The following is a 121660-nucleotide window of genomic DNA, read 5'->3' on the forward strand; positions in this document are numbered from 1 at the left end:
GGCGGGGAAATGCTGCGCCGCCCTGGGGAGACTCAGAGCAGCAGCGGTGGCGGCAGCAGGACCCCTCCTCCCTCCCTGCATCCCGTGCCCCGCTTCCCTCCCTCCCTGGCTCCTCACACACTCCGGGATCCCCTCTCACACCACAGCCCGGGCTGGACGATGCTCTGGCTCTCCAGCGGCAGAGCTCCAGCCAGAGCCGGCTCCTGGCTTTTTGCCGCCCCAAGCAAAACAAAAACAAAAACAAAACAGGGGTCGGAGTGCCGCCCCTTGGAAAGTGCTGCCCCAAGCACATGCTTGGAGCGCTGGTGCCTAGAGCCGGTCCTGATATGGGCAGAATGGCTAGGCTCCAGAGGAAATATTAACCAAGTTTTTCTGTGTCTGTTGCACATAAGATGTTTGTTTCCTTTCTCTTTTGCAGTCAATGTTTTTTGTTCCTATCAATGCTATTGTGTTTTTGTAGGGAGGAAAACTAATTTAACCTCAGGAAACAAATGACATAAATGTTCCACTGAAAGCTGGTTCATATATTGTGATCTAAACAGATTCACTTGCTGCTTTATAACTAAACCTTCAGCTCACCAATTTAAAAACATGAGGCTTTGACGTGCTTTTTTAAGCATCTATTTTGGATGCTTTGCGTTACATTTAATTATTTTGATACTCCCTGGCATGTGTTCTTGCTACATTATCTGACAGAAATATGGATAAATGGAGCAGCCTACTAACTTTTATCTTCCTAGAAGATGCATGCTAATGAGTCCACACTAGAGGAAATCAGCAAGTATGCTACTTTCTGGGCTTTTCAGTTGAGTAAACAAGCCTTTCTTTCAATTAATTAAACAAATGTACTTTGTCAACGACTTAATGTGCATAACATCAGAATGATTAATGACAGAATCACTATGGAACTGGATTTATGATGGCCTGGGGAAGGTTGGACTGGGCTCGCCCATTATGGCTTAGCCAGAAGGAATAGGGGATGACCTTTAGGTTGTTCTGGTTGCAAAGGTAACCTTCCAAATGTGAACCAGACTTACAACAATGCAGCAATATTTGCCTGACTCTGCAGAAAGCTTGACACTATTGATAGGTGTAAGTAGTCCCAGTTTCTCAGCTAAGTGTTTACGCTGGAGACTGTCCCAGGTCCAGGATTAACTGGACCTCTCTGGTCTCCCTAAGAGCACCCCCTTAGATCTCAGGCTGTCCTCTCTCTGTGCATGAACCTGCACTCCTCTCTCTCCAGACCAGAGTTCTAGGCTTGTAGTACCCCTTACCACTCGCTGTGCTTATCCTAGCAGGTCTGACCTTAATCTAGTGCCTGTAGTTCCCCTGTCTTCTAAAGGCTAGGACAGTTTTTACCAGTGACCAGCCAACCTTCACAAAGCCCTGTACATCTATTTGGGACAAAAGCAGTAGAGAAGAAAACTTATTAAACAGTCTTCACTCATGCTAAGCTTACCACATGTTTCCCATCTTCCACATGCAGACCCTGGTAGGTTCCCAAATTCCTTCAAAACCTTCCAGCAGGGTGTTGTGCTCTTGATTAAAGCTGAAGATCCTTGGATCAAGTGAGGGCTGTCAGATCAGACTGATACAGGTTTGGGTCCTTTGTTTCAGTAGGCCTCCTCAAACAGGTAAAACCAGTCAAGGACTGTAACCCTAGGGGCTGAAGCTTCAAAGGATGGGTGTCTGCATAACTGGTATTGGGACTTTGCATTAATCATTCCCCAGTGATTCCAGCTTCCACAGGAAACCCACCCAGCAAACCAGGACCACAAAGACATAACACTCATTGATAGAAATGGCTGACTATTCCATGTGCTCATAGCATCTGGCACATCTCAATATAATAGTCTTTAAAGTTTTCCATGCTTCCAAGGTCTCATATCTGTCACATTAACACCACTATGAACACTAACACTATTGACTATTTCATTGCTGATCATAGCATGCAAGAATGAAGAAGCATATTAAGATCTTTACAATCTGCTGAGAGTAGCATGTCATTTTGGTACCACAAGTGGGGGTGGTACTTGTATGGGCAAAGCTAGGGAATGAACCACCACTAATTTTTTCCCCAATGTGAGCCTGGCCCTGATAAGAAGATGGCTACCTAGGGACTGGAAAGCCGAAGAAACTTAGCCTTAGATATGCACTTTAAGCCCAATATTTTGTTTGTGTCAAGAAATTTTTTTGTAAAAATTAACATTGATAGAAATGTTCTCAGTTATTTAATCTCTTTTAAATGAAAAGAGTTTTGAAGCTTAAATTTAAGTCTATTTACCAGCCTCACTGAAGTAACAGGTTAGTTTCACTTTAGGGTTCTCATGCACTGACTAGTCTATTTGCTTTACCCTCAATAAGTAAAATGCAAAGAGTAAACGATCAGTATAAATCATGGGTGCACAGTCTGCAGGCTGCCTGCAACCCATATGGCATTGTCTGCAGCCCCATTGCATTTGGATAGAGTCTCATGCCTTTGGCTAGAGACTCGGGCATTTGGTGGGCAGGAGAAAGAGCAAAGAATTTACCAAGACTGGTTACATCTGTTTGGTAGAACTTCAACTGGGGTACTATCTGGTCACCCCACAATAAAGCAACACAGAGAGAGTGCAGGGCTTGGCAAGTTGCAGTGAAGACAGTTCTCGAGCCTCACCTTTGATCAAATCAATTAAGAGCAGGGCCTCAATTTTCCTAACTTTGAAATGTACAGTTTATCTGATGTCATTCCTATGCCCCCTAAATGGCAACCAAAAGTCTAGGCATGGAGTGAAAAGAGGTAGGGTGTCAGCAGAGAGGAAAGGCTCAAGGGTTTCGGTTTCCTATTCTACTCAGATACAAATCCCAGGATTTTCCAGATAATATAAGTGCTATTGTTTTTAGGAAGGACTATCAGTTTTCTATAGATGAATGTATTCAACTTGTGTGCATGTTCTGTAATGGCAGCCAAAATCTCAGCATTGTAACTGTTTACAGGCACACTGCAGCCTGTGACACTATGCTAAGTACCACCCTTCAGAATAGAAACAATGAGCTAAAGGGATGTCTCAACCTAGCTTCCATTTGTGCACGTTTGTACATATGGTCACTTGTACATACAAGTGACCACATTTTACATGTGCTACATTGGCTTGTGTGTTTAACAGAGGTTCTCACATGTAAATACTATCATTTGATAGTGCATGTAATTTTTATGCTTTTAGGACTTGATGCAAAGGCCACTGAAGTCAGTGGGAGTCTAGCTAGATCGGGGTGGGCAAACTTTTTTGCCCGAGGGCCACATTGGGGTAGCAAAACTGTATGGAGGGACGGGTAGGGAAGGCAGTGCCTCCCCAAACAGCCTGGCCCCCGCCCCCTATCCGCCCCCTCCCATTTCCCACTCCCTGATTGCCTCCCTCAGAATCCCCAACCCATCCAACCCCCCCTGCTCCTTGTCCCCTGACTGCCCCCTCCCGGGACCCCCCCCCAACCGCCCCCTGGGACCCCACCACCATCAAACCCCCCCCCCCGCTCCCTGACCCCTATCCACACCTCTGTCCCCGGACAGGCCCCCCGGGACTCCCACACTTATCCAACCCCCCCACCCAGAACCTCCACCCCATCCAATCCAATCCCCTTGTCCCCTGACTGCCCCCCAGGATTCCCCACCCCTTATCCAACCCCATGGCCCCGGCCCCCTTACCATGCAGCTCAGAGCACCATGTCTGGCAGCTGCGCTGCCCCGGCCAGAGCCAGACATGCTGCTGCGCTGCCCTGCAGGAGCGCGCAGCCCCGCCGCCCAGAGCACTGTCCGCGGGGCTGGGGGCTAGCCTCCCCGGCTGGGAGATCAAGGGCTGGGCAGGACTGGCCCCCGGGCCGTAGTTTGCCCACCTCTGATCTAGATCATGCCTTTAGTTTTTAACACAAATTCTCCCCATCCCTGCTGTTCTTCTCAGTCCAACTCTTCCCCTAGCTAGCCACCAATTTCCCTCCTCCAACCACAGCTGCCACCTGTCCATATCAGTGAGAGGCCCACTCCCCCCTGTTGTTAGTTGAGGCATACAAGAAACATAAGGTACCACTTGTAGTTTTGAAGGCTGTTCCTTTAAGAGCTGAGTTTTCCAGGCAGAATCTGGGCAGGGCACTGGGAAACTTTTTGTTGTTATGCACAGCTTGTTGGAACCAGATGCTGAATAATGTAAATCTCCTGCAAGCTCCTTAAGGCCTGAGTGATCACTAAACACTACTCCAGCTAGCCACATGAGGGCAGGGGTGGCTCCAGGCACCAGCGCACCAAGCGCGTGCCTGGGGCAGCAAGCCGCAGGGGGCAGCCTGCTGGTCGCTGTGGGGGCGGCAGTCAGGGAGCCTTCGGTGCTGTGCCTGCAGGAGGTCCGCTGGTTCCGTGGCTTCGGCAGCAATTCGGCAGCGGGTACGCCGAAGCCGCGGGACCAGCAGACCTCCCGCAGGCATGCCATCGAATCCGCGCTACCAGCCGGACTTCCCGCAGGCGCGCCGCCGAAAGCCGCCTGACTGCCGTGTTTGGGGCGGCAAAATACATAGAGCCGCCCCTGCTTGAGGGAGAACTTTGTCTCATGCATGGTCAACCTTCAAGGCATGCATCCTTCAAGAGATGTGGAATGGAGGTGGGAGAAGAATGGAGAGAAAGAGACAGGAAAGAGGAGAGGAAAACAAAAGGTAGGAACACTATGGAGAAGGATGGTCTGTGGTTAAGGCACTGGGCTGAATTCAGCTCCTGGCTCTGCTATAGTCTTTGTGCGACCTTGGGCAAGTAAATAAATCTATCTGTACCTCAACTCACATCTGTAAAATGGGGATAACCACACTTCCTTTCCCCTCCCATCTTTGGGGGATGGCTCAGCTTCAATATGGTGGGGTAGGCCTATCTCCAATTATTTTTTAAATTAACAGTGCCCCTGTAACTAAATGGCTTAGAAAGCTTTACATTCAGAATCATAATAGAATAGACTTTTATTTATTTTTAAAAAGCTATTTTTTACATATGAGATGAGACATTAAAATTATCATGTATTTTGGCTTTCCCTCAGCTAAGGTATTCTACTAAACTGTTAATCACTAAACTTTATTTTATTGCTTTGTGTATAAACTTGTACACAATAGGCCAGGAGGTAGAAATACTTGGTTGCTTTGTGTCAAGGCAGGATAGCATATATATATATAATATAAAACTCTTGCTGTAATTCCACTGTCAATAGTTACCCATTAGGCCAAATTCATCCATGGTGTAAGTTTCATTCAGTTTCCCAAGAAACTGAACTTTTCTATAATTTACTGCTTAAAAATATTGCTAAAATTTTTTGGAAAAAATTTATACAAGACACAGGTACAGCTTATCGTGAATGAAAGTGAAATGGAGTATCCATTGGGTTTAGCTAGATAGGGAGGTGTAGATTAGTGATCTTAAAGGACAAAGTAAAATTATGCCTCATCTAGGCCCTGACTGTGCAAAGCATTTAAGAATGTGATTAACTTCAGTGGGACTTAAGCAGATGCATAAAGTTAATCATGTCCTTAAATACTTTGCTGAATACGCATGGATTTAGGCATGTGCTCAAATGCTTTGCTGAATTGGGATGCTAAAGAAGAGTTCCCTCAGTTTACTGATTTTTGTGTTTGAAGATCCCTGGTCAAATCCTGACAGTGTTCGTTGTATTTATTGTGTGGCAATGTGTTCCAGATGTCAGACTTTGCCTCTGCTCCCACAGAGTCAATGGGAGACTTACAACTGACTTATTAGGAGCAGATAGGAACCTTCTTTATTTTTGGGAGGGAAGACATTTATATAAATTATCCTTTTAAATTCCTATATTTTGCATTTCCTCACAGATTAAGTTTAGATCTCATTATGGTAGGTGTCTGAGAAATACAATAAACTGAGCCACGGACAGGCAAGCAATCCCATGCCAGATATAGGAAGCACAAGCCTCAGCCACTGGTCAAACATCCCAGACACAGCAATTTATTGCCTTTAGGTGATCAGTTCAACTATTGACATATGAGAGGTCTGTTTACAATGGCTCTCAGGAAAGTGATAAGCTACCCAGTGAAAGGCAGAGAAGAAACAGCAAACAGGAAAGGCTTATCGTTTTGCCAGTAAGAGGCTTGTATTTGCATTAGACTGTAAACTCCACAGGGCAGGAACCATGTGTTCTGATTTATTAGCAGAGCATCATGCACATCAGCAGTATGGGCCTGATTCAAATTCCAGTGAAGTCGGTGAGAGTTCGATAGAATGAGCCTGCTCTTTAGGAGCAGTGTTCTTGTTTTAAAATGTTCTTGTGCTTTCCAAGGTAGGTCATGTTTTATTAATCAATGGCCCTACTGCATTACAGGAGTACTTAGATAAGCTGGGAGCCCTCACTGCTAACTATAGGATTCATCTGAAGTCTGACTGGTCACTGTGTATTCAGGTAGAAGTAGTTTGCAGATGTGAGGATACAGTGGCAAACTCTTCTTGGAGCAGTACATTCCATCTTGAAAAATAACAATTTTTACTGAAATCTTCTTTGGTTTTAGTAAGAAGTCTGTAATCCATTTCATCTTGATAATGTGTAAGATGAGCCCTTAATAAATCCTGAGATTTATTCACATAACTAACTTCATCTGTTACAAAGATCCTCTTTGTTCGTACTAATAAAAGTGAGGGCTTTGTCCGCTGCTACTGATTCCACTTGTTCAATTTAAAAAGGGGGCTGTTATGGTCATCTTCATGATACGTCTGTTAGCAGCCTTGCTTTCCCATTCTAATTGGCTTCTAATTAATTTAATACTAAGATTAAGATCTAAGCTATTCTATAAGGACTTTCTCTGAGACTTATGCCCAGCTATAATACTGACCTTACCTAAAAGGACAGGCTAATCAATCTGGAAAAGCAAGATTTAAGTGGATCAGTTTCGAACATCTGTGCGTGTTTCCTCTGGTTATGTACTGTAATTCTCACTGCTTTCACTTCTTCATCTTGTGCCTTTGGCTACAAATTTAATTCTTCATATCTCTCTCCAAAGAAGGTTCCCTATAACACATGATTCTATTTTTAAAAATAAACCAGAACTCCTCACACAAGAAGCTCAATGCTAACAACACTGGCTGGCAGTTTTCTTCTCTACCCACTTTTCTCAATAAGACCATAGTTTATGAACACTAGCACAGAGTATTCTGTCTGATCAGGACTGCTTATAGGGTGTTTCTTTGTTTGTTGTTGTTTGTTTGTTTTCCCCCTGCCCTGAACAACTTGAAATCCATCCCCTTCCACTGCCTCAGCCATGTACAATAAAACCATCACTGTTGCCACAAACACCACCCAGATCTGCTTTATGGCAGAGACAGCAGCCCAATTCCCTGTATGTTTCTTCCAGTTTTCTCATCTTTTGTAGTGTCTATCTCAGGGACTTCTTTCCTAAACTCTTCTTTTGTGAAGAGAAACTGAGTGACTAAACTTATTAATACACTATTTTAAACTCACCTATGTAGCATTTATCTTACAATACATATAAATGTGGAGCTGGAGGTGACCTTCAGAGGTCACCAAGTCTATCCCCCTGTGCTGGGGCAGGACCAAGGTGTTTGTCCAACCTGTTCTTAAAAGCCTCTAATAATGGGGATTCCACAACTTCTCTTGGAAGCTGTAGTGGGGTGGCTGCCCCACTCCAGTAGGCATAGGTTAAAAGCAGCCCTGGAGAGGGCTGCGGCTGGGAAAAGCAGTGAGGGCAGCTGAGTGAGTAACTGACCTCAGGTGTGGCAAGCTCAATCAGGGACCAGCTGGCTGCAGGCCTTGTTTAAGGCCAAAAGGTACTGGGGCTTCAGAGGGGTAGCCCGGGGATAGGCAAAGGCCGCAGGTCTGACTCCCTTGCCAGTGATGAGTGGCCATTACAGACTGCAGTTTGAAATAGAAATAGAAATTAATGGAGGTATCCCATCTCCTAGAACTGGAAGGGACCTTGAAAGGTCATCGAGTCCAGCCCCCTGCCTTCACTAGCAGGACCAAGTACTGATTTTGCCCCAGATCCCCAAGTGGCCCCCTCAAGGACTGAACTAACAACCCTGGGTTTAGCAGGCCAATGCTCAAACCACTGAGCTATCCCTCCCCCCCAAAGTTTGTAGCAATAATTTCACACTACACTGCCACTTCACAATTCAATAACTTATTAACTGTACAAAAAAGCTCCATATTTTCCAGACTTTGTATTATAACTAAGAATAAATACTGCCCCACAAATTAAGTGTTTACATCTGTGACCTATTCTAATATTATAATCTGTAAAAATCTTAATGGCACAGAGGTTCAAGTTTCTATAACTTTGTAACACGCTGGATGACAAAGCATCCTGATTTTGAAGAAGAATTCTCTATCTGAGGACTGGTACAATAGTCTACCACAATGATTAAATTTGTAAAAAGACAGATGGTTCCTTGACATATCCTTAAATACTTAAATTTAAACTAATGTTGCTTTTAGAATGATTGTTTTACAAAAGTCACTCTTTGAAATACCAGATTTTTACAAACAGATAGTAACAGTACTTACATATTTTTCTAAATGCTAGGTGTGCCAAGTCTCTAGATCAGTGGTGGAAATGGCAAACTGCAGCCACTGGGAGCTGCAGGCGACCGTGCAAATGTAAATAAATGGTCTGGCGGCCTGCCAGCGGATTACTCTGACGGGCCATGTGTGGCCGCACGTTGCCCACCACTGCTCTAGATCTTAACACAATTTTCCTGTTCTGCAACACAAGTTAAGAATATTAAAGACAGGATACTAAGGGGATATATAGAAAACACCCACATCATTAATAAACTTTACTCACCTAAATTCCTCTGCCTTTTTTTGACCTTGCCTCAGCTCAAATCCGTATTCATGCCTCAGTGCTTAATAATACTCAGCACCTTATAAGTTCAGGCCCTCTGGTACTGCCATCTTTTATGGATTTACTTAAGTCCCATGCTAGCCAGACTACTCTCTATAATTATAGGATGTGGGCTTTTTCTGCCCAACCGACTTCCTATCCACCTTGACATTCAATTCAAAATCACTCCTGGTTTTCAAATTTACAGATTTACACAATTCTGTCTATATAACAATTCAGCATTTCTATACCACTTAACCAGTTCATCACCTGCACCCCCATAGAGATAACCTCTTTATTTACTGATGGGAAAATTCAGATAGAGATAGCTGGGGCAGGAGTTTCTGCTCCCCAGTCCCATGCTGAGATCACTGGACAAACCTGGTCCGGTAATGTTAATATCCGCCTATTTCCTTCTCATTCCACAACTCCAACCCTGAGAGAGAGGTTTTTGGAAAGTCTTGGTGGGAGGGAGTAGGTAAGGAAGGGCAGAAAGTATGTTCCATTCACTACTGTTACCTCATCCTATCTAGAGCTCTACATCCTACACAGGGCCGGCTCCAGACACCAGTGCAGCAAGCAGGTGCTTGGGGCGGCCAAGGGGAAGGGGCGGCACGTCCGGCTCTTCGGTGGCAATTCTGTGGCGGGTCCCTCGGTCCCTCTCGGAGGGAAGGACCTGCTGCTGAAGTGCCGCCGAAGAAGAAAGCGGCGCGGTGGAGCTGCTGCCGAAGTGCCGTGGCTTTCCCCCGCCGCTTGGGGCGGCAAAAACCCTGGAGCCGGCCCTGATCCTACAGCCATACATTGTGCTGGTGGCTTCCTGGCTCCATGTGTCCTTCCCACCACTACATCTACATCATGTATTCAAGAAGGTGTGAGTGAAAAAGGAAAACAAGTCTGGTGCTGCTATTTCACACAATGTGCAGGTTTATTTATAGAGCAACAGGAAAAAGTGTATTAATAAACAGAAAAAACCCAACAACATACCTTATTTTGTTTTTTAGGTCGGATGTGGCATCCATATCTTTAAATTCTCTTGCAATTTGCACTGTTCCATAGCCCCCACCTGCAAAGGCCAACTGTATTTGAGGAATCTTTTTGACAAACAGAAATACAATACACTAAGCATAGGTTGCTAAATAACATAAGAGAACCCTTTGTACAAAATTCTCATATTTGTTCTCTCTCATTTTTTGTTCACAGTTGACTTAAACAATAAGCTCATATAGTGTGTTTTTTCAACCAATAGTTGCCATGTGGTTTAGGCAAATAACTTCCTCCCTATTTTAATGGAGGGAGGGGGGAGACTGAGGCAAAGAGAGAGAGAGTAAATAACTTGCCCAGGGTAGCACTGGAGTCCATGGCAGAGCTGACGGGAGGTCCTAGCATAACTACAATGAAAGTGGTCTTATTTACAAGTCCTTATCTGTACTAGTTTGCCTTTGTAGTTATTTTGAAAAAGGAATGTACCTGATGCTGACAATTAAAAAGATGATGGGGGGGCCTTAACAGTTACACTAGAATACAGAACTGGCACACAGATGCTATAATGAGACAGACAGTACAAGTTTGTTCGCAGTACAATATGCCTTAAGTAGTGACAGTGTTATTATTTTTAAGTTGAGATTGGCAGCAAGAATTGGTTCAGATCACCATACACCCTGGGTGGAATCTCTGAGAAAAGTTCTATCACAGGCCTGCACAACTCGTAAAGCGGCGAGGGCCATATTACTCCAAAGAAAATAGCCGAGGGCCGAAACCCCCCGGCCGTACTGAAACGCCCCCCCCCCCCCGCGCCACCCAGCCCCGCCGAACCCCATCTCCCCCCCCCAGCGCCACCCAGCCCCCGTGTAAGCAAGCAGGACTCACCCCGGCGGCGCCTCCTGCTGGTCTTCTCGGGAATTAGCTCATCCAGCCGTTGGAGGGTCCGGGGGCATTAGCTGCCTTCCCCGCGGAGCCTCTGGCCCCCCGGCCCGCTGGAGCGCAGCCGAGCGGGAGAGGTGCGGGGCTCCCCGGCAGCGGCGGGGAAGTTTATCGGTTTGGGGGACCCTGACCGGCTCCTCGCCCCTGTACGCCGGCCGCCCCGCCTGGGACAAGTCTCGCCCCGGCAGCCCCTCTCCGCCGCGTGTCTCTGATGGGTGGCCCACACCCCCGGGCCGCGCCGCCCACCCGGGCCCTGCCCGCTCCGCGCTGCCCCCGGACGCACCGTGCTGCCCCGTGGGCTGCAGGGCTGGAGCAGCCGCCGCGCTGCACTGCAGCGCTCCCGGCCCCGGCCGGCCATGGCCCGTGTGCCCAGGCTGCTGCACAGGGGCATCTCCTCCCCAGGCCCGGCTCGGGATCCAATGGGGCAGTGAGGGGGCGGGGCGGGGCTGGGGGCAGGGATTTGGGGAGAGATCCAATGGGGGAAGGAGGAGGCGGAGTGGGGCGGGGGGGGGGTGAGAGCCCCTCCGGGCTCCGCCTGTGCGCCGGAGCAGAGGGCAAAATTGTTTGTTTGTCCAGTGTCCCGACCGAACATCGTTCAGGACGCGGGACAAACAAGCAAATATCAGGACAGTCCCGATAAAATCGGGACGTCTGGTCATCCTAGCGCCGCGTCCAGGAGCAGCCCTGGACAGCGCTGCAGCGGCGCTGCTCCAGAGAGGCCTGAGCTCCTCCCGCTCAGAGCCGTGTGGTAAGAGGGCGGGGCTGCGAGCTGCAGCCGAGCAGCGGGAGCTCACGTCCCGCTGGAGCCAGGCCGCTGCAGCGCTGTCCAGGGCCGCTCCTGGACGCGGCGCGCTGAGGCTCTGGGAGACGGGGGAGGCGGGGGTTAGCAGCATGGTAAGGCTCTCTGAGCTGGGCATCCCCCCCCAGCCCTGACCCCCAGCTCCGAGCACAGCCCCTGTGAGCTGAGCAGCCCCCGACCCCATCCCCCAGCAGCCCTGACCCCCAGCTCCGAGCACAGCCCCTCTGAGCCGGACACCCCCTGACCCCAGCCCCCCCCCAGCCCTGACCCCTAGCTCCGAGCCCAGCCCCTCTGAGCTAAGCACCCCCCGACCCCATCCCCCAGCAGCCCTGACCCCCAGCTCCGAGCACAGCCCCTCTGAGCCGGACACCCCCTGAACCCAGCCCCCCCCCGGCCCTGACCCCTAGCTCCGAGCCCAGCCCCTCTGAGCTAAGCACCCCCCGACCCCATCCCCCAGCAGCCCTGACCCCCAGCTCCGAGCACAGCCCCTCTGAGCCAGACACCCCCCCCGACCCCATCCCCCCGCAGCCCTGACCCCTAGCTCTGAGCCCAGCCCCTCTGAGCTGGACATCCCCCTGACCCGGACATCCCCCTGACCCCAGCCCCCGTGAGCTGCGGCTAGAGCCCAGGCCGGATGCCTCCCCCCTCGCTCGGACTTACCAGGTCTGCCTCGTGCCCAGCCAGCGCTTCCCGCCTCAGCAGCCCCGGAAGTGACGCTGGACGCCAGGCAGGAGGCGCGGGAGATGGCGACGCATGTGCGGGGGGGGCGACCTCACAGCCCGCGGTGGGGGGCAGTTTCCGAGTTCACCCCCTGCCCGGGGGCCGACCTCACAGCCCCGCGCGCCGCGCTCTGACTGCCCTGACAGTCAGAAGCGCGGCTGCCGGGTTCGCCCCCTGCCCGCGGGGGGGGAGGGGCGACCTCAGCCCCGCGCGCCGCGCTCTGACTGCCCTGACAGTCAGAAGCGCGGCTGCCGGGTTCGCCCCCTGCCCCGCGCTTCTGACTGTCAGGGCAGTCAGAGCGCGGCGCGCGGGGCTGAGGTCGCCCCCCCCCACCGGCAGGGGGCGAACCCGGCAGCCGCGCTTCTGACTGTCAGGGCAGTCAGAGCGCGGCGCGCGGGGCTGTGAGGTCGGGCCCCCCGGGCAGGGGGTGAACCCGGAAACCGCCCCCCACCGCTTGCCCGCGGGCCGCACAGTGGGCCCACGCGGGCCGCGTGTTGTGCAGGCCTGGATTCTATCACATGAGACAGTTGTCTAGTTATGTTCACTTAAAGTCCTACCAAGTTTGACAGCATCCCCTTAATCCCACAATTCTACTTTAATACTTATCTTTCCTATGGCAGCAAAATTATATATACACATTTTATAAGTACACTACACAGCTACGAGCCAGACATAGTTGGCTCTTGCCAGTTCTTAGGACCAAATTTGCAAAACGAAGGTTCTATTTGTGTGCATATACTTTTGCATCCACAATGATTTGCAGTGCTAATGTGCACACAAAATTCACTCTGTGTATACGGAGTATAAGTGGAGACTGAGTCAATTCTGTTTGAGAACACAGCGATGGTACACAAAAGTTGCCCTTAATGGTTGTGAGTACTTTTAATATATGCAAATGAGGGTGGGGTGAGGTGGGGTTGGAGCCTCTTTTGAAAATTTGGCCTTTAATGGTGCAGCAGGTGAAGTAGCAGGCTGCTACATCTACTATGACCCTTTGCTTTGGAGGCACTTGCAATAGGAGCTGGTCCTTCTCATGGTAGTTGTGCTGTTTTTGCTGAACTGATTCACCAAGAACTACAATTATGGGCATGATGAAAACAACCCCATCCATGCCAACATTTAATATAGGAAACAGCTCTATTAACTTCATTGCAGAAGCGCTGTGTGGGTTTTTGGTTTTTTTTGGTGGTTTGAAAACAGCAAGAGGGAATCCATCCATCTACCTTTTTTCACCCTCTCCCTGCTCCTGTGCCTGGGATTAAAACAGAGGTAGGCAACCTATGGCACGCATGCTGATTTTCAGTGGCACTCACACTGCCTGGGTCCTGGCCACCATTTAATTTTAAATGAAGCTTCTTAAACATTTTAAAAACCTTATTTACTTTACATACCACAATAGTGTAGTTATATATTATAGATTTACAGAAAGAGACCTTCTAAAAACATTAAAATGTATTACTGGCACGTGAAACCTTAAATTAGAGTGAATAAATGAAGACTCGGCACACCACTTAACTTCTGTTAGTCTTAAAGGTGCCACAGGACCCTCTGTTGCTTTTTACAGATTCAGACTAACACTGCTACCCCTCTGACACTTCTGAAAGGTTGCCGACCCCTGGATTAAAACAAAACACGGGGGCATTTTAAAGATGTCGGAGGTAGCTGGAGCATAAAGGAGGTGGTGGCAGAAGCAAGAAGTAGCAGGTTGGGCCAGTGGCATTGGAACAGTTTTTATAGTGGGGGTGCTGAAAACCATTGAACCAAACTGTAAAGCCTGTCTATGAGGAAACCACTTCAAGCCAGGGAGGTGCTGCCACACCCCCAGTTCCAGCACCCAGGGGCTGGGGTGAGTAAAAGAGGAGGCAAGAAGTGGGGAGGAGCGTGAGGGCACAAGGAGGTGAGTGGGGGAGAGGGAGAGGAGGGAACGGGCAAAGGAGGGTGCAGGAGGTGAAGGCGGGCGCCGGGGGGTGAGTGCAGGAGGAGGAAGGGGGGTGGGTGAGGGCTGAAGGAGGCAGCAGGGCTGAACGGGGGTGAGGGGAGCAGGAGGAAGGCGGGCGCAGGGAGTGGCTAGAGAAGGGGGAGGAGGCAACAGCAGGAGGGCGGAGGAAACAGCGGGAGGAGGGAGCCGCCGGAGCGGGCGGCCCGGCGCAGCCAATCGGGGCCGGCTCATCCATGTCTCGGTGTGAGTCAGGCACGTCGGTGGGGTGATGTTGCTGCGCCGGGCAGGGGCCGGGAGAGCCGCCCGCGCCACAACCGGGACGCGGCAGGGGCGGGCGCCCCCTGCGGCCTGGGCAGCTGCCTGCACCCGGCGCTGGCCCCGTAGCCAAGGGCGCTGGGCCTGCCCGCTCAGGTAGCGGATCCCCCCGCCTGCGGGGCCCGGGGCGGCGGCGCGCGGGGCGGGGGCGCGGGAGTGGACACCAACGGGAGGAAGGGGGCTGGGCCCGGGGGCGGGGCTGCCGGGTCCCCTCCCGCGCTGAGTGGTTCCCTCTCTCCGCAGACTCGCCGCTGCTGGCGGTTCCCAGCCGCCGGGGGAGCAGGGCTCGGGGCTGCCCGGCTGGGTGCGGCTAGCTCCTGCCGGGGGGGGGGTCCCCGCTTTTCATGCTCCGCCAGCCAGCCAGCATCCTGGCTTGGGTCCCGCCCTGGTCCGACCTGCTCCGGGACAGCGAGGGCGAGCAGGAGAGGCAGCACCGCGCCATGGCCCGCTACAGCCTCGGCAACCTCCTGGACTGGCTCTACGGCGGGGTGGACCCCAGCTTCGCGGGCAACGGGGGGCCCGAGTGCGCCGCCTTCCTCACCCCGCAGCAGCGCTTGCTGGAGAGCCTGGTCTTCCTCACCGTGGGCGTCCTGGAGATCCTGGTGTCCCTGCGGAAAATCAGGCGGCAGCTGCACTCCAGGGAGGAGGGAAACCATCCGGCCCAGCAATCCCAGGCCAAGCAGGAGAGCCTGGGCAAGAACCTGCTGCTGGTGGCCCTCTGTCTCACCTTTGGCCTGGAGGTGGGGTTCAAGTTTGCCACCAGGACGGTCATCTATCTGCTGAACCCCTGCCACGTGGTCACTATGTTGCAGGTAAGAATTGTGTGTCACCTCTGTCTAGGCTGGGAAGTTGGAGTCAGCCCCCTTTTCAGCTCACTCACCTTATGCTTGAAGGAAGAGAAGCCAGCAAGAGATGCCTTGCCAAAACCCACCTGTTAGGAGGTGAACGGGGTGGGGTGTCACGTGGGAGGCTGATATGCTGCTGCAGCCAAATCACATGTTTAAAAATCTCTCACTGTGTCCTTAGAAACATCTTGAATAGATTAGGTATTAATTGAAAGTTTGAAATACTCTGATCAATTTTTCACTCTTGTATTGTCTTTGGCCCTGATGGAGCAAAGATTTAACCTGCCGACTTAACAGTATACACTCAGAGCAGTTGTGTTGGCTTCAATGGGGTTCTTTAAACCCATATTTAACTTTATATATTGCAAGTTATTGTAGGAGCAGAGCCCTTGTTTGCATCTTGTATTTGTTCAAGATGAGAAAATGAAAAGAAACTAGTCAATTTGATTTCCTGGTTCTGATACACCCTTCCAGGGCTGTAGTGTTAGGGTTGCAAACACAGCAGGGGAGTGTGTGTGTGAACTATTTTCACTGGATTTTTTTCAGTATCATGCAGATATTTCCTTTGGTTTTAGGCTTTATATATGTTTATTCATCAATTTTTTTCACCACCCAATACAAGATAAAATGATACAAATGTCAGGCATTCAAGAGCTCTAATGTTTAATAAGCAGTTATATCAGGGGAGGGCAAACTAGAGCCCACAGGCCCGATCCGGCCCATTAGGGCTTTCGATCCGGCCCGCGGGATTGCCAGCCCCATGGCGCAGTGGGGCTAATGCAGGCTCCCTGCCTGCCCTGGCCCTGCGCCGTTCCCAGAAGTGGCCAGCACCACGTCCCTGCGGCCCCTGCGGGCGGGGGCAGAGGGCTCTGTGTGCTGTCCTCACCTGCAGGCACCGCCCCCCACAGCTCCCATTGGCCGGGGAATGGGGAACCGCGGCCAATGGGAGCTTCGAAGGTGGTACCCGCAGGCGAGGGCAGCGTGCGGCAGAGCTGCCTGCCCCACCCCACCCCCAGGAGCCACTGCCGGACATGCTGGCCACTTCCGGGAGCGGCGTGGGGCCAGGGCAGACAGGGATCCTGCCTTAGCCGCGCTGCATGCTGCTGCGACCCCAGAGCTGCTCGAGGTAAGCTGCGCCGGAGCCCGCACCCTGCATCCCTTCTGTACCCCGAACCCCTGCCCTGAGCCCCCTCCCTGCACCCCAACCCTTTGCCCTGAGCCCCTTCCTGCACACCGCACTCCCTTCTGCACCCTAACCCCCTGCCCCAGCCCTACATTCATGGCCCTGCATACAATTGTCCCACCCAGATGTGCAGGTTAACAACGCCAGACTCTGACAGACCAAGCAAATTCCAGGTAACATCAAGAGGACTCAAGCATCTGTTCTTATTACAGTAATTGCTAGGGGAGAGAGTCAGTCTTTTAAGGGGTGGGACTGAACTGTTTCCAGCTTTGTAGACTAATACTAATACCGTGAATTGCGCCCAAAAACTAATTGGTAGCCAGTGAAGATCCCATAACACTGATGTAACATGTGAGCTGTGTGTGTCACCATTTAATAACTTCTGCACTAGCTTCCCATAAGATGGTAATGATTCTTGGTGGAAGAGAGCAACATAGTTGCATAATCCATCAGTCAGCCCTGTTAATGTAATGAAAAGTGGAAATTCTGCAAGGGCTTCATAAATATTTAAGCAATGAAATAATATTGCCACACTTCTCAGTGCATTGAGTATGTTGCAAAGTAAAATCTTTTACTGGAGGAAAGCTTTCTCCTAGAAGCTGTGGAGAGCCTATCTAATATCATTATGTCTTGAAGTATCTATTTCATGCCCTTGGTGGGAATGGCATTTTGCAATAATACAGTATTTCTATATGTATTTAGAAAAGCTTGGCACCTAACAGTTCCTTAATTTAGCCAATGCCTTTTTTAATGAATGGTCTTTTTTTTCCTTAATGAAAACAAAACATCCAACAGTTTTTTTTTACTCAGTCAGGTGCAAGTTCTTTTTAAATCAATTTTTTTTTCCAAACCTTGGTTTCTGACCAATTATCAGGCCTTTTGTAAGTGATGAATAAGATCATGCTGGGTCACCCGCAGTTGGAGTTCCAGTGGGACTCCTGTAATTTCAGCCTTTCACATTTTAAGGGTACGGGGTTCCCATCTCAATATATGAAAACTCATAGAAGGAAAAAAATCAGGTATAGTTAACATATATATGGTGCCAAAAGTACTTGAGGCACTTCACAGAATGTAGGAATGATTTAGGTCTCTGTCCTTTAATTTGTGTGTGCTTTTGAAGTAGACTCTGTATTTAGAGGGTTCCATTATTTAGATCAAAACCTTTCTTGGTCCATGTTTTTGTAATAATCTTTTATGCTCTTAGAGAGAGCTCTAATAGATCCTTATAGAGAACAGTAAGTATTACTGCATCCCTGAGATATTTTTAGTCCAGGCCTCCCAGATGGCTGACAGAATGAAAACAATGAGCTTGGAACAAAAATTGGCTGGTGTATTTTATTTTCAACTGGTCATTTTCCTTTTTGTTTCCCAGCTTGCTTAACCTTTCCTTTCCTTATATTCCTTTCTAGTCTCTCTTGGTCTCCGCTTTCTTGTTCCTTTTCCCAAGTTTCTGGCTCTGTCATTGGTACAATCACTTTTCCAGGTGAGATCAGGAAATGAAGATTTTTCTATTGTCTAATTCTACAGTGAAAGCAAAAGGAAGTCTTCCTGGTTCCTCATAACTCCCATTTGCTGGAGTCTTCTCCTTACTTGCTGGCTCAAGTCTTTCAGGGGTTACCTCATCCACAGCTTCAACCCCAAGATGGCTGTCTTGCACTACAACAGATCTTGCATTATATCCACGGCTAATGAACTGGTTAATGGAGAGATTGTTTCTACATAATCTCAACTGGTTCCCAATACCTTCCCTGCTATTTCAAACCTCCCCCCCCCGATTCCACCCTGGGGTTAAGAAGGAAAATTTAGACTCTTTTATTGCCTTCATACAGGTAAACCAGACTGCTTTTTTTATGAGTTCCAGTTAACTGAAACTCCAGGCTAGCCAAGGGATTGTTATGTTCCTGGGGGCTACAGTAACTGAAGTCCCATAAGAGCTTACCTTCATTTCTGTTGATCTTTTAACTGTCACAATGCTGAAGCTGACCCGCAGAACTCCTCTGCAGACACCCGTCTTTGAGATTGACTCTCTGTGGAGTACTAACCCTTTCTTGATTTTTCCTAAGATTTCTGATGATCTTTTGCAGAGCTTCATAAAACTAGGGTTAAATTAAAACTGATTAAATTAATGTTGATAGCAATCATGGGCAAGAGGTGATGACTAGAGGATTACATACTTTCAAAGGTCACAGAAGGATCTGAGAGAGACAAGGTGAGTGTGGTAATATCTTTTACTGCACCAGCTTCTGTTGGTGAGAGAGAGAGACTAACAGAAGTTGGTCCAGTAAAAGATATTATCTCACCCACTTTGTGTCTCTAATATCCTGGGACCGACATGGCAACAATAACACTGCATACAACAACTGAAAGACCTGGACCTTTCTGTTATAATAACCTTGGATTCATTCTCTTGCCTGCTCCATTCCAAATATTAACAACTGTCTCTTATGTGGGGGTGATTTTTTTTTTGGCGGGGGGTAGGCGGGAATGAATACTTATTCTGAAATTATATTTAAATGGTCTGGTCTCTGCCGTTCAGAGCTCTGGATTAATGCTGTAGTGTTCTTACCGCCTGCACTCTCTTCCCACCTGCCTCTGACAAAGGCCACTCCAGTTGGCTTTACTTCCACATTTTCCCCATTAAAATCATTGCTTCATATTATTGACTCAGTAGTAACTAGGTGATAGTTAGTGCATCTTAAGCAGCAAGCACTCTGTTGTTATCTAAACACTTGAAGGGTGCAGGTTCAGCTGTTAAGAAATATGTGATCTGTTTTAAAATGCCCTGAAATGTTTGCACAAAGAAGGAAGCGCTTCATAATGAGAGATTATTTCAGAAGCTCTCAGTGAGGCTCATTTCATTTCTCTATGACTATTGCCTTTTTTAGTGAGGATGGTTTTTTTTTTTAAGGCTATGCCAATCATGTTTCAGCTTCTATTTCAGCGTTGCTGTTTCGCCTTTTAAAATGGTTAGAGGAGAGAGTGAATCTCTGCCTTGCAGACCTTTTTTTCCCATTTCCATCACAGAGACAGTTATTAGAACTGTAACAGAATTTATGCCCAGGGTATCCACTAACTTTCCATATCAATCAGGAAATTATACTGCTGGATTTCAGTCCTGATTCTACCTCAAGAAAGTGAGAGAGAAACTGGTGCTATCTAGGTTTCAGAAGATTACTTCCATTTAAATACTGCATGTTGAGACTAGCATCAGACTACATAGCCTTTCATTGCCTGTCAGACGAGGGCATGCTGGACACATCTGAGCTGTGGCACAAGCAGGTGTTGTTCCCTGTTGTATGGTTAGCCGTAGGATGTCAGGATGTCCCTGTCCACCACAGGCAGAGTGGGATAAAGGACACAGAGACAGACTTTTCTGACACCCAGATCAGTTCCCCAATTAATGTAAATCCCAGGGTCAAATCCTGACTCCAATGAAGTCACTGGGAATGTTGCCATTGACTTCAATGGGCCAGGATTTTACCTCAGGAATTTATTTAGTACGAGTAGTTAACATCTAAAGGTATCCAAGCAGGTGGGTCCCCTCCCTATCTGTATTCCCAACAGGTTTTACGTCCCAGGCTCATTTTCAGTCCAGTAGAGATCACTTTCCCGTCCTGAGGGAGAAAAGCCAAACTGCTTCCCTTTCTGATATGCTTTGCCAAATGAAGAAGGACAGCCAAAGCTTCCCTTTCCCACTGCGTTAGCCAAATGGCTTAGTCAGGCTTGCATAGCTTACTTCTGTCAGTGTTCTGTAGCCAGAGTTTGTATTGTATCATGCATGAAGTTCATCCTTCAAGTAAGAGTAGAAAACTTTCCAGAGCCTGCTTTCTTGCCTTTTTTCCCTACCTGGAGCCTACTCTCACCGCTCATCTGTCAGAGCCCCAGTGTTGCAGACCTAACAAAGCCAAAATGGGGAGGACAAGTTTAGCTTGTTAAGCATCGACTTGATTTCCCTCCCCCAAAATGCTTCCTTAATCCCCAGTGGTAGCTTGCCATGTTCCACTCCCATTGCTGATAATAGGCATTTGTCCTGTGTACAGCAAAGTTGAACTTGGCCTAGTGTGTCTCACTCGCTTGTTGCTAGGTAGATTAGGTCACATTTGTCTGGAGATCTCCCACTTCCCTTTCTTTTAGATTGAGGGTAAAATTTTCAAAATAATGTAGGCTCCTAAGTCATCTAGGTGCTATTTTCAAAAGTTACGTAGGTTCCTATACCCCTGTGACTTTCAGTAGACAAAAGTCAGATGGGACTTAAGTGCTTTTGAAATTTTACCCCTAGCTGTTAAACTAGGGTTGCTGATTCAAGCTGTGATCTGTTTACTGTGTAACAATAAACCCATATCAGTCTTCCTGGGAGCTTCTCTGTGCCTGCTACCTTCTTACTCACTTCTTACTCCCTCACCAAAGGTTCTTAAGCAAAGTAAGCTGTCATGGGATAAGAGGGAAGGTCCTCTCATGGATTGGTAACTGGTTAAAAGATAGGAAACAAAGGGTAGGAATAAATGGTCAGTTTTCAGAATAGAGAGGGGTAAATAGTAGTGTCCCCCAGGGGTCTGTCCTGGGACCAGTCCTATTCAACATACTCATAAATACTCTGGAAAAAGGAGTAAACAGTGAGGTGGCAAAATTTGCAGATGATACAAAACTATTCAAGATAGTTAAGTCCTAAGCAGACTGCGAAGAGCTACAAAAGGATCTCACAAAACTGGGTGACTGGGCATCAAAATGGCAGATGAAATTCAGTGTTGATAAATGCAAAGCAATGCACATCGGAAAACCTAATTCCAACTATACATAAAAAATTATGGGGTCTAAATTATCTGTTACCACTCAAGAAAGAGAGCTTGGCGTCATTGTGGATAGTTCTCTAAAAACATCCACTCAATGTGCAGTGGCAGTCAAAAAAGCAAGCAGAATGTTGGGAATCATTAAGAAAGGGATAGAAAATAAGAACGGAAATATCATATTGCCTCTATATAAATCCATGGTAGGCCCACATCTTGAATACTGTGTGCAGATGTAGTCACCCCATCTCAAAAAAGATACACCGATATAACATGGCCCGATATAACATGAATTCGGATATAACGCGGTAAAGCAGTGCTCCGGGGTGGGGCGGGGCGGGGCTGCACACTCCAGCGGATCAAAGCAAGTTCGATATAATGCGGTTTCACCTATAACGTGGTAAGATTTTTTGGCTCCCGAGGACAGCGTTATATAGGGGTAGAGTTGTATATTGGAATTGGAAAAGGTTCAGAAAAGAGTAACAAAAATTAGTAGGGGTATGGAATGGCTTCCGAATGAGGAGAGATTAATAAGACTGGGACTTTTCAGCTTGCAAAAGAGATGATTGGGGGGATATAAGGTGGATAGAAAGCTGGCTAGATCGTCGGGCTCAATGGGTAGTGATCAATGGCTTCATATCTAGTTGGCAGCTGGTATCAAGCGGAGTGCCCCAAGGGTCGGTCCTGGGGCCGATTATATTCAATATCTTCATTAATGATCTGGAGGATAGCGTGGACTGCACCCTCAGCAAGTTTGCAGATGACACTAAACTGGGAGGAGTGGTAGATACGCTGGAGGGTAGGGATAGGATACAGAGGGATCTAGACAAATTAGAGGATTGGGCCAAAAGAAATCTGATGAGGTTCAACAAGGACAAGTGCAGAGTCCTGCACTTAGGACGGAAGAATCCCATGCACTGCTACAGACTAGGGACTGAATGGCTAGGCAGCAGTTCTGCAGAAAAGGACCTAGGGGTTACAGTGGACGAGAAGCTGGATATGAGTCAACAGTGTGCCCTTGTTGCCAAGAAGGCTAACGGCATTTTGGGCTGTACAAGTAGGGGCATTGCCAGCACATCGAGGGACGTGATCATTTCCCTCTATTAGACATTGGTGAGGCCTCATCTGGGGTACTGTATCCAGTTTTGGGCCCCACACTACAAGAAGGATGTGGAAAAATTGGAAAGAGTCCAGCGGAGGGCAACAAAAATGATTAGGGGACTGGAGCACATGACTTATGAGGAGAGGCTGAGGGAACTGGGATTGTTTAGTCTGCAGAAGAGAAGAATGAGGGGGGATTTGATAGCTGCTTTCAACTACCTGAAAGGGGGTTCCAAAGAGGATGGATCTAGACTGTTCTCAGTGGTAGCAGATGACAGAACAAGGAGTAATGGTCTCAAGTTGCAGTGGGGGAGGTTTAGTTTGGATATTAGGAAAAACTTTTTCACTAGGAGGGTGGCGAAGCACTGGAATGGGTTACCTAGGGAGGTGGTGGAATCTCCTTCCTTAGAGGTTTCAAGGTCAGGCTTGACAAAGGCCTGGCTGGGATGAGTTAGTTGGGGATTGATCCTGCTTTGAGCAGGGGGTTGGACTAGATGACCTTGTGAGGTCCCTTCCAACCCTGATATTCTATGACAGGGGTTGGTAACCTTTCAGAAGTGGTGTGCCGAGTCTTCATTTATTCACTTGAATTTAAGGTTTCGCAGGCCAGTAATACATTTTAACGTTTTCAGAAGGTCTCTTTGTATAAGTCTATAATATATAACTAAACTATTGTTGTATGTAAAGTAAATAAGGATTTTAAAATGTTTAAGAAGCTTCACTTAAAGTTAAATTAAAATGCAGAGCCCCCTGGACCAGTGGCCAGGACCCAGGCAGTGTGAGTGCCACTGAAAATCAGCTCGTGTGCTGCCTTTGGCATGCGTGCCATAGGTTGCCTACCCCTGTTCTATGATATGATAGAGGTCTATAAAATCATGACTAGTGTGGAGAAAGTAAATAAGGAAGCATTTTTTACTCTTTATCATAACACAAGGACTAGGGGTCACCAAATGAAATTAACAAGCAGCAGGTTTAAAACAAACAAAAGGAAGTATTTTTTTCACACAATGCACAGTCAACCTGTGGAACTCCTTGCCAGAGGATGTTGTGAAGGCCAAGACTATACCAGGGTTCAAAAAAGAACTAGATAAGTTCATGGAGAATAGGTCCATCAATGGCTGTTAGTCAGGATGGGCAGGGATGCAGGGCTTTGGAGCTGTGCTCCGGCTCCTCTCCAGCTCCAGGCAAAAACCTGCAGCTCCGCTGCTCCGTGCTCCAGCTCCGGCCTCTGCTCCAAAGCCCTGCAGAGATGGTGTCCCTAGCCTTTGTTTGCCAGAAGCTGGGAAAGGGTGACGTCGGATGGATCACTTGATGATTACCTGTTCGGTTCATTCCCTATGGGGCACCTGGCATTGGCCACTGTCAGAAGACAGGATACTGGGCTAGATGGACCTTTGGTCTGGCCCATTATGGCCATTCTTATGTTCTAATGACTGTTTTATCACTAGGTTCCATTTGACTTTTCCACATAGCATATTCTTCTGGCAGTGTTTGGTCTTTGGGAATGATCTATGTTGTGTTGGCAGGGAGTGGTAACAGAGGAACAGATTTATATTGCTCAAAAAGTAGGAAGCACCCTACTTCACTCATGGCTGCCCAGAGGAACTGCCAAAAGGAAGTTGCTCATTGGACTGGTTCCTGCCTTTTTTTAGGAAACAGCAAGTGGGAGAGACCTTGTTAGTGTCTGTGGCTTCATTAAAGAAACTGGTGTGTATCTGTGACTATGAAATCAACTAGCCCAGGGGTTGGCAACCTTTCAAAGAAAAAGAGCCATTTTTTTGTTTTTGTCTTTGACCAAAATATTTTGAGAGCCGCATCACACGCAAAGCTACTTGTAGAGTTAGAATTTATCAACTAATAATAATTTAACATATTAAAGTTATTACTCACCAATACTTTTAATGTGATTAGAATCTAGGTGCTTCAGCGAGGACTGTACCAGACCACCCACAGCCTGGGTATGTAGCCGTGGTGTTAAACCATGCTGGGTCCATGCCGCTGCATCTTCACTGATATCTTTAGCCAGGGTAGCTAGATTAAAGCTAGCAGAGCTGCAATCACGCTTCTGATTGCAATGTAGGCACACTCCCTATGTTTGTACAGCGCCTAGCACAATGGGGACCTGTTCTCAGTTGGGGCCTACTGATGTTACTGACATACAAATAAGTTTGGACCCATCTCTTCTGCAAATACTTGCATTCAGATTTGGGTTTGTTAAAATGCATTTGCTACAGGGCCTGCAGTGACATGACAGTCCCTCAAGTGAGGCTCTGAATAAAGCCAGTATTCTGGCAGGGGGTTACAGTAATGCGATGTCACTGAACAATATGTGTGCTCCCTGGTGGCTGAGTGGTCTCTGCCCTTCTGAATCACAGGGTGTCAGGAGCATTGCGTACCCGAGATGACACAATAACTACACCTGTGCTGCGGTGGATTATGTACTTATGAGAACCTCACCCTGGCTTTGTATCAGATTCCTAATCCCCTGCATGCAAACCTCCCACCTCTTCTGTTGGGTGTGCGGGGTCTGAGAGGGAGTTTGGGTGCAGGAGGGGGTTCTGACCTGGGGTAGGGGGTTGGGGTGCGGGAGAGGGTGCGAGGTGCAGGCTCTGGCTGGGAGGCGCTTACCACAGGCGGCTCCCGTCTGGCGGCGCAGCAGGGCTCAGCAGGCTGCCTGCCTGCCCTGGCCCCATGCCGCTCCCAGAAGCGTCTGACAGCTGGTATGTCTCGGCCAATGGGAGCTGTGGGGGTGGTGCTTGCAGGCAGGGGCAGCTCACAGAGACCCGCTGTCTCCCTCTCCCCAAGGGGCGTGCAGAGACGTGCCAACAGCCAGTCGTTTCCAGGAGCGGTGTGGGGCCAGGGCAGGCAGGCAGCCTGCTGAGCCCTTCTGCACCGCCAGCCGGGACCCGCCTGTGGTAAGTGCCTCCTGGCCAGAGCCTCCACCTCGCACCCCCTCAAAAAACAGCTGCCCACAAGGGGGCAGCCAAAGAGCCATATGTGGCTCCGGAGCCGCAGGTTGCCGACCCCTGACCTAGCCAGAACAACTGACTGATCAGTTAGTGTTGGGGATACATGGCCAGAAATCTGTGTAGCAGACTTTTAAAATGATCTGTGTCAGTGAACTCTCCTAGGAAATCATGTTACAGGCCTGATGTATATTTAGGTTTTCTGTTTTTTGGGATTTATGAATTTAATATTTCAGTGCTTATTTTTTTTAATAATCCTTGAGTTTTATGTAGATGTCCAAAATTAGTAGGTTTTTTTGGGGAGCTTTTTTATTTGTATCCACTATAGGAATATTATCTACATTACTCATTACAGTAGTATGTGTTGTAATGAGCAATCTTTTTGTATGGTCCCTAGTGTGCTTTAATAAAGTTTCATACAGAACTATGTTAAAGTAAAATAGGGAACTTTTAATGTGCACCAACAGGATCTACATGGACCAATTAATGCACAACACATTAATGCAATTCAGAAATCACACCTGCATAGTCCTCACTACTGCTTCATATAGACAAACCCTTAGATACAAGTAACCATTTTTGGTGTTTTTCCAGTGACTAATGGATAAACACAGATTCAATTTTTTTAAATATGAGGATGTTTTATTGGCGTTTCAGGTAATTCTGAGAATCAGAAGCCCTACATATGTTCCACACAGCTCAAAAGGGTCTGGTGTTCCTGTGATCATGCTTAACAAGCATCCTCACAATATACAGAAGTCGTGGCTGTTTATCTTCAACCAGCCAGAGATAGGAACAGGAAAGGGGATGGGCTCTGTGTAGTACGCAGAAATGGCTACAAAACAACAGCCAAAAAGGTGGAATCGCAATACTGCCAGTGTCATTCCGTGGCAGAAAAATAACATTCAGTAGTTTGAAATCTCGTGTGGTAGCTCTCTTCCTGTGCTGAGGGCAACAGGTGTTGGCAAGATGTATGTAAATGTTATTTTAGCCCTTTTCTCTGTTCTTATAATAGATTGCACATAATCCTACTGCTGGGCCTAAATATTAGGAGACAAGATAAAGCAAAAAATAAATAAATCTGCTGCAACAGTTTAGATCGCTACAAGGGGAAATCAACAATAGCTGTTTACAAAGGTCTCTTCCTCATGCAAATATTTTGTTTTTGTTTTTTTTTCCCGATGAGTATTTCACTTCAGAACAGCAAAGGCCTTGGGCTGTGAGCCAAAAATACTTTCTGGAGGTGAAGTTTCTCTTCAGATGGTCTCTGCATAAGAACACAGATATTGTGTTTTGCAAAGACAGTGAAACTCCTTAATCACAATTGTAATAGTGCTGTCTGATAATGAAGTCACATACCTTACTGGATGCTGAGTGCTGCAAATTAAAGTTTCTTTTGATCAGAAGTGCTGATGTCTGCATCTCTTTAAGCTAAGTTGTGTTCAGATCAAACCCACATTGGCTTTTCATACTCGTGTGTTTCACAGAAAGGGCAAGGTGGTGGTGAAGTTGAGGGGTGTTAAGCTACAATTGACCTGATCGCAAATATGAACCATGGGAGCTTTTATTAGAGATTCAGAGAAGTTAGTCATCCTGGATAGTTGAGTGACCTATCAGTGGTGTCTTGGATGCCAGATCTGTGCCTAGATCCTGGTAGCTTGTTTTCTAGCTTGGCAGCCTGATTAGTTCTTGGAAGAGGAAGGGGGAGCCTCACATTACTCAACTGTGACTCCTCTGACAAAGTGGCAACCGTGTTTGTATCAGTAGTCCAATTCATTCTTTCCTTAGCCAGAATGGCAATTGTTGTGTGGGCTCTCCAGTCTTAGCCACCTATCACCATAATATGAAGTGCTGAGACAAGGAGTCTGTGCAACTGAGGAATTAATTGGGAGTGGGGAGGAGGCAGAGGAAGGCTGTTTCTGTGGATAGGGAGGATTACCTGATTTTTGAATTTTCCTTTACATAAAAAAATGGGTTTACCCCAGCTGTTTCAAACCCCTCCTAGGACTGTACCTCGCAAAAAGAAGATAGCATTCTCCTGGTTGCAAAAAAAAAAAAAAAAAAAAAATTTTTTAAATCAGCATATAACTGCCTATTTGCTGTAAAACATGGAATGAACCAGTTCACTATGGAGGAACCATTGTAATGTCTCTACAGCGAGTAGGGTGTTGTAATTCTTTTTACCCTTGCTGGTTGGAAAGGGCTATTTTTAGTCTTGGCATGTTTAGGAGAACAAATGCTATATTTTTAAACGTTTATGAATACGTTAGCACCTACAAATTTGATGAAAAGATGTGAAGAAAAGCAGCTGACAAAAGCAGATTCCTCAGAGAAAGAGACAGATGGGGGTGTGTGTGTGTGTGTGTAAACAAATGTGGACAAGGGTGATCCAGTGGATATCATGTATTCGGATTTTCAGAAAGCCTTTGAGAACGTCCCTTAGCACAGTGGTCTCCAAAGTGGGGTGCTCAAGAGGATCCTTGGGCGTGCGTGGCAGGAGGAGCGGCTTTTTTTTTTTTTTTGCTTTGGCAAAAATGGTAGAGCCAGCGCGGCGGGGATGCGTGCTCAAAATTTTTTTTACTGATGGGGTGCCCGATCAAAAAAGTTTGGAGACCACTGCCTTAGCAAAGTAAGCAGCCATGGGTTAAGAGGGAAGGTTATCTTGTGGATCAGTAACTGGTTGGTTAAAAGACGTGAAACAAAGGCCTGCTCTACAGTGGGGGGGGGAATTGATCTAAGTTACGCAACTTCAGCTATGTGAATACACTGCTGCCGCTCCCCCATTGACTCCACCTGCGCCTCTCGAGGCGGTGGAGTACAGGAGTCGATGGGAGAGCAATTGGGGATCGATTTATCGCGTCTAGACTAGACACGATAAATCGACCCCCGCTGGATCGATCGCTGCCCGCCGATCCGGCGGGTAGAGTAGACATACCCAAAGGGTCGGACTAAATGGCCAGTTTTCAGAATGGAGAGAGGTAAATAGCAGGGTCACCCCTGGATCTGTGTTTGGAGCAGGGCTGTTCAACATATTCATAAATGATCTGGGGGAAAAAGGGGTGAACAGTGAGGTGGCAAAGTTTGCAGATGATACAAAATCACTGAAGATAGTTAAGTCCAAAGTAGACTGCAAAGAGTTACAAAGGGATCTCACAAAACTGGGTGACTGGGCAACAAAATTTTGGATGAAATTCAGTATTGATAAATGCAAAATAATGCACAGTGGAGAACCTAATCCCAACTATACATACAAAATGATGAGGTCTAAATTAGCTGTTACCACTCAAGAAAGAGATTGTGGATAGTTCTCTGAAAACATCTGATAAATGTGCAGTAGTAGTCAAAAAAGCAAAGAGAATGTTAGTAACCATTAGGAAATGGATAGAAAATAAGACGGTAAATAGCATAACACTACTATATAAATCCACAGTACACCCACACCTTTAATACTGTGTGCAGTTCTGGTTGCTCCATCTCAAAAAAAGATATTAGAATTGGAAAAGGTGCTGAGAAGGGCAACAGAAATGATTAGGGGTATAGAACATCTTTCATATAAGGAGAGATTAAAAAGACTTTTCAGCTTGGAGAAAAGACAACTAAAGGGGGATATGATAGAGGTCTATAAAATCATGAATGGTATGGAGAAGGTGAATAAGGAAGTGCTCTTTACCCCTTCATGTAACACAAGAACTTGGGGTCTGTCACAGGTACCCCCTGGGGTGCCACCTGTAACTGGGGTACAGCTAAGCCCTCTGTTTTACCAATCTGAGTTTACTCTCGCATTGTGATGTTGTAACAAGCTGCAAAGCCCTCCAAGCTTGCACTCACACCAACATCCACAGGCAGGGACCACACCCAGCTGTGTTCATGAATGCTCTGACCAGCCACTCATGAACTAACAATAGAGAGACTACAGCCAAAATACCTCCGAACTCCCTAGCATAGGACCCTGGAGTCGTACCTTCCTGCCCTGGTTAAAAGCCTGACCAGAAAACATTATTACAATTACCCAGGCCGCCCCTCCCTCGATGTGGAGAGGAATATGCACAAAACCTTTAACTGAGCTGAGATTTTCCCCCAAACACTTCACTCAAACCACACTGTTTTTAGGTAAAAAATATATATAATAAAACAGATTTACTAACTATAGAAAGATAGATTTTAAGTGATAGCAAACAGATCAAAGAAGATTACTTAAGAAATAAACAAAAATGCAATCTGTCTTATACACTACACAGGATTTGAATCAAACAGTGTCTCATCCTGTTAGATAGTACAAGCAGTTTGTAGATGATTTATACACAGGTAGGAATCCTCTATTCCAGTCAGGGACCAGCACTTCCCCAGTTTAAAGTCTTTGTTCTTCCAGAGGTATTTCCATGTGTTGAGTTGTGGGGAAAGTGAGGTCCCTTGGTGATATCACTTATCCCTTTTATAGCTTATTCCACATGGTGGGACCCCTTTGTTCCAAGCCAAGTTCCTAGCCCAGTTTGTGGAAAAATACAGATACCAAAATGGAGTTCAGTATCATGTGATTTAGTCAGAAGACTTTGCATGCTCCGATGAGTCATGGCAGCCATTATCCGTAGGCTGACTGAATCATCCACAGGTGAGGACAAGCTCTTACATGGACCATTGTTTTTGTTGATAGGCAATTCAACTTGAATAGGTCATTCATAATGTGCGGTCTAGACTATATGTAAAGCTTTGTGGGTGTTACCCAAAGCAAGCACGTTTGAAATACAGCCGCATAGTCAATATTCATAACTCCAGATACAAAAATATGTGCATACAAATAGAATAATCATATTCTGCAAATCATAACTTTTCCATTGACACCTTACATGACACATTTTGTACAAGGTGTATCATAATTATGTCATAATCATACCACTATAGTGAATATAGGGTGCAGAGTGTCACAGGGTCATCTAATGAAATTAATAGATAGCAGGTTTAAAACAAACAAAAGGAAGTACTTCACACAGCATACAACATGTGGAACTTCTTGCAATGGGATGTTGTGAGGGCCAAAACTATAACTGGGTTAAAAAAAGAACTAGAGAAGTTCATGGAGGATAGTTCCATCACTGGCTATTAGCCAAGAGGGTTGGGATGCAACCCCATGCTCTGGGTTCCTTAAGTCTCTGACTGCCAGATGCTGGGACTGGACAACAGGGAATGGATCACTCGATAATTGCCCTGTTTTGTTCATTCCCTCTGAAGCATCTGGCATTGGCCATTATTGGAAGACAAGATACTGGGCAAGATGGACCATTGGTCTGACCCAGTATGGCCATTCTTATGTTCTTAGATGCTGCTTCACACAGTAACTAATACTGCAGAACTGAGTGAAGTGAAGGGAAAACAGCAATTTCAACACCTTGGAAGGTGAAAGCCAGTTTATTTAGCCTTGTTTGTCCTTTCCATATAGTTTAGACCAGGGGTCGGCAACCTACGGCACGCGTGCCAAACATGGCACGTGAGCCAATTTTGAATGGCACACGGCTGCCTGCTGCGGTTCCGACCCCCAGCCGCACTCAGCCCCCCCGCCCACCGCTCTCCCCTGCTGGGGCAGGAGGCAGAAGCTCCGTCCCGCAGCAGCCAAGCTCCCCCTCTCCTTCCCCCAGCCGTGGTGCAGCCTGCTTTCCTGCCCCTCCTCCTCTCCTTCCCTGCGCCGGCCCTTGCAAAGGGAGGGGAGAGGAGGGGCAGCGTGCTCGCTGCTCTGCAAAAGCCCCGCGGCCCTGATCTCCCGGCCGGAGCTCCAGCCGGCGCGCAGCAGCCCCTTGCTAAAGCCGGCCCTGGGTAAAGGAGGCAGAGAAGAGGTAGGGACGGGCCTTGGGGCAGGGGGTGGAACAGGACATATCCCTTCCAGACCCCTGCCATGAGCCGCTCAGGGCAGGGGGCTGGGAGCACCCCCACGAGCCGAGCACCCAGCCCTCTGCCCTGAACCTCCCCCACACCCAGCCTTCTGCCCTGCACCTCCACACACACCCCAGCCCTCTGCCCTAACCCACCCCACCCCCAGCCTTCTGCCCTGCACCCCACCAGCCCTCTGCCCTGACCTCTGAAGCCCCCCACACCCCCAGCCCTCTGCCCTGACCTCTGAAGCCCCCCTCACCCCCAGCCCTCTGCCCTGCACCCCCCCACACCCCTCCAGCCCTCTGCCCTGACCTCTGAAGCCCCCCACACCCCCAGCCTTCTGCCCTGCACCTCCACACACCCCCAGCCCTCTGCCCTGACCTCTGAAGCCCTCCACACCCACCCTTCTGGGGGTATGGGGGGCTTCAGAGGTCAGGCCCCACTCAGCCCGCTGCTGGCCTAGGTGAACAGAACGCCAGGCTGGCAGCAAGCGGAGCAGGCTGGTGGCGTAAGATCAGCATTTTAATTTAATTTTAAATGAAGCTTTTTAAATATTTTGAAAACCTTGTTTACTTTACATACAACAATAGTTTAGTTATATAATATATAGACTTATAGAGAGAGACCTTCTAAAAAACGTTAAAATGTATTACCAGCACGCGAAACCTTAAATTAAAGTAAATAAATGAAGACTCGGCACACCGCTTCTGAAAGGTTGCCTACCCCTGGTTTAGACTGTACATTTTTAGCATTATGACCTAAATAAACATTTATATCCATATAGAAATTCTTCAGTCCAAGTTTAAAGGGAGAGTTTATAGAAGAAATCCTCACTGTGTTCCTAATGGCAATTTGTAATCTCTGTACACACCTTCCTTTGTAAAGCTGTATTCTGAATCACCGCAGCTAACCTAGAACCCTCAAGTATGTAAATCTTTAGCTCCTCTTGGACAAGAATTTACTGACACACTCCTCTGCTGGGAAGTCTACAAAAAACTTGACACAGATTAGGCTGACCAATATTGTGTCATTGTTTCCTTATGCTCCTCCATTGGTCTGTCAGTATCCATCTTGTCTTAGAATGTAAGCTCTTTGGGGGCTGGGACTGTCTTTTTGTTTTGTGTTTGTACAACACTAAGAACAAAGGGGTTCTGGTCCATCACTGGGACTTTGAGCGATGATAATACAAATAATAAATCCTAAGAAAATTAGATTTGGTGTACACAAATGCAACAATACGCAGGAGGCAAAGTAATCGAAAGCAGATATTGGGAAGGAGAAATTGGAAAGCAGGAATATAAGAGAGACCAGGGCGTAATAGTGGAAAGTAAATTGGATGAGAGTTTGCAGTGAAAGATGAAGGAATGAAGTGTGGGGAGACAGCAGGGAGCTAGTGTAAACTTTGGGCACAGAAGATTTATTACTTGGATCCTGGAGCCGACTGTCCCTTTCTGTTCGGCTTTGTGGTATTTCCCCTGGATTACTGTGTTTACCTCTGGATACCAGAAAGATGTAGATACAATTTGAGGACATTGAGAAATATGATAGCTTTGAGATCTTGTTAAAAGGAAAGTGGCGGGAGCTGCATTACACAAAGACCTTTAAAAACAGATGGCACTAGGCACAGTGGGACAGTTCCTCTGTTGGTGTAAATTGTCACAGCTCCCTTTACTTCATTTTAGAAAGGCAGTCAAATTGCATTCTTCTCACCTCTGAGTTCTAATACTAGGCTTTAGCATAACACTGGCTCTCTCTGACCACAGGGCTATGTACATGAGTGTTTCCTACATGATATTTGCCTAGGGTCAGCAGATACAAATTGTCAGAGCTCTTTGATGGATCTGCCCCTAGAAAGTGACCCTTAGGAAACACTCATGCGTGGGCAAATGATTCCACTTCTAACTTCCATAATTCTAAAAGGAGAGAACTGCAGGAGAGGGGTCTGCTCTAGTCCTTCATTAAAAACAAACAAACAACCAGTCCTGTGATTTGGGAAAATCTGTCTCTTCCTATAGTCTAATATTAGAGTTCATCTCTGAGATGAGTTATTTGATTGCATATCTAGATTGATGCTAACTGCAACTGATGTGCCTTAGTGGTGTTGGTCACTGTGGAATTTTCTGTCCCAATTAAGAATCTTGGTAAGACAGTGGAGTCCCTAGAAATGTCTCTGAGGGTTAATTGAAATCCTGATTGTCTTGTGAAGTTTTCCTCTGAGGCTTTTAACATTGTAGAGTCATTTTCTGCAAGTCATTTTGTTCTTCCTAGTTATTCCTGATCACAACAGTTTATTTTTGAATAACGGGACTTTGCTATTGAGTTTAAAGGGACATCCTCAACTAGAGGATCACTTTTCTGTCTGAAAATATTATGAGTTATGAGTAAAACAGTTACTGAGTGGAAAGAAATTTCTTTTCTTGGTGCATTTATATATAAAATTTTGCTAGTCAGTGTCACTGTTTTGCCTATTTTGTCAGATTCTCCTCGACTGAAAAAAACCCGATAAACAGAAGCAGGAGAGTGGAGAAATGTTTAGTTTTTTTTTTTTTTTTTTTTTTTAAATTTCAGGATTACTGTTTCAACAGTGTTCTAATAGAAATCAATTTTTTTTTTTTTAAAGTACATCAGAAGCAGGAAGCCTGCTAAACAACCAATGGGGCCCCTGGACGATCGAGATACAAAAGGAGCACTTAAAGACGATAAAGTCATTGCGGAGAAACTAAATGAATTCTTTGCTTCAGTCTTCATGGCTGAGGATGTTAGGAAGATTCCCAAACCTGAGCCGTCCTTTGTAGGTGACAGATCTGAGGAATTGTCACAGATTGAAGTGTCACTAGAGGAGGTTTTGGAATTAATTGATAAACAAGTCACCGGGACCAGATGGCATTCACCCAAGAGTTCTGAAAGAACTCAAATGTGAAATTTGCAGAACTATTAACTATGGTTTGTCCTTTAAATTGACTTCTGTATCCAATGACTGGAAGATAGCTAATGTAACGCCAATATTTAAAAAGGGCTCTAGAGGTGATCCCGGCAATTACAGACCGGTAAGTCTAATGTCAGTACTGGGCAAATTAGTTGAAACAGTGGTAAAGAATAAAATTGTCAGACACATAGAAGAACATAACTTGTTGGGCAAAAGTCAACATGGTTTCTCTAAAGGGAAATCGTGTCTTACTAATCTATTAGAGTTCTTTGAAGGGGTCAACAAACACGTGGACAAGGGGGATCTGGTGGACATAGTGTACTTAGATTTCCAGAAAGCCTTTGACAAGGTCCCTCACCAAAGGCTCTTGCGTAAATTAAGTTGTCATGGGATAAGAGGGAAGATCCTTTCATGGATTGAGAACTGGTTAAAAGACAGGGAACAAAGGGTAGGAATAAATGGTAAATTTTCAGAGTGGAGAGGGGTAACTAGTGGTGTTCCCCAAGGGTCAGTCCTAGGACCAATCCTATTCAACTTATTCATAAATGATCTGGAGACAGGGGTAAACAGTGAGGTGGCAAAGTTTGCAGATGATACTAAACTGCTCAAGATAGTTAAGACCAAAGCAGACTGTGAAGAACTTCAAAAAGATCTCACAAAACTAAATGATTGGGCAACAAAATGGCAAATGAAATTTCATGTGGATAAATGTAAAGTAACGCACATTGGAAAAAATAACCCCAACTATACATACAATATGATGGGGGCTAATTTAGCTACAACTAATCAGGAAAGAGATCTTGGAGTCTTTGTGGATAGTTCTCTGAAGACATCCACGCAGTGTGCAGTGGCAGTCAAAAAAGCAAACAGGATGTTAGGAATCTTCAAAAAAGGGATAGAGAATAAGACGGAGAATATCTTATTGCCCTTATATAAATCCATGGTACGCCCACATCTTGAATACTGCGTACAGATGTGGTCTCATCTCAAAAAAGATATACTGACATTAGAAAAAGTTCAGAAAAGGGCAACTAAAATGATTAGGGGTTTGGAACGGGTCCCATATGAGGAGAGATTAAAGAGGCTAGGACTTTTCAGCTTGGAAAAGAGGAGTCTAAGGGGGGATATGATAGATGTATATAAAATCATGAGTGGTGTGGAGAAAGTGAATAAGGAAAAGTTATTTACTTGTTCCCATAATATAAGAACTAGAGGCCACCAAATGAAATTAATGGGCAGCAGATTTAAAACAAATAAAAGGAAGTTCTTCTTCACACAGCGCACAGTCAACCTGTGGAACTCCTTGCTTGAGGAGGTTGTGAAGGCTAGGACTATAACGGGGTTTAAAAGAGAACTAGATAAATTCATGGAGGTTAAGTCCATTAATGGCTATTAGCCAGGATGGGTAAGGAATGGTGTCCCTAGCCTCTGTTTGTCAGAGGGTGGAGATGGATGGCAGGAGAGAGATCGCTTGATCATTACCTGTTAGGTTCACTCTCTCTGGGGCACCTGGCATTGGCCACTGTCGGTAGACAGGATACTGGGCTGGATGGATCTTTGGTCTGACCCAGTATGGTCATTCTTACGTTCTTATGTTCTTGTATTCTAAAAGCAAAAATTTGAGTGTCCCTTTAAAGCTGTGAATTGTAGAGTGAATGTAGTTTTTATATCTTCTGAGAGACTTCCACTCAAACCACATTAACTTCAAAGACTTGTCTCAGCAGATGTGTGTCAGGCTGAAAATGTGCCTGTAGCATAGTTTCAGCCAAGAGATTTAGCATCCCAGACTTTTCATGGGTAGCATGACATGCCACCATATGAGGAATTTGGGTTTGAAACTCTAACTTGGCCTTTCGTTCTCGGCTCTTAGGGCTTAGGAATGACTGACTACAGCAGGGGTGGGCAAACTTTTTGGCCTGAGGGCCGCATCTGGGTATGAAAATTGTATGGCGGGCTATGAATGCCTGGTGGGGTGAGGGGGAGAACTCTATGGGGTGTAGCATGGGGGGGGCTCTATAAGGGATGTTACTGAGGTGGGGAGAGGGGGGACTCCTAGGGTGTGGCACAGGGTGGGGGGCTCTGTGGGGCAGTACCAATGACTCCTACGGACCCTGCTGGCAGTGACACCAAAGCAGCTGTACCAGGCACCGCCACGGGCGGAGGCACCCTAGCGGGGATGGGTGCCGCCCCTGGGGGGTTTCGAGGCTCTCAAGGGTGGGGCCATAGGAGATCAGGAGAGGATTGGGCGTGCTGCCGTGTGTGTGTGTGTGTGTGTGTGTGTGTGTGTGTGTGCGCGCGCGCGCGCAGGATGGGGGGACTGCCATGTAGGGGTGGGGTTCCGATCCTGGAAACAGCGTGGTGAAGTCGCACCTGCGCAGTGTGGCTCTGCATGTTGGAAGATGGTGCTCATCAAGGAATTGTGAGTCGGGGGCTGGGGAGTGCCGGGCAGGTGGAACGGGGCAAGCCCCTGGCCCCACTCCCCGGCTGGAGCGCCAGAGAGTGGCAAGCCCTCGACTCTGTTCCCTGGTGGGAGTTTGAGGGTCGGATAAAAACGTCTGATGGGCCGGAAGCGGCCCATGGGCTGTAGTTTGCCTACCCCTGGACTGCAGTGTTGGGCAGGAATAGAATGAGTGCTTGGATCACTCTCCAGTGTTCCCTCTGGCTTATTCCAGTATCATGGCTTCAGAAGAAACCATGTAAGGTATTCTTAGGGGGCAAGGGGAAGACTAGAGAGGAAAATGAAAAACAGGGAACATGTAAAGGGTTCCTCCCCTTTTTTTTTTTAAGAGAGTGGGAGAGGTGAATTTTGCTACCAAATTCCAGATGTTTTGCCCCACACAAACATGGCTTGAACTTCCAGATAATTTCAGTTTGCTTCCTCACAGGCACTTTGTTTTGTGACAAGGGGCTACTAAATGAGTTAAGAGGTGGTTATTGGCTCCTTTTGAGGAGACCATCAGGATTTAATGACCTGGGGACTAAATAGTGACCATGGTACAGCCTGTGCAGTTTGATCAACAAAGTTCTGATGCGATAAATAGAAACGTATTCTCTCTCTCCACTTGACAATGGAGTTATTGATAATTAAACCCGTGTAAGATCCAGTGGTGCAGTATGTCTGTACTGGTTGTTGTGTTTAGAATGTGGTTTTGCCCAGGGTCCACACTTGCACTTTGTTATATTGCTGCAGTTGCACTATCTTCTAGATACCTGTTCCACAGTTCCAGGCACAGCTACCTGAAGCAAGGACTTCTGGAAGATTTCAGAAGGTCTTCAGGCATCCCAGGGGAGTTGTGGAAAAAGTCAAACTCCCATAATTCCCATGGGGAACTCCTATAGGCCCCTAGGAATTGGTGATGTTTTCAAGTTCTCGTCTCAAGATGGAGGTCAGGAGCTCCTTGTTCAGCAAGACAGGTTTCTGCTGGACTTTTTGAAAAGCTGTGGTGTAAGGGTGTTTTGCCAGTACCTATAGTGATTAAGACACTAAGACTAGCAGTTGATAGGGACTATATTGATGTGATTGTGCTCTCAACATGCCCAGAATAGCTGTCTCCCTGTGGTGTTGAAGGATGATCACTGGGAGGAGTACTGTGTTTGATTCTGAACCATTACAGTAGAATAGTGAAACTGAGTCATTCTTGACATTTTAAAAGGGCTTCAGAAATTGCAAGGCATTATATTTACCCCGGTTGCCAAATAATCGTGCCAGGTTGATTTTAGTTGTTAATGCTGTAAACCAGTATTGTGTTAGCTGGGGAGAAGGTCGTTCAACCTACAGAGACTAATGGGACATCTGCATAGGCTTAGGCTAGGATGTGGTCTTTCTTGGGCCACTTCATCTAGCAGGACTGTTCTGCTTCAACAAAAAATGGTGAGATTTCTATTATGCTGTAGTTCCTTTGAGTGAGTGAATGAATGAGCAGGGGGCCGGGAGTTCGGAACTTGCAAAATAGAGTGCTGACACGCTCCAAAAAGCACTCTCTCTCCCCCCCCACTCCCTGTCACGCTCCACACTCCGCCCCCGTTTTGAAAAGCACGTTGCAGCCACATGAATGCTGGGATAGCTGCCCATAATGTACCGCTCCCAACACAGCTGCAAATGTTGCAAGTGTGGCCAGGCCACTGCGTTGGCAGCTGTCAGTGTGGCCAGACTGCAGCGCTTTCCCTACTCAGCTGTACGAAGACAGGTTTACCTCTCAGCGCTGTCCAGCTGCAAGTGTAGCCAAGGCCTCAGTTGAGAATCCGGAACAAAAGAACCACAGCTTAAGCTCCACTCAGCGTAAACTAAAGAATGCACTTCTAAAGGTGCTTCATGCTGTATTTGCATATTTTTGCCAGTGTTTATTAAGAAGGCTGGGGATTCCCACTAGGGTCCAAACCCACAAAGGTATTTAAATTCTTAACTCTCACTGAAGTCAGTGGTATAGTTCTGAGATTCTGGGCCTGGACACTACAGTGGTTTAGGCCAGGAAAGAGATGATAAAATTTAAGAGAACCAGACCTAGAAATAAAAGGCAATGGTATTGAAAGCAAAAGTCCAAGCCACAAACACATTCTGAAATACATTTTTCCCCTTCTGAGGATGGATTAAATAAATAATCCTGTCAGTGTAGTGTTAGTAGTCACCAGTGACGGCGAGAGAAATAAGTAAGGGCTAGATCCTCAGATGGCATTAATTGGTGTAATTCCATTGACATCAGTGAAGCTATGCCAGTGTACGGCAGCTGAGGATCTGGCCTTGGGTCTCTTTCCTCTCTAATTGCTGTAACCATAAGCCCATGTTTTATGACTGGAGCAGCAGTTAGATTAGTATCTGTTCTGTCAGGATGTTGCTACGAGAGAGGAAGAAACTAAAAACATTGCATTATAAATGGGGCCGGTAGCACAACCATTTAAAGTTGCCCAACACATCCTGTTATAAGATCCTGTTTTCAATTGCTTCTAGCTTTGCCAAACCATTTGGGCTGAAATCTTCCATGCCAGGTATATGCTTCAGGTTGAATTTTGGAAAATTTCAGCCAAAACATTTCAGATGTTTTTGAAAATGAGGCTAGGGAAAAATGTTATTTGCCAATGTTTTTAAAAAAAAAAAAAAAAATCTGGTGACCTTTTCTGTGAAAACCTGTAGTGCCCCCATGCTTTGGAGCAGGAAGTTGAAATTTGGCAGGTAGTTGGAATTTGTTTCCGAGATGTGCATTTTGCTAACCCTGTGAGAATCGGTCCACATTTGACCAAGTTATAAGCCTCTGAAAAAATGCACTTTTCACATGCTTTTTAGACTTAGATTTTAGCAGCTAAATTTTCTGAAGATTCCTTCCACATTGAGCATGTGCCAGCCTGGGGCTGAACAAGACTTTCCCTGCAAATGCAGCTTGAGGGTGCTGTGCTGGGTCCTGGCACTTGAGCTGAGAGCAGAGAGCTTCTGTGACCCTCCTACTGGGCCCAGGCAGCATGGAGGGAGGAGGAAGCTGTCTGATTTGAATGAAGAGTGGACAAGAGCTGGACTTGCAGGGGGAGTAATTTAGGACAAGGAGCCTGGGAAGGGAGGGGCTGTGTGGAAACTGGGCCTTGAGGCTGGTTGGAAGGGGGAGAGGGAAACTGAGACAGGCAGCTGTGAAATAGTCGAGGATTGGGAGCTAGTATGTGGTGGTGGGAATTGCTGAGCTTGGATGAGGAGTTGGGGGGATTGGAACTAATAGGGAAAGGAGGCAGGGAGTGAGCCTTAATGGGAAGAAAGAAGAGGCAGATCTTCCCCATCTCCTCATCAGAACTGGCACTAGCTGGGGAAAGATCCTGGGACAAGCAGCCTGGGCTGGAGGGATGGAGACACTGAGATTGAGACTGGGAGCCAGTGTTGATGGGAAACATGGGTGGAGGGGTGTCAACTGGGGGCCAGGATAGGTTAGAAAGATCGGGTGAGAAGCAGGGAATGGAGAAACTGTGACTGGTTGGGCAATGAGACTGGGAGTTGAGGGGAGGGGAGACTGCCATTGGGATGAAAAGCCTGAGAAGTGGATAATGAGACTGGGTTGAGGAGCCAGAGGTGGGCTGGGACAAGGACATATTCTGCAATTAATAAAGAACCATATTTTTCAACTAAATTTTGTGATCTGAATAGATTATAGGACTGAGAACAACTTATTACATGTAATTCATTCACGCACAGCCCTCCCATACATTTCATGTGCGTAGAGTGAACTAGAGTAAGAAGAAGCTAAGACACATTTTCTACTCCATTTGAATTGCAGTAAGTGATTCAGTGTTTGAGATACAGGGTTCTGTTCTAAGCTGTTCTGTAGAATCATGCCATACAGGCAACTTCTCTGAGATGGGCGATAGAGGCCTGCATACTGCTGTCGGTGCAGCATGCAATATATAACTAGGTTGGGGAGGCCAAAGGCACTCACCAGAAAATAAAGAGCAATTGTTTTCACTTCTACTGCTGAACTGAGCTACTGTAAATCTTAAGAGCAATGTTAGAAATCTAAAGAGAGATGGGTTAGGAGCAGTTGTAATAGAAAAGTGCTATTGAAATTTGCACAAGAACCACTGAGAATAAAGAACTGGGAAGCCAACACAGTGAATGAAGAGTTGGGTAAGAACAGCAGCAAATACTATGCAGACCCTTAATTTCACATTGCTGGGCTTTATCTGGGCTGTCCAGACTCTGAAAGTCTCACATTATTTATTCAGTGATATTAGGTTACTATATATTAGTTCAGGGGTAGGCAACCTTTCAGAAGTGGTGTGCCGAGTCTTCATTTATTCACTTTAATTTAAGGTTTCGCGTGCCGGTAATACATGTTAACGTTTTTTAGAAGGTCTCTCTCTATAAGTCTATATTATATAACTAAACTATTGTTGTATGTAAAGTAAACAAGGTTTTCAAAATGTTTAAGAAGCTTCATTTAAAATTAAATTTAAAATGCTGATCTTACGCCGCCAGCCTGCTCAGCCCGCTTCCAGCCTGGGGTTCTGTTCACCTAGGCCTGCAGCGGGCTGAGCGGGGTGACTCGAGGTCAGGGCAGAGGGCTGGGGTGTGTGTGGAGGTGCAGGGCAGAAGGCTGGGTGTTGGGGGGGGTTCAGGGCAGAGGGCTGGGGTGTGTGTGGAGGTGCAGGGCAGAAGGCTGGGTGTTGGGGGGGACTCGAGGTCAGGGCAGAGGGCTGGGGTGTGTGTGGAGGTGCAGGGCAGAAGGCTGGGTGTTGGGGGGAGGTTCAGGGCAGAGGGCTGGGGGTGTGTGGAGGTGCAGGGCAGAAGGCTGGGTGTTGGGGGGGACTCGAGGTCAGGGCAGAGGGCTGGGGTGTGTGTGTGGAGGTGCAGGGCAGAGGGCTGGGTGTGGGGGGGAGGTCAGGCCAGAGGGCTGGGGTGTGTGTGGAGGTGCAGGGCAGAAGGCTGGGTGTTAGGGGGAGGTCAGGCCAGAGGGCTGGGGTGTGTGTGGAGGTGCAGGGCAGAAGGCTGGGTGTTAGGGGGAGGTCAGGCCAGAGGGCTGGGGTGTGTGTGGAGGTGCAGGGCAGAAGGCTGGGTGTTGGGGGAGACTCGAGGTCAGGGCAGAAGGCTGGGTGTTGGGGGAGACTCGAGGTCAGGGCAGAGGGCTGGGGGGTGTGTGGAGGTGCAGGGCAGAGGGCTGGGGGTGTGTGTGGAGGTGCAGGGCAGAGGGCTGGGGGTGTGTTGGGGTGGGGGGGGGGTTCAGGGCAGAGGGATGGGTGTGTGTGGTGGGGGGGTTCAGGGCAGAGGGGTGGGGTGCTCCCAGCCCCCTGCCCTGAGTGGCTCATGGCAGGTGGCTGGGAGGGATATGCTAGGGTTACCATATTTCCACAAGCAAAAAAGAGGACACTGGGGGGGGGGGAGGAGCCCCGCTCTAGCCCCGCCCCTGCCCCATCCCCATCCACTCCCTCCCACTTCCCACCCTCTGACTGCCCCCCTCAGAACACCCAACCCCCCCCCCCCCGTTCCTTGTCCCCTGACTGCCCCCTCCTGGGACCCCTGCCACTAACTGCCCCCTAGGATCCCAACCCCTATCTAAGCCGCCCTGCTTCTTGTCCCCTGACTGCCCCCTCCTGAGAACCCCCTATGACCCTACCTGCCCCCTGACTGCCCCGACCCGTATCCACACCCCCACCCCATATTCACACCCCCACCCCCAGACAGACCCCCGGGGACTCCCATGCCCTATCCAACTGCTCCCCGCCCCCTGACAGGACCCCCAGAACTCCTGACCCATCCAACCCCCTCTGCTACCTGCCTGCCTCGACCACTCTCCACACCCCTGCCCCCCTGACAGCCCCCCCCCAAAAAAAACTCCCGACCCATCCAACCCCTGTCCCCTGACCAGAGCCGGCTTTAAAGAGCCCAGGAATCAGGCTGCACTCTGGCCGGGGTTGCGGGGCTTGGGGCCGGGCCGGCGCTGCTGGGGCCCGAGCCGGGCCGGAACCGGGGCCGGCGCTGCTGGGGCCCGAGCCGGGCCGGAACCGGGGCCGGCGCTGCTGGGGCCCGAGCCGGGCCGGAACCGGGGCCGGCGCTGCTGGGGCCCGAGCCGGGCCGGTGCCGCTGGGGCCGCCTGGCGCCGCTCGGCCCGGGCCGCGCCTCCCCGGAGCTCTCCTCCCTCCCCTGCCCCAGCTTACCTGCTGCTGCCTCCCGCTTGCCCCTGCTTCTTTTCAGACTTCCCGCGAAGATCTGATTCGCGGGAAGCAGGGGAGGGGGAGGAGCAGGTGGGCGGAGCGTTCAGGGGAGTGGAGGAGGGGGAAGACAGCTGTGGGGCCGGACAGCGTGGTAAGGCTGCAGGGGATGGGGGGAGCCGGGAAGGGGCTTTGGGTGCCCAGCGGCGCTTGGCCGCCGCTTTTCTGTCTATATATAGCCGACCGGGGGGAAATCCCGGACATTTTTAGATTTTTAAAAATCCCCCCCGGACGGCTATATATAGACGGCTATATATAGACGGCTATATATAGACGGCTATATATAGACGGCTATATATAGACGGCTATAGACCGAAAAGCCGGACAAGTCCGGGGAAATCCGGACATATGGTAGCCCTAGGATATGCCCTGTTCCACCCCCTTCCCCCAGGCCCGTCCCCACCTCTCTCTGCCTGCTCTACGGAGCTGTGTGCACGCTGCCGCTCTTGCCCCCTCCCCCTCGTAAGGGCCATCGCGGGCAAGGAGAAGGAGGGGCAGAGGGGCCGGAATGCACCAAGCTGTGGGAAGAAGCGGGGGAGGAGGGAAGCTTGGCTGCCGCAGGACCAAGCTTCTGCCTTCTGTCCCCGCAGGGGAGAGTGGTGGGTGGGGGGGGGCTGAGTGGGGCGGGGGGCGGGACCCCGCCCCCCCCACCGCTCTCCCCTGCCGGGGCAGGAGGCAGAAGCTTGGTCCTGCGGCAGCCAAGCTTCCCCCCTCCCCCGCTTCTTCCCCCAGCGTGGCGCTTTCCGGCCCCTCCGCCCCTCCTCCTCCTCCTCTCACCGGGCAGGCAGCGTGCCACTCAAAATCGGCTCGCGTGCCGTGGGTTGCCGACCGCTGTATTAGTTCAACTCTTAAAAATCCATACTCATGGATATCTCCATTGATGCCTGTAGCTCCCATTAACATTAATAGGACCTGGACAGTTTTCTGCCAACTGCAATAGTTTTGCCTCCCTTCTCTAAGTGCAAGATAGTCACTAAAGCATCTTCATTCTTGGCTGTGTCATAGTTTAAATATCTTGTTTGAATGATGTTTAGAAACAGAGATTTCAGAAAAGCCAGAACTGTTTTACTTCAGGAGGAAAACACCAACCTCTCTGAATAATTTTCTTATTCCAATTTATTGAAAGTCAATGGGACTTCAGGTAAAATTTTCAAAAGTGCCTGAGTTCATATATAGGCACCTACATAAGTGGTGTGTTTATTTGTTTTCAGAAATTAAATGACTGCTGAACACTATTTATTTTTTTGGTACATAAGGCACTTCTGTAAATGCCTAACTGGGGATTTAGGGTAACATTTTCAAAAGTGCCTAGGACCCACTGACTTTCAGTGAGACCTAGGTTACGAATTCATGTAAGCACTTTTGAAAAAATTATCTTTAGGCTCCTAATTTTAAACACACACTTCTGTAAATCTTGGCCTTGTCTTTATGTTCTGTTGGATACTAGACATAAGGCCTAAACACACGTACTGCATCCAAACATTCTCAAACTGTGGCTAGTTCTGTTCTCTCACAGCACGTACTTTCTCACTAGAGAGTTTTTTTTTTTTGGTTATACTGAGATTGACCCTAATTCAAATAGTCCGTTAGTCACAGGAGAGAATAACCTGATTGATTTTAGCTGTAGTAAATTAATAGGTGGTATGTTTCATGAATGGGGTGTGGATTATTTGCATTATCCACCATTGTTTGCAGATGATGCAGTTTAGTCCATGAGTAAGGCTAAAGCTTTTGTCATGGGTATTTTTAGTAAAAGTCACGGAGAGGTCACGAGCAATAAACAAAAATTCACAGAAGCCTGCGACCTGTCCCTGACTTTTACTAAAAATACCCTGGGGAGGACAAACAGAATGCATCCTTGGCTTGCTGCTGCTCCTGCGGCAGGGGCTGACCGCTGCTGCTCCAGCCCCAGGGAGCTGACCCAATCCAGCCGCTGTGGCTGTTCCGATGGCCCTGGGGTTGGCAGCTGCTCCAGCCCTGCCCCAGAAGTCACAGAGGTCCCAAAAAGTCACGGAATCCGTGACCTCTGTGACAGAATCGTAGCCTTATTCATGATCAAGTAAACTTTACTCTCCTATGAGACAGCTCACATACAATTAATCAGCCACATGCAGCATGATGGATCTACCACTCCCCCATATGGGTACTATGAGTATTAGTTAATGATGTAATGGGATGTGAAAGTGGCATTAAAAAACAAAATAATGCTTAATGTAGCTCTGGTTTGACTCATTTAGAGTAACTAAAATGCATGCTGGTTTTGCAGAGAAGAAAAACAGAAGAGTTGAACACGTGCAAGTGTTTCCCCAAATGTAGCTTGGAGGTTAAGTTTAGTGGAGAAATGCACTCTTGTGCCTGTGGATCAATTTGCTATCCTTGCAGTTCAAGCTCCATAAGGAGGTAGAGTAGTTTGGTATGGCTTGGGTAATCTTTATTTTATTTTGAGCAAAGAGGTAAACAAGTTGCTTTTTAAACTATTGGAGAAAGTCTCCCAGCACTTTTTCAGTGGATAGTTACTCCTCCATAATCTCTTGCATTATTAATGTTTATCTAGTCAATGATTGATCTAGCACTGGAGAACTACATGTCTTTTATTGATACCATATACGTATGTTAACTTCAACTCCATTAAGCATTTGTTTCAGTACCAGCAGTATGCTTGCGCTTTTTATGTCATGAATAATGACACCATCTCTTGCTCCAGAGAGCTTGCATCCTGAAACAAAACCTGACAAGAAAGCATTGGGAAACCCCTAAATTGGGGAGAGGGTTGGATGATATCGATAGGAGTTAGTGGATCTTGCAGAAGAAATGTTTGCAAGAGGGGTCTAAACAAAGAGAGAGTGGGGGACTCATGTACTGGCAAAGGGTGTTGTAGGAGGGCAACCTGTGAGAAGCAAAGTAAAGGAGCAGTGATGCTGATGTCATTACAGAGTGAAAGGGCTGCTAGTGGCTGGAATATGAGGAAGTACAGATTTTCTCTCTCTGATGTCATTGTTCCTCCTTCCATTTCCTCTCCCCCAAAGTGGTCCATAGGCCTATTTTTTCTAAACGTTAATGTAAGCAACCTACAGTACTGTCAAACTGATGACTGTCAAAATACAACCTGTATTCTTTTAAACTGGCTGATCTAGTCGGTTAAATAATACAAGCGTTATAAACTCTAAATTGCTACCTGTCTATGTGTCAAGCTGGTTAGCCTACAATTTTGTTTGTCTCAAAATATGAACTAAAAAACCCCCAATTTGAAAGGTAAAGGGGACATTGCTGAATCTGAGCATGAATTTTAACCTCTCTCCTGGGCTTTCTCTCTTCTAGCAGTTAGGAGAGTGGGGATTCCTTTCCCTCCTTTGTGGCTCGTGCAGGGGATATATGAGTAGGACTGTGCCCCATTGCCTCCTCCTTTTAATTATATCAGAGTTAACAGGACATACTAGTTACTTAAATGGTTTGGTTTATTAGTGCAGTTCTAGAAGCGTGAAAATAGTCATCAATTTTTGTTCTACATTTGACAAACCCGTGTTTCTAGTGAAGCTGAAGTTAAAAAGCATTTCTCTGTTTATACATTTGTCAGTGATAATAGAATGTTAACTGCTGTAAAAATGGAATAGAGGCCTCAGTAACTTATATTTTTATGGGTCATACTGAAATAATGTTTTTAAAAAAAACCTAAGCATTTGGTGTGTGTTTTAATTAAAACTTCATTGGAAAATACAAGTGTTTCTGTTTGAGTGCAGACTTAAATTTTTGATGATCTTCATCTGTCCTCTTTTTTGAGTTTTCTGTTTGATCTTTATTTAAACTATTCCTTTGTTGACTAAATTAGAATTGGCATTGGAGATTAAAAGTGATCATTAATTTTTCTTAGTATTTAATTATTGAATGAATGTAATACCGAACTATAAAATCCTTCCAAACCAAGCTAAGTTTTTAAATTACTTTTCCTCTGGTGTGGTTATAAGTCAGTTTTATTAAACAGAAGTGTCATGTTGATAAAAGTACTCCATGGAATATTCTTGTTGACTCTCGCTCTAGGTTATGGGATATTCTCTGCAAAAATCTCCCACCTCCCAGAATGCCCATGACTGAGAGTCCTTCAGGTGTGGATAAATCTTGTGGAAAATGTGTGTACGAGCAGGTTTGAGTTGGATTTGAAGTGAGATTTCTATTACTTGAGGGGAATGGACTAAATGGCCAAAGAGTTCCTTTCTGTGTCTTACTCATAAAATAAATTCTATAGCTGATTTATTCAGTAACTGTCAAAACCTGGAACGATTCAATGATGTGTCAAGAGGGTCCAGTTTTTCTTGTTTCGGGCAAGGCTGCTTTTTAGGTCTGATTATGCACCCAACAAACATGACGAGTTTTGAGAATGACTCTTTGTTTGGAGCAGGATCAAGCTATTGTACTGTATTATATTGTATTGTAACCTCAATAAAAGATCAGGGTCCCGTTGGGCTGGGTGTCATATGGACAGGTAGCCAAGAAGACACGGTTGGGAGACATGGAAAGAGGAGGTAGCAAAACAAACTATTTAATGGAAAAATAGGCACGTGTCTAGTGGAGATCGCTAACCAGTGCCAGATGAGAGTGACTTGCAGGCATTGTAGCTGAGGTTGGTTTTAAGGGGGGATTTAATTGAGGATAAGGGGGCATCAATTTGGGGTTAAAATTTGAATGAACTGCCCCTAGAATGGGAGTACTTGTGGCACCTTAGAGACTAACAATTTTATTTGAGCATAAGCTTTCGTGGGCTACAGCCCACTTCATCGGATGCATAGAATGGAACATATAGTGAGGAGATATATATACATACAGAGAACATGAAAAGGTGGGAGTTCCCCTACCAACTCTAAGAGGCTAATTAATTAAGATGAGCTATTGTCAGCAGGAGGAAAAAAAACGTTTGTAGTGATAATCAAGATAGCCCATTTAAAACAGTTTGACAAGAAGGTGTGAGGATACTTAACAAGGGGAAATAGATTCAATGTGTGTAATGGCTCACACATTGAGGGCTGCGACTCTGAAACCTGCCCCTAGAATGAGTCTCTCTCTGCTATCATGGTGTGTGTAGAACATGCATTATCAAGTCAGTCTCTCTCTCTCTCATATTTATTATAATATTATATTTTATAATAAAATAAAATAATCATTCCACTCGTAACATGGGTAAAAAAAAAAAAAGCAACAATCCTCAACATTTTCATTTCATACCATTCCACCAAGATTGTAACTTGCCTTATGTGACTGCAGCGGCGTATGGAGGTATTTCATGCCTTCCCCTATTTCCCTGCATGGCTTCCGTGGACTGCTGCTCTGTGTGCAGGCTTGGGGGAGGGAGAGCAGGCTCGCAGGACCATTTGCCACCGCTGCTGTACACATGTATTTGGAGAGGAGAAGTGGGCAGTTCTTCTTCGAGAGATGTCCCTGTGGGTGCTCCACTCCAGGTGTTGGTGCGTCCCTGCGCCTTTGCTCGGAGATTTTTCGTAGCAGTACTCGTACTGGCCATGCATGCGCAGAGGCTGCCCCCCGCTGTGAGTCTAGGATAATTGGCCACGCATGCGTACTATCTCCTCAGTTCCTTCTCTACCGTCCCCGGCCTGAGACGGAACTCAGCAGACTCGTTAGGAAATCCCTCACTCTTGTTACAATTACCTATTCTAGTAGTTAGTTTGTTGTCAGTTCTTGTTAGTGTAGTTCATTAGTTCTTTTTTCTGTTTAAAAAAAAAAAATAATAATTTCTCTCAGCCGCAGCCGCTTCTACCATGCCTGGCTCCACAGGCTTTAAGCGCTGCTCTACGTGTAAGGCCGCTATCCCGCTCTCTGATGGCCACTCTCAATGTATAAAGTGCTTGGGGGAAACCCACATTCCCCAAAAATGTGCCCACTGTAGCAAACTCAGTTCCAGGGCACGGAAGGACAGGGAGCTTAAACTGAAACTGCTCCTCCTGCAAAAGTCTATCGGGTCAGTTTCAGACCCTGGCGCCGACTCCGGCTCTACTGCCCGCCACTGCCCCCCTGCTTCAAAAAAACTGAAGAAATCTACAAAAAAGGGGCAGCCCTCTCCAACAAAGAAGTTGGTGAGGCACAAGAGTTCTTCAGGCAGGTCAACAGTTTCCCTGCCTGTGTTTCCTCGCCTCAGCACTTTTGAAGAGCCGGTCTCCTCAGGCACCGCACGAAAGCCGCCTCAGGCTGCGGCGGCGGCGCGAGGCTCCGGTGCCGAGGCTACAGGCTTTCAGTTGCCTGCCTCGTTTATGGCACCGTTCGGCACCGCGACGGACGCGGTGCCGACATTTCCCGCCCTGCCTGACCCTCTGCAGGCTGATGTTGCCCCCCCGGCACCGACCACGGCACCGGCAACCGCGGCACAGGCTGACAGGGAGATCAAAGGCAAAACCCCTGCTCAGAGGAATGTTCCCTCACGGCAACCTCCTCCTCCACAGTTTTCACGTCACGCAGGAGCCTCACCTTTTCAATTCACTCAGACAGCAGATCTATTGGTATCACCTATTCTGCAGTCTCCCCTGATAAATGCCTGTTTTTCTCCAATGCCTGAGTCAGGATCTGAACAACCTTCCTCCAGTGAGGAGGAAACTGATCCACAAGCAGTTTTTTCTCCATATCAAGACTCCCAGACTCCAATCAACAGAGGTTACAAAAAAACTACCTCAGCCTGTTCTCAGGATCCTGCCCCATGGGGAGTGAACCCCTGGATGGCACCACCTATGCCCTACCCACCACCATGGCAATGTTGGGCACCATGGGCATCGTACCCTCGAGAACACGTGTGCTACGGCCCTTCGACCAGGCGCAAGACCGGTCTAGCACCGCCACGTGACGGACCTGCCAGTGACATAAGATACCAGGCAGCACCGTCACACTTCCAGGAGCAACTGAGTCCTGCTCCTATTCCAGCAGAGCCCGACGTAACGCCTGAGGAAGACTTACTTCCCCTTCCTCCAACACCGTCGGATGACTATGCAAAATTCCAAGACCTCTTTAAAAGAGCTGCCGGTGACTTGAGAATTAACTTGGAGGAAGTCACTGAACAACAGCATGAGCTAACAGACATCTTGCAGCCCTCTTCTTCCTCTAGAGTGGCATTACCAATCAACGTAGCCCTTTTAGAACCCGCTAAATCCATCTGGCAGACTCCAGCCACAAGCCTACCTACCTGTAAACAAGCGGACAGGAAGTACTTCATCCCTTCAAAGGGCTCTGAATTCCTTTTTACCCATCCGGCGCCAAACTCATTGGTAGTGGATGCAGTGAACCAGAGGGCCAAACAACAGTACGCCCGCTCCACTCCAGCCAACAAGGACAGTAAACGCCTGGACCTCTTTGGCCGTAAAGTATATGCATCCTCGACGCTACAATTTCGCATAGCTAATTATACTGCAGTCCTTGCAAAATATGACCACAAAAACTATAATAAATTCATGGATTTTATTGATCACATCCCAGAGCAGAAGACACAACAATTCACAGCTCTGGTTTCCGAGGGACAAACCATATCACGTACCACTCTCCAAGCGGCCCTCGATGTAGCTAACACTGCAGCAAGGTCGACCGCCACAGCAGTGGTCATGCAACGGGGTTCATGGCTGTCCTCCTCCTCCTTTCCTTGAGAGGTCCAGAGCACCATTGAAGATCTTCCCTTTGACGGGGAAAAACTTTTTGCCTCCACCACAAACGACGTGCTTCATTCGATGAAGGACGCAAGGGCAACCCTCCGGTCCCTAGGCCTCCAGCCACCTGCGACCAGAAGACGACAATATAGATATCAACTTTATCAACGCCCACGCTACCCCGCATTTACACAACACTCCTATAGACCACAGGAGCAACAACAGCAACAACAACGCCAAAGACCAAGATTCCAGCGTCGTCGTCCTAACTCTACAGGGGCGCCGCAACCCCCTCCAACTAATAGGCAGATTTGAAGCATTGGTCGAGGGTTTAGAAAACAGCGTTCCCACTTCAGCCGGCACACCTATCTTTGGACACCGCCTACGACCATTCTCTCATCAATGGCAGAAAATTACATCCGACAAATGGGTCATAGAGGTAGTTACAATTGGATACGCCATCCCCTTCCTCTCCCTCCCCCCCGTCCCTCTTCAGGGACCCATCTCACGAGCGACTGCTCTTCCAAGAAGTGCAGCATCTCCTTCAACTGGGAGCAGTAGAAACTGTGCCAGAACGACACAGAGGGAAGGGTTTTTACTCCCATTATTTCTTAACAGAGAAGAAAAATGGGGGATGGCGACCAATCCTCGACCTCAGGCGGCTCAACAAATTTGTCAAAAAGCAAAAGTTCAAGATGGTCACTCTCACCACTATAATCCCAGCGCTGGAGCACGGCGACTGGTTTTCCGCCCTCGACCTACAGGACGCCTATTTTCATGTGACTATACACCCGTCCCACAGACGATTCCTACGTTTTACTCTCGGCTCCACGCATTTCCAATACAGGGTTCTCCCCTTCGGACTGTCCAAGATCCTAGCTGTAGTTACAGCCTACCTCAGAAAACAAGGGGTCGTAATATTTCCTTACCTAGACGATTGCCTCCTCAAAGCTTCAACGTTCGACGAAGCTCTCCGATCCATACGACTTACCATCGATTGTTTCCTATCTTTAGGCCTGCAAGTAAACAAAAACAAATCCACATTATACCCCACCCAACATCTGGAGTTCATAGGGGCATACCTCGACTCCCGGACGGGGTTGGCATCTCTCCCACCAGACTGCTTCAATTCTATAAGCCGACTGGCCACAAGGATTCGCAACAGTCCCCAGGTGACTGTCCGAGACTGCCTACAAATACTAGGTCACATGGCCTCGTGCACCTCTGTCGTCCAAAATGCACGCCTATACATGAGGTGCTTCCAAGCGTGGTTGGCCACGGTGTACAGACCGAATGTGCACCCTCTAAACAAGACTCTCTCCATACCTGTCCGAGTCAAAGATTCCCTATAGTGGTGGACAATTCACTCCAACCTCTGCTCTGGAGTCCCCTTTCTTCAGCAGGCTCCATCCCTCATACTGACGACTGATGCATCTCTGACAGGCTGGGGTGCACACATGTCTCACCACACAGCCCAGGGACTTTGGTCTTCAACCGAGACCTCTCTCCATATAAATGTCCTAGAACTTCGAGCTATTCGCAATGCGTGCTGTCAATTCCTGCCACTAATCAAGAATCAACACGTACGTATAATGACAGACAATATTGCATGCATGTTCTATGTGAACAGGCAGGGAGGAGCTCGATCCCAGTCGCTGTGCACAGAGGCTATGAAACTCTGGAACTGGTGCATTGCGAACAACATCCGGATATCAGCAGCCTATCTTCCCGGAGTGATGAATACCACAGCGGATGAACTAAGCAGACGTTTCCCTTGGGATCACGAATGGGAAATAAACGAGCACACCATTCACAACATATTCCGCATTTGGGGCTACCCAGCAATAGACCTCTTTGCAACTGCAAAAAACAAGAAATGTCCCAATTTTTGCTCCAGAGCAGGACTAGGCAAACATTCCTTGGGAGACGCATTCATGATCCCATGGCACCAAAACTTACTCTATGCGTTTCCCCCGATACCGGTTCTCAACAGGGTCCTGATAAAAATACGAACAGATGGGGCCAAGGTGATCCTAATTGCCCCATCATGGCCCAGACAGCCCTGGTTTCCGTTTCTCACCAAAATGTCGATTCGACCACCAATCCCCTTGCCTCTCATCCCGAACCTCCTATCACAACAACATGGCCGTTTTCTCCACCCCAACCTATCCATGCTTTACCTTAAAGCATGGTTCCTACATGGTTCTCCCAAAGCGAACTAGATTGCTCTGAACAAGTTCAAAGAGTGCTCCTACATAGCAGAACACAATCTACTCGCACCACCTATCTACGTAAGTGGAAACGATTCACACACTGGTGTTCAGCTAAACAACTTGGTCCCACGTCAGCATCTCTTCCGCTCATACTTGACTACCTATTGGACCTTAAGCAATCCGGCCTTTCTTTCAGCTCCATCAGGGTCCATTTAGCTGCTATTACAACTTTTCATGACAAAATTGATGATACTTCTGTATTTGCTCATCCTATCACCAAGCGCTTCCTCAAGGGACTCCAAACCCTATACCCAGACATTAAACCACCTACCACCCCGTGGGACCTTCATCTAGTACTATCTTGCCTAACTCAACAACCATTTGAACCCCTAGCCACGTGCTCCCTTTTACACCTCTCGATGAAAACAGCATTTTTAGTGGCAATTACCTCCGCCAGACGGGCAGGAGAAATAGCAGCTCTTATGGCAGACCCACCATATACGCTATTTTTCAAAGACAAGGTTACCTTCAGGTTACACCCCAATTTTCTTCCAAAGGTACACTCGTCATTCCACATTAATGAGCCGATACACTTACCGACCTTTTTCCCGAAGCCACATGCGAACTCGTTCGAAGCCTCAATGCATACACTAGATGTACGCAGGGCCTTGTCCTTCTATTTGGATAGAACCAAACCTTTTAGAAATTCTTCCAGACTTTTTGTCTCCATCGCGGAGCGCTCCAAAGGTACGCCTATTTCTACCCAGAGACTTTCGAACTGGATTTCTCAGTGCATCCGGTTGTGCTATCAGATGAAGAAAGCTACACCTCCAGACGGCATCAGAGCACACTCCACTAGATCTCTGGCTGCCTCTGTAGCATTCTTACGCAAAGTTCCCCTGGCTGATATCTGTAAAGCAGCCACCTGGTCCTCTGAGCACACATTTGTTAAACACTATGCCCTTACTCAAGGCCCACTATCTGATATACGTTTGGGCAGGGCTGTACTATCTACGGCGTTCCTATCAGATCCAAAGTCCCTACCTCCTTAAGATACACGGCTTTTAAGTCACCTGGAGTGGAGCACCCACAGGGACATCTCTCTCGAAGAAGAGGAGGTTACTCACCCTGTGCAGTAACTGACGTTCTTCGAGATGAGTGTCCCTGTGGGTGCTCCACTACCCACCCTCCTCCCCTCTACTTCGGAGTTGGGGTAGCCTCCATTGTAGAGAAGGAACTGAGGAGATTGGCCACGCATGCGTACTATTATCCTAGACTCACAGCGGGGGCAGCCTCTGCGCATGCGTGGCCAGTACGAGTACTGCTACGAAAAATCTCCGAGCGAAGGCGCAGGGACGCACCAACACCTGGAATGGAGCACCCACAAGGACACTCATCTCGAAGAACGTCAGTTACTGCACAGGGTGAGTAACCTCCTCTTTTTGTCCCACCTTCCCCAAAACATTAGTCAGCAAAGCTTACCTAATACTGGGGAAGAAGTAACCTACTAGTGACGGAGAGCTTGTGCAGATTTTCACCTTGGAGCAAGGGAATGTAATGTGACTCTTAAATGACAATTCCTTCCCTGGACTGGTCCTGAGGTGCCAGAGCTACATGCTGCCCTGACACAGGAGGAGACTTGTAGATCTTTACGATTAATGTCATTACAGGAATGATCAAGGAAATGAGTCTCTGCCTTAGGGCTAGATGAGGGAGAGGTGGTAAGACAGGTTACTTTAGTAAAAGCCAGTACAAGAGAAGATGACACTGGAATGTCCCCAAAAGCATGTTTTTATTCTCAACACCTTAGGTTTTCCTGCACAATTAGAGGATAGACGTTGTCAGCCTTGCCACAGCTCTCCCTATCCCTAGAGCCTGCGAATCTGTGGATATCCACTTTGTATCTGCGAATGCGAATATCCACAGACCATTTTTGCAAATCACGGATCGGATGCCGATATAAATTTTATATCCACGCAGGGCTCTCCCTATCGCCAAGTACAAGCTTGATGAGTTATGTCACTCTTTCCAACCTCACTCTTGCAGAGTCCACATTTATGTACCACAAGAACTACTTTTTTGTTGAAACGTTTTATTAAGGCAAAACTGTAACATGCAACATCATACATTACTTATTCAGGATCAGGTTTAAAGATTCTGGCTTGCTGGCTGGGGAGCCCTCCTCCTCTGAGTACATTATATCCTCTTTTTGGTACTTTTCTTGCGTACTTGGTGTGAAAGCTTTTCATTACGAGGATAGTTCATATTTTACTATACCACAATTCCATAAGGGGGGGGGTCACATATTTCCAGTTATGTGCAATACGAAGTCTAGCTGCTAACAATAACAGAAATTAATTTGTTGTTTTTAAAATTTAGATCCTTTACGGGAGCATTAGTAAGCAAGTCTGGGGATCTTCAATCTTATGATAAAATGCTGGCTTCCTAATCTCTTTAATTTCTTTCATAAACCATCTAATTCCTGGACACAACTACCACATGTGCAAGTATATGTCCATTTTCCTGGAACCCTTCCATCAGATCACTTCCTTAGTAGCAAACATATGGATCTTAACTGGAGTCAAATAACTTGTATAAATTGCTGTATAAATGGCTTCTTTGAGCTACGCAAACTGAAGATGTAGATCTCCTTTCCCATATAAAGACTTGTTCATATAAGTCACTTTTTGTCTAAATCCCTCTCCCATCTTTTCATTTGGGTTGGTTTCTTGTCAACATCTTTTTTTCAATCAAAACTGTGTACATCTTAGAAATTAAATCTTTTGTTCCATCTTACCTCCTGGATCAACTCATCAAATGTGGTTTAAGGTCTAGATAGAGCTGCCTCATATCCAGATTTCATAATAAAATGTTTGACTTATAAATATTGAAAATACGGGATTTTTATGTTTACATTATTGCATATCTCTTGGTATGATTTTAGAGACCAGGAACATACCGGGAACAGCTGTTCAAATTGAGTAATCTCAGCCCTTACCCACAATGAATAGTTATTTTCATATTTTTAGGGATACATTTCAGATTAATAGGAACTACTCTTTACTGTTTAGTTTGGTGTAATGCTGTCCAAGTGGCATTGGGTGTGGAACCATGAAAACTCTGATGCACCATAGGCGCCAACTTTCTCCGGTGCCGGTGGGTGCCCGCACCCCACCGCCCCTTTCCCCGTTCCTGGCCCTGCCCCGACTTCACCCCATCCCCGCCTCTGGCCCCGCCCCCATTCCAACCCCACCCCCAAAGTCCCTGCGCTAACTCCGCCCCCTCCCTGCCCCTATTGGATCCCTTCCCCAAATCCCGGCCCCGCCTCTTCCCCCAGCGTGCCGCGTTCCCCCTCTTCCCCACGAATCAGCTGTTTCGCAGCGCAAGTGCTGGGTGGGAGGAGAAGCAGGACGTGGTGGCACGCTCGCGGAGGAGGCGGAGGTGAGCTGGAGCAGGGAGGTGGGGCCACGGGGAGCTGCCGGTGGGTGCTCAGCACCCACCAATTTTTTTCCAGCCCTGGAGCACCCACAGAGTTGGCGCCTATGTGATGCAGTTAATTTCTCCTGTGAAATAGTTCGTTATTCCCTGAATTTACCTGACACCTGTCACAAGATATCTGTTTCTGATAATGAGCTGCTAACTGTGTTGCCACTGATAGGTAGTGAAGTTGTAATGCCTCTTCCTTTCTAAACATTTTGCAGTATTTCCTGCCACGCCAATGTTATGGACTTCTAGAAGAGCCTTCTGAAAGGGAGCCGAACAGCCAGGTTACATAATGTGGCTGTTCTGTGCTGACCCGATAGGTATAAGGTCCCTAAAATAGAAATGTTGACAAGGTTTGTACCTATCTAGACACTGAATCTAATCTGCATACTGGAGTTAGTAAAGCACATTTTTTTACAACATTTATTTAGGAAGCAATAACAGGAACTCCTTGCCATGTAAATATCAGAAACAAAACAATAATCATAAGTCAGTTTTTGCTTAAAAAGACCTGGTACAGGAATATAGTGATCAGACCTCTCTATTTAACAGGGTGCTGCTATACTACCGAGTGAGCATCATTACAACACATATTATGTCATTTCTAGTGCGTTTATTAAATTGAGTGAAATCTCTGATTACGCATTTAACAGACCAGATGTCTTTCAAATATTAATATTAAAAAAAATTGGACAGATGTTCTTCCCCCTCCGCCCCAGTGAATGTACTGTGAGTATTTGAGTAAAAGGTAACCAAATATCTGTTTGCTCCCTGTCTGTTTTGCTGGGTTTGTAAGTGGCTTATTAAGTGTTCCATAACAACCGCCCATATTTTTTTTATGAACCATTCCTCTGTGGTTAGACTATATTTGAACAGAATCATGAACAGAATAGGTAATCATCAAGTGATCCATCCCCATCTTCTGGCAAACAGGCTAGGGACACCATCCCTGCCCATCCTGGCTAACAGTCATTGATGGACCTATCCTCCATGAACTTATCTAGTTCTTTTTTGAACCGTGTTATAGTCTTGGCCTTCACGACATCCTCTGGCAAGGAGTTCCACAGGTTGACTGTGCATTGTATGAAAAAATACTTCCTTTTGTTTGTTTTAAACCTGCTGCTTATTAATTTCATTTGGTGACCCCTAGTTCTTGTGTTAAGGAAGTGTTATTTACTCCTTCTCATATTTACTTTCTCCACACCAGTCATGATTTTATAGACCTCTATCATATCCCCCCTTAGTCGTCTCTTTTCCAAGCTGGAAAGTCCCAGTTTTATTAATCTCTCCTCATATGGAAGCTGTTCCATACCCCTGATAATTTTTGTTGCCCTTTTCCGAAACTTTTCCAATTCCAATATATCTTTTTTGAGATGGGGAGACCATATCTGCACACAGTATATTAAAGTCCTTCCTTCAGCAGTCTTCCCATTCACTGTCTCAGGGGCCACTCCTTCAGTGGCTGGTAGGGGAACCCGGCCCTGCCTTCTACTCCAGGTTCCAGTCCAGGGACCCTCAACCCAGCAGTTCTGGGCTTTCCTCTTCCAGCCCTAACTGTTCCTTCCCTGGACTGCTTCCTACAACTCCTGATTCCCCTCCTTACTCTGGGTATACCAGCTCCAAACCCTCCTCCCTCTTCCCAGGGAGTGGCTGCAGCATACACATCCCTGCAGCAGGGGTGCTGGAACAATTTGTATAGTGGGGGTGCTGAGAGCCATTGAACCAAACTGTAAACACTATATAATGGAGACCACTTCAAGCCAGGGGGTGAGGCAGCACCCCTAGTTCCAGCATTTATGCCCTGAAGCTTCCATCACTCCTCCCTCTTCCCAGGGAGTGACTGCCCTTTCCCAGCAACAGCCCCTGTCTGTTGCCAGCTTCCTGGCTTTATAGGCCCTGCTGCTTCCTTCCCAGCTTAGCCTGCTTGCAATCAATCCCTGCTCCCTGGCTCTTCCTCCAGGTGCAGCCTGTGGAGAAAATAGGCCTACCTGGCCACTTTAACCCCTTCCAGTCCTGTGTGGAGTGGACACCCCATCACACTGACATAGCTTAAAAAGCAAATTCCTTTAGTTTATTTAGTGCCTCCTTGTTCCAAGGCATCAGCATCATTGACGTCAGTTGAAGTTCTGATTGTCAACTGTCTCTGAAAATCAGTCCCATGATATGTCAAGTTGGGCAACCAAAATCAGTGGCTCCTCTTCAAAATTTGGTCGCTACCCAATTGCTGTTTTCGTAAAGTGACTGGTGTCCTATGATATTTGCAAACTAGTGAGTGTCCTTAAAGGTGTGTAAGCATCAGACGGACATTTCTAATATGAGAAGGCAATGGCAGGTGGCTATTAAAGCAAACAAACCAAAAAACTCCTCCAAAGGCCTGTTGAACTGACTGTTCTTTATTCTGTTCCAGAGGGTACTTAGATATGGCTCATTTGGGCTAATTGAAATATAATTATAACTTATATGATTCTGTTACATGGTATATTTGTCATATTAATAAGCGTGAAAAGCCTGATAGATTTAAACTTGTATATGCTGTATGTGTTGAAGCTTGAAAGCTTGTCCCTTTCACCAGTAGAAGTTAGTCCATTACACATTGAGAGAGGTAATATCTTTTGTGTGTAAGTAAATATACCATAATTTTAGTAAATTTTATCCTCATTGGGAAATTTTTACTTTCTGATGTTTTTCTTGCTATGTGACCTTGGCCTAAGTTCCTTTATAGTATACTTGCCTCAGTTTGCCCATCTGTAATATGGTTGAAACAATATTAATCTGACCAAGATGTTGTGGGAATTGATGGGTGATCACAAAACACTTTTGAGGCTCTCAAAAGAGGCAAATTATTAGTCAAGTCACTTTGCTTTATATTCATTTTGTTCTCTTATGACGTCTGGGTTTTCATACCCTCATCTGCACTCACAATATTCAAAACAAAATTTTAAACTCAAAGTCTCAGCAGATGTGTTTAACAATTAAAACACTCTGTTTAAAATCACATACTTCATAATCATCTCGATTTATAACCTGGTCATGTACGTGTGCATACAGATGGCTTACATTCAGGCTGCTTTCCCATTTAGGATCATTAAACTTTCTTTTCTGTAGTTTACCTGTGTGAAATGTAACAACTTGCCTGTAGTTTGCTCAGCAAACTCTTCTGCCAGCGGCACCTTGTGTTGCAGTGCTATAAATATTCCCATCTATGTTCTGTGTGCCAATTGTTAGACATTGAATTCTGAATGTAGCTAAAGCTGTGTGGATTACCTCTCTCTTCCATTCTTTTTTCGCCTTTTTGTATACTTTTTTTACTTGTTTTCTTTACCTTTCTTTTTTTAGTTTGTTTTTGATCACACAGTGTCTTCTATTTGTATTATGCATGTTGTTTTGGTTATCACTGTGGTGTTTCACTCCATATTCTTTATGAAAATATGCTTGATATGAATATGATATAACTGAGATTTACTTTATGCAAGATGGGTCTTGTAAGATATCATTAGAAAGGTTATGATTTACTGAATGTGATTATCCAATTTGTATGCCTGTATCATTTCTGTATCTGAAGTTAGGAATATTGACTGTGTCTGTATTTCAACTATGCTACTTTGGGTGACGCCCACTGCTAACACTTCAGGTACAACAATAGAAAAGCCAGATAGGGCTGATGACCCATCAGCGAGGACAATGGACTGTGAAAAGGCTTGGCCTTCCTGTGGACTTTCCATACTGTGACACTACAGAGTCAAGTGGTTTTGTCACCTGATACTAAACATTACTTGGGACTTCTTGTAACTTTCCACTGGAGGGGGGGGGGGGGGGGGGTCAAGTTTGGGAAACAAAGGATTCCTGCCTTATGTAAATCCTATTTAAGGGTGGGGAGGAAGGCAAATGGGACTCCTCTTCTCCATGGCCTATCTGTCCAAGGAGAAAAACTGCTAAAGCCACAGCAAGGGGGGAGTCCAGACTGAGACAGGGGTCTAGTGTGAAAAGGAATACAACTGGAACTCTGAACCGCAGAAACTTTGCAACCTGCCTAAAATAACATTTATGGTGAGAATTTACATTTTGTAACCTGTTTCTTAAGTAAATTGAGCTTAGCTTGCGTATTTTGCTTTCTTTGGTCAGTAATCTGCTTTGTTCTGTCTGTTATCTCTTAAGTCTCCTTTTGTAGCTAAACTTATTTCTTGTTTATAATATAACCCAGTTTATGTAATTTCTAACGGGGGGGGGGCAAGAAGTTGTGCATATCTCCCTCCACATTGAGGGACGGGGCGAATTTCATAAAACCTGTGGGTTTGTACCTCTTAAAGGGCGTGGGCACCAGGTTATTGGGGTAAGCCCCTAAGGCTGAGTCTTTCCAGAGTGGATCTCTGTCTCTTTGTGCAGCTGGGTGTGGCCATGCCTGTGTGCTTGACTGGAAGAGGCTTGTGAGCCCAGCCCAGCAAGACCAGGTAAAGGGGACCCAGGCTGGCAGAATAGGCTGACTCAGTGGCATCCCAGCACATCAGGTGACACCCCAAAGGGCCCAAACCCATCACAGCCACCCTCTCAGCCTCAGCCATTGAGAAAGGAAAGTGTTGCATAAGTGAGGTTTTGATTGACATCTGAAGCCTCCCTGTCTGCTGATAGATAGGAAAGGGAGTGTAATCTAGTACTGTAGTTAAGAGTAGAGGAGTGAGAGTCAGGACTTCTGGGTTGTACTCTTATTCTGCCATTCACTCACTGTGACTTCACCATGTCACTTAACCTCTCTCACTGAATTTAACCACCTGTAAAATGGAGATAATAAGAAACTTAGTCTTAGGAGAGCTGTGAAGTTCTTTTTGGTTCTTGGAAGAAAAATATCCTGAAAACTAAATTAAGCGCCAAAATGTGAAACTACTTATAACTGGCAGTTCAGCCAAATAATACAAAAAAAAAAAAATCACTGGATTTCCCCCATCTAGTATAGATACTCTCTAATAGATGTGGTAACATTGTTAATAGACAGATGGAATCCAGGTCTAAATGTCTGAAAAAAGGCAACTGGCAAAAATTACCTTTAATTTAGATGTAGTAATACCGTTGTACTCTTTGGTGTATATGTATTTCAGAAGAAGCATTGCATCCCTTTGGAGAATAGCAACAGGGAGCTTCAGAACCTTGAGCTGCTGGAGGATTTTTGAAATGGAGAACAGTCAGGATGAGGTTGAAGAGAGATCAGAGCTGAAAAAATATAGATCCATCAAATCTCAGAGGAACTAGGAAAACCTAGCCAAGAACTCTAAGGCTACGTCTTCACTACCCGCCTGAATCAGCGGATAGAAATTGATCCCTCGAGGATCGAATTATCGCGTCTCGTCGGGACGCGACAATTGATCCCCAAATCGACGCTTGTACTCCACCAGCGCAGGTAGGAGTAAGCGCCATCGACGGGGGAGCCGCGGAGGTCGATTTGCCGCCATCCTCACAGCGGGGTAAGTCGGCTCGGATACGTCTAATTCAGCTATGCTATTTGCGTAGCTGAATTTGCGTATCTTAAATCGACCCCCTCCGTAGTGAGGACGTAGCCTAAGTCTTATATAATGGGCTCTTGTATTTAAGTGGAAGCCAATGGAGAAACTTTTTGAGCTGCTCTTTTTAGAAATTCTCTTGCACCAACACTGTCACCAGAGTAGGGCTGTCAGGCAATTAAAAAAAATTAATCATGGTTAATGGTGTGATTAATTGCACTGTTAAACGATAATATAATACCATTTATTTAAATATTTTTGGATGTTTTCTACATTTTCAAATATATTGATTTCAGTTACAACACAGAATACAAAGTGTACTTTATTTATTTTTTATTACAAATATTTGCACTGTAAAAAACAAAAGAAATAGTATATTTCAATTCACCTAATACAAATACTGTAGGGTAATCTCTTTATAATGAAAGTTGAACTTACAAATGTAGAATTGTCTTAGCAATTGGCTGAAGAAGAAGTAGGACCGAGTGGACTTGTAGGCTCTAAAGTTTTACATTGTTTTGTTTGAGTGCAGTTATGTAACAAAAAAATAAAAATTTACATCCAAAATATTTAATAAATTTCAACTGGTTTTCTATTGATTAATAGTGCAATTAATTGCAATTAATTTTTTAATCACAGTTAATTTTTTTGAGTTAATCGCGTGAGTTAACTGTGATTAATGGACAGCTCCACACTAGAATTTTTCATGAGCTGTAACATATATAGAAGGCCTAGTCAGCTAGATCAGAGTTGTCTTAGGCTACGTCTTCACTACAGGGGGGGGGGGTCGATTTAAGATACGCAAATTCAGCTACGCGAATAGCGTAGCTGAATTCGACGTATCGCAGCCGACTTACCCCGCTGTATGGACGGTGGCAAAATCGACCTCTGCGGCTTCCTGTCAATGGCGCTTACTCCCACCTTCGCTGGTGGAGTAAGAGCGTCAATTCGGGGATCGATTGTCGTGTCCCGACGGGACGCGATAAATCGATCCCCGAGAGGTCGATTTCTACCTGCCGATTCAGGCGGGTAGTGTAGACCTAGCCTTAGTCCAGGCTCCAGCACATTCCCCACCCTCTTGCTATCTACATTCAGCAGCATAGTTTTAAATCTAGCAACACTCCTAAAATAGACAATTGGAAAACTTAAGTAATAGCCTGGTAATAAGTTGGAGACAAGTTTCCAAATGCATTGCCTCATGCAGTTGCTCCTCTAAATTCCCCGTATGTGGAGGTTATAATAGTGCCACTTTAGTAAAAAAGCCGGTTTACATAGTAAACTTGGCCTCCTTCTCCCCAACAAAAAATACCTGTAAAATGTGGAAACAAAATGCATTAAAGAGGCACTGTTAGGTTTAAAAATGTTTTCCTACTACCTTAAATATGACATTAAATGTTAGATTTCAATTCCCCCCCCCCCCCCCCCATTTAATTGACTGTTCAGTGCTCTGTTTACTTTTTCCATCTCTCAGCCTGGTTAATGAGAGTAGATTAGTCAGTTTCACTTTTGTTTAAAAGTCTTTAGTCAACTTCATTTTTAAGATCTTGTGCCACTGGCCCATTGCTGCAATGCTTTATTTGCAAACACTGCAGGAGACACTTATTTAAATAACGGTTTCTCTTTGGACTGGAGAAACAAATAATGGAAACGTTTCTGTTTTGCTAAATTTGACCTGACAATCAAAGCACAAAGTGCTGTAAAGAGCAAACAGTGAGAAAATGGTGTAAAGGGGCTACTCGAATCTCAGAAAGACAAGGAAATCAGAGCAAATACTAAAATGCTGGGCTGTTAGCAGAAGAGGTGGATGAATACTGCAATCATTTTTCCTATTATATATTATTTCAAAACAATGAATAAATTTACTTTTACTACGTTTGCTTTTGGCAAGTATTCTAGCAATCAAACTTTACTGGTGTGAACAAATATGAAGGGCAAATTTCAAATTTAAATATTTGCTGGAAGCAAATTTCCAATTGTATAACCGGGAATGCAGAATCAAAATTTTACATTCTGATATGCAATTTGCAATTCATGTTCTTAGGATGTATGTAATTAACCGCCAGAAAACAGAGGCAGCATCACATGACTTATGACTACCAGCATGACATTTGAATATCCTTAACAAACTTTTTATAGACCAAGAAGAATTTGCTGAAATTTTTTTCGATTAATTCTGAATAACAAATCTGAGAATGTTTGGCTCTCTGTGACTAATGAAACAGGGTGAGGGAACAGAGATTCATTGAGTAAATTTATGATCTGTTCACCCAGCTGTTTTCTGTTCCTTTGCCGTTATTCATGGTTTCAAAACCAAACCGAGAGTATCTGTTTCAGAAGAGAGTGGTATTTAAGGGGGGTGAGTAAGGCTTGATGGTAGACTGAATGCTGCATTTTCTTGCTTTGGATGACCTTTTTTGGTTTGTGTGTCGACTTTGTTAACAGAGTTCTGTGCCATTTAATAAAATCATTTCTCCTTGTTGCTCAGGCCTCCCACCCTCCACTGGATTTTCTCTTCTTTCTGTGCTGGCTTTGCCTCCCACCCCAGCTTAGTTTGGAGACTTGTATAGCCTGCGTCCAGGTTTTTACCACTGTTAAAGCTGATGCATCTGACAGTAAAGAATGTTTGCTGCTGAAGGCCACCCTCTGACTGTCTGTTTCCCTATACAAAGCTTGTACATACAACATCTAAATAGCTGTTGACAAAGTCACTGGCTTTTATCTAAATAAGTTTGTTGTCCTGTCAAGGAGTACGTTAGGTTCTCTTTCCTTCTTCCCATTTCTTGAACACTTGAATTTTCAGAGTTTACAAAAATAATCTTTCCATCTATCCATCCATCCAGCCTTCCAGTTCCTAATTAATCATAATATTTCCTTTGAGCTGAATAACTAGGTAGCTGTGATTTTTAAAAAGGAAGGGAACTGGCAGGGGATTCTTTAAATAACAAATGCAACATTTTGTGACATCCATCTCTCCCTACCCAGTCACTCCTACCCAGGTAAACACAAACAGCCAAAGTATGTTTTGAAAAAGGCTGCTCTTCCAGTACTGGCAAATGGATGGTTGACATTTTGACAATATCATTGCAGTCCTGAAATGTGCCTCCTGCCATGTGTTAATGGAGAATAGTGAAACCAAAATTGCCTCCTTTGCCTTCCTTGCTTGGGAGGGAAGGAGAATTGACATGGAATGGAGATGCGCCTCTTGGGCTGATTAATGAGTGTAATAATAGGGGCCAGATACTGATCTCTGTTACAGTGGTATAAATCCAAACTGAATTTGATCCTATTTGTTCACTTCCTGTAGAACACGGTGCATCTGTCTTCAAATGGAAGGATCCTTTGTGTGATTTAAATTAGCTTGGATCTGGGAAAAGGATGCATGGCAGACCAGATTAAGGGCTTGTCTACATTGGCAAGTTTCTGCGCAGTAAAGCAGCCTTTTGCGCTCAAACTGCAGACGCGGACAGACTGCCACACCAGTTTGTAGAAGTGTCTTGAAGTGCAACAAGGTGTGCTGGGTGCTATAAACTCACAAGGTTGTACCATCCGATCGGTCAGAGAATCTGTCCTTGGCCAGTAGTTTTTGACAAAATGTTCTTTAGAGGATTCTTAGCTTCTGTCATTTGGGAAGTTGTCCCATGGGTCAAAACATCAATTCACTATCCCCATTAGATGAGATCTGCATGTAAATTAAATGTCTCTTTTATTTAACAGGCTTCTTATGAGGCTGGAGAAAGACCATTCCCTATAAGGTGATGAGTACCCTCAGTTCTCACTGAAGTCAGCAATATTGCCAACCCCCAGCATTAAAAAGATCATATTGGCATTTCACCTGTGAGTTGATACCTTTGAAGAAATGTCACTTTTTAAACACGTATGAGTTAGTGTGAGAATAAGCAAAATATACATCCTATAATATTGGAAATAACTGTTATCTGTATACCAAACACAGTGTGTAATCTAATACTAGTAGTTTGATTAGCTGGAACCTTAGCAAGTGAAGGAAAAAATACCCACACTGGTAAAAATGTAAGGATCATCCATCCATTCATACTAGGATATAAGGATCATGCATAGAATATTCAAGTATGTCCTTTGGCTATCTTTGCATTATACCTTGCATAACTGATCCTTGCATCATCCCTGCGTGATTCTGGCATATTGATAGTATGTATGGGATAGAACTACCTTATTTCAGTGGCTGCTCCCACTCTGTCTCCCTGGCGCTGGAGCTTTTTGAAGATTTGCCTGATGTAGGTCAGATTTGCTCTCAGTTCTTTGTGGTGGTGATAGTGGCGGTGTCTGTCTTTCTCACCTGCAGAAGGGGAAGGCACTAACTGGGTGCTGAGCTAACACGTTGGCTTGGCAAACTCTGAATATTTTTTCAAGTTGGCAGATTTTCAGACTAGAGCCTTTTATTTCTTTGAGGCATTTTCTTGGTTTTGAAAGGGGCACATTCTTACAAGGTGCAAAGTGGTTAGCTGCTCAAGAGGGATTGAGATTAAATCCATCCTCCAATCCCCCTACTACAAATCCAACTCCTTGGCAGGTGCTCAGGCTCTAACCTAGTGCCTTTGCCATTTTCCACCGTATTGATTTTAATATGCTCGAGAGAGATGTTAGAAAATGGCTGCTGCATAATTTAATAGTTTATTTTTGTATTCTAACAAGTTTGAACTAAATGGAAGAACCTTAACTGTGTATTTATTTCAATGCTGGGGAAAAGTCCCAGGGCAGGTCTAGATACTGTACTGGTGCATATAACACACCATTTGTGGAGTGGTCACAGCAAGCTCCTCTTCTCCACTGCCTCATCAAAGTTCCACTGCTAGGGTGCAGGTAATATAGTCTAGTATCAGGGGGTAGCCGTGTTAGTCTGTATCTACAAAAACAACAAGGAGTCTGGTGGCACCTTAAAGACTAACAGATTTATTTGGGCATAAGCTTTCGTGGGTAAAAACCTCACTTCTTCGGATGCATAGAGTGAAAGTTACAGATGCAGGCATTATATACTGAGGGTATGTCTACACTACAAGAGTAGTTCGATTTTACTTAAATCGAATTTGTGGAACCGATATTACAAAGTTGAACGTGTGTATCCACACTAAGGACAGTAATTCGACTTTGTGAGTCCACACTAACGGGGCAAGCGTCGACATTGGAAGCGGTGCACTGTGGGCAGCTATCCCACAGTTCCCGCAGTCCCCGCTGCCCATTGGAATTCTGGGTCGAGCCCCCAATGCCTGCTGGGGCAAAAAATGTGTCGAGGGTGGTTTTGGGTAACTCGGCATTCAACCGTCACTCCTGCCCTCCCTCCCTGAAAGCGCCGGCGGGCAATCAGTTCGCGCACTTTTCTGGTGAGTGACAGCGCGGACGCCACAGCACTGCGAGCATGGAGCCTGCTGCGATCATCGCTGCAGTTGTAAACACCTCGCACCTTATCGTCCACCTTTTTCAGAGTCAGATGCTGAGAAATTGGGCGAGGAGGCTACGGCAGCGCGGTGAGGACATTAAGTCTGAGAGGGCACAGACCTCTCACAAAGCACGGGACCCCGCGCCGTGAACATCATGGTGGCAATGGGTCATGTTGATGCTGTGGAACGGCGATTCTGGGCCCGGGAAACAAGCACGGACTGGTGGGACCACATAGTGCTGCAGGTCTGGGATGAATTACAGTGGCTGCGAAACTTTCGCATGCGTAAGGGAACTTTCCTGGAACTTTGTGAGTTGCTGTCCCCTGCCCTGAAGCGCAAGGACACCCGGATGCGAGCAGCCCTGACTGTCCAGAAGCGAGTGGCCATAGCCCTCTGGAAGCTTGCAACGCCAGACAGCTACCGGTCAGTCGCGAACCACTTTGGAGTGGGCAAATCTACCGTGGGGGTTGCTGTGATGCAAGTAGCCAACGCAGTCGTTGAGCTACTGCTGTCAAAGGTAGTGACCCTGGGAAACGTGCAGGTCATCATAGATGGCTTCGCCGCGATGGGATTCCCAAACTGCGGTGGGGCTATAGATGGAACTCACATCCCTATCCTGGGACCGGACCACCAGGCCAGCCAGTACAATAACCGAAAGGGCTACTTTTCAGTGGTGCTGCAAGCACTGGTGGACCATAGGGGACGTTTTACCAACATCAGCGTCGGATGGCCGGGCAAGGTTCATGACGCTCGTGTTTTCAGGAACTCTGGTCTGTTTAGAGGGCTGCAGGAAGGTATTTACTTCCCAGACCACAAAATAACTGTTGGGGATGTGGAGATGCCTACAGTGATCCTTGGGGACCCAGCCTACCCGCTAATGCCCTGGCTCATGAAGCCCTATACAGGTGCCCTGGACAGTGAAAAAGAACTCTTCAACTACCGGCTGAGCAAGTGCAGAATGGTGGTGGAGTGTGCTTTTGGACGTCTCAAGGGGAGATGGAGAAGCTTACTGACTCGCTCTGATCTCAGCGAAACCAATATCCCCATTGTTATTGCAGCTTGCTGTGTGCTCCACAATCTCTGTGAGAGCAAGGGGGAGACCTTTATGGCGGGGTGGGAGGTTGAGGCAAATAGCCTGGCTGCTGATTACGCCCAGCCAGACGGCCGTACGATTAGAAGAGCCCAGCGGGACGTGCTGTGCATCCGGGAGGCTTTGAAAGCTAGGTTCCTCAGTGAGCAGGGTAACCTGTGACTATTAAGTTTGTTTAAAGAGAAGCTGAACCTGCCCCCGTTTCTTTACCCAGTTAATGTTGACTATCCTCTCCAGTTACATACCCCGTTCACCCCGTTCCCCCCCTTCCAACACACGTTTAAAAATAAAATAAATGGAACTTTGTTAATTAACACCGTTTTCTTTATTACGGATTTCGCGGTAAAGTGTTGAAACTGGGACGCAGACTGTGGTGGGGAGCGGGCGTAGTGATGGGAAGAACGCTTCTAAACTCGAGGAATGACAGGCTCTTGCTCCTAGAGCGGTCCGCACTGGTGGACTGGTTGTTTCAACGGAGTCTGCCACCCCTCCTTTTCGGGACTCTGTGTGTGGGGGCTATGTGACTTTGTGGCGGGGGAGGATGGTTACAGATCCCCTGCTGCGTGGCTCTGTGATCCAGGCTAAGGACCGCTGCATAAGATCTCTAACCGCCCTCCCCCGCCACAAAGTCACATAGCCCCCCCACACAGAACATGAAAACCACCTCCCAGACTGACCAGGGTGCCTAGTGACTGCAATGTGTGTGTGACCTTCTGCTGAACCTGCCCCTGTGTCTGTACCCTGGTAAAGGTGACTGTCCTCTCCAATTACAAACCCCCTTACCCCCCTTCAAACACACTCTCCTCTAAAAGAACATGACGGAAACAGTAATTAACAGAAACGTACTTTTTATTAGCAACTACACAGTTGGGGATGAAACTGGGACGGGGGCTTGGGTGAGGCGGGAAGGAAAGGACTTATCCAATTTTTGGGAATGAGAGCCTTCTGGTACTTGAGCAGTCTGCAGGGGTGGAGTGACAGTTTTCACGGCCCCTGCCGCCCCTCCTTCTTGGGACTTTGGGTGAGGGGGGTATGGGACTTTGTGGCGGGGGAGGGCGGTTAGAGAGAGACTGCAGCGGGGCTCTGTCCTCCTGCCTCCGCTCCTGCAGAACATCCACAAGGCGCCGGAGCGTGTCCATTTGCTCCCTCATTAGTCCAAGCAGCGTTTGAGTCGCCTGCTGGTCTTCCTGCCGCCACTTGTCCTCCCGTTCGCTGTGTGCTCGCTGGTATTGAGACATGTTCTCCCTCCACTGGGTCTGCTGTCCCGCCTCTGCTCGGGAGCAGCCCATAAGTTCTGAGAACATGTCGTCCCGTGTCCTTTTCTTTCTCCGCCTAATCTGCGCCAGCCTCTGGGAGGGGGATGCCGGGGTAGGTCGGGAGACAGTCGCAGCTGTGGGATGGGAAAAAGGGAGTGAATTCCTCAGATACATTTTTGTGAACAATGAACATAGTCTTTCTCTGTGAAGAAGACCATGCACAGCACCTATCACATGCGCACTCAGGACAAGGTCGAATTTTCGGCCTTCGCATTCAGTGCCTGGGGTCTTGCAGTGGAGATCAGACAAGTGGGGCAGGACAGCAGAATTTGGGTAGCAGGCTGACATGGTAAGCCGTAGACTTTTGGCTGCTTAAAACTTAATTTATAGCAGTGCCCTCCTTTCACGTTCAAAGCAATGCTCCTAGCGTTGGCCAGTTCCTGCTGCCGGCAATCCGGCAAGCATGAACTCTGCCCCTGTCCCACCCCCTCGCGGCTGTCCCCGGGAAAGATCCCTGTATGCTGCCCCTCTCCTGCCTCCACCGCGTGGCTGTAAACCGCCGGTTACAGTTATGTAAAGGAACAGGCAAGCAGTCCCAATACTAACAGTCCCCTAATTCAAAGCAGGTCACCATGAGCGACATCACTCTGATGAGGATTTCTGACACAGAGAAAGACCGCATGCTGCGTGAAAGCCAGCAAAAACCAGGGCCGTATGCCGCCATGCTCTGTGAGGCAATGATCCCAGAGTACTTGATGATAGCCTGGCACGGAAAAGTTTCCTACCACGGAGGACGCAATAAGGCCGCTCTCCCCAGGAACCTCATGCAAAGGCTTTCCAATTACCTCCAGGAGAGCTTCGTGGAGATGTCCCATGAGGATTTCAACTCTATCCCCGGACATATTGACCTTATTTTCCAGTAGTTGCACTGCCAAGGACTAAAACGTTGAGCGCCTAGGGCAAACTAATCATGAAAAACCCATTGTTAATAATCCTGTTCTGTTCAAATGTTTACATGTTTAAAACACTTACCGACTGATCCTTCCCCTGATTCAGGGTCCGGGTTAACGCCTGGGGAGGGTTGGTAGGGGATCTCCGTGAGGGTGATGAAGAGATCCTGGCTGTCGGGGAAATCAGCGTTGTAAGAGCTGTCGACTGCCTCGTCCTCCTCATCTCCTTCCTCATCTTCACAGTCCGCTAACATCTCCGAGGAAGCGGCCGTCGACAATATCCCATCCTCAGAGTCCACGGTCAGTGGTGGGGTAGTGGTGGCGGCCGCACCTAGAATTGAATGCAGTGCCTCGTAGAAACGGCATGTCTGGGGCTGAGATCCGGAGCGTTCGTTTGACTCTTTGGTCTTCTGGTACCCTTGTCTCAGCTCCTTGATTTTCACGCGGCACTGCGTTGCATCCCAGCTGTATCCTCTCTCCGTCATGGCTTTTGAGATCTTCTCGTAGATCTTCGCATTCCGTTTCTTGGAGCGCAGCTCCGAAAGCACGGACTCATCGCCCCACACAGCGATCAGATCCAAGACTTCCCGATCAGTCCATGCTGGGGCCCTCTTTCTATTCTGAGATTGCATGGTCACCTGTGCTGGAGAGCTCTGCATCGTTGCCAGTGCTGCTGAGCTCGCCACGATGTCCAAACAGGAAATGAGATTCAAACTGGCCAGACAGGAAAAGGAATTCAAATTTTCCCGGGGCTTTTCCTGTGTGGCTGGTCAGAGCATCCGAGCTCGGACTGCTGTCCAGAGCGTCAACAGAGTGGTGCACTGTGGGATAGCTCCCGGAGCTATTAGCGTCGAATTCCATCCACACCTACCCTAATTCGACATGGCCATGTCGAATTTAGCGCTACTCCCCTCGTTGGGGAGGAGTACAGAAATCGATTTAAAGAGACCTCTGTGTCGAACTAAATAGCTTCGTTGTGTGGACGGGTGCAGGGTTAATTCGATTTAACGCTGCTAAATTCGACATAACCTCCTAGTGTAGACCAGGCCTGACACATGGAGAGCAGGGAGTTACTTCGCAAGTGGAGAACCAGTGTTGACAGGGCCAATTCAATCAGGGTGGATGTAGTCCACTCCCAATAATAGATGAGGAGGTGTCAATTCCAGGGGAGGAAAAGCTGCTTCTGTAATGAGCCAGCCACTCCCAGTCCCTATTTCCACAGAAACACCAACCCAGGAACCAATCCCTGTAGCAAACCTCGTTGCCTACTCTGTCCCCATATCTACTCTGGCGACACCATCAGAGGACCCAACCACATCAGCCACACCATCAAGGGCTCATTCACCTGCACATCCACTAATGTTATATATGCCATCATGTGCCAGCAATGCCCCTCTGCCACGTACATTGGCCAAACCGGATAGTCCCTCCGCAAAAGAATAAATGGACACAAATCGGACATCAGGAATGGTAACATACATAAGCCAGTAAGTGAACACTTCAATCTCCCTGGTCATTCTATTACAGATTTAAAAGTCACTATCATTGAACAAAAAAACGTCAGAAACACACTTCAAAGAGAAACAGCAGAACTAAAATTCATTTGCAAATTCAACACCATTAATCTGGACTTGAATAGGGACTGGGAGTGGCTGGCTCATTACAGAAGCAGCTTTTCCTCTCCTGGAATTGACACCTCCTCATCTATTATTGGGAGTGGACTACATCCACCCTGATTGAATTGGCCCTGTCAACACTGGTTCTCCACTTGCGAAGTAACTCCCTGCTCTCCATGTGTCAGTATATAATGCCTGCATCTGCAACTTTCACTCTATGCATCCGAAGAAGTGAGGTTTTTACCCACGAAAGCTTATGCCCAAATAAATCTGTTAGTCTTTAAGGTGCCACCAGACTCCTTGTTGTTTTTGTAATATAGTCTAGTAGTTTCTATTGCCAATTCATTTTGTGGCCTTTGCTGAACTACTGAAGTCTCATTCCTGGCTGAGAATGCCAACAAAGCTGTTATAGTGCCTAGATATTCTTTTAAAACAATGCATGATAGAGCCCACTTAAATTAAATGAATTTCTTTGTTTAAAAAGAGGAAAGTTTGTTACATAGAGGCTTAAATGTTACATTAAAAGAAGGCTGCTACTTCTTTTTGAAGTATGAAAAAATCAAGCCTTTCCCCCAAAGCCTTTGGGTCCAGGGGACCCACCACCCTTTTGGTTTTGAGCTCTTCTCTAATCATATTCAAAGTGCAAGATTCAGATTTGGATCCAGACTTTAAACACCCCAAAGTTTCTGTGTAATGCACTGGTTTTGTATGTGTATAATGTTGCTCCCTAGTGTGTATGGTCAACAGAGAGACAGGATAAAAGACCTACAACTGCTGTCTGCTGAGTGAGTGCTCCTTTAGCTCAAGTGATGGAGGTCTTTGCTTTTGGTGCTGAAACCCGAGAGTTCTAGCCTCAGCCGATCCCAGGTATAATATGCCAGGATTGTCACTCTGTCAGCGTCGCTTTGAAACCTAGAATGTCTGAGTCCGTGTGAAGCAATGGAAATAGCAGCAGGCATGGTTGAGAGCTCTTTTTGTTTAGAGTATCACCAGGTTCAGTCATCACATTCGAGGTGTGTTACTGTCCAGTTTTTAAGTTCTCAGCTATTCTGACTTTATGAATTACACCTGTTCAGAATGATTGACCAAGTTACCACACTTGTGCAACAGCATGGCTTTTAGCTACTACAGTAAAAGCTGTGTTATCCGGCATTTTACCATCCAGAAAGCTCTATAAACCGGCATTTCTGATCTTCATTGAAAGTCCTGGTTTATAGCCCGGTTGGTGCGGGGCTGGCAGGCTCCCTACGTGACTCTGCGTGGCTCCCCAGAAGCAGTGACACGTCCTAGCTACTCCTAGGCGGAGGCACGGCAGCTCTGCGCACTGCCCCTCCCCCGCCCCGAGCGCTGGCTCTTTAAGGTTTTGGGCTTTTTTAGTGTCTTGGGATAGTTTTAAAATGTGTCTGACTGCTCTGCTCTAGAACTCTCTTCTGTCTGTGTCACTCGGTATAACATGTCAAGGTTGCTGGGGTAAAATACGCTAAAAGGCCACGGAGCTAGTTTAGTATTTTAATATTTCCCTTGTGCAACATGAGTATCTTTGCAGTACAGACAATAGGTTAATGCAGCCACTAAACCCATTTTGAAAAGCTTAATTCAAAGCAGAATCTGCCTAACCCTTGATGGGTGTGTGTGTGAGAGTGTGTGCCCTACAGGGGCTATATGCTATGCAACTGATATGTGGGAATATATCTAAGAAGTATGCTCCTTTTTTTGCCTCTGCACACAAAGCATCAGTTATTGGACTGTTCCTATGCAGCCGTTGGATTAACTTGCTCATTAAACTAATGGAGTGAAATGATTTGCTTTTTGAATGCAATAAATTCTGATTTGGTTTTGAGGTCTCTTGGTAAGTAAATGTCTTGAGGCCCTTTCAGTTAAATTTAATTGATACCTTTTTTGTACTTTGAAACCACAAACATTCTGTCTGCTGACTAGGATGAGATTTTTAATGCTTCAAACAGTAACTGAGACTATTTCACTTGATCGAATGAATGAAGCAAATAACTTGGCTGAGTGAATAATCGAATGTATGTTACCCTGTTAAAAACCTGCATTGGAATCCAAATATTCACTGTACCAATAGCTGTCTGGTTAAAGGTTCACTTTCAGACTCTAATGCCACAGTTCACAATATTGTGTTGTTTAACCTTCCCACTGTTGCTGTAGCGTGGACATGATCTGGTAGTAATTAAATTGAACGTCTGCCAGGTGCATGTCCTGCAGCACTGGAGAGAGGTATGTTTGCTGAATATACCTGATATTTCACTTTGGAGAAAGAGTTCTTGCATAGAGTAATTTGATATTTGGAGTACTGGCCTGGCAACGGAATAATTCATTGGATCCTCCTTTTAACCAAATATAAGATATTTTCCACTGATGCTCTCTATTCATGAGGGCAAAGTAATGAAGCTGAATTGTTTTTGAGTCCAAATTATATTTAGATCTTTCTTGGCTAGTTTGGTGATTGTGTGTGTTGCACCAGAAGGCAATAGGCGATAAAATGTGATTCTTCTTTCCCCTAGCGGTATAATCACTTTGTATCCTGGTTAAGATTTGCTGATGCAAAATATTTGATCAACTGGATTTGAATTCCAGCACCAGGGGATGATGACTTTAGAACTAGTAGATGTCATCCTCTCATACCTAGTTTTTATTCATAGATTGGAACAGAGAAAACAAGCTTTCCTGCTTTTTTCAACTCCCAATTGTTTTATTAATTGACTGAACTGAATTAATTGACAGAATAAAGCAAGATGAAAATATTGTTACTACACCTGCAGAATAGGCTACTTCTGTCAAAAGCTGATTAAGAGACTCAGGTCCTAGGTGACTTGTCAGTGACTTCTGTTGTCAGATGTCACTGGTGTGGTGCTCTGCTCTGTTCAATGTTGATAACCTGTGTGCATGTGTGTGTTCTCCCTGTGTGCTGTCCCAGCTCTGTGTAGATAGCTGGCACAGCAGATCTCGAGCAAACCGCCCAATGACCACAGATTCCGATAAGGTACAAAGGCACCCGGCCAGGTTTATTGCCAAATGAAACACAGTCTCTAGCTCCCTGGATCAGATGTCTACAGTTCTGCTAGTATATATGTGCTCCCTGACAATGGACCAGCTCAGCCAGTGGCAGGATTCTCCACTGCCCCCTAGGCCAGACAAAGACATCCACTCAGGGATGCATTCTTATACATGGGTACAAACAAGTTACACATCACTCCTGACATATCGAGGTACAACCCCTCTGAGTGTTGGGGTGCTGCCTCTCTCCTACTACATCTTGGTTCGAACAAACAAGTCTATCCATCATATTATCCTTCTGACCCTGTCTTTTAGGATGGGTTAGCCTGTTCCTCATTATTTCTGTGGAATGTGTTTGTACCGGACAGTTCTGGTGCCATCCTGGTCCATGTTTATCCTATTAGTGCTTGATACCCTTTAGATATGTGTATACATCCAATTAGCAGCCGCCTTCTTGCCAACTTTTGGGAGCAGGGCCTGCCTCTGGCTCACAGCTTAACTTTGCTTTATGTTAAAGTCTTGACCGTTCCTTTGGTTCAGGCCTCTGATACCAAGGGTTTATGTTTCAGGGCCTCATCTTACTACAACTTCCACCAGTTGAGTAATTTGACTTTCTTTAAAACTTGGCAGAAAATACTTTCTACTTAATGTCACATTTTTATTTAAGTTAAATCATATTAATATATTATAAGAAGGCTAGGCCTTAACATAGGTTGTCAATTTAAAATTTAATTTAAAATTAAATTAATTTGATTTTCTTTAAAAAAAAATAAACCTATAGTTAATTTAAACTAAAAAATCCGATTTATTTTTTTTGCTCTTAAAAATCATCAATTTTTACCCACCTTGCCCGCTGTTCCATTATCATTGCATTATCCTTGGTCTCAGGAAATGTATATCCATTTACTGCTGCAGTTCATACCAGTGCTTTGGAAAGACAGTGGTCACTTTTAGACATGTTCGTGCTTTAGATAACTAACTTCAGTATTTGCCACCGCTTCCCGCAGTTCCCATTGGCCGGGAATGGTGAACCGCGGCCACTGGGAGCTGCAAGCGGCTGTACCTTCGGACGCTCAGGTAAACAAAGTATCTCGCGGCCCGCCAGGGGCTTACCCGAACAAGCCACGAACCAAGTTTGGGAACCCCTGACTTAGCACAACAGGGCCTTGTTGCTGATTGGAGCCCTGGCAGCTATCACAGTAGAAATAATTAATGATGATGTAGTTTGCTCTTGTACAGCAACGGTATTTGAGGAGCTCTTGTAATGGGGAGCATTAGAGATGGACTGGACATCAGACTTGAGCCCTTTGCACTTGGGGAAATGAAGTTTTAGATGCCACTTTTGCTTCTCAGATCTAGCTGCAGGTGGCGTGGAATCTTTAGCTTGCTAATGCTTTCCCGGTACAAAGGCCTGCTGTAGCTGGAACAGTCCATCCAGTCGGAAGTTATATGTGACATGTGGGAGAAGGAGAGAAATGTTGAGGAAATTAATTTTAAAAAAATCATACCGATAACCAGCTTTTTTTGTTTAATGTTTCAGATTTTTCTCCTCGCCTGTCCCCCATGTCGTGGTGCAATGGTTCTGTTCAGGTAACATCCGTTCTCTCTCTTACTGCTTTCCTATCTATTTGCATAATGGATATAGGTTGTAATGCTTTATGACCTCAGCCATGTTTTAAAATTATATATCTGGGTTGTGTGTGTCATGCACTGTAGCCCGGAGCTGGCTGGAATGAAAAGTAGAAAACTGTCTGAAAGTGTACATGATTTAAATCGGGGCTTGTTGCCGTGCTTAAACTTGTTTCCGTATTTTGAGGGTGTTTGATCTCTCTAACAATAGGCAATGGCTCAGCAAACTCAATGATGGATGCAAGTGTTCTTGCACTGATTAGATTCTGGGCTTGTGTAATATACATCACATGCCTTATGCCCTTTGATTATCTCCCCCTACCATTTTTTAAAATCTATTAATTCCTCTACGTCATTCTGCTGGCTCTATAGGATTAACACATCATTCTAAATGCCATAAAGACAGAGTTAAACATTAAATAGCTGCACCAAATTTCTTACCAGTTGCTCAAACAGATTGACAAATATTTAAAGCTTTATTTCTTTTTTTAAAATATGTAAAGCTTTATTTCTTTATTTCTCTTTTTAAAACATGACTTACTGGTGCTAACTTGAAAGGTGATACTAGTACCTGAAGCAGTTTTTGCAGTAGCACTCAGTTTCCAATAAGGAACTCAGTGTGACCCAGTGAATGTAGAGCTCTGGACTGGGCTTTGTGAGACCTATGTTCTAGTCCCAGCTTTGCCTCTGGTTTGATGAGTAAGGTGGGAATGTCACTTCAGTGCAGTTCACTGTGCCTCAGTTTCCCTATCTGTAAAATAATGTAAATTACCTGTGAAGTGCTTTGAGATCTATGGATCAAAAGCACCATATGTGAGCTATGTATTGTTGTTGTTGTTGTTGTTGTTACTTAAGATGGAAGCAGTAAGTTACCGAAATGCAAGACAATGACATTCTCGCGATGATTAACACCACCACATTTAAATCCCAATAAGTATTGATCTCAAAGTCCAGGTGTGCACAGTCCTGACCCTTTAAAATTCCTTCTTTTTTTTCAGGGGGGAGGGAGGGGCTTCTAATTTTTTATGTATTAGAGGAGTTCACCGTTCATTGGAACTCACCCTGCAGGGCAAGAGGAATTTGAAAAGGCTGGGATTCTCTGGGTGTGTCTACACTGCAATTAAAAACCTGTGACTGGCCCATGCCAGCTGACTCAGGCTTGTGGGGCTATTTAATTACACAGTGTAGACATCCACGCTTGGGCTAGAGCCTGGCCTCTAAGACTTTGTGAGATGGGAGGATCCCAGAGCTTGGACTGCAGCCTGAGCCTGAACATCTACACTGCAATTAAACAGCCCTGCATCCTGAGCCTCATGAACCTGAGTCAGCTGGTATAGGCCAGCCACAGGTATCTAATTGCAGTGTAGACATAACCTATAGCAGTTGAAAGGCAATGAACCTGATTCGTCGTTGCTCCGTGCAGCCAGCCTAATGAAGCCACAAAGATACTGTAAGGGATCCCTGGGTATTTCACAGGGGAGTCTACAGCAGGCATAGATTTGCTGTGGCAATTCACACCTCCTTTTGAGGGAGGGAGCATGTTCAGAGCTGTATCTTGCTGAGGCAACGGCCCATCTGTCCCGTGGGCAGCTGGGTGCAAATTAGAGAAGCCAACAGGCTACTCTATCCTGTGCCAGGGGTCACATCAACATCTGGCAGCTCCAGCATAGGAAAAGTGAAAAGTCACTTTTGCTCCTCTCCTCCTCCGCCATTAGGGCCAAGCTCAGCTAGGACTGTGGGATTAATTTGGCTTCATGTTTTCTCTAGCATTGTATTTTTCAAAGTACAGGTGGAGAGTGATGTAATGCCCATACTCCCAACTAACTGTTTTTATTGGGGGAAGGCGGAGGAGGGGAGGAGAGTAATGGGAGGAATTATTTTTGCCTATTTTCTTCACTCAGTGGAATAATTTAATTCTTTAAAGGAAATCAGCGCCACTGCCATAGATAGTCTCTTCAGAGGCTTTCTGATTTGTGCTGATTTTCTATTACTACATGAAGAGAAAAATAAAACTTTCTCTTACCAGTGTCCGTAAAACTGTTCCAAGCCTAGTTTGAGTCTAATCTGGTGTGAGGTTACGCTATAAACTCGTGGAGCACGGCTTTGATATACATAAGGAGCTTTTAAGTATTCCTGTTGGATAACAATAATACTTAGCATTAGTGGTGTACAGTGCCTTCCACTGGAGGATCTCAAAGGACTTCATCTGAGCCAGGCTTGGCAAATCTTCTCAAAGCTCTTTACAGAGCCGGGTAAATCACGTTCTCTTCATTTCACAGATAGGGAGACTGTGGCACAAGAAGTGAGGTTCTTACCCACGAAAGCTTATGCTCCCAATACTTCTGTTAGTCTTAAAGGTGCCACAGGACCCTCTGTTGCTTGTGGCACAAGAGAGGCTAAGTGACTTGCCGACGGTGGCATGGAGAGTTGGTGGTGGAGCCAGAGCTTTCAAAATGAAGTGGTAGTTCTTAGTCATCCTCCTTACATGTGACGTTCCAGCACAATAGTGGGATAGTGGAAAGAGTTAGTAACGTGATTTTTCTGTCCCAAGTAGTAACCTTTTCTGTTTCTCAACACCCAGTACTTTAGTATTGCTAATTATTGTCCAAGTGCCTGCACAAAAAATGCTCACTGTGAGAGTCATTGGACACTGTACTTTTTATTATCAGGGAATAGGCTTTCTAAATGCCATATTGACTCTAAGGGAATCTCTTATGTGGATGACTTGCAGCAAATTCAAAAACAAAATGCATTCAGGAGAAGGGAGTGAACACTGTATGGATTCTATTGTGTGGTCTTGGGTGTACCAAATTAGGCAAAAGCTACAGCCTCTTGTTTCAGATATGCGAAATACTTGTCCTCTGCCAACAATCAGCTCTGTAACTGATGCCTGAGATTCTGTTTCCTCTTGCAGTCTCCATCTTGATGTGTCCTGACCCCAATAAAACCCTGCCTCTGAGAGAGAGGAAAAATTAGTATTTTCATTTCACAGGTTGTGTGTCAGTTTGGAAGAAGTGGGGACTCTGAAAATTAAGTAGTACAAGCAGAAGGAATTTTTAAAAGAGGAATGTGGGTGGTCTACTCTTTGGAGGGCTGTCTGTGCTCTAATGTCCAGATGTCAGGCTGCTTTATTGAATTTAGGATTATCTTTTAATATTATAATAGAATCTGCTTACACTTGTGCATGGACCTTCTCTTTTCCTTTTGGCATATGAACATGTAGACTTTCTTAAGGGGACACTGGCTTTGGCTCTTGGATTGCTGAATACAGTGCAAAGTCTCATAAAAAAACTTTTGATTTTCCCCCAATTTCAATCAAAACTGTTTTTTCTTTTTAAAAATGAAAACCACCCTTTTTCCTGGGTCTGGTAATAGCTGTTCCTGCACCCTGATGTGCCTGGTATGGTGTGGTTTTTGAAATCACAGTAACTGATTTATGCAGCGCTTTGCAAAGACATTTTAATTTTAATTGAACATTGTCTCTATGGAGTCCAAAGGGAAAGCATATGTGCAATTAGATTATCCCTTACAGTATGTCACTCGAGAGAACCTATAGTGATAAATGCAGTTTCCATGTTCTTTAGTCAAGGTTATTAGAACTGTTGGCATGAATCCTGGTGAAATTTCCATATTAGTTTGATTGATAAAATAGCATGTCTTTGAACCCTTGCTATATAAGCCTAAATCCTGCAGTTCTTACTCCTTGACTTCAACAGGAGTTCTGCCTGAGTAAGGATGGCAGGATATTGCCTGTAGAGATAAAAGGTAAAGTGTTTATAATAAAGCGACTGGATATGTTAAAAGGGGACAGACCAAATAGCCCAGATACGATTAAATGAGTTTGTCCAGGGGACTATGTGACTTGAGATTTGTAAGGGGATACAGATCCTTGTACCCCATGGTCATTGTTTCTGCTCCAGCTCAGTTTGGGTAGGGACTGTAAAACCTCACTTTCTGATGGCTGTGGTGGCCTGTGTGAAATGAAGTCTTAAGTTTTCTTAGTCCAGTTCAAGTATTTTGAAATGTAAGAACAAGATGTTATTGCATTTCCAGGTGGCTCATTAGTGCATTAATTGACTACAGCCTCAATCTCCGCAGTAGCTATATAAAACAATTGGCTGAGAACTCTTAGATGCTTTTAGCCAACGTGATAATGAGCAGAAACTCCAGCCTGTGTGTGGCAGCCCACCTTAGAGTAAAAATATAATACTGGCTTCCAGATGGCTGAAATTTTGTTTTGGTTTCTAATGATACATACGTTCCTACTGTTTAAGCCACAGATGTGAGCTCAAAAATGATCCTACCTTTTGGTCATTCACCACCTTGTCAGCTCTGGCTTGTATGGATGTCCTTATTTGAGACTCCGGGATTCTTCTTGTAATGAGATTTTAGCATTGGCATTTTCAGCAATGAGGCTTGCAGGCTTAGCTCCTCTGCCCCTTCTTGCTCACAGGTCGAGATAAGCTTGTTGGTGTGAATGTTTGTCCTGTTCCTGAAATTTAATTATGTATGTTACAGTAGCACTTAGAGTTGCTAACCATAACTTGGCCCACACTGTGGTAGACACATAGTGTAAACACAGTAAAGGACAGCCACTGTCCCCAAAAGCTTACTATCTAAATAGACAGGGCATGAGGGGAGATGGCGGTGAAGTGACCTGGCTCTGCCAATGATGCCTCGAGAGTATAACCAGGTCTCCTGAGTCCCATTCCAATGCCCTGTGCATTCAAAGAACTTTCTCATAAATTTGAGGTCAGTATATCTTTCTATTTAGTAACTTAACTGTTTGCTCAGAGGCAGGGCTGGCTCCAGGATTTTTGCCGCCCCAAGTAGCGAAAGGAAAAAAAAAAAAAAAAAAGCCGCGATCGCGATCTGCTCTACCGCCGCCGCTTCAGTCTTCGGTGGCAATTCGGCGGCTGGTCCTTCGCTCCCAGAGGGAGTGAGGGACTTGCCGCCGAAGAGCCGGACATGCCACCCCTCTCCGTTGGCCGCCCCAAGCACCTGCTTGCTGGGTTGGTGCCTGGAGCTGGCCCTGCTCAGAGGGAGAATGGCAAGAAATGGGTCAAGTAGTGGCTTAGGAAAGAACGCTAACAGATAAAGCTTATGACTAAAACATCAACCGAGGAGCAAACCACAGAAATTGGATTCTGTTTCATGTGCTGGTTATAGCATCAGACTTACTCCATCTTGTGTCTTGTCTGTCTTACTCTAAAGCAGTGGTTCTCAAATTTTGTACTGGTGACCCCTTTCACATACCAAGCCTCTGAGTCCGACCCCTCCCCCCTTAGAAATGAAAAACACTTTTAAATATATTTAACACCGTTATAAATGCTGGAGGCAAAGCGGAGTTTGGGGTGGAGGCTGGCAGCGCGCGACACCCCCATGTAATAACCTCACGACCCCCTCAGGGGTCCCGACCCCCAGTTTGAGAACCCCTGCTCTAAAGTATGTTTTCAATTTTTTGAAGCAGTCAGTGTCTTTTCTGGGGCTGTGTGTTTTAATATACAAGTGTTAGAGTTTGAAATCCCCTACGCAAGTATCTAGAATGATACAAACAGGTGTTCCAGATATTGTACCAATTACTGCTTGTAGGTTAAAAGGACTGAAATTTAGGCTCTTTCTACCCTATTAGTGGCTGGCTTGCTATCATAGGTACTTAAATGATCCCTTATTACCATAATATCGGACAGTCTTTAATGCATTTATCCTCACAACAATCCTGTGAGGAACTTCTATTTATCCAATTTACAGAGGGGACCTGAGGCACAGAGAGACTAAGTGACTTGCCCAGAAAATCTGTGGACGGAGCAGGGAATTGAACCCAGGATCCATGAATCCCAGGCTAACACCCTAACTACTAGTTCGTCTTTCCCTGCGTAGCTCATAACGAACACTGTGTTTTAAAGTGCTTAAACTTTCTTCTGTATTTGCCGGACAGGGATTGTTATGTCTCATTTTTGTTGTGTTTTAATACATGCTAAATAAGATAATTGTAAATTTTAGAGTAGATGCTAGAAGCCAGTGGTTAAACATGACAAGGAACAGACACATACCCTGGCACAAAGTTTGTGTAGTGTCTACTCTATAATTTAGTCATGTTAATTAACAAGTGTTAAAACACAACTAAAAATTAAAGTTTAGACCTAGCATGTATGTCTGCACTGCATTTTAAAACCCATGGCAGTGAGTCTGAGGCCAGGTCTACACCCAGCCGCTAGTTCGGCGGCTGGGAATCGAAGTTCTGGGTTCGATTTATCGCGTCTGGTCTGGACGCGATAAATCGATCCCGGAAGCGCTCGCCGTCGACTGCGGTACTCCAGCTCGGCGAGAGGAGTACCGCGGAGTCGACGGGGAGCCTGCCTGCCGCGTGTGGACCGCGTCTGAACCGCGGTAAGTTCGAACTAAGGTATGTCGACTTCAGCTACGTTATTCTCGTAGCTGAAGTTGCGTACCTTAGTTTGAATTTGGGGGGTAGTGTAGACCAGGCCTGAGCCTGGGACTACAGAGTCATGCTTGCAGGACTCATGCTATGGCACTAAAAACAGCAATGTAGACATTGCAGCTCAGACTCTGAAGACCAGGGATGGGGGTGGGCTCATGCACAGGGGTGAACTAATCTCTAAATGTGGAATCAGGGAGGAATTTTCCCCCTTGGTTCATTGACAGGATCTCTCTTGTAGTTGAACAAGGACCCTTTGCCTGGATTAGGTGGGCTTCTCTTACTTGGTGATCACTTCTGCAGTTTCCCGCAACAGGCACTGGTGGACCTTCTATCCTTCCCATTTCTTTTTATTAGCCAAGTTGCAGGGTTGCTAGTCCCATTTCTCCTGCCTCCTGTTCCTTCTCACCAAGTGCACCATTGCCCAAGAATCCTGGTATCCAGCCTGGGCAGCTACAGTGCTCTGCTCCACTTCAGACCTGTGGTTCCCATCGTTTTCTTTGAAGACATTTTGGGTGAGGAGAAAATAAACACAGACTCTGCATTCATTCTAGAGGTGGTTTGTCCAGGTGGGCTTGAATTCAGTTGTAATTAAAACGGTCTAAAGATGTAGTGAATTTGTAAGCAAACATAAAAGTAACTTTCCAAAGATTTATTGGTGTCTGGTTTTAACTTTATATTTCTGCAGGACAGTCATCCCTTGATATTTAACTTTTGTTTCCATGCATAGGAATGTCAGATTGCCTCTTTTTAAATTTTGGATTAAGCTGGGATCCTGCATGACCGAGGAGAGCACACTGTGCTTTCAGTCAGCATTCGTATTCTCTTGAGTTTTAGTTGGATATACAAGAGGACTATTGAGGACTAAGCCTGGATGAACTGAGGTTTTTGAGAGAACAGAACCATGTACTCCTTTTGTGAGTGAAATGCTTACTGAGCTCAAGGATATGCTCATTTCTCTATCAAAATGCAATCTTACAGCAATGCATGCTTGGATTCATAGGAATGTATTGGCTGTGTTAGCCTTTTTGCCACTGGCTTGCCCATTTCAGCATGTTAATATCATAATTAGCAGGTAGGGATGAGTTGTTAGGCTTGGCTCCCCTTGCAGCTCACATCCTGCAGGGTTCAGGATGCACAAACAATTGAACTGCTGGTGTAGCTCCTTGTTTTTTTTGTCTTGGGATTGGAGAACAGGGGGAAATAACTTGCAAATAAAATGTTCCCCAAATGATGGGGAAAATGTATTTCACAAATACCATTCAACCTTTTGTAGAGTGGAACAGCAGAGATTACTCCTGTGAATAATTATTTTGGGGAGGGGGGAATGGAATCATTTGTAACTAGTGTTACTCTGAACAGATTCTTTGGCCAGCTCTACTCACCATATGGAGCTTTATATGCACTGTATCTCTTCTGTAATGCAGACTTAAACAGGACTGATTCCACTTATTATGTGAGATGAGATCGTAGTTTAAGGTGAGATCACCTGCAGTTATAGGAAATACAGCATGTTAATTGCAATAGTGTTTTCCCTATATGTCCCCTTCTCAAGATTTGCCTTGTTGGCTTGAATGCAGAATGCATGAATCTTTCTTATATTTTAAACTTAAATACCACTCATAAAAACAGTGCTGCTGCTTAAATTTCTGAAGTCTTAATTTGACATCATGCATTTTTATTGTTGAGTAGGAATAAAGGCGTTAAGTGAAATACCTATTTTAAGCCCCCAAATAAAAACCCTCCAGCAGCCCCAGGCATGACCATATTACAGACCAGCAGTCCAAACCACTTAGGAATCCAAAGCTCATTATAGAAAGCATTCTTACTATAGGAAATTATTTAAACGTTTATTTATTAAGAAGGTTTTATCCGGTTTATGTCAGTTAACAGTGGGTTTTAACCCACGAAAGCTTATGCCCAAATAAATTTGTTAGTCTCTAAGGTGCCACAAGGACTCCTAATGTCTTTATGCAAATTCAAGCCAACAGAGCTTGTGCAAAGCTTTTGCTACTTTATGGAAAATCATTCTACAGTACATAAAATATTTTGAAAGTACACATTTGATACTTAATTTCCAGGCCGTGAAAATAACATTGCCCCTCTTTCTTCTAAGGTTACAGATGCATATGTTAAATGGGGCCCTCTTGGCATTGCTGTTTCCTGTGGTTAATACACGCCTGGTGAGTAAACCATGCCTTGCTTTCTCCTCTGACTTTTTATTCTGTAGTCCTGGAGTTCACTTTTATGTCCTTTTTCTAAAATGCTGTTTCCCTGGAAAGAGGTTTAACCTTTGCAACAAGCTCAAAGCAGTACAGAGATTTCTTGAGCATCTCTTCAAAGCAGTTACCAAACTATGCAGATATGGCACAGCACCCAACCTCCCAAATGCAATGGAAAGTTTGACCTTTTATAGTTCCTCACTGCTTGTAAATTGATGATCACAGAAAGCTCCTTTAATCCCATAGCTTTGTTTCTACAAGGATTTCCTCCCTGCAAAGCCAGTTGTGTGCACACCATTTGCATAATGAATTTCTGTGTGCTATAGTTGTATTCATAGCTCTGTATTTTGCCAAGTTTATCTGAGATGTTGAGAAAGTGCTGGCCTGAGAGAGTCTCACACAGAATGGATGGAAATTGGTCCTGTTCCTGAGAGATCTTGCTGAAACACAAAAATAGCATGTTTAAGTGGTTTGTTTTTCAAAAAATTGGAACACAGAACTTGCCATATTCACTCAGATGGTGGGTCTATCAAGTTGGATGTCCTGTCTTCAGCAGTGGCTAACGTCTTACTGCACTTGGAACCTTGTGGCAAAGCTGCCTGTTGTAAGTAGGGATTCTTTCCTGATTGCTGCCACAAACAGCTGGCCATCTAAATCACTACACATTTTTGTTTTTAAATGTTTGTTTTTAATTGAATTTGTGCAAGAGAGCTGCATTGTATTGTTCTAACAGGGATAGCAGGTTCTATATGCAGTTATAGAGTATGCCTCAAACTACAAAAACTTGTTGCACTAGCATTGTTCTACATACATACACCCAAAGAGAGGAATTCACATTGAAGGGGAAAACAAATCTGAACTGAAACACAATCCACCCTTTTATGTGCTGCTTTGCAGCAAATTGAGACAGGTAATATCTCCCTGAACTGTGACGTGGAGGGGGAGGATACAACATGACGAGTTAAAGATTTGAGGCCTGATACTACACTCCCTTACACTTAGGTTATCTTGTCTTTACTAGAAAAAAATGTGTATTCTTAACTTGACATAAAATCCTAGTGAAGGCAGGATAGTCTGTACTTTGCACACAAATTAGCAGGTGAAGTTAAGGCCTAGGCTCTCCTTTATTCTTTATCTCAACATACTAACAGATGTGAGAATGCAAACTGTCTTGTCTTTGCTAGGCTTTTACCTCATGTTTATTAACTCAACTTAGCAAAATTGAGTTAACCCACATTTTTTTTCTAGTGAGAGTAGAGCCCTACTGTCATCTCCATGGCACCTATTCTGATTCAGGAATGTTCTACACTCACTCTACACAGGTATCAGTGATCATTCAAGGTGCAAGGCTGTGCAGAATCAGGTCCAGAGTGCCCACCTGGAATCTCTTCTCTCTGAAATTACTTGCTTGTGTGGGTTCATATCAAACACTAACATCACAGGGAGTTAACGTGATGGCATTTGCAATGTCAGCCAGATGAAAGCAAACTGTTTATTCAGGCAATCAGTTCCATCCTGGTCTTTCAACCAAGGGAAGGGTTCATAGCTTTCAAAAGATACTTCACAGTGAAGAAGGCCCAGAAAGGGCTTTCAAGATGCTGTGAGGGCTAGACATAAATGGCTATATTTTCAGCTTGAGGCATGGACACACATTTGAGCATGCCTAATCTATGATGTGCATGAACATGTGGCCAGCTAGGCCTGTTATGCTTGTAAATGCATAGAATGGGCATGTAACAGAGTATTTATATGCATAAATCCGGCATAGCAGTTGTATGCATCCTTTGTCTTGATCCATAGCTTTCAAATCTGGTACAAACTTAGCTGCTCAGAAGGAAGTGATAGCTTAATTTATTGGGGTTTGGAATAATAATAATTTTCCAACTCTGAACTGTTTGGAAATGGTATTGAGGGTCAATGGTAAGACAGACTGACCCGCTGACTCTGAGCCACATTAAAAATGCCAGTAGATTTAAGAGACATCTATTTTCCTGTGCATATAGTATGTACATACTGTGCTTGTTCACTGAAACATCCTTCAAGGGCACTGAGAATATGGAGTATAGGTACATTTCATTCTGTTTAATGACTGATGTTCCATGTTGATGGAAAATATGGTACTTGGTTACAGAAATTTTGTTATAGTTGCACTTACAGTAGGTATCATTTATCGGGTGGGGGGGGGGGAAGCTCTTAAATTTATCTGCTTAATGCAATATTCCTGTAACTCACCAGCTGGCTAATCTATGAAGGGGTTAATGATATTCTTCATTAGCAAGATTACTGTGTGCTTCAGCTGAGTGAAGTTGAGGTGTAAAGTATCATCAGAAAGCCAGTTACTGGTTGTCCATTTGCAAATCCTGACCGTCTTACTAGCATTGATCTGCATAAAATCAAATTAGTCTCATTTGTATTGAATTTTATTAATCCTCCTACATGGTTTTGGTTGATCACTTTGGTATCTAGAACATGAGAAGGTCCATCAACCTTGGCATGTAAGCGTTTTTTCTAAAAATCCAAAACATTTTCTTGAGAGACCATACCGTTTCCAGAACAAGTGTATTAACAGCATTCACCTGCAGGATTACACTTTATAAATAAACATGAAAAATAGTTTCTTGTGGTACTTAAGGTAGAAACATGTAAGGTTAAAGATGAAAAATCAGTGTTGGGTTTTTTTTTTTCTTTTAATGCTGAGAGTCCCTCTCTGTAATTTAGTATGAGGCTCTGCCATAATTGATATAAAACCCCAAAGACCAACTACCCCCAGATGGGAAGAAGGTACAGTGGAGGGCAAATAGGATGATTTTGAGCGAGAGGAACTTTGACAGTTCTTTGGAAAGATGAGCCACTGAACTTACTTTCTGAATGGAATAAATAGATTATATCCGTGTTTCTCAACTGATGGGTTGTGAGCCGTTGAAAATGTTGTTACAACCTAAAGCAAAGAAAATCTTGTTCCTTGTCCTTGCACGCTCTTATCCTTCCAGGCAAAATATTCTGTCTACCCCTTGAAATGTGCACACATATATTTATCATTATCACCGATTCATTTATTATTCTTATTTTTATAGTAAATCTAAGGGGTTATGAAACTTTTTGACTAAGTGGTCACCAACCTGAAAAGGCTGAAAATCACAGGATTGGTTGATGCAAAATCAGATTGAGTCACTGTCAAGTGTAAGAAAAAATGAGGCATGAGTATAAGAGAAGCAAGCAGCTGAGAAACACTAATGCTGAATTGCTTTGCATATAACTATGCGCATTCATTTCTACAGTGGAGCTGTTCTGTTTGAAGCTGGCAATTGGGGTTTGCCAAATAAATGTAATGGGATTACTCCTGGGCTTAAATTTAGAAGTGTGCTTATCTTACCGATTCAGAGATCATAGTTAACATGAGCATCTAGGACAGTGTAAAGTGTTTCTGAAGTTAAGGTTTCTGTCTTGAAATGAATAATGTTAAATATATTTTTTTTGAGCAGGATTGTTTAAAGACGCTGCATAATATGATGCTGCTAAAAGAATAATTTTCAATTTAAATGCTGGGATTGGCGCACTCGGTTTGAAATGCATCCCTATGTAGAGTCCCAGAAAATTGCCTAAACACCACTTAAATCTCACTTAAGCATTTAAAATAAGAGTTTTACCTGAGTAAGAAGATCTGCACATTTAAATCCTTGTATAGTCAGTGTGCAGCAGATCCCCTTTGAGACCCAGTAATTCCAGAATATAGACCATGGCGCAAAGGCCAAGCAATGCATGACTCTTATCGCCATCTGATAAATGTTTTTGTGTTGTCCTGCAGAAAGGGTCCTGCTCCTTCTAAATTGTTTGTGTCTACTTTTTGAAATAGAACAAGAAGTTCATAACACTGAATTATTTTCAAGGTGTAGAGCAGCAAAAGGTTGAGTGATGATGATAATTTAAATGGGAGCTAATTGGGAGAACTGGGGAGGGAAATACTGGCAAAATTTTTCATTTCTATGTTGTCAAAATTTTGTGTGATTTGAAATTTTGCAGCTGGCTGTGACATAGTTATTTAATAAGTCCTCAGAAAACTGATTAAGTCGAATGCATAGTGTGGGTATTTGCTTGAGTTGTTAGTTATACGTTCCCTCTCCTATTCATCCCCTACCCCTTCTCTACTTGATTCTTTTATTTCAAAGGTACCAGGGATCTAGCTTCTAGTAACAGAAGATAGTGCAGGAGGGAGAGCTAAGACCTGGGCTTTGCTCGGGGGCCCCCATATGTGTGGGGAGAGGAGTGTGGAGCAGCAGCAGAATCATTTCACACCAGTTAGTGGTGGTGGTTTCATCGGTGTCCTCATCGTTAAAATCTTTTATGTTTTGAGTCTTTAGTTCTGTAATAAAGATCCTCTGTAAACGTGTCCATGCTCTGCCATCTTTATCTGCTCCCATGATGTCTCAAATGTATTCTGAGCAGCCTGTTAGAGTTGTGAAATGTTTCACTCCTGTTAAACAGCTGTTTTTTAAAATGCTCTTGCTTATGACTCCTGGTGTAAATAATAGGTGTTATGGTGATAATTATAATAGCTGCTAACACACAACACCATAGATTATGAAAATTTAATTACTGTTCATGATAGCTTGTGAGGCATTAATTGCTGCTTATGGACTCCACTTTCAGTATAAGCATGTCTTTTAGCTCTGGATGTTTGTGCTCATTACAGGCTGAATACACTGAGTTTCTTCAGGATTGTGTCTTCCTTTCTAATCAGGATAACTACCTATACCAATTCCTACAGTGGAGCAGTTCTGCATGCAGCTGGCAATTATAATGTTTGATAAGTAAGAAATACATCTGCTGCTAAAGAGAAAATAATCAAATGTACGTTTAAAGCTATAAATATGTGCTTAATATGTGTGAAGGCTGGACTAGACTGCTATCCATAATTTAGACCTAAATACAACCTATGATTTCAAGTAGAATTTACACTCAATTTATTTGGTGCAACTGAGTTCACTGGGGCCAAGATTTCATCCCTTGTTTATAAGTTACCAGTGCAGTGTCATGAACCTACTAGTGGGTGAGAACCAGGGAGTGAAATTGACCAGTCTCATCCTACATGAGTAAAGTATCAACATAGTGAAAAGTAAAAATGAAATTCTCTGGTTTTGGTGGTGTGTCAGTAATGTGGGTAGAGAGGCTTTAAAATGTGACTGTCCCATTCTGAAGTAAAAAAAATCTGCCTACTCACAATTCTCCACCTAAAAAGACCATGGTTCCAAGTTGGAGGGGTGTTAGCAGGTGTTACTAAGTCATACTCACATACTCATGTCAGAATCCAGTTTGATACAATGTATGTTGTAGCTGAGCTGTCCAAATGGAGTTAAATCTGCATCCTTGCTTGTCTGTTCTTAGTTCTGTGCAGTTGCATTGTAACATGGAATCATGAGAGAAAATCATTGCAGGAATTCAATTTAACACAAAGAGCAAGTTAATCTAAAATGTGTTGTTCCTACAAGAAGTTTTTTTTAAAAGTGCCCCAGTGTTGAACAGCTGCTACAAATTTAGACACAGACACCTTCTAATTGAAAAACGTGCAAGATTAGATACTTGGTACCAGACTCTTCTAATCTAAGGTTCATCTCCCTTTCAGTGTATTGGTGGATAGTGGGGATACATATTACTTGTTTGGGGGCACCAGAGATTCTCCAGGGAATATTCAAATGCTTTCAACTTCACGTGAAATTCTGCGACTAATTATGTTTGGAGGATCCCAATACCTTTTGTCCTCTATCATGTACCTTTGAAGTAAGCCTAAAACACATTTATGGTTTAACACCTTGCATGGTGTAGTGCTGGTCTCTATTTTCTATCCTTCTCTGGCATAGGACTATATGGGTGCTGTTTTGTGGCACTGCTGCTGTGGGCCAAATTCTCTGCTGGTCTAAAGGGAGGCAGCATAGTAAACTTAAATGGTGTTTCACTCATTTACACTAGCAGAGAATTTGGATCATTGACCTAAAGGTACTCAAGTAGTTCCCTTCAAGTTTAATAGAATTGCAATAAATTAGAATTCACACGAAGACTTTGTCCCTTTTTGTCTCCTATGTGACCCTTTCTTGAAAGAATTTGACTGTCGGGAATGGAGTTTGGTTCAGGTGTTGCTTAGACATATGTACTACATGGCGCGTCTGTGGTCATCCCATGACCAGGTGGACTTCCTCCCTCCACTACAAATTTGTTCTCCTCTCTTTCAGTTCTGCCATCTTGTTAGTGTTGGCCGAATAGGGCCCGTTCTCCCCGGAGCTTACCTAATTACACCAAGGAGGCACGGAGAGACAAGAAGACGGGTACCATGTTCTTTATTGATCGATCAGCTGAGTGGGTGCTCTGATCGGCTAATGCCAGAAGAGAGAGACACCTTACATGGCCGAACAGGCCCCTTTTATAACCAGTAACAAACAACTTAGCCTTTATCCTTTTGCGTCATTACGTTGACCTATAGATAATAGGTTACACAGGATACATATATTACTTTGGGGAGGGGGATACAAGAGACATCTGTGGCGGATACATTTGTCATTTTGAAGGGGAAACAAGGTACATTTGTTGACCCTTTGCACTAAAAACCTTGGGGAGATATGGGGAAACAGCTGCATATACTTGTGAGCCAAGTGAGCCAATTAAATTGATTAACAAATAGCTAACATGATTAAATGCAAGGTTGAATGCACGTCCTTAGTTCTACTTAGGTCTTTAGGCCTTTTCCATCAGATCTTTAGGCCTTTTCTATCATTAGCAAAACAACACCCCAGCTTAACTGAATCTCGTGCCCACAATCCCAGCTGCCTGTTCAACTCGCTCATCAAACCCTCCCCTCCTTTGGCCTCCATTTCTCTGCACAGGAGTGTGCCAATTTCTTACAAAATATGATGTGACCATCTCCCTTCCCATCCTACAACTTTCACCTCCTCCTTCCTTGTCATACTTGCCAAATTTTCCTATCTACTCTACGCTTGCCGGAGTGACCCCATCTTATCTCCTGATCTTCCTCGTGCCCACCCTCATCCTTTTCCTTACTCTTCTTAACCTCAATTTCATCTGGCGCTTTCCCTCACAATACAATCATGCATAGTAGCTCCCATCTTAACAGAAAAAAACCCAACCCTCCCCCCCCCCCCCCCGACCTCACTTTCCTCTCCAACTACCACAGCATCTCCCTTCTACCTTTCCTCTCTAAGCTCATTGAATGTCTACAATTGTCTGGATTTTCTCTCCTCCAGCTCCATCCTTAGAATCTGGCGTGCCCCTTGCATTCCAGTGCAGTCTCCTTTGCCAAAGTCCTCCTAGCAACCTAGCCAAAGATCAGAACTCCAGTCTCATCCTCCTTGACTTTTCAGCCACCTTTGACACAATCAAGCATGTTCTTCTACTTGAAATCTTGTCCTCCCTTGGTTTCCGTGACTCTCCTCTGCCGGTTCTCCTCCTACCACTCTAATCACATTAGAGCAGGGGTGGGCAAACTACGGCCTGGGGGCTGTATCCGGCCCTCCAGACATTTTAATCTGGCCCTGGAGCTCCCGCTGGGGAGCGGGGTCAGGGGTTTGCCCTGCTCCAGCCAGGGAGCAGGGTCGGGAGCTTGCCCCACTCTGCGCAGCTCCTGGAAGCAGTGGCATGTCCCCCCACCGACTCCTACACGTAGGGGCAGCCAGGGGGCTCTGCATGCTGCCCCGCCCCAAGTGCTGCCCCCGCAGCTCCCATTGGCTGGGAACTGCGGCCAATGGGAGCTGCAGGGGCGGTGCCTGCGGGTGGGGCAGTGCTCTATTCTGAGCAGCCTGTTAGAGTTGTGAAATGTTTCACTCCTGTTAAACAGCTGTTTTTTAAAATGCTCTTGCTTATGACTCCTGGTGTAAATAATAGGTGTTATGGTGATAATTATAATAGCTGCTAACACACAACACCATAGATTATGAAAATTTAATTACTGTTCATGATAGCTTGTGAGGCATTAATTGCTGCTTATGGACTCCACTTTCAGTATAAGCATGTCTTTTAGCTCTGGATGTTTGTGCTCATTACAGGCTGAATACACTGAGTTTCTTCAGGATTGTGTCTTCCTTTCTAATCAGGATAACTACCTATACCAATTCCTACAGTGGAGCAGTTCTGCATGCAGCTGGCAATTATAATGTTTGATAAGTAAGAAATACATCTGCTGCTAAAGAGAAAATAATCAAATGTACGTTTAAAGCTATAAATATGTGCTTAATATGTGTGAAGGCTGGACTAGACTGCTATCCATAATTTAGACCTAAATACAACCTATGATTTCAAGTAGAATTTACACTCAATTTATTTGGTGCAACTGAGTTCACTGGGGCCAAGATTTCATCCCTTGTTTATAAGTTACCAGTGCAGTGTCATGAACCTACTAGTGGGTGAGAACCAGGGAGTGAAATTGACCAGTCTCATCCTACATGAGTAAAGTATCAACATAGTGAAAAGTAAAAATGAAATTCTCTGGTTTTGGTGGTGTGTCAGTAATGTGGGTAGAGAGGCTTTAAAATGTGACTGTCCCATTCTGAAGTAAAAAAAATCTGCCTACTCACAATTCTCCACCTAAAAAGACCATGGTTCCAAGTTGGAGGGGTGTTAGCAGGTGTTACTAAGTCATACTCACATACTCATGTCAGAATCCAATTTGATACAATGTATGTTGTAGCTGAGCTGTCCAAATGGAGTTAAATCTGCATCCTTGCTTGTCTGTTCTTAGTTCTGTGCAGTTGCATTGTAACATGGAATCATGAGAGAAAATCATTGCAGGAATTCAATTTAACACAAAGAGCAAGTTAATCTAAAATGTGTTGTTCCTACAAGAAGTTTTTTTTAAAAGTGCCCCAGTGTTGAACAGCTGCTACAAATTTAGACACAGACACCTTCTAATTGAAAAACGTGCAAGATTAGATACTTGGTACCAGACTCTTCTAATCTAAGGTTCATCTCCCTTTCAGTGTATTGGTGGATAGTGGGGATACATATTACTTGTTTGGGGGCACCAGAGATTCTCCAGGGAATATTCAAATGCTTTCAACTTCACGTGAAATTCTGCGACTAATTATGTTTGGAGGATCCCAATACCTTTTGTCCTCTATCATGTACCTTTGAAGTAAGCCTAAAACACATTTATGGTTTAACACCTTGCATGGTGTAGTGCTGGTCTCTATTTTCTATCCTTCTCTGGCATAGGACTATATGGGTGCTGTTTTGTGGCACTGCTGCTGTGGGCCAAATTCTCTGCTGGTCTAAAGGGAGGCAGCATAGTAAACTTAAATGGTGTTTCACTCATTTACACTAGCAGAGAATTTGGATCATTGACCTAAAGGTACTCAAGTAGTTCCCTTCAAGTTTAATAGAATTGCAATAAATTAGAATTCACACGAAGACTTTGTCCCTTTTTGTCTCCTATGTGACCCTTTCTTGAAAGAATTTGACTGTCGGGAATGGAGTTTGGTTCAGGTGTTGCTTAGACATATGTACTACATGGCGCGTCTGTGGTCATCCCATGACCAGGTGGACTTCCTCCCTCCACTACAAATTTGTTCTCCTCTCTTTCAGTTCTGCCATCTTGTTAGTGTTGGCCGAATAGGGCCCGTTCTCCCCGGAGCTTACCTAATTACACCAAGGAGGCACGGAGAGACAAGAAGACGGGTACCATGTTCTTTATTGATCGATCAGCTGAGTGGGTGCTCTGATCGGCTAATGCCAGAAGAGAGAGACACCTTACATGGCCGAACAGGCCCCTTTTATAACCAGTAACAAACAACTTAGCCTTTATCCTTTTGCGTCATTACGTTGACCTATAGATAATAGGTTACACAGGATACATATATTACTTTGGGGAGGGGGATACAAGAGACATCTGTGGCGGATACATTTGTCATTTTGAAGGGGAAACAAGGTACATTTGTTGACCCTTTGCACTAAAAACCTTGGGGAGATATGGGGAAACAGCTGCATATACTTGTGAGCCAAGTGAGCCAATTAAATTGATTAACAAATAGCTAACATGATTAAATGCAAGGTTGAATGCACGTCCTTAGTTCTACTTAGGTCTTTAGGCCTTTTCCATCAGATCTTTAGGCCTTTTCTATCATTAGCAAAACAACACCCCAGCTTAACTGAATCTCGTCCCCCCTCCGACTCCTACACGTAGGGGCAGCCATGGGGCTTTCTCCTTGGTCCACATCCTCTACAGGTTATCTCTAGGTAGTCTCATCACAAACACAAATTCAACTACTGTTCTGCTCTGTGCTGATTACTCACAGCTTTAACTCTCTGCTCCAGACTTGTCTCTGTCTATCCAAGCTAAAATATTTGCCTGTTTCTCTGACATCTCTTCACAGATGTCTAGCTGTCAGCTCAAGTTTAACATGGCTAAAACGGAACCCTTAATCTTACTACTCAAGTCCTTTCCCCCATCTCCTTTCTTGATCACTCGGGACAACACCTCATCCTGCCTGTTTCTCAGGCCCATAACACGGGCATCATCTTTGACATGGTGCCCTTAGTCCTCACATCCAGGCTATGTTTAAATCTTACAGATTCTTTCTGCATAACATCTCTAAGGCAAGGCCTTTCCTATCCATCCACACAGTTAAATCTCTCATTCAGGCTCTCATCATGTTTGAATTTCCGTAATGTCCTTCTCTCTGGCCTTGACAAATGCAGTCTTACCTCACTCATGTCCTTTCAGAGAATGTAGCTGAAAATATCATTTTGCTAGCCAGTAGCTTTGACCATGGCACCTCTTTGACTCCCTCTGCTCCTCCTCCTCTGTCGCATCAAACATAAACTACTTGTCCTCACTTTTAAGGCCCTAACAGCCTATTCCCACCCTACCTATATCTCTTGTTCACTGTTGAAATGTTGACTTTCGCCTCTAATCAGTCTCTGGTGCCAGCTTCCATTGGCCAGTTGTTAAATTTTCAAACAAGCAGTGCTTTCTCCCATGCTGCCCTTCGCACTTGTGAGGAACTCCACCTAAATATCTGCAAAGCCACTTCCTTGTTCTCCTTAATACTCTCCTTTGCCACGATGCCTATAGGAAAAACTTGAGTTAGGCCATGGGTGTGCTGAGAACACTGTTTATCATGTTGACTAATATTTGTTTCCTTGTACTCCCTATGTGTCTGTCTGTATCTAGTCTTACACTTAGATTGTATGTTCTGTTTGTATAGCACCCAGTACACTGGAGTTCTGGTCCATGAGTGGGGTTCCTAGGCACTATGACAATATAAATAATTAATGATATACAGCTGTGAAATGTATCAGACATCTCATAGGCAACAGATGTTTAATGCTGAGCTAAAGTCCTCTTTTGAGCAGCCTGCTAATTTATCAGCAATTTCAGCAGCCTTCCCAGCCAGGCAAGCATCAACAAACCATTGATGAATACAGAGATGAAGCAAATGGGTTGCAGCAGAAAATGACAGGTGTACAGTGCTGTGTGCACTCCAGGGTACTGACAACAGCAAGCGGTAAAACGTGGGGTGAAAGATAAAATATTATTCTACAGACTGGTGAGTGTGTGCCAAGGAGTAGCAGCGGATGGCAGGATTCAAGATGACAATATCCCATAATGTTTTATGTATTCAGGCTACTGCTTGAATGGCTCAGCTGGTGAATTTTCTATTTTAAGAATTGGCAGTATTGCACTGGAGGTGGGAAAGGAAATGTAAATAATTTAGGAACATATAAGAACATAAGAATGGCCATGCTGGATCAGACCAAAGGTCCATCTAGCCCAGTATCCTGTCTTCGACAGTGACCAATGCCAGGTGCCCCAGAGGGAATGGACAACAGGTAATCATCACATGATCCATTCCCTGTCGCCCATTCCCAGCTTCTGGAAAACAGAGGTTAGGGACACCATCCCTGCCCATCCTGGCTAATAGCCATTGATGGACCTATTCTCCATGAACTCATCTAGTTCTTTTTTGAACCCTGTTATAGTCTTGGCCTTCACAACATCCTCTGGCAAGGAGTTCCACAGGTTGACTGTGTGTTGTGTGAAAAAATACTTCCTTTTGTTTGTTTTAAACCTGCTGCCTATTAATTTCATTTCTTGACCCTTAGTTCTTGTGTTATAGCTATGGACGTAATGTATGCAGCATGATACATAAGAGCATTAGACTGGGAATCTAGAGATGTGTTCTACTGTAGTTTTTGCCACTGATCTGTTGCGTGAGAATTGGCCAGCTTAGTTTGTATTGCAGAGAATTGGCTTTTGGGTGACTGAACTAAGGATGGCTATTCCAGTTCGGGCTGGGTATTAGATAACTGTGCCCTCAAATTTAAGGTAATCTCTCTCTTCTTAAATGTAACATTTTTTTCAGAGGAAAAAGACCATCCTAGAAAAAACTTCTTTTTACTAATACGTGCGAGAGAGTGTGCTTTTTTTTTTTTTTTTAAGGAATATATCAGTCTGTAAACGTTCTCTCTCTCTCGCTCTCGCTCTCAAAAAAAAAAAAAAAAAATCTGCTAAATGCATCCCCAAAGGAATGAGAGAGAGATGGCACCTCTGATTTTGCACAACATTTTTTTTTGCACAAAGGATAAGTTACTAAATTAACCAGTGGCACTCTTGTTCCAAATGTAAACTGTTTAAAGTTCTGGGCTTCCCTTTATGCCCACAATAGTCTGTTTGGATCCCAATTTAATGAATCACATTTAAGCTACATGAAAAATATTGAAAGGCATTGTAAGTATTCCTATGAGAGGTATATTGTAGTTTAATCCTAAACCAGCAAATGAACAAACATTCTTCTGAAAAGGAAATTTTTATGGATCTCTGGATCAGTGTCAGATCTTTGTGGTATTTCTGTCAGAACTCTTCCTTAAAATAAAATCCCAGTAGTTTCATAGCTATGCTGATTAGTCTGGCTACTGCTAGTGGAAATGGTAAAGAGTTGAGATGTTCATTGACGTTCCAATCAAAAGCTTTCTTACTTGGTAAATGCTAACCTTTCAGTGACTCTATTCATTAACAAAAAATTCTGACTGCAATGGGTACCTAGGATGGTGATGTGAAAAAGTACAACTTTAACTATCAGGTCTGTTTCTGCAGGTGAATTAAAAAAACAAACATACGTTTACCTACCTTGGCAGATAACCTCTCCACATGGTATGTAATTTCCAACACTTACTAGCCTTAGTAAAAGACGTATCAATTTATGTTGTTTCTTTACTAGCTAAATATTCCTGTGAGCATTTGTAACGCTATTTACTGAGCATGTGCAGCTGGAAGTCAGTCTCATAATGCATCAAAATATTTGTTGGACAGAGACAAAACAGTTGAGTTTTTCTTCAAAGTGAATGTTTATCAGAGCACTTGTTTTCTTTCCAGGAAGTAGGGGATATTTTTGTTCTTATTTAAGATATGATCCATTCTCTAAGACAGTTGTCTCCAAACTTTTTTGATCGTGCACCCCTATCAGTAAAAAATTTTTGAGCACGCACCCCCTGCCACCCCAAGCGCGCGCGCAAAAAAAAAAAGGCGCTCAGACTCCCGCCCGAACTGCCGAAGCAAAAAAAAAAAAAAAGCCACCCGAAGCGGCGCTCCTCTGCTGCGCACCTTGAAGGATCCTCTTGTGCACACCCCACTTTGGAGACCACTGCTCTAAGATATTAACATTCCTTGCTTATTTTAAACAATCCGTAAGAAAGTAAGGTGAATTAAAAGATCTGTGTGATGGGGAGAGAAGGAAGGAAATGAAGGAAATTCAGACTTTCATGTACCAATGTGTGGTCTCAGCAGGGTGAGAGAAGAAATATGAGAGCCCAAGACATTTTGTGTTCTATGACAATGGCTCTGAACCTTTCCGGGCTACTGTACCCCTTTCAGGAGTCTGATTTGTCTTGGGTACCCCCAAGTTTTACCTCACTTAAAAACTACTTGCTTACAAAATCAGACATGAAAATACAATAGTCTCACAGCACACTATTACTGAAAAATTGCTTACATTCTCATATTTACCATATAATTATAAAATAAATCAATTGGAATATAAATATTGTACTTACATTTCAGTGTATAGTCTATAGCAGTATAAACAAGTCATTGTCTGTATGACATTTCAGTTTGTACTGACTTCACTAGTGCTTTTTATTAGCCTGTTGTAAAACTAGCAAATTACTAGATGAATTGATGTACCCCTCGGAAGATCTCTGTGTACCCCCAGGGGTATGTGTACCCCTGGTTGAGAGCCACTGTTCTATGATATGAAAAAAAGGACACCGGTTAGGCCATGAGCGTGTAAGCCACTCCACAGTTACAGATGTGTGGAACTCTGTTAGTAGGGTGCCAGATGGGTGCAGGGGTTCACCCACGCAGATCAGTTTGCAGTGTTGCAGCCATAGCGAGTAGACTCCAGTGTAGCTGTCACAAAGACTGAAAGTGCTTGGGCAGTAATTGGTTTTGTGTGACCCTTCGTATTGCATTAACAAGACTAGAGAAAATCTCTCTGTTGGGTTTAAAGCTTTATGTTTTGTCAGCTGGTGTCCTGAAAATGTTGTTGTGGATGAAATTAAAAATAGGACAAGTCTGGAGGTGGTGGGCTCGCTGCCTTTGCTGAGCCTGCTGGGATGCATGGTGCAGTTATGGCACTCCCAGAAGCTATTGTACTGTTTGGATCCAGAGATTTTAAATATGTAACAGAGTCAAACTTGGGTCAGTATTTACTGTGCAGCTGTCCGTGGGACCACGATTATATTTGCCATATTATGAGTGTCCTAGATTTTCTATTTAGTTGGCCTTTGGTGAGGTATGAACTACCTTTGTATACTAAAGGATTTGTCCAAAACATCATTGTATTGTAGAGGGTTTTTTTTTTTTTTTTAGTGATGCCTCAACAGAAAAAAACACTTATTCTGCAGATTGAAGGACAATTTACTGCATTTACCATCTTGGGCTCTGTCCCTATAAACACTTAAGCACATGCCTAACTTTTTCCCATGTGAAATGACTCATATAGGCAAAGTTAAGTACGTGGTTAAGTGTTGTTACATTTTTGTTGTGTCTCGGGTAATACCAATCACTGGTGCAGGTCAAGTATTTAAAATAAGAATAGAGATTAAAAAAAGAACCCCTACAGTTGACCCTGTTGAGATCAACTGTGCATTGCTAGTTAAACAGCAAAACTAGCTTGACCTTCTTGGTCAATTTCACTTTTCTGGTAGTGATGGACTAAGACCAAATCCCCCTTGGATGTTTCCAGGCAGAATCTGAATTCTGGGGCTATGACCTATCTTGACTTTTCTGGGTTTTGTTCACTAGCAAAAATACTTTCTTGGTTATCCATTGTGACGGGGGCAGCCCCCATTCTTCTGTTACCTAAATTCCTCCAGATTTTTCTTTTCTACAGTACCTTCACAAATACATGTTCATTTTTTTGCTCTCTAGTCTGTGCTCATGCACACTAGCGCTTCCCTTTGGTAGCAGGTGCAGCCTCTTGGTCTCCACCACTCTGGCCCTTGCTAACTGAAAGTGTGAGTTGGATGAAACTGCTGAATAAATCCTAATTTAAAACATTGATACTGTGCTTCTCTCTACCAAAATAAGATGGTTTGTGCAGCAGAATAGCCCTGAGGACAACTGTTGGTGGAGATGAAACTGAGATTGTCGTCAGGGCTCATCAGCATTTACGTAAATTAGTTCAGAATATCTAGGAGCGTGGCAGGAAATTTGAATAAAACAGTCTTGCCTTTAAAATATCAGGAAAAAAAATTGCTGTAAAGAAACGTTAAATGAATGTGCTTCAGAATCCAGTACAAATTTCTTTGTGCAGCTGGCACCATTCTACACCCTTGATGCTCTTTATTTTAAAGGGTCCTGCTGTCTACAGACTTTAATGCTAGCAATATTTTAACAGCTTTTGTTTTTCTCTCCCTCCCCCCCCCCCCCACTTAGCATTAAAATATGGGAAATACCCTTGTTGATCCATGCTAGGTTCCCTGCCTGGTGCCCAAGCCAGAGAGTTGTGCAGATCCTGTGGAAATAACTGGTATCATATGTCAGTTTCTTGGCAACTCATCTGCTTTGGCTTCCTGGAGAATTCCAACTCCTGGCAGGCTCAGTTAAGCTGTATTTATAGTATACTTGCTACTATCCAAATGCACTCATCAAATAACTTTTAGTTTGCAGGTGTCCGGGCTACACTGCCAAAAAAATAAAAATAAAAAAACAACTCCAAAACCTTGTGGCTCAAGTCTCAGAGCCCAGGTCTGCAGACTCAGGCTTGTGCCACAGGGCTAAAAATAGCAATGTAGATGTTCTTACTCAAGCTGGAGCTTGGGCTCTATAACCCAGCAAGGGGGGTGAGTCTCAGAGCCCAATCTCCAGCTCGCGTGGGAACATCTACATTGCTATTTTTAGCCTGCTCTCTGAGACTTGCTGCATGTGGTTTGTTCGTTTGTTTTTGTAGTGTAAATGTACCTTATAAGGCGGTTGTCCTCAATATTTGACAACTGTTTCTTCATTGTAGAAAAAGCCATTCATAGCCATCACTAGACCAATAGATAGATGCTCAGCTGCTGAAGGTTCCTGCAGTAAGGGCTGGTTCCAAAGCCTCATGTAATTAATAGAAAGACTTCATCAAATTACTTAATTAGGGCTATAGCCAGCCCGCTTAAGGGCCACAAGAACTTGTGTGCACAGAAGACTGCCCTCCATGCCAGTGACTCCTCTTTTTGCTATGCCACTGCGTAAATCCAATAGGAATCTAAGATGAGCATAGATGAGAGGCCATCCTTCAATATTCCATGCATCACACGCTGCTTCTCCTTTCCAAGGACTCATGAGCAGTAACAAGGCTGCCATGCGTTCAGATGAAGTAGAAAATTCACTAGTCGTCCATAGCCTGCCCTTTTTGGGGATGAGAGGTGCAAGACTTTTTGTAATGTGTTCTCTAGTCTTGGAAGCTATCCAATAAACCCTTTAGCATGTGTCCTGGGGAGGGCTACATTGAATCTGCATCATGCTGGGCTACTGTTAGGGACAAGCTGCAGATGTGGCATTATGAGTTATGCTCTTTGCTGAAAAAACAATATGCCAAATATTTTCTAAAGCAAATTTTACTAGAAAAATGTAACACTTGAATAGTTTGAAAGTAAATTTTCCAAAGCTTCACATCAGCATATTTTGATCCTGGGCTAGTTGGATGCAGAGGGTGTGTGTGTGTGTGTTGCAATTTGTTATAAAATAAACAATACATAATTTGATACCCATATTAAAAATTCTGTGGGTAGACAATACATTTCCCAAGAAATTTCTGAACTCCACAATCTCCATATGTTTTAATATTGAAACAATGAGCAACAAAGCCAGTAATCTTTAAAAGGAGAGAAATTGTATTGGTTATTTGAGTAATGTGGGCTGTGGTTTGCTTTCATTTTAACAGTTATGGGGACCTGGGATAGATGGTTAGAGAGGGATGAAATATCTGCTAGTGGAAGAAGGCAACAGTTCATCCATCTATACCTGTCTTGGACCTTTGCTTGTTTGAGTGTTCTAAGAAAAGGAATCAAGTTTGAAGAGTCTCTTCCCAATGCCATTTAAAGTATGTTAATTTTTCCATGGCTAGTGGGTCCTGTCTCTTGGTAACTCAGGCCTTTTTACATCAAGTTGTTCTGTCTCTCTGAGCTGCTATAGTACATTGTACAACAACCAGCATTTGGGAACTCTGTTCACCTCCTCTGACATCGTGTGTATCTCTCACACGGTAATCCTAGGAGAGCCACTTTTACATTCAGAAGCTAAAAATGTCTGATGTTCTGTCCTATTTTCAGAAATGGCATTAACTGTGATGCATCAGTGCTAAAAAGGTGTCAAAAGAGGTAAATGCCAAGTCACAGTGCAGGAGCACACCGGAGAATAGAAGTTAGATGGAGAGGACCTACTCGGTCATCCAGTCCATCTCCCTGTCAATGCAGGATTGCTCCCTATAGTGTTCTGTCTAATGTCTTGCCCAGTATAGTTTTAATTTTCCCAGGCAGTTGGATTTCTGCTGCTTTCTCAGGAGCCTGCTCTGAAGACTTTACTGTTGGGAAAGATTTCCTGACATGGAGGCTAGCTATCTCTTTCTTAATATTGCCCCTGGGAGGCCGGGAGAGCGATGCTGGTGGTAACCTGCAAGGACAGGGGAGTTTGGGACAGGCAGCCAGAACAGTCCAGCCTGTCTCAGTCACCAGAATGTGTGAAGCTCACAGGGGCTGGGAGGTGGCTATGTGGCCAGGGATAGTGGCCTGGGCCTCTCCTTTGCCCATTGCCAGAGACATCTTTGCTCCTTGAAGTTAACACCATCCTCAGGAGGTCTGGCTTTGCTTCCCTCAGTGAGAGGAGAAACCCACGGGAGCCTGGCACCCTTAGAGGTGGTCCCCTTTCAGCTTGCAGTTGCTTACAATGCTTTATGTTCATGTTCACATTTCAGAGCCAAATCAACTCAAGCAAAGAGTGTTCATCATCTGTCTCCTCTTGTGTGCCGTGGGCAGGACACCTCCGCAGTGCTGCCTTCCCTTTGACTTATAAAATGGGCATGGTAAAACTGTTGTGAATAGAGGTTACCTGCAGAATTCCTTAAATCCTGGATTGACAGGTGACCCATTCTGTGCTCTCTTCACTTGCTATGCACTAGTAAGTGTGTCACCATCTTAGTTCTTGGTGCACATACAAATGCCTAAGTGTTTTATGGAGCAAGCAACACACCCAAAGCGAACACTTGCTAAATCCTAGCAGTGCGGTGAATCAGTTGTTCTGTACAGCTTTACAATTCCTCTCATGTTTGTTTTGTTCTTTTTCTTTGTTGTAGCCTGGCTGTACAGTGTGAGTCTGTTTTTTGGCATTTAAATGCCTTACTGTATAGAAAGGAAGTCTGTGTTGTCTACTCCACACCAGGAAATGCTCTTGCATAATTAGTCAGACCTCAGAACAAACAATCTTTCATGGCATGAAAATGTGGTTTTGTTTAACTCAGTAAAAACTGTAAACACTGTTGCAACAAAACAACTGTCCTCTGTTCTCAAGTGTGTCCTGAGTGTGGAGTTGGTATAACTGACCCTCACGTTGATTCAACTAGTGCAAAAGCCCTTATGAAACCACAGACAATGGATGGAGAAGGCTTCTCAGCAGGAGCAAATGTTGCATGTTTATATCTGGAGCTATTATTTCTGATTCTCAGGCTGTCTAAGTGGCAGAGCTTTTCCATTTGCTAAAGCCATTTTAAGCTCCTTTCAAGTTGATTGATCTCTGATTCGCTCCCTTACGCCCTCAGTGCCTTTCAGGGAATAACCCAGAAGAGAGAAGAAAGGGTTAGGATACAGAAAACTTCCAAGGGTTCTTGCAATGCTTTGCCTTTGCAGAATATTGCTCTATTGTTTAATATTTTTATTGCAGAATATTTGAACAGTCTGTTTAAAAAGAGAGAATTTGCATGGAATGTTTATAATTCACTTCCCTAATAGTTGCATGAACATCTTGGAGTTTGCAGTCGGGACCCTGGCAGTGCTGAGCATAGTCAGCCATTGTGAATCAGGGCTAGCAGAGTTGCCTATTTAAGGAGATTCTTACACTGGGGTATGGTTAAAAGAAAATATTTTGTGCCAATAAGATTTTGCCAATAGATTCCTATCCTGTCTCCCTGCTGTTATTAACTCTTATTTGAAACAGTTTCATTCTCAGTCCAGCCTCTCTCGTCTCTTATCCCTCTTCAGTGAATCCATAACTCTATGTTTAATGCATTGGCACCGGATGATTTAGAAGTTGTTATGCTGTTGCCAATTAGCATCATGACGTCGTTACAAGCACAATGCCATGTCAGGGCGAGCTGTGCTTCAGGGAAGGCTTTGCCTTTCTACCAGTAACTCTGATTACTAATACAGATGGGCCCACAACAGCAATGTTTGGATGTGGATTAGCATCAGGTTATGGCTTGGGTCAGAGATTGAACCAAGGCCAATGATTGGGTTTGGGTTGGATGGTATAAATCAGGGGTCGGCAACCTACAGCACGCGTGCCAAACACAGCACGCAAGCCTATTCTGAGTGGCACGCTGCTGCCTGCTGCGGTCCCGGCCCCCAGCCCCACTCAGCCCCCCCTGTGGGGGCAGGAGGCAGAAGCTTGGTCCTGTGGCAGCCAAGCTTCCCCCCTCCCCCGCTTCTTCCCCCAGCGAGGTCTTTCCTGCCCCTCCTCCTCTCCTTCCCTGCGCCGATCAGCTGATGGCCCTTGTGAGGGGGAGGGGGACAAGTGGCAGTGCGCTCGCTGCTCCGTAGAGGAGGAAGAGAAGAGGTAGGGACGGGATCTTGGGGAAAGGGGTGGAACAGGGCATATCCCTTCCAGCCCCCTGCCATGAGCTGCTCAGGGCAGGGGGCTGGGAGCACCCCCATGAGCCAAGCACCCCAGCCCTCTGCCCTGACCACTGAACCCCCCCCCCCCACACCCAGCCTTCTGCCTTGCACCTCCACACACCCCTGAACTCCCCCCCACCCCTAGGGTTACCATCCGTCCGGGTTTCCCCGGACATGTCCGGCTTTTTCAGCCTTAAATGGCCGTCCGGGGGGGATTTCTAATGAAGTAGAAATGTCCGGGATTTCCCCTCCTGCGGAGTGCGGCGCGGCTGATTGGACGCCTGGCCTGATTGAAAGCCGCTCGCAGCCACTAGGGTGCGAGCGGCTCCCCCTCCCCCGGAGCCCTCCCCCTCCCCCGCTCCCTCCTCCCCCACAGAGCAGCTCGGAAGTGTTTGAGTCCACGTGGAGCCCGCATTTCTCCCTCTGCTGGGTGAGCGGGGGTGTGTGTGTGGGGAGCAGGGGGCACAGAGGCTGCAGGGGCGGGGGGGTGCAGAGGCTGCAGGGCGAGTGGGGAGCAGGGGGCACAGAGGCTGCAGGGCGACTGGGGAGCAGGGGGCACAGAGGCTGCAGGGGCGGGGGGGGTGTAGAGGCTGCAGGGGCAGGGCAGGCAGGGGGTGCAGAGGCTGCAGGGCGAGTGGGGAGCAGGGGGCGCAGAGGCTGCAGGGGCAGGGCAGGCAGGGGGCGCAGAGGCTGCAGGGCGAGTGGGGAGCAGGGGGCACAGAGGGCTGCAGGGGCGGGGGGGTGCAGAGGCTGCAGGGTGAGGAGGAGCAGCGCAGGCAAGGGCATAGAGGCTGCAGGGGCTGCGGGGCGAGTGGGGAGCAGGGAAGCACTTAGCAACCCCCAACCAAGATCAGAGCGGGAGGGAGGAGGGGGAATGCGGGGTGCTCAGAGGAGGGGGCAGAGTTGGGGCAGAGACTTTGGGGAAGGGGTTGGAATGGGGGCGGAGAAGGGGTGGGGTTGGGGCGGGGAAGGGGCGGAGTTGGGGCAGGGCTGGGGGCGGGACCGGGGCCCCGTGGAGTGTCCTCTTTTTTAAATGTTTGAATATGGTAACCCTACCCACCCCTAGCCTTCTGCCCTACACCCCCACGCACACCCCAGCCCTCTGCCCTGACCCCTGAACCCCCCCACACACCTAGCCTTCTGCCCTGCACCCCCACACACACCCAGTCCTCTGCCCTGACCTCTGAAACCCCCCCCCCCCCCCCAGGCCTGGGGTCCCGGCTGCCGGCCCCTTGCCAGCCGGCGTCCTGGCCTTAGGCCCCGCTCAGAACAGAACCCCAGGCTGGCAGCGGGCTGAGCAGGCTGGTGGCGTAAGATCAGCATTTTAATTTAATTTTAAATGAAGCTTCTTAAACATTTTGAAAACCTTGTTTACTTTATATACAACAATAGTTTAGTTATATAATATAGACTTATAGAGAGAGACCTTCTAAAAAACATTAACATGTATTACCGGCACGCGAAACCTTAAATTAAAGTGAATAAATGAAGACTCGGCACACCGCTACTGAAAGGTTGCCGACCCCTGGTATAAATTTTGCTGAGCTGTTCTTGTGAGATTTCAGCCTAAAATGATGGTAAATATTGTCCAATTTTCACACCTGAACTCGATCAGAAAAACAGGTGTATTTGACCTTGGAAGTGAACCAGAACTGTAACTATGGAGGCTGTTATGGATCCTGGTGTTTGAATCCAACTCCTCTCTCTCTTCCGCCCCCAAATTTTGAATTTGAAGTTCTGGGAATTTCCTTTCCATGTCTCTCAAGCAGCGTTAACATTCAGACTTGTGCTTCTCCCTGTGAATTTTGTTGATTTAAGAGCAGGCTGGCACAATTACGCACTAATGTATAGTTGCTGTATTTTACCCAAATCGGGTGGTTTGAAGTTTACAAGTAAGGTGGCTCTTTAGCTGGGTACAGTTTTATTTTTTCTATGTGTTCTAAAGTATCTTGTCTACAAAGTGGGCCTTTCCTTCACTTTTTTTTGCACAGACTTGCAATTTGGTTGTGAGCTTTCTTTGTATGTGCTTTGTCATCCCTTGCAGTGAGTTATACTTCCTTCTCTTTGAATAGCATAGAGGTTTTGTGCCTTATGCTGCTGGTAATTGGACAGAAGCAATTTACTGAGGAAGAGCAGAGAACTGGCTCAGCGAGTTCCTCTTTTGTCTTTCTTCCAGGCTGTCCCTTGTCAGGGTTGCCTGCCTGCAAGTATTACATTGTTTTGTTTTTGTATTTGCTATTGGAAAATCTAGACTGCCAGTGCCAAGGGTTAATACATTTGCCACCCCTTCATTAACACATGTAGGTGGCAAAACGAGGCCTCATCTGGAGTACTGTGTCCAGTTTTGGGCCCCATACTACAAGAAGGATGTGGAAAAATTGGAAAGAGTCCAGCGGAGGGCAACAAAAATGATTAAGGGGCTGGAGCACATGACTTATGAGGAGAGGCTAAGGGAACTGGGATTGTTTAGTCTGCAGAAGAGAAGAATGAGGGGGGATTTGATAGCTGCTTTCAACTATCTGAAAGGGGGTTCCAAAGAGGATGGATGTAGACTGTTCTCAGTGGTACCAGATAATAGAACAAGGAGTAATGGTCTCAAGTTGCAGTGGGGGAGGTTTGGATATTAGGAAAAACTTTTTCACTAGGAGGGTGGTGAAGCACTGGAATGGGTTATCTAGGGAGGTGGTGGAATCTCCTTCCTTAGAGATTTTAAGGTCAGGCTTGACAAAGGCCTGGCTGGGATGATTTAGTTGGGGATTGGCCCTGCTTTGAGCAGGGGGTTGGACTAGATGACCTCCTGAGGTCCCTTCCAACCCTGATATTCTATGATTCTATGATTCTAAAACAATGTAATTGCAGGGAATTGCAGTGTGGCTTTTGAGGACATGATGGCTGACAATTCAGTTGGAATTTGGCCAGAAATACCACATCATGATTTAGCTCAGGTAGGGATGGTTGATTTTTAACCTCAGTATGGGACAGTCTCTGAGTTAGTGTTGAACCACTGTCCCAGGTTGATGAGATACAAAGTAAATAATGGTGGTTTATTTATTACAGGGACTTCCAACACAGATAATTGCATTGTCTTCCCAACTTTCCCCATGGTTTCACTAGGAAAAGGTGTTCTTCCCTTCCTAACCTAACCTGCTAAGTAATGATGTTACTCTTGTTATCATTGCTTTTGCCTTCTAGCCTGCAAGTGTCTGCATTTTGGTGGAGCCAGAAGAGAAATGATCCCTATGCCGTGTATGGATAGTTTGCAACATACTTTGTGCTCACAAGAGATGCTTTGTTAATCGTGAAAAATGCTTATTAATGTTTTCCTTGTTTCCTCAGCTTCCCTTCGAGGTGGAAATTTATTACATCCAGCATGTGATGCTCTATGTTGTGCCCATCTATCTGCTGCGGAAAGGAGGTAGGCCTGCAATCAGTCCGAGCCATATTACCCATCTGATATCTGATAGGTTGGATTTAACTAATTAAGCACAACCTGTTTCATTATGTCTCCAGTTCTTCTAAGGCAACACTTTGCTTTACCTGCCATTAGCACCCCAGGATTATTATTGCTGTTTATTATTTGTTTTGAGGTAGCGCCTAGAAGCCCTTGGTATGGCCCAGCACCCCATTGTGCTAGGTGCTGTACAAACACAGAACCAAAAGACATTTCATGCCCCAAAGAGTTTACAAGTCTGCATCGGCCAAACACGTTCTCTTCCTAACAGACATCCCTGCCACCTTGTGACTTCAAAGACACTTGATTATGTTTTCTTGCCTTTTTGACCAAGGTTTGTGGTAAAAATGCACTTGATTGCAGGAGTTCAATTTTTTTTAAATTTGAAAACTTGAAGACTACAAAGCTATGTAAACTTTTGCCCATGAATATAGTCGTCTTGGATGCCTCCAAGCATGGAGTACCTGGAGAGAACTGCTGTTCTTAATAAACAGGGAGGATCTCTCTTGTAGCACTAGCTCCCCAGGTGAATATGAATCAGTCAGTGTAAAGCACTTTGTTTAACTGTGAAGCTTTGAGGAAATCTAGTGTGAGGTATTGGTGAATCAGGGATAGCTCCTTCATTGCCCCCTCCTAACAAAGTACTTTAGTTCTTCTTCAAGTAGCGTCCCTATGGGTGCTCTCCTTCTGGTGCTCGTATGCCTTCGATGAGAGATTTTCGGTAGCAGTACCCATTCAGCCCACACATGCACCCTACGTGCCCTCGTGCCCCGTATCAAGGCTATATAGGGCTGCACGGGCAAAACACCTCAGTTCCTTGTCAACTGCCTGGGGTTGAGACTGAGAATTCCGCATGTCCGCTTCAGTTGGCCAAGCTTGCACTGTCTAGTTTGTTAGCTGGCAGTTTATTTTTTTTCTCCCTAAACCACAGCAGAGCAGGAGGAATGCGAGTTTACACACACACAGTGTCAGGAGGGCATTAGCCTTCTACCTGGATTAGGAAGTCTTCCACATCATTCGTGTCAATTGCTGACAGATCTAAAAGGTATACGATCTCTACCCAGAGACTCTCTAGGTGGATTTCTGAATGTATCATTTCCTGTTCTCAATCTCCCGATATACAACCTCCATTCCACAAGATCTCTTTCTACCTCTGTGATGCTGTTCAAGAAGGAGAGGTTACTCAACCTATTCAATAACTGGAGTTCTTCAAGATGTGTCCCCTTCATGGGTGCTCCACTACCAGTCCTCCTTCCTCTCTGCTTTAGGGTTTCCTCTGTGGGATTTTGTGGTGGAGAAGGAAGTGTAGGGCCGAATGGGCACTGCTAATGAAAATTGCTGATTGAAGGTGCATGGGATGCATGCACATCTGAAGTGGAGCACCCACAGGAACGTACATCTTGAAGAACTCCAGTTACTGCACAGGATTAACATTCATTTATGTTAATGTCTCAATGAGTCGTAAAATTGGGAATGTTACAGACTTCTAATTAGCGCACTAGAGAATGGAAAACAAGATGTTTTATTAGCATATATTCTACATTGTACATAAGAAGCTAAACCAAACTATGCTGTACTCCCATCCTGGGACTCGAGATATTTCCAAGTTTCTGATGTTTCCCTCTTGTGTTTTGATCTCACTGGAGATTTTGTAGCCTTATTATATATACTTTAGCCCATGTAATTCCATATTTGTTTTGCGGCATTGCCTAAGAGCGTCTCTTGGAGGCTCCCTTTTAGTGCTTGATTTCTGGAGTATTTTGTATGGGTTTGTCCTCCATCTACCTGGGACTGTGTCCTGCAACAGGAATGGCTCAGTGTAGTAAGTCTTCTCCACCTCTACCATCCCTGTGGCATTGTTCTGGCTCGCGGCTATTGATCAGTTTACAGCTATCTGCTGCCATCTAATGTTGACGTGTGAGCAGTGAACTTCCAGCCTGACACTTTCTGCTAGCTAACAGACATCTTTTTTAATCACCCTTGGCTGAGGCTGTGAAGCCAGTTGGTTCCAGCTTGTTTTACAGTTGGACCCTGTGGTAGCACCCTTTTTACTTGATCGATTTAATACCTCATTAACACAGGACATTGAACTATTGTACAGTACTTGTGTCCCCGGAGACTGGTTCTTGCCAAATCTATATTATGACTCTTCTTGGGAAAACGTGAATTCTTGACAAACTTGGTGAGGTCCAGCACAGATAGAACAGCTACAAGAATGACCTAATGTCTGTAGAACCGATGCTAGAAAATTATTTCCTCTTAATATTCTGCCCATCTCATAGCAGATCTGGTCGAAACACTTTTTGACTTAATCACAGGTTGCCTTCTGCTGTAACAATATCCCATGTGGCTTGATCTGTGATCACTGACCTTCAGCAACATGCAGTAATCGGCCTATAATCTATCTGTATACCTTGGGCAGAAGTTTGTATCAGATTATGATTATGTGGATTATGACCTGGGGAAATAGGTTACATGTGCAGCGAAATAATAGTTTATTGGACTTGGAAGCATATTCGAATGGTGCAGGAATTTGATAACAGGGACAGTGAGCCTTTCACTTCGAGGTCATCGGTTTTCAGTCTAGCCCATTACTTAATGGCTGTTTAGCTTATGTGAACTGAGTTGGTTGTAGTCCAGTTCCTGGTTGATGCATCAAAAAGCGACAGTCTGAATTTGTTTGTCTCTAAGGTGCCACAAGTACTCCTGTTCTTTTAGTCTGAAGTATTGTGGCATTGACTGACGCTGGCAGCCTCATCTCAGGGCCATCTCGGAGACACAACTGCCTGTCAAAGTGATCTTTCAGAACAGGAAAATGAATGGTGTGGCATAGGGAAAGGTTATGCAGGTTCAGCCCAAGCAGCTGTAGTGTGTGTGAGACCGTAAATGTAGAATTCCAGTTCCATTTTGGAACTTTACCAGCACCAGGATATTTTAAAAAATACACCATTCTAGTGATGTAGAAATTTTGTGTGTGTCTCTCTTCATATTTTGTTCACTCTCATTGTGATCCTGTTCTCTGTGGCAGGCAAGGCAAGGTCACATAACACTGCCAACCTTGCAGCTTCTGCTTTGTGTCTGTCCTGAATGGTGCGGGGGTTCCACCTTGCTCAGGTTTGCTTGGAAGGCTGGTGTGCTGCTGACTGCTCACACTCCAGTGTTGCACAGTGAGCAGGATGAGCTGCCTTGTCCTGACTGGGAGCTGTGCTGATTAACTTCGGCCTTCTAGGGAAATGAGATGTCTTCCTCCTCCTCCTCCCCCTCGCCCTTCTTTTGGACATTCTGGCACATCATAGATTTCCTTTCCCCCTCTTCCTGTTTAATTAATTTTCTCCCCAAATACATACACCAGTTCTGGACACACAACGTGTTCCCTTCCCTCCCCAAGGGATTGAACATCGTCCCCAGAACGGAGGCTTGAGAGAGAGAGGTCACACACCCAGGGCCAAATCCTTGACCCCCTGTGTTGTGACTCTGATGGTGCAAAGATGTAATGCTGGTTTAACTGGCCAGCAGCTTGGGGGATGGAGTAGAGCTGCAGATAGCAGCTTCCTTACCAGCCCTATCCCAGCCCCAGGCTTTGGGGTTGTGTCTGGGGCAGTTCTATACCCTGTTGATTCCTGACTGCCAGTAATAGCGCTATACAGCTGAACAGAAAGTAGCATTCCTGAGGCAGCTGTAATTTACTCCTGGTATCAGTCAGTCTGTCCAGCTGCAGGACTGGGAGGAGGGGCATAAAATGTGGTCTAAAGCTACTGTCCCATCCCCATCCTGCTGCCTCTTGAGCTGCACCACGTACGCCTTGCAGACAGCACAGGATTTGAGTCTCAATCTTGGACTTTAGAAATCAATGTAGAAAAGGATTGTAAAATGGCGGTGAGGATTTAAATACGTGAAAGCAGTGTGTAAATGATTATAACACCTAGGAGAAGACACCATGCGCCATATGTACATGGCAGCTAAATAGCTGACTTAGGGCTGCTTTTTTCTGAGTTGTTGAGGGGGAAGCAGGGTAGATTATTTTTTCTGCTGCATATTTAGTCTGGTACTTGCTAATAAAGCTGGAAGCTGGTCAATAACCCTCTTGTAATTGTGTGTGGATGCGGCGTTGCCTCTGTGATATCATGCCAATGTACATTTTTGCTCAATGGAAACATAAATGAGAAATTCAATTTGTATTTTCTTTGACTCCTCAGTATTTTTTTTATTTTAATTGAAAATGTTGTATGTTAGTGAGGTTTGGAAACCACATTAATTCTGTTTCTGTTCTCAACATAGCACAGCCAGTGAGTATTAATTAAAAAATCAGATGCACTGTGCCCGAGAATGCTTTCATGGGAACTCCCAAAGGCTTTCCTGTCCTGTAGACCCTAAATCGTGTCAGTGTGTTTAGCTGCCATAAGACCCTGGTTCAGGCGTGTAAGAGCCAGGCACTACTGGGGAAATGTTACCTTTTCAATAACAAGTGATCTTGCTGAATGTGCAGTTACTTGTTTCTCCAGTGGAGATAAACTCTGAGCAGACACACCTCTGTAGTCTTTTCCATCCGTGGAGTGCAGCCTCCTCCCTCCGTCGCTCGCTCTCCCCCACCCTCACTCACCTTCACTGGGTGGGGCCGGGGATTGGTGTGCAGGAGGGGGCTCTGGGCTAGGGCCGAGGGGTTTGGAGTGCGGGAGAGGGCTCAGAGCTGGGGCAGGGGTTTGGGGCACGGGAGGGGGTGTGGGCTGTGGGGTGGGGCCAGGGATGAGGGGTTTGGAGTGCAGGAGGGGGCAGGGAGTTGGGGTGCGGGAGGGGGTGTGGGGTGCAGGCTCTGGGAGGGAATTTGGGTGCGGGAAGGGGCTCAGGGTTGGGGCAGGAGTGCAGGCTCTGGCCGGGCAATGCTTATCTCAGGTGGCTCCCGGAAGTGGCCAACATGTCTGGCTCATAGGCAGAGGGGCCAGGGGGCTCTGTGCGCTGCCCATGCCCGCAGGCACCACCCCTGCAGCTCCCATTGGCCGGTGCTCAGGGTGGGGGCAGCACGCAGAGCCCCTGTGGCTGCCCCTGAGCCTAGGGGCCACAGGGAAATACTGGCCGCTTCTGGGAATCTGCCTTAGCTGCACTACCAACTGGACTTCTAGCGGCCCGGTCAGCAAGGCACCCAGGATCCCTTTTTGACAGGGCATTCCAGTCAAAAACCGGATGCGTGGCAACCCTAGACAGTGAGATGTGATTATACAGTCCTTCGTCCTGTGCATTGGTGGTGCAAGTTAACTGCATAGTTATCTGCAGATAATTCAGTAACATCCACACACATTGCAGTGATTTAACACGTCCTATTGTGGTAACTGTTATTTGTTTAGTTCTGTTCACTCTGTAGAATCAGCTGGGCAAAGTGAGAACACCTGCTTCCGATGGGTGTAATACTTGAATACCTTGACTGAAGCACCTCTGAAAGTGAAAGCAGACTGTATATTTATGGAGTAAAATTAACACTCCCTGTTGATTTCTCTTGGCCACAGAAATACTGTTTCAGTGGAAAACAAGCAGGATTAGTGAGAGTTAATGTCCTGTATAGTCTTTAATGATCAAATTAAAATACATCTAGCCCCAAACGCTGGATCAGAAGGAGGGAAAAGATAATGAATGTATTTCAGGTGAAAAACAAGGGGGTCTCAAGTATTCACTGTCATGAAAGTTAGTTACTAGGTGGAATCACAGTAATTCAGTTAAACATTAATACTTTTTTTTTTTTTTTTTTTTTAAGGTATCTACACTGCAGAGCCACTTTGCAATTTCTGGTGGGCTCTGTTATCCACTGGCCTGATGTTTGTCTATCATTTTAGCATCTTACAGATTTTGGGACTGGTAAGTGACTACTCATAAAATAAACATTTGGGCCAAAGTTTCAAACTGTTTAGGTGCAAATGGGTGCCTAATTTGCTGGGGCAATTATGTGCTCAAATTGGGCAATTGCATATGCTAATGGCTACTTATGATCATTTGCATGTCAGTCATCCCATTCACACAAACCCATTTTACCATGCACAAATTAGACATGCAGTTGCATAGACATTGAGTGCACAACTGCTTGCCTTACTTCTGAAAATCTGACTGTGTGCTGAATAAATAGGTGAGTGAGAATTGCCAACATATTAACTTGATTACTTTGATTTTTAGGGGAGTTAGGAATTCCCATTTTAGGTTTCTGAGTCAATACAGCACAATATAAGATTGATTTATAAACTTGTTATTGTCCCTTTCTGCAGGTCACGGAAGTGAATTTGAACAACATGTTATGCCCAGCCATCTCAGATCCTTTCTATGGGCCCTGGTATCGAATCTGGGCATCTGGACATCAGACTATCATGACCATGGCTCATGGAAAACTTGTAATATTGTTCTACAGTGCTGTCCCCGTCTTTAAATATAGTGTGGATTTGCTTAGACTCCCATCTAAGAAAATAGACTGAAATTTCTCCCTGGGGAGTAGCACTTACAGGAAGCGGAGGTACCTGTATTCATATTGGAGAAGAAAGAGGAGAATGAAAGGACAGTGTGTTAGTGTGTCATGTCTGCTGCCCCTCCCTCCCCCCTCAATATTTCTTGCCTCAAAAGATCTCTACAATAGAGTGAGGATTTTCTTCTTTCAACTGCTGTTTTTCACTGCCCGTAGCCAATGGCACAATTAGTGGCCTTATTCTGGGAGAAGTTGGTGTTTCTTACATATTTTATGCAGATTACAATGGAACCTCCCTAACCCACACTATATAATTACCCCAGAAAATGGCAGGCTCTGTCTGCATCCCAGCAAAGAGAGTGGCAGTACAGTCCCCTTATCAAGACTTCATTATTGTTTGCTGTGTATCCTTCAGTACATTTACTGATTACATGATAAAGTATAAGAAAAAGCTGAATTACTACTCTAACCGAAAGTGAACCAAGCACGATTCGTAATGCATCATCCTGGCTTAACTTTCATTATTTGAATTTTGCTAGTTGGTGAGTAAGTGAAGCAATATGCAGTGGGTCTCCCAGTTTCTGTGAATTAGTGAGGTTCTATTGCACTACTTTAAGCTGGTTGAAGATAACGGGGAACAAAAGAATCATTCTAAATATTTTTTTAACATTTATTTTTTAAATTGGATTATTTCTTTCTCAGCTGCTATGGATCTGCACCTGTGTGGTTTGAGCCCAGCATAGTAACACCTTTGAGGATGCTCTGACTTGAATGCATGAAAAACCATCAGGTTGAAACAATTGTATTAAAAAATCAGGCAGGGTGTAAATTGTGATGGGTGGCGTTTATCTAGTCCTTCAAGTTGCCCCTGAACTGAAAGAAATATGAATTAAAGGGACACTGTCAACCTGGTTTAGACCGAGAAAACAAATTACAAAACCCCACGTGAAGAGTTTTAAACTTCATTTCATGCTTTTAAAAAATTCCTGCCCTGTGTTCTGTATTGAACAGATGAAGAGAAACTGCTATTCTGGTTTCTCTCTCTAAGCGTCTACACACCATATGCAGTGATTTAAACTAAATCAGTGCAACTCTAGTCTGGTGGCAGTTATATCAGAGTAAAGGTATTATATACCAGCATAGCTTGTTTCATTTGCTACTATAACAAGCTGTACTGCTAGAAACACCTTTATACTGGTATAACTGCCTCCACAGTAGGGCACTGCACTGATTTAACTAAACTTATTGCAAAAACTGCATGCAGAGATGCAGAAAGAACAAGTATAACCGGGGAAAAGCAAATTCAATGTATCCATTTACTTCAGTTTTAACAATGTTCAGTATTAAGATGTTATACTGTACAGACAAGTGGAAAGGGGAAATCTTGACAGTGTTCCTTTTAATTTTTGAAATCTGAGTTCATGTTGGTTGTATTTCAGAGCTGCACCACAGGAATTTGCTGCAAAAAGTGATTTTTGGCTTGCTTGTGTTGCATTGCCATAGCTGTAATAGTATACAGAGCCACCATACCTCTCCCTTCGGCTGAGTCGCCCTGCAATCATGTTCTGAAGTTAAGGTACAGCCATTTATACCTCAAGGAGAGAGCTCATTGCCTAGAAAAATTATCAAAGTTACAGACTTGCATTTTTTAAAATTTTTACAAAGGCAGATTTTGATAGGGGAGAGGGAACACAAATGACCTCTAAATAGTTTCACTCCATTTAATTAAATATATATATATATTTACAACTGCATTCAGGAGTATCCTGTCAATCTGTATTCTAATTTGTAAACCCTTTTCTGGACACACTCTGTGCCTGGTGGCATATATTAAATATCATGAATAACCTATGCTGCCATAATTAGATAAAAAAGCAGATTTACTCATTGCACAGTTGCAATCAATTTAAATTCCTGTTACCCAGACCAACAAAATGCATGTTCCTGTTCCCTATCTTCAGTCTCCAGCAGGAGTTCGCCTTTGAGAGCTAAGCCCCTGATACTCGCAATGAATATCTGTTTACAGTGTGGCTCTCAGGCCCTGATCCTGCAAGCACGTTTGACTTCACTCCTCAGAACAGCCTCACTCCTACTCCTGTATGTAAAATAAGCACATCTTGCAGAAGCATTTGCAGGAGTGGGGGGAAAGCACCAGTGTTAACAAAGGCGTGATCCTCCAAAGGCAGAGCACTCAACTCCCATTGACGTCAGTGGGACTGCAGGAGGTGATGTCCTGGCCCCAGTGAAACCAATGGAGTTTTTTGGCCATTGATTTTCATGGGGCCAGGATTTCATCCAGGGTACTCGGCATATTGCAGGGTCAGGCCCTAATGTTCATGTTGCTAGATATTAAGCAGTGTCCCCTACTTGAATATACGTTATCTCATAGGAACAGCTGAGCTAAATCATACAGCACTTCCTCCCATTCCCTAAGCTTGTCTGAAGTTTATTTTGGTTTATTTATCTAGCTAGCAGTCCCTTAGGAAAATGCCCTGGGCCAGACACCCCTGCTGTAACTACAATGAAGTGTGTTTAGAAAGAGACCATTGGTGTTACCACAGGGATGCAGTTGGCCCATCCTTTCAACACTGGCACTATTGCTTGGATTTAAGTTGTCTGATTCTTGCCTTTTTCTAACCCATTTTTAAAAAATGTTGTGGCTACTGACGGATTTTGACAGCTACATTCAGAACAGCAGCAGCCTCCCAGGTTTAAAGCCTCTTAGTATTTTTGAAAATAAAGCACTTCCTGCCTACAGCTGTGTGCTTCAGGGCATTCTAATAAGTACAGCCACAGCTCTTTTAAGCCACCACTAGCCTCCTATGATCAAATAATGAGGCTAATGGGGAATTTCAAATGTGTAGCTCAAGGGGTGCCACCTCCATGGCAGGGTATTTACTTGAAGTGCTGAATTTCTAGCTCTTTTGGCTGGTTTAAAAATGTAGGAGCAGGCACGGCAATTTTGAGACGAGTTAGTTTCAAGTCGGGGAAGCCCCTAAAGCAGTAGGTCTGTTCCTAAAATCTGACTCTCATTCCTCAGCTGATCTCTTACAATAGACACAGTCTGTAAGGTGCAGCAGAAAGGTGGGGATTGTTCAGTTCATAGGATGTTGGTTTGGATGATAGTGGGCTACTCAGAAGCCGGGCAACTTATTAAAATATCCCACGGGAGGGTGACATCACTTCTATGGTGGAAGATTTATTTTTCTCCTAGTGAAGGGGTGGGTTTTACAAGCACTTATAATAGAGATGATGATCCTTGGTTGGCTTCTGTTTATACTGGAAATGAAGAGGTGAAGCCAGGTGGCCAGGAAGCGTGAAAAGGAGAGGAAAGCACAAGGTGAGTGACTAGTCAGTGTGAAAGGGATAGCTTGCCTCTGGCCAGCTGAGCTGCCTGAGACAGATCACTTTGTCTTCCACTAGTTCATGTGTGACAAGTCATCCTCACTACCAAGGAAAAATCACTTATGGTGCTGATAGCTAACATTTCACCCTGAGAAGGTTATTCTCCATAGTATTCAGACCTCCAGTGACAGGAAAACAATTTGTGGTCTTTAATATTATTGTTTTTCCATTTTTAAGCAGATGACTTGTCAGGTGGGAGCCTGAATAGTGTGATAGTTTATTTTAAAAACACAAGAGGAAGGGGAAAAATAAAACGCCTAGAAAGGAGAGACAGACTCATAGACGTGTGGGCCTGGAAGGGACCTCCATAGGTCATTTAATCCAGTCCCCTGCACTGAGGTAGGGCTAGTATTATCTAGACAGATGTGACTGGCTAGTCTTTGTGCCAATGGAATCAATCCCAAACTAAACCTAACTCTATTTATGAAGTGCATCCTTATTTTGGGGGTGTCTCCCCCTCAGTGGAGAACTTTGTGTATGTTGAGGGTCAAATTGTGTCTTTAAAAGCTAGCTCCAACTATTTAGCAACATAGTGCTCTGACCACTGGAGTGGGCCTTTCTGAGCACACCAAACTCTGCCCTTGTCTCCTCTCTACTCTACAGGAGGAGCCGTTAGTAGCTACAATTAAATTTACTGATCACACCGTTTGTTTATGCTTAGGCTGAGAAGCATGAACTAAAGATGGTAACTCTTCTGCCCCCATGTAATGTTGGGCAGCAGCTGGTGCATGGTAATAGATTCTGGTGCCAAGGCTTTCAGTAGTCTAAGACACAGCTAGTGCTATTTTTCAAAGGTTCAGACACACCTCTGCGGTGTTTTACCATTAATCTGTTTTTGTCCATCTTCCGCTTAACTGCATTGGACTTCAAACACCAAAGATGAATTTGCATCTTGTTTCTCTCATAGGCTGGAGATTAACAACTCTTAGTCATGTTCAGAAATATATATAAAAATGGATGCAAGGCCATAGCCCCCAAATACACCCCTAGACGTGGTATTAGTTTGACTTCTTAGTGCTTGACAAATGCTGCTTGTAGGCAAAGCGCTTTGCTGAAGCTGGGAGACATGAGCAGTCAGTTCAGTTGTGCACTTTAAGGTTTTAGAGTACCTCAGTGTAGATGTATTCCCCTCTGTTTGTAGCCGCAATCAGGGTTTTGATATTTCTGTATATTTGATAACTGAATGTTTTGTAAAAACCTAAGTGTCTTTCCCTTTCAGAAATGGCTATTTGCAGTTGTTTAAGTACTTGATTCTGTGTCCCAAGTCTTGTCTATAAATCACAGGCATTAGTTTCCTAGATATTTGTAACTACATGAGGGAAAAAATATAGATGGGCAGTTTTTCTTGTTGCAGTTATTTCCAGTTGCATTTGTTGTTTTACTAGGTGAACTTTTCATAATTTTATTTTAAAAGTAGAGGGATAAAGGGATGCTGCCGCATACAGATGTGACGCTGGGAAAGTTAGTCGTCCTAGTTTTAACAAGGTAAAAAATTCAAAGAGGCATCTGGTATTAGTCCGTAAGCGGCAATGCTGCAGGTATGTTTGTAAAGACACAGACAACGACTTTGTAATTAGAATAAAACACATGATGAGATCCATGACAAACAGTTCTTTTGTGACCTCCTGCTCAAGGTGATATTGCTGTAACTGTGTTTTTCTGCTTCGTGTTGTTTAGTTAAAGCCGAGCTGTTTTGAAAATGGCTGTACTTTTCTTGAGGGTCAATTTTATACCTTTTTTATTTTTGCATTTATTCTGAGTCATAGTTCTCTCAATGCAGCAAGTAGAGCGGTGAGTGCACCCACAACGCTGTTGACAGCCGTGCTGTGCCAGGAAGCTGGAATTGCTACATGCACTGAGCTGAGGCACAAAGCTGTCTTTGGAAACTTGCAGTTCCAAGTACCCCGCCCTTGGTTCCAACCACCGTATTATCCAGGCACAGGCTGGAACTGCAGGGGCAGGGACCAATGTGGGCGCTCAGCTACCACCTCTGCTGTTGGTTCAAAGTAATTTGTAAAAGTGGTCTAAATTTTGTAACCTTTTTAATGTGCTAAAACTTGGTTATCAGGTAACATTTGCAGATAAGGGGTATATTTGTGTACTTGGTTTTTTGTATTTTGGTCTGTTTTTGTTGGTCCCTATCTGAGATCCTGCTCATTGGGCAATTAGTTGTTAAATCTTTAATTAAAGGAATAAATACCTTCTACTGTGTGTGGGAGCAATTTTGTCGTCATTTTAGCTATGCCAGGTCCTGAGCCTACCTAAACAATCTTGTTGCCTGATTATAACCAATCATAGGCAAGAAAATTGAACATCTTCCACTACATCCCTTCATATATTAGAGCACAAAGGAGAGATATGAGACCACACACCTGTACTCCTTCCTCTCTATTCACTGTTTAAACCTCCCTACCCACAAGTGGTGGGTAGAGGTACAGGTGGCAGCAGATACTTTCAAACCTTCACCCTTGAAGAAAATGCTTTTTAAAACTTTGTACGTCTTGTTAGTTACACTCTACCTACCTCAACACCCTCTCCATTGAAGTGGTAGAGCATTCTTTCTAATTTTCTGTACTGTCACGCCAATATTTCACAGTAGTCAAAGAAGAATTACCAGGTACAGAACAGAATATGCACAGGTTTCAACCTAAAACAATCT

General features: G+C 45.2%; 1 protein-coding gene across 2 annotated transcripts; it reads left to right on the plus strand.

Annotated features, from left to right (window-relative positions):
* Positions 1-14980: 14980 nt before the first annotated feature.
* TMEM164 (transmembrane protein 164) lies at positions 14981-115780 on the plus strand. 2 transcript variants are annotated; one of them, XM_065411195.1, is made up of 6 exons: positions 14981-15367; positions 76596-76645; positions 85240-85306; positions 109046-109124; positions 114904-115004; positions 115406-115780. In XM_065411195.1, exons 1-6 carry the CDS (start codon positions 14996-14998, stop codon positions 115607-115609), a joined length of 873 nt encoding a protein of 290 aa, XP_065267267.1. In that variant the 5' UTR covers positions 14981-14995; the 3' UTR covers positions 115610-115780. The 2 variants fall into 2 exon arrangements, with proteins under 2 accessions (XP_065267267.1, XP_065267268.1); XM_065411196.1 differs by lacking the exons at positions 76596-76645; positions 85240-85306 and having other exon boundaries at positions 14996-15367.
* Positions 115781-121660: the final 5880 nt, after the last annotated feature.

The sequence above is a fragment of the Emys orbicularis genome, chromosome 9, assembly GCF_028017835.1.
Source record: "Emys orbicularis isolate rEmyOrb1 chromosome 9, rEmyOrb1.hap1, whole genome shotgun sequence".
NCBI classification, from domain to species: domain Eukaryota; kingdom Metazoa; phylum Chordata; order Testudines; family Emydidae; genus Emys; species Emys orbicularis.

What these genes read in the sequence shown, in the direction of transcription:
- TMEM164 (XM_065411195.1), top strand. Translation starts at nt 14,996, where the DNA reads ATGGCCCGCTACAGCCTCGGCAACCTCCTGGACTGGCTCTACGGCGGG. An exon ending in ACGTGGTCACTATGTTGCAG is followed by an intron (nt 15,368 to 76,595) that starts GTAAGAATTGTG and finishes TTAATGTTTCAG; the next exon opens with ATTTTTCTCCTCGCCTGTCC. An exon ending in CTGTGGTTAATACACGCCTG is followed by an intron (nt 85,307 to 109,045) that starts GTGAGTAAACCA and finishes TTGTTTCCTCAG; the next exon opens with CTTCCCTTCGAGGTGGAAAT.